The sequence below is a fragment of the Pteropus medius genome, unplaced genomic scaffold, assembly GCF_902729225.1.
Source record: "Pteropus medius unplaced genomic scaffold, Ma_sr-lr_union100, whole genome shotgun sequence".
Classification (NCBI taxonomy): Eukaryota; Metazoa; Chordata; class Mammalia; order Chiroptera; family Pteropodidae; genus Pteropus; species Pteropus medius.
Window position 1 is genome coordinate 10,381,152 of NW_024350924.1, and position 107,750 is coordinate 10,488,901.

General features: G+C 43.6%; 5 protein-coding genes and 1 pseudogene across 16 annotated transcripts; 4 read left to right on the plus strand and 2 right to left on the minus strand.

Annotated features, from left to right (window-relative positions):
• Positions 1 to 14,433: 14,433 nt before the first annotated feature.
• On the plus strand, positions 14,434 to 25,179 carry CD160 (CD160 molecule). 2 transcript variants are annotated; one of them, XM_039841407.1, is made up of 5 exons: positions 14,434 to 14,546; positions 19,437 to 19,581; positions 20,227 to 20,553; positions 23,485 to 23,622; positions 24,797 to 25,179. In XM_039841407.1, the coding sequence occupies exons 2-5, from the start codon at positions 19,515 to 19,517 to the stop codon at positions 24,802 to 24,804; spliced, it is 540 nt and encodes a 179-aa protein (XP_039697341.1). In that variant the 5' UTR covers positions 14,434 to 14,546; positions 19,437 to 19,514; the 3' UTR covers positions 24,805 to 25,179. The 2 variants fall into 2 exon arrangements, with proteins under 2 accessions (XP_039697341.1, XP_039697340.1); XM_039841406.1 differs by lacking the exon at positions 24,797 to 25,179 and having other exon boundaries at positions 23,485 to 24,341.
• Positions 25,180 to 29,584: 4,405 nt separating this feature from the next.
• RNF115 (ring finger protein 115) lies at positions 29,585 to 78,913 on the minus strand. Its single transcript, XM_039841405.1, has 9 exons — positions 78,612 to 78,913; positions 62,089 to 62,147; positions 58,172 to 58,229; positions 47,911 to 48,122; positions 36,366 to 36,437; positions 35,133 to 35,205; positions 34,132 to 34,225; positions 31,917 to 32,032; positions 29,585 to 31,226 (listed from the first exon to the last, which is right to left on the minus strand). Exons 1-9 carry the CDS (start codon positions 78,711 to 78,713, stop codon positions 31,095 to 31,097), a joined length of 918 nt encoding a protein of 305 aa, XP_039697339.1. The 5' UTR covers positions 78,714 to 78,913; the 3' UTR covers positions 29,585 to 31,094.
• LOC120585281 (uncharacterized) lies at positions 73,710 to 73,831 on the plus strand (annotated as a pseudogene).
• A 124-nt stretch (positions 78,914 to 79,037) lies between the features above and the next one.
• On the plus strand, positions 79,038 to 91,885 carry POLR3C (RNA polymerase III subunit C). Of its 2 annotated transcripts, XM_039841392.1 has the most exons (15): positions 79,038 to 79,186; positions 80,178 to 80,344; positions 80,873 to 81,128; positions 81,234 to 81,419; positions 82,472 to 82,560; positions 85,551 to 85,655; positions 85,786 to 85,878; positions 87,274 to 87,354; positions 87,608 to 87,659; positions 87,967 to 88,027; positions 88,491 to 88,641; positions 89,353 to 89,454; positions 89,590 to 89,639; positions 90,067 to 90,216; positions 91,651 to 91,885. In XM_039841392.1, the coding sequence occupies exons 2-15, from the start codon at positions 80,198 to 80,200 to the stop codon at positions 91,727 to 91,729; spliced, it is 1,602 nt and encodes a 533-aa protein (XP_039697326.1). In that variant the 5' UTR covers positions 79,038 to 79,186; positions 80,178 to 80,197; the 3' UTR covers positions 91,730 to 91,885. The 2 variants fall into 2 exon arrangements, with proteins under 2 accessions (XP_039697326.1, XP_039697327.1); XM_039841393.1 differs by lacking the exon at positions 80,178 to 80,344 and having other exon boundaries at positions 79,046 to 79,186.
• On the minus strand, positions 89,635 to 105,514 carry PIAS3 (protein inhibitor of activated STAT 3). Of its 6 annotated transcripts, none has more exons than XM_039841385.1 (18): positions 104,673 to 104,789; positions 103,461 to 103,502; positions 102,300 to 102,717; positions 102,061 to 102,145; positions 101,774 to 101,824; positions 101,446 to 101,536; positions 100,807 to 100,941; positions 100,475 to 100,580; positions 99,922 to 99,995; positions 99,627 to 99,787; positions 98,740 to 98,873; positions 98,491 to 98,659; positions 98,193 to 98,326; positions 97,966 to 98,003; positions 94,393 to 97,442; positions 93,503 to 93,611; positions 91,159 to 92,115; positions 89,635 to 90,196 (listed from the first exon to the last, which is right to left on the minus strand). In XM_039841385.1, exons 1-15 carry the CDS (start codon positions 104,694 to 104,696, stop codon positions 97,176 to 97,178), a joined length of 1,929 nt encoding a protein of 642 aa, XP_039697319.1. In that variant the 5' UTR covers positions 104,697 to 104,789; the 3' UTR covers positions 89,635 to 90,196; positions 91,159 to 92,115; positions 93,503 to 93,611; positions 94,393 to 97,175. The 6 variants fall into 6 exon arrangements, with proteins under 6 accessions (XP_039697319.1, XP_039697321.1, XP_039697324.1 ...); XM_039841387.1 differs by having other exon boundaries at positions 94,374 to 97,442; XM_039841390.1 differs by lacking the exons at positions 103,461 to 103,502; positions 104,673 to 104,789 and adding an exon at positions 105,387 to 105,514.
• Positions 93,607 to 99,044, plus strand: NUDT17 (nudix hydrolase 17). 5 transcript variants are annotated; one of them, XM_039841401.1, is made up of 10 exons: positions 93,607 to 94,035; positions 94,225 to 94,408; positions 94,633 to 94,655; positions 94,771 to 94,863; positions 95,116 to 95,214; positions 95,438 to 95,574; positions 95,940 to 96,095; positions 96,178 to 96,325; positions 97,863 to 98,006; positions 98,627 to 99,044. In XM_039841401.1, the coding sequence occupies exons 1-8, from the start codon at positions 93,844 to 93,846 to the stop codon at positions 96,230 to 96,232; spliced, it is 939 nt and encodes a 312-aa protein (XP_039697335.1). In that variant the 5' UTR covers positions 93,607 to 93,843; the 3' UTR covers positions 96,233 to 96,325; positions 97,863 to 98,006; positions 98,627 to 99,044. The 5 variants fall into 5 exon arrangements, with proteins under 5 accessions (XP_039697335.1, XP_039697333.1, XP_039697336.1 ...); XM_039841399.1 differs by having other exon boundaries at positions 96,178 to 97,546; positions 98,627 to 99,043; XM_039841402.1 differs by lacking the exon at positions 97,863 to 98,006.
• Positions 105,515 to 107,750: the final 2,236 nt, after the last annotated feature.

Here is a 107,750-nt window from a genome sequence, read left to right on the forward strand (position 1 = left end):
ATCTCATGCCTATAAGTGGATCTGACCTGACTAATGCGACGCAGGGTAAGTCTTTTTATAGATTACTTAGATCTAGACATTCATGAGAAGGGAAAATAAGCCTACCTGTTATGTGCCTGGTAAGCTTTTATATCCATTATTCTGTTTGACCCTCAGCGTGATCCTACAAGACGACTTCTCCATTTTACTGATGGGAAAGCTTGAATTCATCTGGTTAGTCATGCTGCCCGAGATCATCTTGCTCAGAAGGATCAAGGAGCCTGTCTGTCCCCTCAGGTAACACTGTTTTGCCCGCCATCCAGGGAAGAAAGGTGCCCTCCTCTCTTGAGGTACTCAAACAGAGGCTGATGATCTGTGTCGCCTTACAGAAAGATGTCCTGCCTTGTTAGGGAGACTGGAGGAGGTGATTTTGTCTGGGTGCCTTCCAGCTCTGAGATTCCATGACCCTCAGTGCCGCGGGTCCTCAGGCACACTGCGTGAGGGTGTGAGTGAGGTACAGGTCCTGGTGCATGTGTAGGAGGCGCCTGGATAAGAGCCATGAGTTTTAGCATCAAACAGACGTTGCATTGAATCCTAAACCTGCCAATAATCGTTCTGTAGTTTTTTATTGTGAGCTCAAGTTTGTCTAGGCTTTATCTCTGGGAACCCTGGGCAGCTTGTGGGGAGATTTTTCTTTTGTTTCTGTTAGGCAGCACCTCTCCGTACCCCGACAAGAATGGAGAAAGGCGCTAACGACCTGCCTCAGTGTTTCTCGATCATGCAAATAATTAACGTCGGTTACAAGCCAGCTCCATTAAAGGGCAGATTGTGGCTGGGAATTTGCAGGAGAGAATTCTTTTTTTTTCTTCCCAGAGTCCAGGCCAACATAGATGGTTTCCTCATTATTTCTGGTCCGTTTTCCCCATTCTGTTTTTTTCATAAACATATCCTCTTTTACCATACTGATATGTTATGTTTATTCACTATTTTCCGTCTCTCCCCCACCAAAATGTCAGTTCCTCGGAGATCTGTATTTGTTTTGTCACTGAGTCCTAAGTGCCTGGAATATAAGCCTCACATATAGCAAGCTTTAAAAAATGTGATTGAACCGAGTGAAAAAAACAAATCTCCTTTTGCCCGCAGGACTGGTTTTCAGCCCACCATTTCACTGAGAATGTAGCCTTCTGAGGGTCTCAGTTTATGCAGAGCCTCGATTCCTGGGTCTCGTCCCCTGTCCCAAAGTGACACTGGAAAAACAAACTGCTTGGTCACTGGTTTCAGCTTTCACTTCCCTTCTGGGTCTTAGAGATCTCCTTCCTTTCTTCCAAGTTCAGCTGTCTATTTGAAAAAATGTTTGATGTATTTTACCGAGTATTTCTATGAACTTTGTAGAAGGAGGATTTTCAGGTTATCTAGGCTGCCACGTTTGCAGAAATGGTTCTGCCATTTCATGGTTACTTTGCCTCTCGAAGCTCCAGCTTTTTCTTCTATGTAATACAGGTAATACCAACAAGCTTGTAAGATTTCTTGGAACCTTAAGTAGGAAGACATTTTACACCACCCAGAACCCGGTAAACGCTCAGTACATAATCACGTGACTAATGTTTTTGCAAGAGTAAGTCCTCTTAATTTATGGGCACACATTGTACAGACAGGCTCATAGTGCAGTGGGCAGCTCGGGAGGTCAGAATGTTTGGGGCGTTATGGTGGCGTTCCTGCCCACTCACGACACAGCGTTGTGTGCAAGTGATCAGAAACAGAGAACTGGAAAAACTCCCAATATTTTCCCTACCATGTCACCCAGGAAAATTGATGATAGTTGCATAGTTCAGTAGAGCAAACAGCTGAAGCAACCTGCCTAAGGCCAGCTGCCCCAGGCTCTGCCCAGACCTCCACAGATTGAGGAGATCAACACTTCCGCCAACTTTTGAGAACAACAAAACATCATTGAGAGCAACTAAAGAAAACTTAACTAAATGGAAGTTATACCATAACCACAGATCGAAACTTGAACACTGTAAAGATGCCAGTCAGTTCTCTCCAAATTGATCTACAGAGTAATATATTTCTAATCAAATTTCCCACAGAGTATTGTTGTTGTTGTTGTTATTTGTTTGGTTTTTGGTGGAATTTGACAAGCCAATGTTGAAAAATAAGAATAAGGAAGGATAAAATAATATTGAATGACAACTCTAATTGAAAATTTTTTTAAAAGAATAAAGAAGGAGTTGCTCTACTGGGTAATAAGACAGGACAGTGGCAGCGATCGCTAATGTGACAGAGGCATAAGACAGACAAAAGGACCGATGAAATAGACTAAAAAGCCCCACGCCAGACCCGTTTGAGTAGAACAGTGAGTTTATGACAAAGAACAGAGGGAAAGGCTGGTCCTTTTCGATAAATTGTTCTGGTGCACTCCCTTTTCGTCTGTTTTACTTAATCCAGTATGACATGTGTGTGAGTCATGCGTGTTGCTGTGTGCAGTTGTCATTCATTTGTTTTCATTCTGCGACTCCATTTATATAATGTCCGAATACCAGGTGGTAGTTTGAGTGATGCCTGCTGAGTAACACACTGTCCCCACTTCTGGAATGCTGGCAAGATTCTGGGACTTGAGCTGAGTGGTGGCTACACAGGTGTTTATAATTGAGCTATGCATTTTAGCTTGATGCGCTTTTCTGCATGTATATTATATCTGACAATTAATGAGGTCGATCAATAAGGTACGTTACGTGATATACATATAGTACTCTGGGGCAAACAGAAGCAGCTCTGTGGCCTCCCTGGGGGTTCCAGCTGTCGTCAGCCCTGCCCGGCTTATTCACAATTGCAAGGGATCAATATCTTGGCACTGGCATACGATTCCTTGGTCAAGAACCATTGATCTCTCCATCTCGATTTGTGTGTGTGTGTGTGTGTGCGCGCGCGCGCTAAAATTGATCATTTTAACCATTTCCGAGTCCACGGTTCGGGGGCGTTAAGTGCATTCACGTCGTTGTACACCATCAGCGCCATCATCTCCAGAACTTTTTCATCTTCCCAATCGGAAACTCCGTCGGCATCGAAACACCGCCGCCCATTTTCCCCTCCCCCTCCCCCGCCCCGGGCCCTCGCAACCACCATTCCACGCTCTGTCTTGATGAATTTGACAATCTAGATATCTCATGTAAGTAGAATCTCATTGTCTTTTCATGACTGGCTTATTTCATTTAGCAAATGTTTTCAAGGCTCATCCACGTTGTAGCATGTATCAGAATTTCCTTCTTTTTAAGGCTAAATAATAGTCTATTTTCATGTGTACACTGTGTTTTATTTATCCATTCACCTGGCAATGAATGGGTTACTTCCACCTTTTGGCCATTGTGAACAATGCTGCTGTGAACATGGTACACGAATATCTATTCCAGTCTCTGCTTTCAGTTCTTCAGGGTCTACGCCCAGAAGTGGAATTGCGGGATCATATGGAAATTTTATGCTTCGTTTTGTTTTGTTGAGGACATTCTATACTGTTTCCCGCAGAGGCCGCCCCATTTTACGCTTCTGCCAGCAACGCACAAGAGTTCCAATTTCTCCACATCCTCACCGACACTATTTTCTGGGTTTTTTTGTTGGGTTTTGGCGGGGGGCGGGGTTAATAATAGTCATCCTGATGGGTGTGAGGCGACACCTCATGGTTTTAATTTGCATTTCCCTAAAGATGAGTGATGTTAAGCTTCTTTCCACATGCTCATTGATCTTTCACACACCTTCTTTGGAGAAATGTCGGTTCAAGTCCTTTGCCCATTTTTTAATCAGGTTGTTTGATTTTTTTGTTGTTGAGTGGTACCACCTCAATTTTTTGGCCAAGAAACAGACGTCCAGAGAAGTGAAGTGACTTAGCCGAGGTCACCCAAACTCATAGCAGAGCCACGGCTAACGCCCCACACTTTTGCCACCAAGGCCAGTGCCCTTTCTACCTCGCCAGTCTGCCTGGCTCAGTACGAGATTCCCGCCTCCATCCTTCACAGTGGAGGTCACCTCTGATGTCCCCAAGTTTTCCCTCCAACGTCAGGTCTGATTATCCCAGGATAACCTTGTCTTTCGAGTAGCTCATTAACTTGCCCGGAGCCTGGCATTTCAAGCTCCAGTGGTTTTCAGTCTGTCCTGAGTTTATGTTTACGCCGGTTTCTCCTTTCGCTCTCTACGTTGCTCTGGCTTATCGGCCCCCCGGAGAAAGAAGCGGTCTGTGAAGCCTGCATGCCCTCGGAGAAGTCTATCAGGCCGGGGTCCATGAGCAGACCCGAGACAGATGTTCTACAGCTTTGCAAGGTGATGGCGGGAGGCAGGGGAAAGCCTCCTCTGTGATGGCTGATCTACGGCAAAGTAGCAGGATAAAAAATTAGTATTCAGAAATCAGTTACACTCTTATACGCCAATAACAAACTATCAGAAAAAGAAATTGAGAAAAAAATCTCATTTACAATTGCATCAAAAAATAAAATAAAATAAAATACCTAGTAATAAATTTAACGAAAAAGGTAAAAGACCTGTACTCAGAAAATTACAAGACACTGAAGTAAGAAATTGAAGACGATACAAATAAACGGAAGCATATACCTCGCTCATGGGTAGGAAGAATTAACATCATTAAAATGTCCAGACTACCAAAAGCAATCCATAGATTCAGTGTAATTCCTATCAAAATACCAATGGAATTTTTCACAAAACTAGAACAAATAATCCTAAAATTTATGTGGAATCACAATAGACCCCGGAATAGCCACAGAAATCTGAAGAAAGAAGAACATGGACATATCATGCTACACAATATCAAACTATACTACAAACCTATAGTAAACAAAACAGCATGGTGCTGGCATAAATACGGACACACGGATCAATGGAACAGAATAGAGAACCCAGAAATAAACCCACGCCTATATGGTCAATTAATCTATGACAAAGGAAGAAGAATATACAATAGGGTAAAGACAGTCTATTCAATAAATGATGTTGGGAAAACTGGACAGATACATGCAAAACAAAAAAAGAAAAAGAAACTAGACCACCTTCTTACACCACAGACATGAATAAATTCAAAACAGACTGAAGGTTTAAATGCAAGACCCAAAACCATAAAATTCCAAGAAGAAAACTTAGGCAGTAAACTCTGACATCGTTCTTAGTAATATTTTTTCTGATATATCTCCTTGGGCAAAAGAAACAAAAGAAAAAACAGATGGGAAGTCATAAATTTGACTCAAACTCAAAAAAGTTTTTGCACAGCAAAGAAAGTCATCAACAAAATGAAAAGACAATCTACTAAATGGCAGAAGATATCCACCAATGAAACATCCAAAGAAATTAATATCCAAAATTTATAAAGAACTCATACAACTCGACGCTGAAAAAAAAAAAAACAATCCCATTAAAAAATAGGCAGATGGCCAATAGACATATGAAAAGATGCTCAGCGTCACTAATCATCAGAGAAATGCAAATTAAAACCACAATGAGATATCACCTCACACCTGTCAGAATGGCCATCACCACTAAATCAGCAAACAAGTGTTGGCAAGGATGTGGAAAGAAACAAGTCCTCGCGTACTGTTGGTGGGATTGCAAACTGGTGCAGCCACTACGGGAAACTAGCAGTACGGAGGTTCCTCAAAAAATTAAAAATACAAGTACCTTGTGACTCAGCGATTCTACTTCTGGGTATTTATCTGAAGAAATCCAAAACACTAATTCATAAAGATCTATGCACCCCTATGTTCATTGCAGCATTATTTACAGGAGCCAAGATATGGAAGCAGCCTAAGTGTCCACAGACAGACAAATGGATAGAGAAGTTGGGGTACAAGTATACAGCGGAATATTGCTTAGCCATAAAAAGAATGAAATCTTATCATTTACTACATGGATGGACCTAGTGGGTATTATGCTAAGTGAAAAAAGTCAGACAGAGAAGGACAAATACCATAGGATTTCACTTAGTTAGAATGTAAAGAACAAAATAAACAAACAAACAAAACAGAAACAGACTCATAGCTACAGAGAACAATGATAGTTGCCAGATGGGAGGGGGGTTGGGGGGGGCTGGGTGAAAAAGGTGAAGGGATTAAGAAGTACAAATTGGTAGTTACAAAATAGTCATGGAGATGTAAAGTAACAACTTAAGGAATATAATCAACAATATTGTAATAACTGTGTACGGTGCCAAGTGGATACTAGACTTATCGAGGGATCACTTCATAAATTATATAAATATCTAACCACTACTCTCTACATCTGAAACTAATATAAAATAATATTGAATGTCAACTGTAAGTTTAAAATTAAAATGAAAAAAAAAGAAACTGCGCTAGAAGGAATAGTAGAAGGAACTGGGGGTATTTAGCCCAGAAAGGAGAAATGTTAGAATCATTAACTTTCTTCAGAGGTTTGATGGACTCCTGCGTAGAAACGGAAAACTAGGTAATAATAAGAGCCAGCGTTTATTGAGCACTTACTATGTGCCAAGCGCCATGCTCATTATTTGCCATACATTTTCTCATTTAACCTAAACATCAATCCTATGCCGTAAGTGCTATTATCCTCCCAACTCTACAGATGAGGAAAATTTAGAAAAGTTGAGTGACTTGCCCAAGGTCGCATGATAAGCGGTGGAGTCAGGAGATGGACCGGGCAGCCTGACTCTTGTGCCCGCGAGTGACTTAACCATGAGCCGGAGGAGACGTGCCCCGTGTGGAGCCCCCAGCAGAATTAGAAGCAATGGTTGGAAGTTAAAGGGACACAGGTCTGAAGGCCACACGAGGAAGAATTTTTAAACAGCTGGAGAGAATACTGGGTGGGTGCTTGGGGTGGCAACGAGCTGCACGTCGCCAGCGAGAGGAAAGCGGCGGATACGAGAGGTATCGCACGGAGCAGTTCACAAGGAGCCTGAGAGCAGCGGCAGCGGTGCCTGGAAACTCGTTAGATATACGAAGTCTGGGACGCCCTGCAGAGCTGCTGAATCGGAAACCGTGGCTGTGCCTGGCCATCTGGGTTTTAACACTCATCTAGTAACGTGTGCTCAAGTGTGAGAACCACAGGCACAGCAGTTTCTGCACCCTGCCAGGGGCAGGGGCAGGGCCAGATGGCCGTTTCAGTCCTTCCCATGGCTGAGACCTCGTAGTTGTGCAGAAGTGAGATAAACGTGCGATTTAACATCCAACCAGCTTTCCTTATCATCCTGAGCATTGACGAGTAAGATCTTGAAAGCCATCTATCGGGGGCTAAATTGTGTAATTAGACTCAGGCACCTTGGGCATCCAAAGGCTGACAGGATGACTGTGTGTGAGGCTGTGGGTGAGGCCGCCCCTCCCACCCCAGAGGGAGGGGTCTGCACGCTGGCCACCTATGTCACTTCGCCGGTTTTCGTTATATCCATCAGGCACCAGCTGCCCAAAGTCGGACCCGGGTTTCCCAGTGCGATCGGCTGGTTCTGTCGTGAAAGCTGAACTTCTATGTGACAAGGAGGTGTTCCTGGTGTCTGTCCCCCCTGACGACACTTACATGATGGCTTCGGTGCAGGCACGTAAAATGACCTCAAACCCCAGGGCACTTTACTGCTTTAAGGACCACAGAGCATAACAAAACAGAAATTCCCTTTTCGCGCTAGATTAGTCATGAAAAATGTCCCCCGAGCCCACATCTTATGACACCCTTAGGCTCCTGGGTAGCCTGGCCTAGCTGGCAGTGAGGACAGGTGTTTGCTCCAGAACCAGGGGGCTTCTTGCAGGTAGGTTGGAACCCGGAGCTTCTAATGCTCAGGCCGACGCTCTCTCCAACAAAGTCTACAACTCTAGGATTTAGAAACAATCGTTGCAATCTCCCAGCTATCAACAAGGAGGAACAGAACAGAACAGAAACGGTGAGGGGGTCATGGGTGGGGCAGTACAGGAGGTCATCCATCCTGTCACCCCCACAGACAGGACGGTTTGGCGGCCGCTTCTCTTGATAGCTCCCTCCCTGCCTTCTTCCCCTTAGGCCTGGATGGAGCAGCTTCGTTCTCCGCCCCACTCGTACGTAAGCAAAACCTTCTCCCAGGAGAAGACTTGGCGCCTTGCTTTGTACTTGAAGGCACGGTCTGCCCATGTATCTTCTAGTTATTCTATTATCGGTCTTGTCCTTATCGTGAATTATCAAGTGAAAAATCTGTGTCCCCCAAGATGAAGAAAACAATTTCAAAGAGTGGTTTTTCTCAGCCCCCTCAGCCCCTTGGTCTATTTCTAGCACAAGACAATGGAAAAGGAGAAAGCAGCAGGGGAGGAGGAAAAGATTCGCCGCGGGGGAGGAGGTGAGAGAGGCAGGAAGACCCCTGAGGCTGAACAAACCCGTCCTGTGGTTTCCAGAGGCAGAGCAGTGACGGAAGTGGGACCAAAGCACAAGCTGAGGGCTGACGGCATCTTCACTGCGCTTTCACCAGAGCCTGAGAGCAGGAGAGAACTTCTGTCTGGAGGTAAAGAGGCCAACTGGGGACCTGGGCTCTGGGAGCAGGGACGGGACAGTGGACAGAGCTGCCCAGACAAGGACAGGCTTCCGGCGAGGTTCCAGAGACACCCTGTTTCTCGAAATGCCTTCATGCTCAGGAGGCATTTGGGAAGGAGAGGTGTTCCCCATGCCAGCTGGAATGGTGCCTTTCTCCCGCAGACTCCGGGGGATACGAGGTGACACTTCCCTCAAATGGGGAAGGACCAGCTCTGTGCTCAGGGAGGGGAACCCAGGTGGGGCCCTTGAAATAGATCCGGACCCCTCCTGCTGTTCTAAACCCTACAGGCCACCTACTTTTTGTTCAGTGCTCAAGAGGGTCGAGTGACAAAGGGGAGAGAGTCACTGGAGGAAAGTTACGAAGGCCGGGATCACCTCTCCTCTGGGGCCTTGGACAGAAATCACAGATGTTTTCAAATCTCATTAGTTGTGACAGACGTCTCAAAATGGCATAGATTGTCGCCGCTACTCGGAAGTTACCATAGTTTGAGGCCGAAGCTGGGTCTGAAGCCACGTGTGCACTACTCTCTCATACATTCTTTTAATGCTGGGACAACTGGTTTGATATAATGTGGTTCTTTTGTTATCCTCCATATTTTTTAAAATTTATTTTAAATGTTATTCTGAGAAGGTGACCCACAGACTTCACGAGACAACCAAAAATGTCTGTGGCCCGTTTATGTCAAGGATGAGGGACCAGGCCCCTGGGTGCCGAGAAGGGCGGAGCCTGAGAAAGCAGGGCAGCCCCGCGAGGCTCCCCCGAGGCCCGAGGCCCTCGCTTGGGTTTCTCACGGGCTGGGTTCTCGTCTAGGGAGAGGGAGCGGGGCGGTGGCAGAGCCTGGGAGCGCATCTCGGGGTCTGGGGCATCCTTCTCAGTTTTCCAGTTTCGTGATCTGCAGGCAGAGGCATTTGTGCAGCTGATCCTTAACCGTCGAGCTCCTCTGAGAGTTTAGATCTGGGCTTTGGCGACGGAGAGAATGGAGCCTCTTCTTTCCCATCTTGTCGCCACCAGCGACAGTCCACATTCCCTCTGAGCATCTTGGCCGCAGCTTCGTGTGTCCTTTACCTGTCCCGACATTCGCATGAGGGAGCTTTAAACACAGAGGAACGTGAGGCCGGCGAGGTTAGTTCGTGCTTGGGTTTGAGTCCAGGACTCCCAGCACCTCCCAGCTTACGAGATCCCGGCGAGGGGCGCGTTTACTGTCCCCTGCCATCTCTCCGCCCTGAGAGTCCTACGCCCTGGGCGGCGGGCGGGCGGAGCTCAGAAGCCCTGGGGAAGGCCAAGGGGAGGATGCCGGCCTACCCTGCACCCGCATGCACCTGCACACACACATGCACACAAGCACACACACTGCTAGTTTAAGTTTTCCCAGGCTAGCCCCTCAAGCCTGACCCCACGCCCCCGGCGTTTCAAGGCGCCAAGCGATGGGCTGATGAACTGCAGAGAGGACTGGAAGGCAGCGCCCTCTAGCGGCCAGAGTGTAGAACCAGCGGTGCCCGCTCGGCGCGGCACTGAGGTCACCTGTTCCGCAGGGTCCCCTGTCTGCCCCCAGCCCTCTCGAACGGCCCGTGACAGACTTCCATGCTCTGCCCCAGCTCGGCCCTAGCATCGGCGCCTGCGAGCAGACCAGCCTGTCTGCCACTGTCCTCTTGGAAGCGGTCTCTACCCTGCCCCCGACACCTTCCCGCTTGCACTGGTCCCTCAGGAAACATGCCTAGAGAAGGGACTTGACCTTCTCGACATCTCACAGCTTAGCTGGTGCAGAGCCAGGCCTGGAAGCCAAATCTCCCTAGCCCACTCCCCACCTTACCTCACCCCTGCATCTATCAGGCACCAGCCCCCCAAAGTTGACAAACATCTTTCCAGGCCTAACTCCAGGGCCATCTTGCAGCGTTTCCAAGACCTCTCTTTCCGAGTCCGTCCTTCCCGATTCCCTGATATACTTCACGCCCTGTTACTGTCACTCGCGTCGCAGTCGTTCGTGAGCGGCTTGGGTGGCTGCGAGAAGGGCAAAGGAAATGAAACTCAGAGAGACCTGCATAACTTGGGGGTCAGAATCCTAGCACCCCCACTTACAAGCTGTGATTTTCAGCTAGTCGCAATGCCTCCGTAAGCCTCCGTAAGCTTAGTACAAATGACAGTTTTTAAAATAACCATAATAGCTCGGTGTTTTATAAGAAGTAAACACAATCATGTGTATGGAAGCGCTTGGGAGACTGTAAATTACCTCAAATATGAGGAACCATAAAAATAGTCACTACTGAGCCCTTACTCTGCGCCAGGGACCACGCTGTCGCCATGCTATGTAAGCAGTTTGCATTGGTTGCCTCACTGGTTGACCCCCACAACCACCCTGGGAAGACAATATCATCACCATTTTGTAGATCGATAAGTTGATTTTCAGTGAGGTGAGGACACTTGCCCAACGTTACACAGCAAATACCTGTCAAAGTCAGACCGCAGACCTGTCCTGACCCTAGAGGCTGTATTTAACCCCTAAGATGGTCGGCCTCTGCTGTTTGTCATCTCTGTGCCCTATGATGCCTGACATTTTATAGTTGGTCAGTGTTTGTCAAATGTAGCCAGTAAGTGCTGAGTGTAGTTCCTGTTTCCAGAGCCTAACTGGTTGCCCGTTACACAACCAATAAGTCGGGGGACCAGGGCTTGGACACAAGCAGTTTGGCTGTAGAGTCTGTGCTTTTAGCCACAACCTTAGGCTGAATGAATAAACGCAATCTCTCTTTATTTTCCTTTCAAGTCAGATGAGGCTTTGTAGCTAGCAGAAACGCATGTCACTAAACTTTTAAAGTTTTGTCTCTAGAGGCTGTATTCGGATGCTATTGACATTCTGGGGGGGAAAGGGGGCAGCAGCATGGGGGGACAGACCACTGGGCTGCTGCTTGGGTTTATCAGAATTGCGACAAATTTATAGCTAAATATAGGGAAAATTATCAGTTGTCTCCATTTAGATTTTCTATGTTCCTTAATAGCACTTTATAATTTTTACTCTATAGGTCTTGATGGAAATCTTGTTACACTTTAAATTCCTGGGCATCTTATGGGAGTGTTTTTATTGCTATAATGAGTGAGATTTTTTTCTTCTATCATATTTTCTGAATAGTGATTATATCTAGGAAAATTAATGATTTTATATATTCACTTTGTAAGTGACTATCTTATATATATTATTATATTTATTTTTGTTCTGTTTATACATTATTAGTTTACATAAATTACAGTTACATAATATTCCATACTGTGGCTATGCCATAATTTACTCAACCATTCTCTAACCAGTGGGTCTTTACCTTTGTCTATGTAAGTTACATCATTCGTAAATCTTTGCCTCAAGATTTCCAATATTTATATTCCTCGCTTGCTTCTCTAGTTGTCTAAATGCAGTGATCAACATTTCCAGAACACTGTAAAATAATAGAGGTAATAGGAAGCATTTTTGTCTTGCTCCTAATTTTAAGAAATTCTATTTTATCATTAATTATGATGCCAGAATTCTATTTGATATATTTCTCTATTTTGTTGAACGATATTCATTTTTACCATTTTACTTAGGGTTTTAGTGAGAATAAAATATAAGCTTTGATCAGAATATTGACTTTCTTTTTCGATCTAGAACATGTAGATATTAATAAATTTCCTGATATTGAGTCATCCAAGAATTCCATTTGACACAGTGTATTACATTTTTAATATTCTGCTGGATTAGTTTATTGTTTTATTTAGGATTTTTGCATGAATATTCATGTGGGACTGGTCTGTAGTCCTCTTTATTCTTTAAGGTTTTTGTATTAGTAAAAAGAAATGAGATTTCCTTCTTTTCCTATGCCATCGATTTGAATAGCATCAGAATAACTTGGAGAATTTACTTATAAACTATCCAAAGTAGTGCTTTCTAGAAATTTTTTCATGAAAAAAATTTTCTCAATTTTTATTATGGCCTAAAAGGTTATTGGTCCTTGTAGGTTTTCTTTCTTTTCTTTTATTCTTTTTTTTTTTTGAGTCAAGTTTGCTCATTTGTATTTTCATAGGAAATTATTTCAACCAGCTTTTCTAACTCTTTAGAGTAATATAAAAGTGGGTACGTAGCAAACTTCTCAGCTCTGTTCTGTTTTATATACACGGTATCATAGTATCATATATATATGATACACATCAGATATACATATGCTATATATTTGATTGTTAATTGATAGATCTCTGTACATCCATATATATGCTTTTTTCTTTATCATATGTATTATCTTTATCTTTTAAAATCTATCACTTGATATGTACAAAAATATGTAACATATCTAAAAACATAAAGCATAACAACTAACACCTATGAGCCCATTGCACAGCCGCAGAACTAGAACATAACCAAAAGCATCCTCTGCCCGTGCGCTCCTCCCGCACCATCTCACTGACAAGGAATAACGGGCAAAGAAGATGCAGCTTATGGAAAATAGGATTTCTAGGATGTATCTTTTTGGTTTTGACATCTATGCTAATTGCATTATGGCAGAGCGTGTGGTCTTTATGATACTGATTCTTGGAGACTTGCTTTATTGGCTAGTAGTACATGATCAAGTTTATAATTTTTCCATGTGTGTTTGAAAAGAATGGGAATTCTCTAATGGATAGGTGGCGAGGTCTCTGTATGTCCATTGGCTGAACTTGTTTACTATTACTTAAATCTTCTCCATCTTTTTGTTTGCTTTTTTTGCTATTATCATGAATCTTTCTGTAGTTTCCATTTCTTCCTATAGTTCTTTCAAATTCTGCTTTATATGGTTTGAGATTGTGTTATTTAGCGCATACAAGATTCTAATAATTATGTTGTCCTGGTGAACTGACTCTTTTTTATCACCATATAGTAACTCTACTGCTAAAACATTTTGTCTTTTTTGTCCAATATTAATATATGCCAGCTTTCTTTTTGCTTTTATATGTAACTCATATCTTTTTGTCCTTTGATTTTTAACTTTTCTATGTCTTTATTCTTTGAATGCTCCTTTTGCATATAGCATATTGCTACATTTCATTAAATCCTATCTGACAATCTTTCTTTTTGGTTAATTTATAGGATTATTAATATATTTGAACTGGGAGTATTATTTTCCTTTCCTTTTTGTATACTTTCAGTCTACCTCTCACACTTTTATCTTATTGTGATATATATTATGATTAAAAGCATTTCGTTAAATCCCATTATTACAAAATATCTCTGCAGTAGATATGTAAGGAAACTAAAATTAGATGTTTTTAAACTTCTTATGACCATAGCTGTAAATATATATTTTTAAAATTCCTCTTCTTAATATGATTGATCGAACAACAAATTTTGTTAGTTTTTAAACATAATACTTCAACATTTTATACACTCAAAGTGTTAGACTGGATTTTTAAAAAATTTCATTCTATCTGTGGATATTATTTTTTGCTGAAATGAAAAGCATTCAGCATCATTATATATGTATTTTTTAAATAGATGTTTGTGTCGAGAGATAATGTTCACGTAAGCAGATGAGAACAAGACAATTTTTAACAGCAATATCTATTTGAATTTCTATCTCATACAGCAAAAATCTATCAGAAAAAAATACATTTAACAGTCAACTTGATTACTTTTTAGGTGATGTAGTATTTTTTCTTTATTATATTTATTACGTGTTATATATGTATTAATGGCTAAGCTCCTGCAGTAGAAAATGGAAGAGAAAAAGAATGAATGTTCAATCATGTTGCTGTACAACAAACCACCCGACAAACTCTGGTGGTTGAAAACGATAACCTTTTTTTAGCTCACAATTCTGTGGTTTGGCAATCTGGGCGGGGCTCAACTGGCAGTTCTTCTGAGCTCATTGGTTTGTCTGGAGTCAGCCAGAGGTAGGCTGGGTGCTGATTGGTTGCAGATGGTCTCACTCACATGTCTCATGCTCTGCCGAGGAGATGGGAGAAACTTGTGTCATCTCTAGCAATTAGCACACTGGCCTGAGCTTTGTCAGAGTCGGCTGGATTCCAAAAGCAGCAAGAGAAAGAAAGCCAATCCAGATGTGTAAGCACTTAACAAGATTCTGTTTACTGTGTTTGTCCTGGTAACTTCCCACAGCTGACTCTACCCCCAGCATCACCTTTTGTCTTTAACTCTGAATGTGGAGTTGAAGGTGGTGGCTGCCGCCATTTGGGGTGTTACTCAGGGTTCCCGGCTCTCTCTCACATATGGGAGGAGGGTAGGGGTATGCGTGTTATTAAACTTTGTAATCTGTTTCTCTCCTACTAATCTGTCTGTGTTAATTTGATTATTAGACCAGCCAGGAAATCCTTGAAGGGTAGAGGATGATTTTTTTTTCTCCCTGACAATTGTATATATTTATAGACCACAGAGAACAAGTACAAAGATACATAGCATATCGTTTGTCTTGTTTACCTCAGAGAGGGAAGAGGGAGAGTTTAGTAATTTTTCTTGATGCCATTTTATGTTGTTCGACTCGCTAAGATGATCCTGTAATACTTTTATAATTTAAAAAATTGAGTACAGAATATGTATCTATGTATATATGTATATATCTGTGTATCTGTCTGTACACACACACACACACACACATACACATTTGGAAATATGTCAGAACGTAAGATGTTCACCATGAGAAGTTTAGGAACCAACGAAATGGACTTTCATTATGTGTTTTACATATTATATATTTTTTACAATGACAATTTTAAAAAAACCTAGTCACACTATAGCGTGGGGTCAAAATAAAAAAAATATGTCTATTGGTGGGATTAACAAAAAGGTCAGAACTAAGATGCTGGATGATTGTTTGTAAGACGAAACGAAAGGCGATCAGAATAAAAGTGTTTTTAAGTCAATTGCCTTAAAACTGAAATGTGCCATTTTGTGTGGATGGCATGCTAATTGGGGATAGCTTTTGATTTGTGCTATTATCATTGCGTCAGATACTTATTTCAAGCACTTAGGCTCTGCATGTGTTAAATAAAGAACATATTGGATGTTGGGGAGCAATGAATGGGCTTACTTTTTTCCTAAGTTTTTAACCTATTTCCCATTTAGAAAAAAAGTATAGCTCTCGGCCAGCATTAATTTCATTTTACATAAACATGCTTTTTGAGGCTGAAGCAAATCTGACTGGTTTTCAGTGTGAAAATAAAATGTAAAAACCGTTCTTGGAGTTATTTCTAAACAGAATTTGTCTCTAATCCTGATATAACAGAAACGTATACATGAATTGGATTGAGGCCTAACTGCCCCGCTAAAACATTAGGCCCAGATGGTCTCACTAGAGAATGCTACTAAACCTTTAAAAAACAGATAATTTCACTGCTTTTGGAAATCATTCCTGAGCTTACAAAAGAAAAGTTTCCAAATTCTTTTTGTGAAATAAGCCTAACATTTATTCTAAAACCCAACTAAAGTAACACAAAAAATAAAAAAGAAATCAATCTTATTTGAGAATATTGAAGCGAAAGCCTTAAATAAAATACTATGAAACAGAATCCAGCAGCATATTAAAAGAATAATATGCCAAGACCAAATGCTGGTTTTGTTTTTGTTTTTTAGGTTGCAAGCATGCACCAATTTCAGGAAATCTATTAACACAGACCAAATATATCTATTAAGAAAAATCATATGATCATTTTAGTTGACATCTAAAATGCAATTACTATAGCATTTAACATTCCTCCTTGGTTTTTTTAAAACTCCTAATAGAAATAAATGTATATTCCTTAATATAATAAAACATCTCATCCCTAGCTAGCATATACCTAATAAGGAAACAATTAAGCATTCCCCACTAAATTCAGAAAAAAAGACAGGGATTCATTATCACCACTGTTATTTAATATTTTCTGGAGATATTAGCCAACACAATTAGACAGGAGAAAGAAATCAGAGATATAAAAATAGAAAAGGAAGTGATTATCATTATTTAGAAATTATATGATTGTTTGTCAAAACCTTGAGAATCAACTGAAAAATTATTAAAAACAATAGAATTATTAGAGAAGGCAGCCGGATATGAAATTAATATATAATAAACAGTCTTTCATGTAGAAACAACAATGAAGAGTTAAAAGATTTAATGAATGATATAAAAGAAAAATGACATAAAGGTAGAAACAAAAAACAAAAGACAATGGGAAAAAAATGATATTTTTCGATAGTGACAAAAAATATACTCAAAATAAACTTAGTGACAAATAAACAAGACCTTTATGAAGAAAACATCTAAACATGGCTGAGAGACACACATCAAAACACAAGACTTAAAAAATGGAGAGGAATATCACATTCTTGGATCAAAAGAATCAATGCCACAAAAATTTCAATTCTAAGTTAAAACATCAATTGCACATATCCCAATTTTAAAAAATACCAATATTATTTTTCTCTGGTGGTAGATGGTGGGAAGGGAGAGACTAGACAAGCTGATTATAAATATCAGATAGAAAAATTCTGAAAACTTAGAGACTAAATATTAAAACAGTCTAAATCTACAACAAAGACGATTAGACATTTAAAAATAAAATATTAACAAGTCAATAAATTACTTTCTAAGAATTAAAATATAAATCTACTAAAATTTGTCGGGCACACATATAAATAGAACGAAAGTATATAAATCGGCACGCATACACACAGGTGTATGTGACAAGCATTTCAAGTCAAGAGTGGATTGTTTTATTCAACTAAAGGTATTGAAACTGACTGGTAGAAAGCTCGAAAAAAATTAAGTTACGGCTGTACCTTACCTTTTCCACCAAAATAAATTCTATAAATACAACAATTTTAATGTAAAAGAAAATTAAAAAATAAAAGTACTGGAAGAAACCATGGGAGAATGTTTTAAATTTGGGAGTAGAGAAGGCCCGTATAGCATGTCACAAAACCTGACAGAGATTAACATAAAAGACCAGATTGGTAAGTTTAATTACATGAAAACAAAAAGATTTCTGCAACACAAAACCCACCATAGAGAGGGGAGGTACAAGAGGGTGAAGGGGGTCAAATATATGGTGACAGAAGGAGACTTGACACACCATACAGATGACGCATCATAGAATTGTATATTTGAAACCTATATAATTTTATTAACCAATGTCACCTCAATACATTTAATAAATTTTTTAAAAACTACCATAGAAAAGACAAATGGTAAGCTAGAAAAGTATTTCTAACTCCTATCGCAAAGGACTAATTTTTTGAGTATATATAAAGAACTCCTACAAATCAATTGAAAAACATCACTGTTGACAACCCGAAAGAAAAACGGGCAATTTCATAGAAAGGGAAAAACAAACATCTCTTGAACACATCAAAATATGCTTAACCTCAGTCGTGATAAGAGAATTGTAAATTACAACCACACTGAGGCCATTTTTCACCTCTCGAATTAGCATCAGATTGTTGGCATGGGTATGAAAAAACATTCTCACATTTGCTTGTGGAAAGGTACGCTGGCGTGACCTCTGTAGAGGACAATATGGCAACGTTTGTCAAAATAGCAAACGCATATACACCCCTGGACCAGCGATGCAACTTCTAGAGATTCACCATGTGCAAAATGACGTATATACAAGGTTATTCATTGCAGTGGGGTTTGGAAAAGACTGAAAATAGTCAAAATGCTAATTGCAATCTATGTGAATAAATTCACATAATTATGAATAGTGTGCAACAATTTTTAAAAAGGGAAATTATGTACTAATATAGCCTCCAGGACACACTGGTAAGCGAAAACAGCAAAATGTAGAACAGCGTGTACTGTATGTTATCATGTATTCTTATTATTTTTAAAAAGGAAAATATGGAACCGTTTGTATAGGCATAGAATATCTCTAGAAGTTTCCACAACAATCAGGCAACCATTATTTTATATATATAGATGTACAATTTATCTTTTTTTGACATAATGGTATATTATGGACATCCCTTCATGCTCATATTTATAGAACTCATTCTTTTTAATAATAAATATCATATTCTATTGTATGGATGAGTCAAAATTTATTCAACAATTTCTCTACTGGTGAAAATTCAGTTGTTTTCCTGGTCCTGGTTTTTGTTCAGTTTTGTTTTTTTCAACATGGTGATAATTTTTCTTAGCTAGGATTAGAAAATATAAATGTAACAGGTAAAACAATAAAAATATTGGGAGAAAATTACAACCTCAGCCTGAAGCAAACTTTCTTAATACAGGAAACACAAATGATTTAAAAGAGAAGATAGATGTATGGTATTTAACTGCATGCAAATGTCAATTTTCCTTATGGAAAGAAAACAAAGTCAAGAGACAAACAACAAATTGGAAGGAAATACATGTTTTTAAAAAATGGCGGCCAGGTTAATATCTCTAATATAGAGAGAGCTCCTAAAAGTTGATTTAAAAAAAATGCAAAAACTATGAACAGACAATTCATAGAAGAGGAAATACTAATGGCCAATAAACATAAGAAGAGCTCTTCACCCTCAATAGTCATGGAAACGCAAAATAAAACATCAGCGAGATGTTTTTTCATCCCTCAGATTGGCAAAAACTTAAAAGATCGCTAATATCCACTGGGAAGCCCGTGGAGAAATGTACATTATCAAGCATTCTTGTTGAACGTCTTAATCTCAAACATCTTTTTAGAGAGCAATCTGATAACACGTAGTAGAAAAAAATTTTAATGTTCATATTCTTTGAACTGACAATCCAATTAACTTAGAAAAAAAAATCTGCAAAGACAGCCCTTAGCATCTCTGTCTCCTCTCTCCAGTACACCCCACTGGATTCGGCATCTGGCTTCCCAGCCAGCTAGATTCTCACACCCAAGCCCTCCTCCATCTCCATCAGACCCCGGCCAGCCGAAGGAGGTGCCTGGGACAGGGAGGCGGCCTTGGAGCCCCGGAAGGCCTTGTCCAGGATCCCCCCTGTGCTTTCAGGAAAGTGAGGCCAAGGACATCAGCAGAGCCGGCATTTGCCTCGATTTCCTAGAGCTGCTGACAACGTGTGGGACGTCGATGGCACCTGGCAGAGGCTGCTTTGCTCTGGCTGTTCTGCTGGTAATCGCTGACATCCAGCTTGGTGGTAAGGACAGCCCACCCCCAGGTCCCCAGGCCAGAGACAGCCATCAGGGAGGATCCTGGACTCGTGAGGAGGGATGGACCCCATGAATTTTTTTCTGGTGAGGTAGAAAAGGACCCACCCTTCTTGACACTAATAAAGTGTCAAAAATACAGTGTTTTCTTTTTTGTCAGCATCCGATTGCCCATTCTGCTTCTGCTGTGTTGCAAAGAGCCTGGCAATCTGGCCCGATCTAAGATTCCTACAGGTTAGGACATCCAGGTTTGAGATTCAGATACCACAATATTCGTCGACTCTGGCAAACCCATTTAACCACTCCGTGCCTCAGTCTGTTAATCTATAAAATGGGAACAAGAAGACCTGTCTCTAAGGCTATCTCGAGGATTAGAGACAGTGCACTCTGATAGTTAAAGGCCCTACAGAGTTCCAGACGGAGAGCAGAAATAAAATACAAATCATTCCTGATTAGTAGCTGGGATTGCCTGTGTCCTTCAGATACGCCTACAGCACGTAGACAGCTCTTTGAAGAGGCTGGTATTTAATGTCTGTGGGGAGGCCCCTGCCTCACCTTGACATTTCTGTGGAAGTGAATTTCATTTACCATGTACACCTGGCTTCCCACGGCTAATTCCTGCTTTCCTGTTTCAGGATGCATGAACATCAGCAGCTCAGTTTCCCAGGAAGGAGAGAGACTAAGCATAATCTGTACCGTGTGGCATAAGGAAGGAGAGGCAGAGGGGGTTGTCGTGTTTTTGTGCAAGAACAGGACTCGGGACTGCTCCCCTGAGACCAGCTTGGAGCAGCTGAGACTGAAACGGTATCGTGGGCCAGATGGCGGCAGTGAACGGTCATCGCAGTTGGTGTTCACCATAGACCGAACCACGCCGTCCAACAGTGGCATCTACCAGTGTTGTGCCAGAAGCCAGAAGTCAGACATCCACCTTCAAGGCCATTTTTTCTCCCTTTCGGTCACAGGTGAGCTCCCAATATCCCTAATGGCACCAGGTGGGACGTCAGCAGGTGGACAGCTGGAGACCAGTGGTTGTCTCAGGCCCTGGGTGGGCAGCTCCTCAGGGACATGTGCTCCCCGTGACTCGGTCCTGGCCCACCGTTCCCACCGGCAGGCGCTGCATCCTGCGAAGCACGCAGACGAGGGCCATCTCATGTTGTCTTTAATTTTAAAAAATCGTACTGAGGTAGCCATCCCACTTTTTGTTGACACTGAGACTGAGTCACAAGGAGATGAAGCACCTTGTCTGATGCCACTCACTGACCAGGGCCGGTACAAGCAGAAAGGTCTGGAATTTCGTCCTCCCCACTCCCAGTTCGGCCCTGTCTCCGGGATGTGGCTGTTTCTAAACAGACGGATGGACTTGAGATAAATCAGACAGTTGTTTTCAAGAGCATTTAGTTATAAGAAAGGGAAACCCATTCAAGCTGCCGTAGATTAAAGGGGCAAAATAGTAAGGCAAGTGTAGCCGGTGTCCAGGAGTTTGTTTCTAGAATCAGAAAGCAGGAAGCCAACAGAACCCCAAACTGTTATTGTCTCCATCTCTGGGGCAGCAGAGCCTCTGCGTATCTCCTTCATTTTGTGTGTGCTCCCGTGTTCTGTCACTATTGTGGACAGCCTGCCTACACATGGCCACCCCAGCCTCGACTTTACATGCGTGACATCCTCATATACCCAGAGTGACTCTCCATGTTTTTATATGCCCAGACAATGCAGCAAGCCTTCAAAATTAAAAATTATGTTCTACTTAGAATTCTGTGCCCAAACTACCAACCACACGTGAGGAAAGGCATGGAATAATTCAAAACAAATTTTGTCTTCCATGTAATCTTTCTTAAGAAGCTACCAAAGGAAGTGATCATTATCTGCAGGGAAAATGCTAAATTTTACCAAAGGGAACATAATCATAGCATGCAACGTGACTCTGTAATAAGTAACATTTACAGAATCCAAAGTCTAAAATTTGTCATAATGGTTTTTGAAAGACGCAGAGAAGGGAAGTGGCTAGAGGTTTATGGAATCACATCCTCATCTTCTATAGCAGAAAGTCAATCAAAGTCTATACTTTCTCATCAAGGAGTGGTGACATGAGCATATTATTTAGGAATATGGTGAAACATCTCAAAGAATTGACAGCGATCGTCTCTGGGGAATAAGCCTAGGAAGATAAAAGGATACTGCTGTAATCCGTTATCAACTTTAAAATACTATCGTATTTTTTAAGAAAAATAGATTACACACAGAGACCCCAAAGATAAAAACTTGGCCCAGAGCCTTTCCTCATCTCCTACGGTTAGTAGTTAATCCACATTCTCAGCTTCGCTTTAGGTTGCTTACTTTCTTCCATGCTCCCAGGTACGTCTCCCATATGACCTAGTATGGCGCTGGGCACTTCCGCGCTCTCCATGATCAAACTCCCATCTTCTCTACTGGCTTCTGTGACTGTGCTCCCCCCGGCTTTTCTACCTTTCTGCTGTTTTCTCTCCTTCTCTGCCTCCGTTTCCTCCACCCATCTCTCAACGCATGAGAATTCATTTCCAAAGAATCACTCCTCACCCCTCTGTCTTCTCTCTCTACTCTCTCCCTAGTTCTCACTCTTAGGATTTAAACCTGTCCACCCTTGCACCTGACCCACAAATCAACTTCTCCAGCTCTAACCTCTTTCCTAAGTTGCAGTTAAACATTTCCACTGATAACTGGACTCCCAGCTCCTGAATGCCCTACTGATGCCGCAGACTCAAATCCATCCTCCCGAGACTGGACTTCTATCCACGATTTAGTCAGAACCATGGTTCCTCCTTTATTCTCTTCCCCCAACCAGTTAAGTTGCTAAGTACGGCTAGTTCTTTCCAACATTCGTCCCTTTCTTTCCAAAGGTGTCCTCCAGGTCATCGTCTCACACCTAACACATTTCAATGGTCTCCTATCTGGCCAGCCCCACTTGAGACCCAACTGCATCTTACTCGTTTTCGTGTCTCCCACATCTACCTCAGGACCTGGCACTGAGGTGTTGCCTAGTAACGGCCCGCCGACTCTAAACATCTTTCTAAAATGTTAATTTGTACATAACATACCACCAGTTTTAATATCTCTTCACTTTACTTTATCCTGGCACTGAGGGTTTTATAAAATTTCTATTTAATACTCTTTCATTCATCTCATAAATTTGTATTGTGCATCCCAAGCACAAATGCTAAGCCTTGGAGGACAGGAAGGGGGTACAAGGCTCTCGCTCTTATAATCTACTATTCCCATTCTCCTACTATTTCTGCTTGTGATGCTTCTCCCTAAGACACAATGCCTTTCTCGTTCTCACCATATTTATGTATTAGAGCCAACACGTATGCTCACCAAATGTGGAAATAAGATTCCTTTTGGAAGATGAAACTAATAAGGCCAGACAGGTAACAGTGTTAAAAAACGACATGCTAAGTGATCTATTACTTCATTTAATCTTCATGGCCTTTTGAGAAAGGTACTATTCTTGTCATGTGACGACTTGGGCTCAAAGGTAATTTGTGTTAAGGTCACTCAGCTTGTGCGTGGTGGATAAGAAACCAGATCTATTCCAAAGCCCAGATTTTAACTTAGCCTGAACTGCTCGAGCCACTCCAGAAGATGGTTTTCAAATGAGCTCTGGAGACACCCACTGCAAGGGGACTCGGGTAACTTTGCTGGCTCTCTGGCATGCCTTAAGAGTTCCTTCAAGGTAGGCTTATTTGCATCCCCAGTATCACACAGATTCTCTATTTATTGCTGCTAAAGTACCCACAAATGTTTTAAAAAAAAAAAATCCTTATCCGGGTAATGAATTATATGCTGAGAAGTCGCAACAAGCGGCACAAGGAGGGACTTCTGAAACCCTCGCCTGATCCGCTGATTCTCTTTGGGACCAGAGCCAGGGAACTACACAGCGATGGGACTACAAGGAACTGGGCGCCGTGAGCTCAGCCACAGCAAAGGCGCTCTCAGTTCAGGCTTCCGGCAGGAGAAGCTCTGGGCAATGCTGGTCACCAGCCTGCTGGCCCTGCAAGGTATGTCCAGATAAATCGTATGCACTCCCCACGACGAGGGTGCTATACCTTTGTCGCCTTGGTTATTCTCCAGCAGGAGGGAGGAGAGGGGGATGAAGTGGGGGAAGGAAATGCTCCTTGAGCCCTGACTGTCCACAGGAAAATATCGAACCAGAGGGCTAAAGGGACCCAAAGGGACTAAAGATTTCACACTGACTAGGGAAAAATGGATGACTCAGACTTGCACTGGGTAGGTCAGACCTACCTGGAAAGGCAGGCAAATCCAGGTGCCTCATTCACTGGATGAACAGAGGGCTACAAGTTGAGGCCATTATGTGACAACGAACAAGGCAAGAGACCGACGTGGTCTGCTGGTGGGTTTTGAACAATGCAGCTTCCTCGGCAAAGGCCGATGGCCAGATTGAGTATATTAAATACTTCTGGCTGAGTCCACAGTGCCATTTATCAATACAAATCAGGGTTTTCTGTTAGACAATGGCTGGAACTTGTGATAACTTGCCATTTCATTTTTACATCATCAATAACTGACACAGGTTTTTGCCCATCCTTGGCATCCTTAATTCCATTTTATTTGTGCTGCCCTCGAATCAAAACCCATTTGGAGAGCCGCCAGAATGTGAGCTCTCAGAGCCGGGACCGGCTTGTTTACTCCATCAAAGAGAGTACAAGGCGCATGCAGGTTCTTAATAAATTTGTTTAACCCATTTCCCGTTGGCCCCGAGAATACTCACCAGCAGCACTTGGGGCTACGTTTACCCCGAGATAACTCGCGGATTAGTCCTAACCTAACCCGCTAATTTCAGGGACTACCCTTGTCCTATCACTAATTTCAGGGACTACCCTTGTCCTATCACTGAGCCAACCATTCATTGCTATACATGGAAAACCTACTGTGAACTCTCTGAGTGACACGCTTCTTGACTGTCCTGCCTTGCAGCGAGGAGCGGTCAAAGGCTGGCTCCCTCCCCACTTCCACCGGGATCAGCCGGACTTGCTAACGATCACATCTGCACGTTGGCAGTAAGACACACACGTAATCTCGTGTTTCCTCTCTCATCCCTTCTCTAGACACGAACACCTATCACACGCACATCCCAGATGAATTACAGGAGCTATTATGCTGCTATTCTAAGTTTTGTGGCAATGATACAAACTTTCCTTTTTCTTTCTACAGCTTTGTAAGCCAGAAGTAAAGCAGCAAGATACATCCCACTCTCTTTAGCTTGGTACCTCTCACATTACAACGTGTACAGAGCACCACCCACCTCTCAACCACCGGGGGAGAGGAGGGGAAACAGGTCAGAAGGGAAAAGATGCTAAATATGCCAAGAATCTGGAGAATTCACAGCAGGGAGAGCAAACCTGCCTTTCTTCCCAACTCCGTCACCTGCAAATAAAAAGTAAAGCTCCCACTAAGGCGGCTGGCGCGGTTCTCGCTGTGTGTGTGTGTGTGTGTGTGTGTGTGTGTGTGTTTGTGTGTGTCCTGTCCGTCCGTCCCCAGGACTCGTCCTCCCTCCCCTCCAACACAGTGAAATAAACAAGCAAGTCAAACACCAATTTCTTTGGAAGGCATTTTTATTTAACACTGTGAAGGAAAGAGAGAGGAAACAAGCACGGGCAGGACTGAAGAGAAAGCGCCAGACGCAGTGACTTGACCTGCGTGGAAACGAGGAGACGCAGAGACCATGGTGCCCAACAGCATCCGCGAGGCGCTGCCAGGGAGACCGGAGCGGACCAGGGGCACCGCAGAGCTCAGCGGGCTGCCTCCCGTCAAGCACCCGTCAGCCTCTTCGGTCACTTCTCTTTCTATATAAATGCCCAAAGCAGGATTTGCAGCCCCTTTCCTCCTAAGTGCCCAAATCCTGTTTCTCTTTGCCACAGTTCAGCAGAGAGGAGAGGGTAGGATATTCCTGATAGGAAGAACCACAGGAATCAAGAGGAAGGAACACAGACCATTTCACTGAAGCTAAATGACAAGCCATCGAAAGGAAACAGATACCTTACCTGTGATCCTTGGCCAGCACCTGCCAACTGTGGGAGCTAAGGTTTGTGGGAACACAGAGAGAAACGGCAGAAAGAGATGGGTAAGACCCTCATTACTGATGGTCCTGAACCTCAAACTCAAAGGTCTGGGTTTTGTGTCTTATGGAGGGAAAAGACTAGGCACAGAGTCAAAAGACCTGGGCTCAGATTCTGGCTCTGCAACATGCCGGCCGGCTATGTTCCTTGAGCAAACGAAGTTCTGAGATATGGCTTCAAATATGTATACACTATATAACGCAACTGGATGTTGATTCTGGTGTGACTAATAAAGACAAACTGATTTAAAGGCATTACTGAAATCGCAGTAGCTTATTGTTATGCATTTTTTCACCAAAGTACTAAAAATACAACTATCATCTTGTTGGGAGGGGAGTCTAATACTCTTTGGACCTTAAAAAACGGTACATCTCATTAGAAAAGGTAAAGACCACAGGCCTACATCCCAGGCTTCACAGATGTGAGTCTGCGAGCTGGAGGAGGCGGCAGCACACAGGCTCCGTGGACACCTTCGACACGGAATCTGGTGAAACGAAGTTTATGTGTGTAAGACCTCAGAGCTGGACGCCTGGAATTCCACTTGTCTGGCAGGCGTGAGATCAAAACCACAGTGTCCTTTGGATGGGACACGGGCGCTGTCCTGCCCCTGGGAAGGCCTCCAGCGTACAGTGCTCTGCGTGTCCCATCTTAAACTCTGGAGCAGCCTGTGGGTCGCGGCCTGTGCACCGACTCTGACATCACCACCAGCCTCATCCTCCCACACGAGAGCCATCAGGACTTATGTGAGATTCATTCTGGACACTGTGAGAGAGAGCACTCTCCAGTCCCCCAGCTCCGGGTCCCCACTGGTTCACTCTTGCAGACAGCCCTCTGGCCTCCCACCCTCCAGCACGAGGCCAGAAGGGGCTCCCCTGACACCACCACCTACTGAGCGGCCCTGCCCGGCTTCCAGGAGGGAGCCGGCTCAAGGGCAGCCTGCCTGGGTCAGCGCTCGCAATCGAGTCTGGCGTGCCCTGCGCCTCCCGAAACCCAGGGGGGCCCTGCTGCTTAGAGCAGACGCGGCGCATGATGCCCTCCTCATCGGACTGATGTCCTTAACGTTCCCTGAGGAAATGCGCCTGGACGCCAGGGAGAAAGAAACGGAAGCATGCAAGTCGCAGAGAAGTCCATTTGGCAGCAATAATTTATCATGGAAAAAAAAATGGTATTTAGCTTATGACAAAGAAGCAATGGATTATAAACACCCGTTCCTCAAAGCCATTTATTCTCAACTTTCATAAACGACTAGGCTTTTACCGCTACTGAATCCCTTCGCCACACCAGTAACGAGCCAGCAGTGTCCCGTCACCGAGAACCGTAGGGGCAAGGGCCTGAGCGTGCACAGTGAGAACCGGACTGTGAGGCCCCTGCCCCCGCCGTCCCCCGGCCCACTCCACCTCAGCACCATATCCTTTCTTCCTCGAGTGAGAGGAGCCTATGTGTGTGTCTGCGAATATATACATGTTCCCACACATGTATGAATGTGCAAAACGAAGACATAAACAGGAATTTTTCTAATAACTACTTAATCAAAGTGAGACTTGTTAGGGGGAAAGAAGTGTTCCCCAAAAATCTTTCTTCTGACTTGACAGCCAATTATTGGACCGGAGAATACTGCTCGAGGAAACCATGCAACGAGTACTTGCTTGGCTGTTACGCAGCAAATGTTGTCAACTGAAAGGCGTAATGAGCTAAAGAAGCTATTTGATTTATAGCCATTTCCACGTCTTCCACCTAGAATAATTCCTCTTTCTTAGAAATTAAAATATTATCATAAAGAAAGAGTCAAGGAGCTACATCAACAGGGACAAAATATCATTCAGGATTCTCCAAATTTCTCAACTCTTCAGAGAACTGGCAATAGGAACTTTGAGGGAAAACTGACTTTTTTGTGTCCGGATTATTCCTTCTCCCTGTTCCCAACTCACTAGCTTAGAAACTTTAAAGACGTTGGAGATCTATCAGCTGACAGTTCTCTACTCGGCCCCTCTTGACCAACTGCCCGTTCTGTCCAGCCGGAACTAAGCCAGATGAAGGCGACTTAGACTGACACGCCTGGAAAACCACCTGAAAAGCAATGAGCACCTGCAGTTTGCAGTTAAGGCCAGCGAGGAGCTGCCCTATATAAACTCTCAACTTTCAAGTCTACCAGTCTCTAGAAGTTTCTCTTATTTCTGTGCTAAGATAGTTTTCTTCTCTCTTATTTCAAATTATATGGACAAGGGGAAGAAAAAGAACACATTCGTGACTAAGAAAACAATCTGTGCAGCTCTGCGTGGGACTCCAAGGGTGGGGCATTTAATACGAATGCAAAGGCCTCAAAGTTTAATGGCTCAAGATCTGAAACTGCACCGGTTCCCCCTTCCCTTTGACACTCAGGGAAAGTTGAATCGACTCTCTTGAATCCTACTAAGGATCCAGAATCCTGAGTCTGTAAGCCTGTCTGATATAAAGGAATCAGACACCTGAAAAGTCTGGGTTACATAGCCCTCTGCCTTGGGCACTGTATCTAAACTGTGTTTGAAAGGCATTCCTAGAAATAAACTCTTAACCCCAGCCACGTTCCACTGTTAGGTCAGCAAATCCACAGAGTTTCTGCCTAGAATGGGAGGCATCTCAGACTTCCAGATGAACTTAGGTGGAAGAGAAAACACAGGTATGACACATCCAGCACCCTGGTCCTCGTCCCACATATATTTCTTCCACAGTTTGACACTAGTACTAAGATCTCTAAGCGAGACAGACACTTCCACACACACACTGTTCGCCTGGCAAAAAAGTGGGATGAGGATCATTCTACTGGGCGTCATTTCTATTTTTCTTCCTTGTGATGGTTAATTTTAAGTATCAACCTGACTTCGCCATGGGGTGCCAAGATACTTGGTCAAACGTTACTCTAGGTATGTCTGCGCGAGTATCTTTTGGTAAGATTAATATCTGAAGCAGCAGAATGACTAAAGCACATTCCCCCCCAGTATGGTGGGCCTCGTGCAATCAGCTGAAGGCCTGAACAGAACAAAAAGGCCGATGCTCCTGCTGTTGAGGGGTACCGCCTCCTGCCTGACTGAGACAGTCCTTCCTGTCTTTGGACTCAAACTGAAATATCGGATCTTCGTGGGTCTTGAACTTTTCGGCTTTTGAACTGGAAAGAACACGGCTCGCCCATGCTCAGGCCTTAGGAATCGAACTGAACGATAACCATCGACTTTCCCCTGGCTGACAGAAAATCCTGGGACTTCCGAGCCGCCGTAATTGCACGAGCCAATTCCTTACAAACCCCCACAGACACACAGACACACACACGCACACACACACACCATCAGTTCTGCTTCTCTAAAGAACTTTGACTAATACACTCCTTAACCTAAATTAACCTGGAAGTCTGAGATGCCTCCCATTCTAGGAAGAAACAATACAGATTCATTAAGTGGGCGGGGTCTGGGAAACGGCAAAATGAGCCTCACGTCCTCTCCTCTATCAGAGCAAAAGAAAGTGAGAAAAATTCAGGTAACTTAGACTGATGCTACTTGCTGTTCTGTGGACTGAAAAGGTAAATCTCTGCCCCGTACTTTGTTTCCACCCTTCTGTGAAGCTACTCAGATCCTTTCTAGTTCTCTACTCGTAAGTGAAAATACAGTCAGTCGCGTGTCCTGGTACCTCGAGACACTTTAACAGGCAGACAAAAGTTTCCAGGCTGTCATAGTTTTTCTGAGACAGCTGAATACTGGCCACTAAATATTCATAATATACTCATATCTCCTCCCGGCCTCTTTAACCCCCATTCAAAACCAATGTGTATTCTGGGGCTACCTGTCAACAGCCTTAGCAAATAGCTCACATTCTGCAAAGAAACAATCTCTACAGAGGTATGACATGAGAGGCATTATGAAAAAACATCTTTTATTACTTCTGGGCCCAACCTGAATCATACCTTATGGTGACAACTTTTCCAGGCAGGCAATTGATTCGGCGAGCCCCTCCCCCGCTCTCTTCTCCCTCCCCCACTCCATCATCTACCGAAGTACAAAGGTATCTCCGACCCCCTGCCCGCGCCCCCAGAATCAGTGTATAGTGTGTGATAGTCAACGAAAACTGAGGGAAGACTCCTAGCCAAGAAGTGGCCTCCTTGTTCTGATCATTCTAAACTATCAAGGGCTGCTATGACCATATAAACGGTGCCCCTGTCACCCTTTTTGGTGCACCAACAGTGGTTACAGGTTCTCATCATTCCCTTTTGAAACTCTGAGGTTCCAAGGACATTTTCGATCTTCTTCAAATGCTCTAAAGAGCATGTGCAAGTCCACGGGACACTGTTAGGCTAAAAAAAAGTAAGGCACACCTCTCCGAGGCCAAATTGTTTTGGACATAATCACGACAATCAGTTTCATTCCAAATGTTGCCAGAACCAAGCCAGAAAGGTTTCGGAGGTGATTAACGGGCTTAAAAAATAAAAATGAGGCAACGTAAAATCTCAATTCCCAAAGACCAACGAATTACTAAAAACGGTGAATTGGCTGTAGAAGCAGTGATGAAGTAATTCTATTTCTGTGAGGGAAATTAATTTAAGGTCCCCAGGACAAAAGATAGTAAACGAGTTGGGGATCATTAAAAAACATCAGAACCAAAGATTTCAAACATTTGTCTTTCTGTACCTGTGTGTTGTCCAGCTCATTCCCAAAGAGGAACCAGAATCGGGTCCCTACCAACAGAAGACCAAGACATGTCACGTTGGTTTCTGTGGAAAGTGCATCTTGTGAAGTAGTCTTTAAAAATTAAAATAAGACCAAAAGAGTACAATGATAAGCCACTTTCCCCTTTCCCCTGTAATTTTTCTTTGATTTGCTCTCTGAAGGTTCAAGACAAAACAAAGTCATTAGTCTCAGATTCCTGAATTAACCTGCCCTCAATTTACAGCTAACGTGGCCAAGAGTATATGCTTTTGTACATTTAAAACAGAAAGACTTTACATCAGCAGGACTTCAGGGCTCTGGTTCCACTGTGTTTACTGTAAAATACACTAGTGGTGGAGTGGAGGCTGGACAAGGGGGTGAAAGCATCCATTACAAAATAACGGGACAGACAGCAGGCCCCTAGCTACACCTTAAGGAGCTGATTCTATTCTGGGGGGAGAGGGGGCGGGGAACCCACATAATTAAGTTTCACACTTATAAAATTATCACTCTGAATTCAGGAATAAGAGACATTTGGTTGTAGATACAATTCTGTCTACAGATGCTAACTTTAAATTTAGAGAAGAAAAACACTCACTGCATTAATATTATGGGTTGCGGTTTCTTATATGATTCCTAATCCACCTACTATTTTTTGTTTTGATAACAATTTACAGCTGCGATAAGAAGAGTACCACAGCCTGGCTCAGACGGTCTTTAGCTTCAGAAAGTCCATCGGTCATGTAGCTGGCTGTCACTGCTAAATCTGTTGCTTGCAGAGGCCTCAGAGCTCTGGGTTTGCCAAGTAGAGTCCTCACCATTTAAGCTCTTCCTACATATAGGACAGGTATCGTGCTGAAACAGAAAGACATCAGTCCACGTGAACAATCTGGCCTGAGAAGCTGGCCGTACTAAACACGTAAGAAACCTGAGAGCTGGTGGGCAGAAAGCAAAAAGGGCACAAGCATCCTCATGAGGCGCACACGGGCTCCCAGGTGGGAGCCAGGACAGCTCCCAGACGCCACTTTAACGACAGACAGAGCGGGTTCCAGGCCGGCCACTCAACAACTGCTAGCACACACCACCAACGAACTATAGGACGAGAGAGCTGAGGCGGTCTGGAACAGGGGTCAGCAATCTTTCTCTGCAGAGACAGGTAGGTAGGTAGCGAATATTTTAGGCTTCGCAGGCTGCCTACTGCCTGCGCTGCAGCTGTTCTGCTCTGCTGACGTAGCACGAAAGCAGCCAGACAATCTGTAAACAAATGAGCCCGGCTATGTTCCAAAAAAGCTCATTTACACATGCGGACGTAGCCACAGCGATCTGTGGGCTGGAGTTTGCTAACCCCTGGGCTGAAGTTCCAAAGAGACATCTAAAGTCCTATAACGGCGCTACTAGGAGTCAGCCAAAGGCTGAAATCTGACCTGCCTGGCTCCCCTGTTAACCGCACCCTCACCTTCAGCCACGCCTCCCGCACCCCCCCCAGAAGACATGACCGGCACAGATGCCCCGCAGACGCCCCACAGCCGGGCTGTCTGTACTCACCAGTTCTAACCACGGCACAATACAGCTGCTGTGAAAGAAGTGGTTGCAGGGTAACTGCCGAACTTCCTCTCCCACCGTGTAATCTTCTTTGCACACTGAGCACTCTAAACCCGTATCTGTCGGAGGAGGACATGCCTTTTAAAGTAAACGAGCAACAAGGAGGAAGAAAAAAACCAGCCCAATGTCTTTAACGACCAAAGGAACGCACAAAGAAATGACACAAAGGATATCCAACGTGCAGGCAGAAAGAAGCAGGAATTTTAATTCAAAATGAGGGTAGAGGCGGTAGTAGACAGGGATGTGAAGAGGAGGGCTATGAGCGGGCCAGTTCCCATGAGACCCAGACAGGAAGTAGGAAGTGTACAGGGCCGACTCTCCAACGCAAAGAGATGGAAGGACTCGACTGGGGCTTCGATTATCTGTTAAATAAACTAGGAACATCTTCCCAAATGTGTGCCAGGCTCCTGGCAGTTTGTACTTAGGAAACACTGGCAGTCTGTCCGCCACACGAAGGGACTCACCTCGGGACTCCTAGCGGCTGCCATGCAGTGTCGCAAGCCACTGTTACCCTACTATTTCCACACTGCACATCCTCTTACAGCGTGGCTGCCCTAAAGCACTCTAAACAGGTTGTTAATTCAAAGCAGCACCAGCAGGTGGTGCTGCAGAGCTGCAAAGCCCTGGGGTAGCTCAGGCCCAAGACCTGAGACAGAAAGCCTTCTTCTCTGAGGAAATGGCCACAAACTAAATTGACAGCACCCCATTGCAAACTCTGAGTTTCCCAAATCTGGCTAACGACATCCGCTAGTCCATCCCCCCAGTGGCCGGGGTCTGTGACATGCCCACAACACTCAACTGCCTCTGGAGGCAGATTTATCACCCCTTCCTCTCTAACCCCACCACCGCAACCCGAATTCCAGCTCTTACTTCTGCCGTGTCTACGATAACAGCCTCCCAGGTAGTATCCCCATCCCTGACTCCAGGCCTTCATTCCTACAAACATATCCTACACTGGCACCACCTCGTCTTCCTTAACGCCAGCTTGGAAGCCATTCCCAGCTCACCTTTGCCCGGATTCTCAGCTGGTAGCTCGAAATCCACAGGTTCAAAATTATGAACAGCACCTGACCTCCCCAAATCCGAGCCCGCTCACAATCCCCTCGTTCCCGATGATGGCGGCATCGCCTCCGTAGTTACAAAGCTGAATCTTAAAATCGTCTTCGATCCTTTCCCCTCCTTCGTCCCATGATGCATAAGTGACGAAAGCCTTTCTGCAAAATGACCTTTCCTTTCTGTTAGCACTGCCACCACCTCCTGAACCCCGCCTGGATGCTGCACCAGCTCCTTAAATTCCTGTTGCTGCCTTCTTCCCCTTCCAATCTACTGTAGACACTACCTCCAAACTAAGGTACTTTAAAGGCCACTTAAAGTTCCTCATCTCGCCACGTGGGGACCCACAACACTTATGTACGTCAAAATACCCATCCACAACTACTCTGCCAGTTTCCATGTCCTCTGTAACAAGGCCGCACCCTTCCTATCCAGTCATACCTCCCATTAGTCCCCACACCAGATTCCATTTCAGGTCTGATGAGGTCACTCTCCTTATACCTGATTCAGACACCATGTCCATGCTGACATTTTTACATCGGTTCCCTAAACAGAATGACCTAAGATGGCCCATCCCGTCTTTAAAATCCTCTCTACTCTAAAGTGGAATGTGTGGGGAAAGAAAACCCCAGTGCAAAATAATGTCCTTTATCACTCAGTTCCTCTGGTGCCTATAAATAAAATAATATCTATGTCTAACATACCTAACGAGAGCTGACACAGAACAGATGTGAAACAAATTCCCATGCTCATTTTTTTCTCTTCCTCTGTCTCCAAAGTCAATAGCATTTGCTCAATAAGATTTTTTCAGTTATCTAGTTGGTGAGTTTTGCTTTGCTTCCCCTAGTAAGTTCTTCAAGAAATTGAGTCCTACGTATCTTTGTACCTTTTGATTTTCTGCATGGCATCTAGGTAAGGGACACGGTAACTGCTCAGGAAATACAACTGAATAACTGTAACGAAGAGGATGGGCACCTTCGACGGCGGGCACCCAGGCAGGAATTTCAGGAGTCCTACAGCTTCGTGTAAGAACCTTAGTATAGGAAGGTGCTGGAATGCTGAACAAAGATGAAAAGATGGCAGAATAAAAGGAAAATGAACCTACCCACTTGTTCCTGAGTTACTGTCACGGTTGGGAGGGATGTGATCTTTTCCTTGTCAGCTGGGGGAGGCCCTGTGTTTTCCAGTTGTCCTAAAAGCTACAACGAAAGAAAACAAGAAGTGGCAGACATCTCACTCTCCCCGGGGAGTGAGCTGCTCCAGCCGAGGACGAGCAACGCAGGGATGAGAAACGTCAGCGCTTCACTCGCGCGGGGCTCGGAGGCCCGGGTCTCCCTCTCCTGCTGCCAGGCCAGTCGTGCTCGCTTTATAATTTCTAAGTAATATTCGTGTAACTCTACAGACAGACCCATCACTGCAAGGCCCACCTTAGGCATAAAGCAACTTCAGAGGCAGCAGAAAGGGTTGTGATGTCATGAATAAAACTACAGCTTAACCAAAGGTAATACTTAAGTGCCCAAAAAGTTCATTCTGCTGGAAGAAAGAAAAGGTGGGAGTATGGAAAGTTGTATAAAGCGAGCCAAGAAATAGGTACGTCACTACCTGCAAGACTTGGATAAAAACCACAGGCTTTCTATTCTCAGCAATCCACAGGAAAATGAAAAACCAATTAAATTAAAATAAACATAAACGAACGGAAGCAATTACACATGGCACGGGGATGCCGCCTTCTGCTTCCTTCCCCTGTTTCACCCCATTTACCCCTGCTCGGGCACGTGAGCAGACCCTCCTCTGATGAGAAGTACTTGTTTATAGGATCATCATAGGGCTGAACATGAAGCCAAAAATAAAAGATACTGTTTGTTACAGGAGAAGTCTTTTTTTTTAGAGGTAAAGTCGTCTTCTAGAAAGTCTCTCAGATACAGAAGGTAAATGGATGCTGACCTAAACCTGTAAATCATTTATCCCTTTAAGTAAATACAAACCCACAAGCTCAAAATATTAGGGAAAGCAGAGTGACTACCATTTCTGAAAGCAGCAGAAAGAAAGCAGGAAGGCTACGGAACCGAGACACACTGAACACACCCACGAAAGGCAGCTCCTCACCTGGGTTACAATGGCATCGAGCCCTGTCTGACCCCAGGCATAGTCCCCAGGGTTGGAGTGCAGCAGCCCGCTCCTATACGTGAGATGAGACAGACGGCATTAGATGGGAGCAACCAGGCTCTGCCTTACACCACAGGAAAAACTGGCAGAGGGATCCTGGTCTCTCAGCCCTGGAAAATCACCAGATTTCTAGAATCGAGTGGCAAAGAATTTCAAAGTATTTTCAAGGTCACGCATATTATCTAAAGGTAGTCAGTCTCTCATTCTCTAGGAATTCTAACTAAACTGAATGGAACCTAAAATGTGAAGCTGCCTAAAGTACCACATGACACTCGAAAGCAAATAGTGACAGAGTGACTCACTTCCTGTTGGTTAAGAAAAGCTTGTCTTCTCTGTGCCTACTTTAACATTAAACGTAAATGCAGCTGCTTTTTAAGGAGCGTTTTCCCTCCGTGACTGGCCAAACTCCAGCTGACTTCCCTCATTCAAAGAGGCTGCCTGGGTCCCAGGGGCAAGGGGCTTCCACACAGAGCAGCGGCCACAGTGGCCTCACCTGACTCATGACCTAGAGCACTTCCAAAGCAGACCTGGCGGCCCCTCTTTTTGGAGCTGCTGGCATACGACTCTAGATGACGAATGTCCAGACTCTTTGGGGAGGACATGTTTACAGAAACTAAAGGCTGGGAAATTAGGTAACTGTATAGATGAACCGAGGGCCCTCTGAGCAAAGGAGCTGTCTGGGGCAGAGTCAGAAGGGGCAACATAACCGTCCAGACAAGAGGAAACTCCATCTTTACCCTGCCGTGCATAAATATCACTCTGATACTGAATTATAGGCTTCTGTTTCTTCTGACAAACAATCTTACTTTGAAAAAAGGAAGTTAGGTGTAAGTTTTCAATTTCAGAAACTCTTAAGGAATAAAGGCATCCCATATGATAAGGAGAAACCCACAAAACAGATGCCCAGCCCATTGGGGACCATCTCATCCCCCACCTCAACACACCCCGGAATCAGACAAGCCTAGTGCCCAGACATCCCAGGCCCTCACAAGCTTGGACAAAAAGTAAGTTCTGATTAAGTTTGGGCTTAGCAAATAATGGCAGTGTAACGGTCTGGCAACCACATCTATATACTCGCCTCCACAGCTCTCCTCACTATGGCATGGACACTAACTGTAGTACCTAAAATGATGCTTTTCCAGCAGAGTAAGACAGAGGCAGTTAGTTACTTACCAGGATAAAGGGTGTGGGGATCCAGGAACCGCAGAATTTGCAAAGAATCCTGCAAAGAACTGTTGTATTATTCTGTTGGAGGAGAAAAATCAGGTAAGACAATAGACCAATGAAAGTACAAATATCCATGGCTGACCAATCACCAACTCCCTCCCCAAGCCACAGTGGCTTTTCACTGACTATTACACAATAGATAGTACCAGAAATCAGTCTGCTACCTGGTCCAGTGCTTTTGTGCTACTATGGCAACCTTCCTGACTTCTGCTGTTTTATATGTTATCTTATATGATAGGCTGGAGAAGGATCTGATTGGATGGTGTAGTTTTCAAACTACGTTCCTTGGACCCCTCGCAGCAAGGAGGAGAGACTGAAAAGAAATTCTGGGCCAATCTCTCTGTAACAAGGGTAGTTCCATTTTTGTGTGTTTTACACATTGGATCTCTGTATAAGATACTATTTAATGGGCCCTTAATTTTTTTAATTCCATTTACAAACACTTATCAACATATTTGGTCACTCAAAATACTTTAACACAAATACAAACAGATGTTTGAAACTTGTCATTCAAGAAGATGGCACATCTACCCAGTGCTTTATCTAATGGGATTGGTCTTTGTCCTCAGAGATTATGCGGGAACGTGTCTCAGCCAAAAAAAAAAAAGAAAAATCACTGAAGGAATTTTCCCCTAGATTTTTGTTTTCTGAATGCTATGCACTCCCCTCTCTATCTTTACTGAGATATAATTGACATGCTATGTACTTTTAACCCCCTGGTTCCCACTTCACTTATTAGGCCAATCAACATGACAATGGCGGCAGCCAATATTAGCCTCTCCTTATTCCAAAGCCCCACAACAGCTAACTATACTATTTACTTTTAAATATGTCCAAAAATATTATTATACTCCTCTCTTAAGTGTAGGCTGGATTTAGATTTTTTTTTTTTGAGGTGTAACTGACACGTAACCTACCAGTTTTAGGTGTACTACATCTGACTCCATGTTTGTATATTCCAAGTGATCACCACAATAAGACTAGTTAACATTAATCACCATGCAGTTACAAAATTCTATGATAAGAATGTTTAAGATCTACTCTTTTAGCAACTTTGGCATGGACACTAACTGTAGTACAATATTATTAATTATAAGATTGTAATTCACTATAAACTATCTTGTGCAGTACAGTATTATTAATTATAAGATTGTAATTCACTATAAACTATCTTGTGGTTTTCATTTGCATCTCCTGGATAATGCAGTCACCATGCTGTACATTATATCCCCATTATTTATTTTATAACTGGAAGTTTATACCTTTTGACCCTCTTCAGCCATTCTCCCTACCCCCTCTGACAACCACCAATCTCTTCTCTGTAACTTTGAGCTTGGTTTTTTGTTTTAAGACTGGATGTGTGAGATCATATGGTATTTGCCTTTCTCTATTTTATTTCACTTAGCATAATGCCCTCAAGGTCGATCCATGTTGTCACAAATGTTAAGATTTCATCTTTTTTTTAATGGTTGTACATTCCACTGCATATATATGCCATCTTCTTTATCCATTCATCCACTGATGGACATAGATTGTTTCTATGTCTTCGATACTGTAAATGTGGCAATGAATGTGGGGTGCATATTTTTTCAAATCTGTGTTGTTTTCTTCAGATAAATACCCAAAAGTGGAATTGCTGAATCATATGGTAGTTCTACTTTTAATTTTTAAAAGAACCTCCATACTGTTTTCCATAGCGGCTGCACCAATTTATAGTCCCACCAACAATGCGCAAGTGTTCGCTCCCTTTTATCTGCATCTTTGCCAACACTTGTTATTTCCTCTTTTTGATAATAACCATTCTAGCAGGTGTGAAGTGATATTTCCTTGTGGTTTTGATTTGCTTTTTCCTGATGATTAGTGATGTAGAGCAACTTTTCTACGCACCTGTGGGTCAACCGTCTGTCTTCATTAGAAAAATGCCTATTCAGATCTTTGCTATTGAGTTGTATGAGTTCTTATTATTAACCCTTTATCAGATACATGATTTGTAAACATTTTCTCCTATTCGGTGGGTTGCCTTTTCGTTTTGTTGATGGTTTCTTTCGCTGTGCAGAAGCTTTTTAGTTTGATGTAGTCCCACTTATTTATTGTTGCTTTTGGAGTCCAAAAAATCGCCAATATCAACGTCAAGGAGCTTACTGCCTATGTTTTCTTCCAAGAGCTTTATGGTTTCAGGTCTTACGTTCAAGTCTTTAATCCTTCATTTTGAGTTAACATCTGTGTATGGTGTAAGACAATTCAATTTCATTTTTTGTATGTAGCGTCCAGTTTTCTCAACACCATGTATTGAAGGGACTATTCTTTTCCATTGTATATTCTAGGCACCTTTGTCATAAGTTAATTGACCATATACGTATGGGTTTATTTCTGGGCTCTCTGTTCTAACGACAAATGTGTCTGTTTTTATGCCGGTACCATACTGTTTTAATTACTAGAGCTTTGTAATATAGCTTGAAATCAGGGAACACGATGCCTCCGGCTTTGTTCTTTCTCAGGATTGCTTTGGCTATTAGGGGTATTTTGTGCCTCCATACAAATTTTAAGACTGTCTATTCTGTGAAAAATGCCACTGATGTTTTGATAAGGATTGCACTGAATTTGTAAATGAAAATCACTTTTAAGCAGACATGACTGTCTTAAATTGTTTTAGGTAAGAATTTCACAGGCATTACTTATATCAGCAGCAGTGGAGCTGGAGAGCACTACGCCTCCTCAAAGCCACAGGGCAAGAAACACTGATAACATGTCAGGAACGGTGTCCCTTCCAAAGCCACACTCTTGCGGACTGCAGGCATCAGCCCTCGCATCTCCTTGCGCTCGTGGACCAGTCTGGTGACCCACCGGTGTCTGGGCTCCGTCTGACAGCCTTGTGAAATGGATCAATGAGGGTGACCTCAGAGAATCTGTATGTCGAATCTTCACTAGCTCAGCAGGAAGTCAGGACTCAGAGCCCCACGTGGCGTCCAGCTTGCTCCTCAGCAAGACTGAAGGCCTCGAGTGAACTTTTGCTGGTTAACACATGATGAGCAGCTTTGTCACAGGTTGCACCCTTAGGAAACGGGCGTTTGCAGCCACCACGGTGCACACAGAGCGGACAGTACTGCCAGCAGCGCACCCCGAGAAGACTGTGGCACATCAGACACTTCTCCTCCGTAGCTCCTGGATGTGCTTTAAGCGCCCGTCCAGGAGATAGGCGAACCTCAGGCTTACTGATTCCACACCCAGAGGCGAGCACCCGACATTTCGTTCTGTTCCCCCAAACAGTCGCAGCCAAGCATGTATAAGTTAAAACACATATTTTTATATATCACTACCCTTTTATTTCTCCTTTATATTATTTGGAAAATAACATCATGCATATATATTTTAAAATTATGTTTTATAGGTTATATAATGAACGAATTTCAAATCAGTAAAGTAAGAGATGATACTGTATTTGTTATCTGAGTTACATTAACCAATACATTCTAATTTTTTTCAAGTTATAGTAAATTGGATTTCTACGACTTTTAACCAAAAGTTCTGTCTAATAGAACCAAAGAGCATCAGATAAAGAAGTACCAGGAGAAAATACAGGAATAAATTTTTAAGATCTTGGAATAAGGACTTTTATTTAAAATATGGCATGAAATCTAAAAGACTGAAAGATCTGATATCCCCTAAAATTAAATACATCTATAAAAGTTAACAAGGACAAGACAAAGAACAGACTAGAAAGGAATTTATATTTACAATATATACAAAAGATTAATACCTTTACCATACTGGGATGACGCCTACAATTTTTAACTCTGTAATAGAAAAACTGCAAAAAAAATAACAATTCATAGAAGAATATAAATACCCAATAATTACATAAAAATAAGCTTAATCAAGTAAAAAATCAGAGACAGAGACAAAAGTACTGTTTTTGTCTATCAGATTAGAACAGCTAAAGACTGATAGGAACTTGATAAGAACATACAGTGCACATTCAAATACTATTGGCGAGAATAGAATTACAGCCTTTCGAAAGGCAATTTAACAATATCGATTTTTAAATGATTATACCTTTGTCCTAGCACTTTCTCTCTTAGAATTTCATCCTACAGAAACATCTCCATAGATATTCACCCTCAGTTGAGATAAAGGGAGTTGATAGTAGACCACGATTGATACCTATGACCATTTAAAAAACCCAGATACTTAAAAAGTCCAGAAAATTCTTTTGAAGGCAGAGAAGAACTGCTAAGGAAACGACAGATAGAGGGTTCAGACTCCACAGAGAGGGAATAACCTTGGAAGGAGGCGCGGGCTTTGGTAACTGCTTCTGTTGACACTGGTCAACAGCAGAAGGCTCAGAATCCTGTGCAAAGCTTCAATGAGACACAGAATTCGCATCATTTGGCAAAGGCTCAGGAGGAATCAAGCGCAAAGCAATTTTCTCTTCAGAACAATGACCAAATCTGAGACTATACAGGGCAACAAATAAAAAAACGTAAGTGAAAATCTTTCAAAAACGGAGCAGTGTTGTAGCAATCTCGGACGGAATTAGAGCTGAGGACCCACTGGAGGAAGGATCCTAAAGGATATATCAAGCTCTAAGCTGAAACCTCTGGAGACCATGAATGAACCCAAAGTAGACCATCCTCATCAGGGCTGCAACCTAGTCTTAACCTAACGCAGTTCCTGAAAGAATTAAAGTGATCATCCATTGTTCTGTATGCCCAGGAAGAAGAGCCTGAACCCTCTCTAGAGAACAGTAACATTGTCTAGAGCCTCTAATATTTTTTATACAAACTATCTACATTCAACCAAAAATTACTAGACACACCAAATGACAGGACCAATCACCAGAAACCAAGAGGAAAAGATAGACAATAGTCTCAGATGATCCAGATATTGGAGTTACAAAAATGAGGCTTTAAATTAACTATGACTAATATGTTCAAGTAAAGATAGAGAATTTCACTCGAGAATTTTAGTCCATATGACAATCAAACTGAAATTTTACAAATGAAAAATATTGTATCTGAAATGTTGAATTTACTCAATAGGTTTAATAGCAGAAGACAAGATTATACTGAAAGTGGGTCGACAGAATATATCCAAACTGAAGTACAGAGAAAATGGAAAATACTGAAACACATTTCATAGGCATACAAAAATATACGAACAAGAAACACTGTCAATGCAGTATAGCTTATAATGATAAAAAAGAAAATCTACAAGGTCCCTAATATACATCATTAGGGAATTGTCTAAATTAATTATGGTACATTCGTAAAATGGAATTCTATTCTTGTGTTTAAATGTGACAGGTTGGGCAGCTCCATGAGTAATGACATGGAAAGATAGACAAGATACATTGTTAACATGAAGAAAATCAGATACTGCCCCTGCCCTCATGGAACTATGAGAAAAATCACAACAGGTATAAACAGATCCATAAATTAGATTTTTTATTTTCCATATAAACATAGCAAAAACATTTTTAATATATTTTTACATGTCTCTAATTGTTGGCTATTTTCTTCCTAAGTGTGCACCTAGAATGAAAATGTCAGGGCAGTGGTTTTGAAGGCAGGTATACATAATAGGACATTTAAAAACAAAATCAATAGTCATACATTTAATTCAAAAGCTTGCCACATCTCTTATGTCAAAGTCAGAGACCAAGAAGATGATATATCACTGAGGATTTGCAGAGCTGGAGAACCCAGAACCTCAAAACCTCTCCATGATAGTCAATGTCCTAAAGAAATTAACGGTAACTCTTACGCTCATACTCTACTCCTCCGCTGTTACTTGGGCAATTATTGGAATCTAATTTAATATGGCCTGGTGACCCAAAAAAATGTAAAATTCAGAGCAGCAAAAGCTACATTCAGGAGGAAATGCATAAATTCACTAACATATTTTTAATTGTGGACAACGTTTCTTTCACTCGGTCAGCAAATACTTCAGGGCGTACTATATGCCAAGCATGTTAGACCCTGGAGGAACAATGGTCCCTGCCTTCCTGGAACTTACAGTCTAGTGTGAAGAGAGAGAGAGACATTAAATGATCACACGAAAAATAAAACTGCTTCTGTGACTAGTGCTAAAAAGAAGTAGACAGAGTTCTGTGAGGATACACATGGGGACCAAGTAAGAGCGTCAGGAAAGGCTTCTCAGAGGAGGTAACATCCAAGGAACTGATGTCCAAGGGGCAGGTCTGAGTTAACCTATAGCAGGGGGGAAGGTCAAGGCTGGAGGGAGATCACTGCAGCAATCCAGACAGATAAAACCAAAATGTGCAAAGGCCTGAAGCGTAAGGGAACAGAGCAACGTGGGAGACTAAAAGGCAGCAGGGCTAGAATGGCGAGAGCGAGGGAAGAAGAGCGGGGAGAGGGGTGGGAGAAGCTGGGAGGAGCAGGTAGGTCCCTACTTTAGGGACCTAAAGGCACTCTGATCTCAAATAAAAATTTTTTATTTTGTTTTTAAAATTCAATAATTTTCCTTCATTTTTAATTTACTTCTATGGTTGCTTTCTACTAATGGCAAATGTTGTTCCATCGACATAAACTGTAAGAATTAAAAGATGAATTCCACTTCAAATAACAGGCATCTGACTAAAAATGACTTAAACTGCAAGGACATTTATTTACCTTAATTAACAAAGAGTCTGGAGGCAAACAGTCCCAAGTTTGGTATAGCAACTCAATGAAAGATGACTCTTTCCATCTTTCCTCTCTGCCATCCTCAGCATATCAGCCATGTCTCCCATACATGGTTGCAAGATGGCTGCGGCGGCTCCAAGAATCACATTCTTAGACAGGAAGTAAAGAGCTAGGACTGTCCTCAAGGGAAGAAAAGAGAAGAAAAATTTTCTCAGAAGTCCTTCCAGCTGACCCTTTAGGTCCCATTGGTAAGAAACGGGTTATACGCCTTTGTCCTACCTGTCAAAGAGCCTTGAAAAGCAATATCTGGCATATTCTGATCCTATAGCAGAGGGAGGTCTCTACTTGGCAAGAAAGATGAGTGGGGGAAAAAAAAAACAGCTAATGAGTATATAATAATGTTTATACAGGTAATATGAAGCTTCTTACCCACAGTATATCTCAGGTTAAAAAAAAAAAAGTAGGTCTAAAGAAAACATCAAATAATGTTGAGAGGGGAAAAAAATCATCAAGACAGTACTTACTGTCTAAAATGTAGAAAATACTGATTTAGAGCCCAAATCATGAGTTACTAACACCCATCCAAAAAAAGGTGGTGGGATAAAGGCCCATAGTTGATATATTTTATAAGTAATAAGATCAAAATCTTCAGAAGATTGAGAAAACATTGTTTAATGTAAAATAAACATTAATTCTACACTATAACTAATCTGAAATAACACGCCACTTATTCTATTTGCTGAAATAGCTAATAAAATAGATAATTAGCAGACACTGGCTGGCTGACCCCAAATCCATTCCCAACACCCTTCTCCCTTGCCACTTCCTACTGCAGAGAACAGAAGAGCTAAACCCACGCTCTTCCAGCTTCCATTACAGCTGGGGGTGGGGAGCATGTGACGAAGTGCCTGGTGAGTAGAATTTTCTTGGCAGGGCGTACAGAAGTGGGAGTGGAGTAATGGAAAAGATTTTCCTTTCTTTAAAAAGAAAAATAGGACAAATAAACGGACACTACCCTTTTCTTTCATCCTGCCTGAGGCCCTAAGGCAGTAAGCAGGAGGGAAAGACCAAGAGAACCTCAGAGCTCCAACCCTAATAGGGTTGAGACACTGAACTCACCTGCTGCACCTACCTAGAGACCTGCTAAGTGTAAGAAAAAAGAATCTTGTTTAAGCCACCATTAAATCGGGTTATATGTTACTTGCATGTTACTAAGGTAATATGTTTATCTGTAAAAAACGTATGAGAAAAGGAAACTTATCTTTCTCCCACTCTGCTAGTCAAAGGGACCATGTAGTAATGGAGGACACTACAACTTCCTAGGAATTAAAAAGGCGAAGCAACCGAGTACTGATTCAAACTAACGTGTTCCCATGGATATATTATTAGTCCGACAAGGAATTTTTGAGCAAAAGATTTTTGCTCCCTACTTTAACTGTATATGGCCCAGCTCAAGGGTTCCATGAAGAGTGTAGAGAGCCTACTGCCTAAAAAATTCTAGACATGAAGTTAGTTCCCTACTCCTCTTAGATTGCAGACGGGACAGAAGGCTGCCTGAGGGCAGTCACACTGTGTTTTTAAGCATTCGTACAGTAGAAAGAACAAAGTAGGGTAATTCTCCCCATTATTTGGCAACAAAAAAATCCTGACTGGAAACAAGGCTGCAAAGGTTGGGAGGATTAAAAAACATAGAGGGCTTTGTATTTGAAGTTACAGACCCTGTGACAATGGATTTTAAGTAGGAAAGTGATGATGCAGATTTGAAAATTTAGGTAGATAATCCTGCAAGGGTAATATGGGAATAAATTTAAGAATGCTAAAGCTCTGAAGGAGAAAGAAGAGTAAGGAGTCTAATGCAAGAGTGCAGGCAAGCAAGGGAAGAGAAGGATGTGAACTAGGGGGAAACAGCTGGGCAAAATAGAAGTCGAGAAACGAAATAAAAATCAGAAAGACTTAATGACATCCTAAGTGTGCATCTACAGGAGGATTGAGTGATGAAGAAACGATTCCAGGTTAATGCCCAGGCTTCTAAACTGGATAGAGAGTGGCACCATCAATTAAAATCAGAAAGAAAGAAAAAAGATCAGAGATTTGGGCGAGTTTAGTTTCCATCTTGGTGAGTTTGGAGTATCTATGGAGCATCCAGATGGAAATGTCTAATAAGAGGTTATATATTCAAGTCTTACATTAGGGGAAAAGGTTAAAATAGAAAAATAGATCTGGGAGTCTTTAGTACACAGGTAATTATAACTGTGAGAGAACTTGAGAACGGCCAGAGAGCTTAAAGAGTAGTGGTTCTCAAGCTGGGACAATATCTGCTCCCAGGGGACATCTGACAATGTCTAGAGACATTTCTGGTTGTCTTCACTGGGGGTGGGGTGAGGAAGTAGGGAGAGGCCGGGGGTGCTGCTACACATTTAGAGACAGCCCCGCACAACAACAAAGTACCCAAAATGTCACCAGTCCTAATGTTAAGAAACCCTGCTGCAGAGTACGAAGAAAAGCAGGCGAAGGAAATGCCTTGGGAAAACAAACGTTTACGAAGTATTCACAAGAGGAAATGTCGGAGAAGAGGTAAATCAAGAAAACGTAATGTCACGGAAGTCAGAAGTACAGGATTTCAAGGGAGAAGAAAAAGACCAAAAATGCTGAATTCATGAATTGGACCCACAAGATAAAGATGATTAAGGATCTACTGGGTCACCGTGCATTTTAGTGAAAGGAAGGCCAGACGACAGTGGTACAGGAATGAGAGATGAGAAAGTACAAAAAGTAAACGCAGACTCCTCTTAAGAAATTGTATTGAAAATGGATGGTTCTTAACCTTGGCTACAATCAGAATAATCTCAGGGGCTTTAAAAATTACCAATGCTGGGACCTCACGATTAAACCAGAATGGGGGTTGGTGGGGGGTGGAAGAGCAGGTATCAGGATTTTTAAAAAATGTTCTCAAAGACACTAATGCACAGCCAGAATTAATAATCACGGAGCACGTGCGCGTGTGTGTGTGTGGGCGGGGGGGGAGGGGAGAAGAGGATGGTAAAGGGAGAAAAAGGACCAGGGATAAGAAAATGGCTGAAAGAAAATCTCAGAAGAACTAGGTCAGAGGAATGAGTCAGAAACACGGGCTGATGGAGTTGCTTTAAAAACAGAAAGGACGCCTCACCTGAGGAGACGGAAAGGAGAATACCGATGTAGAGACAGATGCTGGGAACAGGGATTTGGGGGGTTCATGCCTGAGGCCCCAATTTTCATGGTGAAGAATGCAAGTTGGCTGCTGAGAATCAGCTACTGGACAGGTAATTTGGAGAATAAAAATTCATGAAAGTTCAAAATATTTGCTGAGGGCAATGCCAATTAAAAAGCTAACCGACAGCATGGCGGTGTGACGGGACTGAGTGCACTTTAACCGCCGCAGAGGCGCGGACGGGCTCGTTACATGATTTCCGTCCGGCGGTACCTCGCCGTCACCCCCTGATGGAGGAGCGAGGAAAAGCACACCACAGACCTAATCCAAAACCGACAGGCAGTACAGCGGGTGGGAGGGGAAAAGTGCACGGGAGGTAAAAGTTTAGATGACCCGAAACTGAGTCCAACACTGGGGTTTAACCCAGGCAGAGAAGGGGCAGTGATCTATGTGTAATTTAACTGGCACAGGACACAGTGGATTTACCTCTGGGCACTGAAGTTCTTAATATAGCCTAAGATTTCACTGGCTTTTGTCCTCAACGATCCCATTAAATTGAATTTCCATATCCTATAACTGTCCTAAGTTGTGTCTGCAACTGAAATTCACAAAATAGATAAACAAGGAGACAGACTGATGGACAGACATGATAAAGTGTAGCAAATACTAATAGTTAGGTCTAGAAGGTGTGTGGCGGGGAGGGAGTGTAGGTTCTAGAACAGAACTGCCCAACAGGACTTTCTGAGATGATAGAAATGTTCTATAATCTATACTGTGAAATATGGTAACTACTAAGCTATCTGTGGCTACTGAGCCCTTGAAATGTCTGGCTAGTGTGACTGAGAAATTTTGAGTTTTATTAACTTGTAAACTGATATGACGATCTGTGGCTAGTGGCTGCTGTGTCAGATAGTGCAGCCCTAGATTCACATCCCTGAGTTCAAGTCCTGGATCCACCACTGATCCAGGTTACTGTAATTTCTTGAGTTTCAGTTTATTCTTATATAAAATGAGAACAGCAATAGTACCTACTAATTCATAAAGATTAAATGAGATAAGCAGATAGAGCATGAAGCAAAGTCCTATATGCATATGGTGAACACTTAAAATAATTGTTTATTATCCCTACTAAATGGGAATCATGAGATCAAAGGCCACCACTCGACTGATGTCTTGCTCACCACTGTGTCCCCAGAATCTAGCACAAATGCCCTAATATAAAAGGCACTCGGTAAACACCTGCTGCATGGATGTTTCGCAGTCCCAAGACTCTACGTTTATTCCTATTAAATTTCATATTAAGTCCACTGCTCCAATCTGCTGAGGTCTTTTTGAATCCTAATGTCATCCAGTATATTTGATGACGCCTTTTGGTATCTTCTGAAATCTTGATAAACAAATATATCACCTATATATTAATGTGAGACAGTAATAAAAATGTTAACCAGAGACCTATATCGTTAATTTTATCATCTTTTAGGTTATAATTTGTTAACTGGTACTAGTTGAGTAGACATTCATTTTAACTTCGTTTTCATTCTGTGTATCTCCATCTTGTCCACACAGGCAGTAAGTATGAAAACCTTAAAGATCAGATTATGCCAATGTCCTTCATTGAAACTACCTTTAAAGAAAACTTAAAAAATAACTGTGCACTCACCCTTCAATAGCTGGAGATCTATCAGGACGAGTACTTCCTTGTGACCTGTATCTCCGAGTCATTGGCAGCCTCGGAGGTCGACTTGGTCCCCAGAAGTCAGTGTGAGTTTGGTGACCTCTCTCACTGGCTCTGTTATCTTGGTCCAGTGGATTGCTACTTAGGAATGGTCTAAAATCTTGTATAATCATTGTGTGGTCCAAATTGCGCCAAAACTAGTGAAAACCAGAAATAAACGACATGTTACAGTTTCAAGAACGGTGACAGAGGAAACAAGAAGAAAATATTAAAAAAAAAAAAAAAAAAAAAAAGTAGTAACAACATTTTGAAATTCAGCAGCTCCCAACTAAAGAAATACAGGTTTCACCAATTTTACGGAGGAAAGAGAAGTCTTTCAAGTGCATTCATAGGGGTGGAAAAAACCTTATATGCCGCGAAACTTTATTTCCTTCATAGAGAAACCACAGGCCAATGGTAGAATCCCTTCCTTAACACTGAGCTCTTATCCACATGCCTCTGATCAATTTCCTCTTTTGAAATAAAAACACGGCCAGAGATGATCATGGACTTCTGTCCTAAGCATAATCCACCATTTAGATCGACATTATAACCTTGTGTTTTGTCACGAATGACATCTACGTTTTCACTGTGTAATAATGTAAGATTTAAATAAAATGAACGTATTTACGCAGACTTGTAAAAAAGCATCACACCACAAAGTGGAGACAGACGTCTCTAAAATACTTCTCTGGATCTAGAAGCGGCATCAGAAAGCATCAGTGCCAAAGCTGTGAAGGAACGTCTGACAAGACTACTCTGCTGTACATTCTTCCATTTTGTCACGAAAAGGGTGTGGCTGGCGGTGGGAAGGAGTGGGGGGCTGTGTTCGTTGGGTTTGCTAAGAGCTCACTGAGAGTGAATGGAAAAATTACATTTTATTTATCTGTGCACACTGAGTATTTCAAGAGTTCCATTGAACACTACTTAATTCACTCCATCCAACCAAGTACATAACCCTGGTCAGAGCCTGGTCTTTTTGTTGTTTTAAAGTTTTAAATGAAACAAACTTATTATTCATGTACAACAACAGGGACACAAAAACACTCAGCATACAACCTTAGGTCTTAAAATGTTCGCAGTCCCTCCACTCCAGACTGGTCCTCTCTTCCAGAGACCCACACTTCCAGGAGCCTCCTCCGGAAACACGAAGGGGAAGGGCTGGCAGCCTGGGTGCACATTAGGCCGAGCTGATCCCAGACCCCACTCTAGTCTCAATCTACTACCTAGTAACTTGTAGAATCAATTCTCGAAATTAAGGAGTTTAGGGTTATCGATGTTCATTTTTGATGGTTTCCCGATTTTCTTCCTGACTTTCAAAATGTTTCTTCCCTTTTTAATTAAAATACACACAATAGAATATAAAATATAAAGTGTAAACAGTCTCTATTCACTCAGATGTGACCCTTACCTTTAATTCTACTCCCCTACCAAGAGGTTAATTCGGTGTATAAAATTCTCGATCTTTAAATATCTGTGTGTGTGTATATACGCATGCTAGATTTTGTTTAAAAATGTATCTATGTACGTACACCCACACGCATTCATTCAACAGATACCGGTTGAGCAGGTACTGTGTCCCAGTCACTTTCTGGGAACTGTTAGGATACAGCAGTGAACACAATGTTAAAAAACAAAGCCTCTGACCTCATGGATTTCATTTTCAAGTGGGACAGCAGACATGCTCCCTCCCACTTGAAAAGGAAACTGTAGATGCGAGCTAGGGAGAAGGCTGTGGAGGGACGAAGGCTGGCACTGACTCAGAACACACACAGTCCTGCCGTTCAACAGTAGCATATCACGAATTCTTAGACTTCATATAGTCTTTCACATTTTTATTGTAATATATAGTATTTGATACATGTAAAATAACATAATAAGTGAGGTATAAAACATACCCATGCAACCATCGCTTAGCTCACATCATCGAAGCCACAGAAACCCTATGTCCCTCCCTCGACCCAACCTCCAGAGGTAACCACTGCCCTCAGATGCCCATCATTCTCTTGCTTTTCTTTATAGTTTTCCTACAAATGTATACATCCCTAAAAGTACTTTATAGATTATGAAAGTGCCTTTTGAAAGCAGTTGCTTTTTGGGCTCCACAGCCATCTTCACAGGTACTTTATAACACACTTTAAAAAATCTTTCTCCTCTCAGCGAACGCAGATTGCTTCTGTATTTAGCTACTGCAGTCAGTGTGAACGTTCTTACATACGTCTTCTGCTGCAGGGACAGAAGTTTCCCTACTAGTGGCCTGTACAACTTTACATTGTCTATACATCTTCGACTTGATTGGGTAATGCCAAACTGTTTTCCAAAGTGGCTGCACCAACTGACACAGCCACCAAGAGGACTATACCAAATCCTGACAAGCACTTGATAGGATTTTTTTTTCTTCAGTTTTTATCAATCTGCTGGATAGAAAAATATACCTCATTATGAAGTTTTGTTTTCGGTTTGTTCTTTTGTTTTTGGTTTAAGAATCCATAGGTTTTATTTAAAATGCATGTCCTTTGCCCTACTCCAAAAAATAAACATAACACGTCTGCAGCGGGCCTGAAAGCCACCCTGCAGCACTTCACATTCGGAAGGTCTATTAGTAATAAACTCCCTCAGTCAGTATTTATCTGGGAATGTTTTCCATTCTCCTTTGTTCTTGAAGGATAGTTGTGCCTGATTTAGAATTCTTGGTTGACGGTTTTCTTCCTTCGCCACTTTAAATATGTCATCCCACTGTCCTCTATCCTTCAATATTAACCCAATATACTAGTGAGGTATAATCACTGGCTTCTAGTCTGAAAAGTGGTCTACAATGCAGTTTTTCTTGACCCAAAATTCCAAAGTAAATGCAACATTTAAAAATCCACAACTACACTTGCCTTCAGTAGGTGATGTTTTCCATCATCTATTTCATTTAGGTAAACTATAGGAAGAAATCTGATTCCCTTACTGTATTAAAAAAGTTCCACAACACTTGCTTGCAGAAAAGAATTCTCAAAGCATTATTACTTTATGTTAAAACTAAATACTTGAAAATTTTGATAAGAAAAATCAAGCACCAAACTCATAAAAAATCACATAAATTATCACATCTAATATATGTAAAAATTCTGAAGGAACACAATTGCGAAGCAGTTTCAACAGCAATAGGCATTTTGTTACTTGTCTGGAAACTGCGAATGAGAGCAAATGAATATTAACAGTCAATGTATTTGTCCCAAAATAACTGCGCCCAGACCATAGAACACAGGATAAAAAAACACACAACACAACTTTATACCAAATCAACACTAAGGATAAGAATAGCTTCAGGTCATTTGTCTCTGAGCATAAGAAAAAAAATAGCTTATACAACAAAACTGGGTATTCGGGACATGGCTTACATAAGTAAAAACAAATACAGAACACTATTATAAAAGTTTTAGTGAAACATTCAAAAGAATCAGAGACAGTTTATTTGACAAGTTTTGTCTTGTGAAACTGAAAATGTTACTTTGAATGGAGGAATAATACAACGCTTTTGAAAACACGTGGGCCGAAATATTTACATATTTCCAATATAAAAAACAGGATAGACAACACCTTCCATTTAGCACAATCTGCTATAAGCTAACCACAATCACAGCAGTACCTTTTAAAATATTATGGCCTGTTCCTCAAAAAGTTAAACAGTTAGTTACCATATGACTCAGCAATTTCACTTACTTATATATACACCCAAGGGAAGTGAAAACACATGTTCACACAAAAATTTGTACATATTCATAGGAGCATTATCTATAACAGATAAAAAGTGTAAACAACCCAATGTCTATCAAGTGATGAGCGGATAAACAAAATATAGTATAACCATAAAACGGAATATTATGCAGCCACAGAGAATGAAGAACTGACACATGCTACCACTGGATGAACCTTAAAAAACATTACAGTAAGTGAAAGCTGTCACAAAGGTCACATATTTTATGCTTCTATTTACATCAAATGTCCTAAATAGGCAAATCCATAGGGATAGAAAATAAATTGGTGGTGCCTAGGGCTGGGGAAATTGGGGAGAAAAAAAAGAATGACTAATGGGTACTGAGTTTCTTTTTGGGATGATGAAAAAGTTCTAGAACAGTGGTGATGGCTGGACACTGTGAATATGCTAAAACTACTGAATTACATTAATAGGGTAAATTACATGGTATGAGTTACATCTCAAAAAATACTATGGCCTACAAAGATGAGTCAAATGAGGATGAATTTGTTGAAAACATCAAGACAGGGAACATACCCATCACCTCCAAACATTTTCTAAAGCTCTAGAAAACATCTGGTACTCCCTCCTTGCCTCCGAGAAACCCCTGATCTTCCTGTGGTTTACTTTTTTTTTTTTAGAAATCTGTATTTTCTAGAATTTTATGGGAAAGGAATCACATTATACATATTCTGGCTTCTTTTACTCAGCTTAGTTTGAGACCCATTCATATTACATCCATCAGTGGTTTATGCTGAGTAGCACTCCATGTGATCATATTGCTTAGTATTCCATGGAATGGATAGACCACAATTTGTTTATCATCCACCTGTTAACGGACATTTGTGTGCACAGACATGCGTGTGAATACGTGCTTTCTTTTCTCTTGGGTAAATACTTGGCGAGGAATGGCTGGATCACACAGATGTATTTTTATCTTTTTTAAAAAACAGTTGGCCTGTTTTCTAAATTGGGTGTACCATTTTTTACATTCAATTTCAGTTGCTCCACAGCCTCACCAACAGTTAGTATGGTCAGTCTTTTCTATTTGAGCCATTCTAACAGCTGTGTTGTAGTACTGCAGTGTTTACTCTGTATTTCCCTAATGATTAATAATGTTGAGCATTTTTTGCATGCTTATTTGCCATCTGTATATCTTCTTTGGTGAAGTAGATTATTCAAATCTTTTGCCAATTTCTGAGTTGTTTTCTTACTCCGTTTTAAGAGTTCTTTATTAGAGTCTGACTACAAGTCCTATATCCTATGAAGAGTAGAAATTTTTAATTTTGATGAAGTCCAATTTACCAATTTTTTTCTTTTCTGGATCATGATTTTGGTGTCATATCTAAGAAATCTTTGTCTAATCAAAGGTCACAAAGGTTTTCTCCTGTTTTCTTCAAATTTTATATAAAATTTTACATTTCGGTCTATTAACCATCTTAATTCCTGTATATGACTTAAAGTATATATCCAAATTCATATTTTTGTACTGTAGATATCCAATTGTTTCAGCACCTATTGATTTCAAAGGCTATCGCTTTTTCTTCCCGATTACCTTTGTAACTTTGTCAAAATCAGTTGTCTATAGTGTATGGGGGTCTTTATCTGGACTCTTTTCTGTCCTTTTGATCTATCTTGATGGCAATACCAGTCTTGGATACTATAGTTTTATAATAAATCTTTAAATCAGGTAGTATTAGTTTTCTACCTTTTTCCTTCTTTTTCAAAGTTGTTTTAACTATTCTACATTCTTTTCATTTCCATATGAATTTTAGAATCTACTTGTGAATTTCCATAAAAAAGTTGACTGGGCTCTTGAGTAAGAATTATACTGAATCTATAAACGATATCCCAACAATATTAAGTCTTCTGTTCCGTGAGCAGAATATAGCTCGCCATTTATTTGGGTGATCTTTAATTTCTCTAAATAATATTTTGTAGTTCTCCAAGTTCAGATTTCATACATCTTTCCTGAAATTTAAAGTATTTCATATTTTTACGCTATTGTAAATGATACTTTAAAAAAATTTGTTTATTGCTTATATGTAAAAATACAATTGATTTTTGGGGGGTATGTTTTTCTTATATTCTGCAACCTTGCATAAATTCATTAGTTCTATTAGCTTTTTTATAGAATCCACCAGATTTTCTACATAAAAGATCATGTCAACTATGAATAGACAGTTTTAGTTCTTCCTTTCCAATCTGGAGGCCACTTATATCTGTCTGTCTCTATCTTTCTATCTTACCTTATTACTCTGGCTACAACCTCTAGTATGATGTTGAACACAAGTGGTAAGGGGGGATATCCTGGTCTTGTTCCTGAAAACACTCCAGTTGGTACTGGAGCGGGTCATGAAGGCAGAAGCAAAACCGTCCTCACAGATTACTGGTCTCCCCCAGCTGCCACAGAAACTGCTCCCAGGCCCCTGCTGACTACAGGCTTAAATTACTAAACTCAAAGGTGAAGAGGAGGGAAGAATCAGATCTCTCCTTTCCACCTCTGAACTGTTCATTCATTCCTCATTACTCCTCCCTAGCGGAGAAGTGACGTATCTGATTGTAGAGCAGCAAGAGCCAAGCCTCTGCTGAATTCATGAAGTTCATGTATTAGGAAGCAGCACGAATGCAAGAGAAATGGTCGTGAGTATGTGTGCCTGCTCTGCAGCCTCTAATTCTCAGGGGGTTACACTGAATAGACAGACCTATACACTGTTCACTCGGCCACAGAGCAACTGTGTTCTAACATTTGGCTGAGTAACAACTAATTTTTCTATTTCCATCTGTCTGGCTTTTATATTTCTCAATACGTTCTGAACTCAGGGGTGGCAGAAAGAACCACAACCAATGACCAACCATCACATATAATCAGACATATTTAACAAAGGATAACAATTTAATAAATATAATACAAGCATGAAAAAATATAGTCATAAAATATATAATCCTTGTAAACTCTATGGAGACAAGAAAAAAGATGACATAACCCTAAGTAAATTTTAAAAAGCAGAAATACAATATGGCATACTATTTGCTTGCATCTGAAAAGTTATGAAGCATGCATGTGAGAAATGGAAAGTATTATACAAAAAGATAAAGCTAATATATGATAATGAGAATACGGGAGATTTTTCTTTAAAAAAAAAAATCTTCTTAATGTTGTTATAATATCTTTCAGTATGTACCTATGCCTCAGGACAAAACCTGAAAGGAAATGTATGGAGAAAGGGAGCTCTTAGAATAGTGGGATTCCAGATATTTTTTTCGCACTTTTTAAAAATTTTCATTATAGTGCTACATGTGTACTGAAATAAATTTGATTTAAATAAATATAAATCATTCTGCTCAGAGCACCCTGTCCTTTTCATGTAGACTGGGAATTCTTCTTCTAGGAAGCCATCTATCTATTTTCTGATCTGAGACAGCAGCCATAGCCACTGAAGTGATGCATTCAGGTAAGCTGAGACTCAGATCAGATGTCTCACTGGCACTAAGGTCATGGTCAGAAGCTCTCAAATAATCAGTGAAACCCTCAGGTAGCCATGGGCTCGATTCCCCAGGTTATCATCAGGGACCTCAGTAGAGCACTGTCCTCTCCCTCTGCAAACTGCCAGCAACATTTTTAGATTCACTCTCCCCTGACCCTTGCACATGAACTGGCAGGCAGCCCCCTCCTCCCACCCTCACTCCGTCCTCACAGTACCTCCCTGACCCGGATCCACTTAAAAAAAAAATTCAACACTGATTGTTAGAAACTCTGCTTGGACTAAGTCTCTTCTACTATATCTAGTATTTTAAGAATTCAGCTATTAATTAGCTAGTAATTGCTAATTGTAGAAAATAACTTCTTCACTGTACAAGCAGCTCTGGCTAAAGAAAAACAGAGCAAAACTGAGCATAAGCCTTTGCTGAAATTACCAACTAAAATATGGAAAAGAAAAATAACTTTGGTTTCTATATATAATTTTCTAAGTTTTTTCCTCCAGGAACATGAGCACAAAACCTTATAGCCCATGAAATCTATCTTGAGATAGTGTTTCTCACCTCTTTGCTCATCTAAATTCCACCTACCCGTCAAGGCTCCAGTACTTGAAGCTTTGTTCTCGCTTCTCCATGAAGTCTTCACAATGGCTCAAATTCATGAAGCACTCACTATGTGAAGGCACAATGGCCTCACCCCCAGCCTGTGTTAACTGACCAAATCCTCACATCCCTATGAGGTGGGTATTATCATTTTCCTCGATTTACAGGCACAGAGGGATTCTAAGTCTAAAGTAATTTTGTGCAGGTTACATAGCAAGTAAGTAGCAGACCCAAGATCTGAACTGGGCGATCTGGGTCCCGGCATATCGCTAGGTCATTTGAACTCTCCTCTTGAAGACGTCGGTCTTCCCAAAGACACCTGCAGCCCAGCTAATCTAACCTCTTCCTTCTGTGCTTGTTTCACGGACCCCACAATAAGTTACTATACTCTCTGTACTCCTTGTTGTTTTCTTGTTTGTTTCATATGTGTTTGCACATGTTCCCCAACTAAATTATAAATTCCTAGCAGGCAAGGCAACCATATTCGTTTCTTGCCCTTACTTGTTACAGAGTGCTGTATATAAAGCACTCAATATAGATTACTTAGCCAACTTTTTTTAAAACTCTGGCAACTTCTCTATTATAAAGACAGACTTTTTTCCTACTTTTTAATGCAAAGTATCATTTAAAAAGGAGAAAACTGAAATATTCATGCATGATGACAAGGGAATTCTACAGAGGGAAAACAGGACATTATCACGCCCTTCCTACAAATCCTAAAGAACATGAAGTCACAAGCTATATGACTAAGCAAAATTACTTTAACACCTGAAGGTTTGATACCTCCTGCCGTCAGTGTCAGATTTAGCATTACTAAAGTTAGGAAACTGACTGCACATTTATTTTTCTTCCTAACGCATCTCCTCCTGGTGAGTCATATCTATAAAACTGACAGACCAAGTATTTCCATTTCCTAAAAGAGAAACCAACACTTAAGAAAAATCAGAAGTTTCTTCTGCATATGCATAATCAGTAAGTGACAATTTGTGTTATCAAGAATAGCACACATAGGAGAAAAGACATACTAAAATCAGAGAGACCTCCAGGTCCGGAGAGTAGAATAATTTTTAAATAATGTTTTCCGATCCACCCAAATGAGAAAATAAAAATGATCCGATCCATTCAAATGAGAAAATAAAAATGAGAGTTCAAAGACATGATCGGACTTGAGCCACACTCTAATCCACCCATGTACCAAGGCAGTTCAAAGTTAACCAAAAAATGTAATGCTGGTTCTTAAGTACCACAGACCATAAGTACAAGAAAATGCCCTTACTAAAAGAGGACTATTTCCCACAGATTTCATCAATTTTCTCCACTATAAATCTAATAACAAAATCTAAGGGGCTACAAGTCCTGAGATAATTTTCAGAGGATAAAGGAGAGAAGCTTAAGGTTTGTGGGCTTCTTACTGAACACCACTTTTCAAATACACTGCTACAACAGTTTTTACACACAAATAAATACTAAAAATTCGGCTAGCTCAAGGCACTTGGGCTATCTCAGGAAAAGGCTAATGTGATCCTAAAACAAAGAAAGTCTGATAAAAGCATTTGACTTTATTTTCCCTTTAGCATCAGTTAGCTTTCTAAAGCCAAATAAGTTCGTGCCAATAGCAGCAAAAGCAAATCGATCTCTAAATGATTAAAAACAAAGAGTATATAATGCCATTGGTCAAATGAAAAACTAAACAGGAGATTTTTAAGTCAAAGTGAAAAAGTAAAATTACTCTGAATTTACTATAAAATGATATTCATAGATGGACACTAATACCTTATTTTCAAATCAGTTAAGAGTCCCCCCTCCAAAAAAAAAATATGGATGCTGCATTATAAAAAGAACCGGAAATTAATTATAGGTCCTATCTTGAGATCTGGAAGACAACTTATCATTAGTCTAGCCCACTAAATCCAATTATACCGAATTACCACGTTCATTGGAGGTAATCTCTAGAAACCGGTACCTCTGTGTAAAGTTGAAGACTGTGCCTTATTGTGACTTCTACAAAAACTCCTCCTGGCCCGCTCTTTATGTGGCTATGATGCCACTAAAGTAGAATCTGCAACACTGGTATTTCAAAAAACACACAAGCTTTTTATTTTCACACCACATACACAAGAAGCAGAAAACAGAACTGAAAACACCGCCATGTTTAAAACAGGACAGCTCGAGGCTATTACTCTGTCCTAAACAAGAGTTTTAACAAAAGCGAATGAATGCCAAAGCCCCAGCTACTAAAAACACAACCCTTTCTGAGGGCCACTCCTGCCTACATTTCCCGATTCATTCTGCTGTTTTGCTGCACTGGAAAGTGAAAATATGTCATGATTTTAACTTCCACCCACTACCCAAAGCATACTTAAAAGCCAAAGGAAAACTCACCTCTGCAAAATGTGTTGATGTGCTATTGTCCATCCGGCTGCCGCCACCACCTAAAAAACTGAAGAGAAAAAGGAATGAGTAGTGATTCTATTCCCGGGAGCAAGCCTCCCTCCTGGAAGCTAAATATAGAATGGTACGAAGAGAACAAAGCCCAAGAAGGAAAAATAACTCATCCCAACACGACACCTACAAAGGAAATTATGAAGAACTGGCATGTGGATTAATCTATGAAAAATATTATAACAAACTACAAAGTCAAACAAAAATCAAGTGAAATATTGGGAGAAGGGGTCACCATAGAAGGACCCACAGCCAGCAATACAACTCAAATTTTACTTTGTAAAAGAAGAAAAACGAACACTTATTCTCAAAGATGCTAAGAAATAAAACAAAGTGTCTTGAAACAATATTTCACTAAAAAAACCCATTCGATCACCAGATGAACACACTGAAAACTATAATAGGTACAATTTCTTGGGAATGATGACAGGTAGTAATGCGGTACCATAGTAAGCACTTCCTAAAAGGGCTCAATAAACATGTTTTCTTCTGATAGTTTACACCCTATTCTTTGATTACTCTACACATCTTCCAGGACCCATCTCAAATGCTACCTCCTTCGTTAGGTCTTTTCTGAACTCACCGACCAAATGAGACTCTTCCACGCCTGTCCGCACTCTGACTTTGATTCTAAATTTTACCTTATATTATAAATACCTAGAATTTTTCTCATTCATTTCTACACTTTTCCCTCCTTTCATAAATATAAATTCAGAGGGTAAAGACTTTTTTGTTAATACCACCAATGTATGTAGAGTGTTTATTATGTGCCAGACATTATGCAGATCACTCATCACGTCTGAACACCCTGCGATGCCATATTCTGTATTGATAACTTGGAAAATAAAAGTTGTTAAATTAATATCACATGAGTAGATAAAATAACTACCTATTCCCAAACATGGGAAGAAATATTAGATCCCACTGGCCCCATGAAATCTGCAGAGAGGAAACGGGTAATGCTTTTGGGGAAAGTGAGGTAGAAAGTATCACAAGAACTTCTAGATGACACTTTTACTACAAGACACACATAAGTGCACAAACGTGTACACATACTCACCCTAATGATATAAAGTCCACAAACTATGACAAATAGCTTTTGTTTTCAGAATTACACTACCAATCCAAGCATCGTGCTGAGCTCACTGAGGAAACACACCCTGGTTAGTCGGGAACCAAAAGTGAAAAAGCAAAGCTAATGCCATTCTCCTTGTCATCATTCTCAGGCCTTATTCTCATTAGAAACCATTTAACATCCATATTTGTTTCAGAAGATAAAAATGCTTTTGTTAAAAATACCGCAAATGTAGAACAAACTTAAAAAGCACCCTACAATCCATGCCAAATAAATAAATCAATAATTGAACTACCACGTACCTTTAAAAAAAATAGTTGAGAGTCTGTGTATCCATTTTATCGCTCAAGCCGAGACAGGCTTCTGAGGCCGTTTCCTGCCTGTACCATATATTTTCAGAGATTTAAATATCCTTGGTAATTAAAGCTATCAACTATCTTTTTGGGGTTCTGCACTCCCTGAAAAATCCCTCAGCCTTTCCTGTCCTTACAATTCCTTTGTATTTTATGAGTGACAGGGCTAATCACGAAGAAGGGATAATAAAAATAATCACATTGTTCTGAGAAATGTTACATGGCTTAAGAAAATTTACAAGGTGCCTCTCTAGATAAATGTCTAGTAGCAAATGGGGTCCATTAGCAAATATTTACATGCGAGACTTCCTTAGTAGTTTGTACCATCCACTACTCATCGCTGTAATTGCTAAATATTCAAATCGGCAAATGTTTATGAGCTTTGTAGAAGAAAATACTATGCTACCTCTAAGACACTGTAAGAAAAAGATTTCTTTGACTACTTAAAATACGAATCTCTCAGAAGACATCTTTGCCTTTGAGTATTTGCTACCCACAGCACCTGTGCAGGACGACCTTTGAGTTACAAAGGCACAATTAAAAGAACTGTTAAGTCAAGTAAGAGAATCCACAGTTCATAGTTCTCTGCCAGAAAGGATTCACTCATCCTGCAGTGACTGACGATCCTGATTTATAACCGTACTTTGTATACAGGCCTGAAGAACCCAGGATTACCATTTTATCCGTTGCTCCTTTGCCCCGAGATTACTCACTGGCTACAGCATTTACCCCGCGATAACTCACAGATTACAGTCCCACAGTCTGCTGCAAAATATCTCACTTTTATTATTTCCCCATCACTCTAGTATATCAATAATCTTTGGAAACAAATGACATCGTTCTATTTATAGCATTGTTTTTAAGTAGTGGTATTTCCATTTACAAAATACAGAAATTCTTGATCGCTGAAAATGTCAAATCCTAGAGAACGCAGTAGCATTCCTACGCGGGATGCTAACATGGTTCTCGAACAGTTGTTAGCCAAAGACTCATTTGATGAATCCAATTCATGTATACGTTTGTTATATCAGGATTAGAGACAAATTCTGTTTAGAAATAACTCCAAGAACGGTTTTTACATTTTATTTTCACACTGAAAACCAGTCAGATTTGCTTCAGCCTCAAAAAGCATGTTTATGTAAAATGAAATTAATGCTGGCCGAGAGCTGTACTTTTTTTCTAAATAGGAAATAGGTTAAAAACTTAGGAAAAAAGTAAGCCCATTCATTGCCCCCCAACATCCAATATGTTCTTTATTTAACACATGCAGACCCTAAGTGCTTGAAATAAGTATCTAATGCAATGATAATAGCACAAATCAAAAGCTATCCCCAATTAGCATGCCATCCACACAAAATTGCTAATTTTGCTATCATGCTAATCTTTCAAGTTTAGAGTTTATATTGTGTTATTTAAAACCAAAATTATTAGATCAACATGTAAGTGCTTAAACCAAACTATATACCCCATGCCATACACTGCCTCAGAAGCTCCAACTCATTTATACACATAACCACCAATCATTAATAAAGTTAAACTAATAGTACATACTGTAAAATGTGTAGTTTTTCCTGGTTGTGGAAGAGACCTTCAACTTTAGATTCTGCCAACAGCAACAGTAAAGGAATTATTTACTGCATTGAAATCTCTCAAAACCAGATTGAAAGAAGCTTCAGATTAGTCCTTTTGTCCAGTCGGTACTTCTTCAACTGTCCAACTAACGTTTAACCACACAGCCACAAAAGAACAAATGTGCCACTATGTTTAGCCAAAATAGGCCATCTTATCAATGCTATTCTACTTTTCATTAAATTTTTATAATTTTATTCACATTAACCAAGAATATATAATAGTCATTTTCAGAAATATTTCTCCTTTTTATAAGACTAATGAGAGCCAATTTCAAGAATTACAAACCCAAATATTAATATTATAGTAGCAAGATGACATACGTTCGACCACGATAATCTTAATAAGAACAGGGACTCAAAGCGTCCTCAAAGCAGAGTAATAACTCAGTTTCCCTGGTTAGAAACCAGCCTGTTTATTTTATCAGATGTCTTTGTCAGGACCCCTTCCCGGCCCAGCAAGGAGGTGTAGCAGCAGTTCATCTTCAAGCAAGAGCAATCGCTAAAAATCAACCAACAACCTAAGAGGACCTAAAGTCTCAGAAAATAAATGAAAACTGAGAGGGATATCGAGGTTTCCAAGGAATGCGACACACTATCAGAAACGACATCCCTTCACACCCACTATCGCATCACTTCCCAAATTTTCCCATTTTTCTTCTTCTCTCTGCCACGCTCCCCTCTCCCCATTGGCCTTTCAGCAAAGAGTGAAGTTATAAAACAAATTCCTTTCTATTCAGTCAATGCAGAGAGAGTAATTTTGGTAACAATGCCTGGTTTATTCATGAGCTTATACAATACCTGGAATCATCTGTCACTTCTTCAATAAAGCCTGATTCACATCTGGGACAAATATATTCCTATAAAAGAAAGGAAAAAATAAATAAAAGTCTTTCGTTAGAAAATTAAGAATGTAGTTTCAGAATAACATGCAGTACATGAGCTGATGCTGTGAAATGTTTTAAGTGCTAACTCACTCCCAGGATATGTTTTTCTATTATACTCTGCCAAATAACAGACTCCATAAGATGTTTGCAAAATGTCTTAAGGGTTCCCACTGAGAGCTAAAAGTCAGAATGTCAAAGATTTTTTTTCTTTGTCCTAATTTGGGTTGATTTTTTTTAACTGGAATTAATTCATTTTCTAATTTTCTCTTCCAATCTAATGAAAAATCTCCATTGGAGATATCAGAGCAGTAAAAGATTACATAATACTGATGGGCACAGAAACTGCTATTTTTTACTACGTACACAGAGGACACATATACAGAATCGCAGCATAAATCGATTTGTAGACTAGGAATTTACAATGCAGTTTTATAACATTTCTAATCTATTTTTGATTATCAACGATTCCAAATAAAACTTAACATCAGATCCTGATTAGCCAAAGAAATCTTGGGAAACAACAAAGAGGTATCATGCTCCCTGATACCAAACTATACTACAAAGCTACACTAATTATAACAGTATAGAACTGCCATAAAAGCAGATCTATAGATCAATGGAATAAAATAGAAAGCCCAAAAATAAATCCTAATTTATATAATCAATTAATCTACGACAAGAAGGCAAGGATACATAATGGGATAAAGACAGTCTCTTCAATAAGTAGTATTGGCAAAACTGGACAGATACACGAAGAAAAAGGAAACTGGATCCCTTTTTTAAACTACGTACAAAAATAAACTCAACATAATCACCACGGAAATGCAAATTAAACCACAAGATACACTTCACACCTGTCAGAAGAGCTACCATCAAAAAATTGACAGACGACAAATGCTGGCAAGGATGTGGAGAAAAGGGAACCCCCATACAGTCAGTGGGACTGTAAATTAGTACAGCCACTATGGAAAACAATATGGAGAGTCCTCAAAAAATTAAAAATAGAGCTGCCATACAATCCAGCAATTCCACTGCAGGGTATTTATCTGAAGAAAAAAGCATTAATTCTAAAAAAATATATGCAACCCTACGATCAATGCATCATTACTAAGTAACAGCCAAGATATGGAAGCAGCCTAAATGTCCATCAATATATGAATGAATAAAGATGTGGTGTATGTGTATAATCGATTATATATATATACATGTAATGGAGTATTATTATTCAATAATAAAAAAGAATGAAATCTTGTCATTTGTGACAACATGGATGAAATAAGTCAGAGAAAGAAAAATACTGTATGATCTCACTTATATGTAGAACCTAAAATAACAAAAACAAGTGGAAGACAGAAACAGACCCATACAGACAGGCTGATGGTTACCAAGGGGAGGGATGGGGGATGGGAATAGAAAAAAAATCAATCCAAAATATTGTAAATCAAAATTAATTTTAGACTATAATAAAGAATACAAAACACTCAAGCAAAAAGGAGCTGTAGCCTGGAAGGCAGAGATTCAGGTAGCAACCTAAACTGTGTTCCATGAGTTAAAGGGGAGGCCCCCTTTTCCAGGGAACGTTCCTGCCCAGGCTCTCAATTAGGTCCGTTTTATGTAAATGAGGCACCCAAATCATGCAGTTCTCACTAAAGAGGGCGGGTCTCAGCTGACAGAGACTAAACCCCGGTTTCCCGGCTGCTGACTCAGATGTAAACAAGCAGGGCAGGGCACCGGAAGTCAAGTTCAGTCTAGGGTTCTTCCCATATACAGAGTACATGATAAGCCCCTAGCAGTAATCAGCCGCCAGACTCTTTAATATTTGTAAAATCTGGGCCCTCAGTTGACAATGGGGAGTCCACCTCAGCAGATAAATTCCTTTCCTGCATTCACAACAAATGAATTTTTCTTATTGGAGGTCTACAAAATAAACAAACAAAATTTCATGTCTATCTTTATCCAAAATTATCTTGTTCATTTATTTGTTTACTTGCATATCACCTAACTCACCCATTAAAAAATAATCTCTGTAAGGAAAAAACTTAACATTCTGTTATTCTATAGAAATATTAATTCAAATAACCAAACAATTCCATTACATCAGCTTCTATTTCCTTCAGTCATGTTGGGGAGGAAAAACTATCCTTTATCTTCAAGTTCTTCTGGCTGTACGAATAATCAAATTAACACAGATTAGTAAGAGAGAAACAGCATAAAGTTTAATAACACGCATACCCCCCGGATACGTGGGAGAGATCTGGGAACCCTGAGTAACACCCCAAATGGCGGCAGCCACCACCTTCAACTCCACATTCACAGTTAAAGACAAAAGGTGATGCTGGGGGTAGAGTCAGCTGTGAGAAGTTACCAGGACAAACAAAGTAAACAAGACTTAGACTGTTATGCAGATTTAAACCCAAGCCTTCTCCTCCACAGTGAAAGCAGGCCTGGTACAGTGAAGGACACACCTTACAAGTGGAAATGTCCTTTTACAAAGGTTAACTTCTACTTGATTTTCAGGGCTCCCCCTATGTCTGCCATTTCTTAAAATTAATCACCCTAAAATAATCAACATCCCAAAGTGGCACGTTTTGAGGTGGCAAATTCTGCTCCCTTACTGTACCATAAATCTTTCTTTTAAATAAATAATATCAAGCTTTTGGCTGATAAGAATACACTTTAGACTGCCTTATCATAGTTTTAAAAAGTATATTTTAACTACTGATTAAAATAGATCTGAGAAACACATTCTTTTCATTACACCACATTGATTAGCAATAACTGTGCTTTTAGAGAAAAAAAAAAACAGGAAATATAATGTTCTATTGATTGAATGAAAGTCTGTGGCGAGGCCAAATGAGTTGAGGCCTTGGGAAATTCAGCAGCCATTCAGCCCCCTTACACCCCAGGGTCTGAAACCTTCAATCTCACAAGCTCAGATCTCTAATTTAGCAGACCAAGAAAAGACCTGTCTCTTAGAAGATTCACATAAAACCAAATCAGGGGCCATATATGTAAAACCCACAAAGCCAATTTACTTAATTACAATGAAAAAGAGTTATTGAGTAGCCCACTTACTTTCACCATTCAGCACAGTGTTTCTCAGTAAGCAAATCTACCTGAAAAGTATCATGGCATAGGGGAAAGAGTTTCAGAGTAAGAGACCCAAATTCCAACCTCAAGATTTCATTTATTAGATATGAAGTCTTGGGGAAGTCACATTACTTTGCTGAGATTCAATTTCCTCATCTGTAAAATGGAGACGCTTGCTTCACTTCTGTATTGTTGTAAAGAGTAAGATGTTTGTAAAATCCAGTGACTGGCACATTAGACAGTACACATTTCATAGAGATAGCTATTACAGTCATTCCAGATTATAATCACTTGCTAAACAATCAGAGGCTCAGAGAGCAATAAGACAAGTGGATACAGAGCTTGTCATCATGCTAGGATAGCCTCATTGGGGCTCCCCAATATGAGCATCAACCAGATCCTCAAAATCAAGGACCTGGGTTTCTCTCCCGCTGGGCAGTACGGGTGAAAGCAGTTTATGTTTGCCTCTTTCATTTGTACTCCTTCACTGCTGACCACCAACTGAAAACCTCTGAACAGAAGCATTCTTTCTCCTGATAGAATATAACACTACTACTAGGCTATTTTCTTAATTACAATCGCAATTTAGTCATGCCCTACACTGAGATTCGAACCTGATTAGATTTTAAGTGTTTATCACTTGGGTCACTTCTGAAGATGGCTAACTTTACATTTCTTAAACTCCAATTTGGGAAAATGTCCATGAATTAAGGAGAATGTGTAAAAGGGTGAAACAGGAACCAGTCTCTCTCCGCCTCCACACTCAGGCCCTGGCCTTAGTATCATTCTGATAAATACAAATAGAGTTTGGAATTCTAACCATAAAGGGTTTGTGTTGGGGGGCGGGGGAGGGATGGCAGGGCAAACCAAGGATACTAGTGAATTAAGCACCCATTATACGTCCTCTGCTTGAATATTAATACATCAAATTTTCACACCAACACCCCCCAACACTGCCAATGTATACAGCCCCCACAGTAACAAAATCTTACTAATTTCATGAAGTCATTTCTATCAATCCATGAACAAAAGAAAAGAACAAACTTAAGTTATTCGTCCAGAATCACTGGAAAGAGGAGCCCAACTGTTTACAAAAAGCTAAGCTGCTTTTTCCCTAAGTCTGAAAATTTACTGTACTCAATTCTAGTAAAGATACCCGAGTAGCAGGCATACCCGAAGGAACTGCTTCAGATGTTCCACTGCCTGTTCCATCTAAAATACCCATAAGAAGAAACAGTTCACCATTAACAGTCTGAATCAGGAAGAACTCCCTAAGCACAGCTTAGCCCTGCCGCTTACCCGCTTAGCAGAACAGCACAAGAAAACGCAAAGCACTTGAAATAGAGGAAAAGGGAAAGGGTGGTTGAAAGCGACTAAAAGTTTTCTCTTTCTTAGATATTGATTTTTAAGAAACAAAAAACTCAAAATGAATGTCCGACTCTCCCTCTTCGCTAACCAAGAGATTCAGATAGAAAAACCAGCTTCAGGAAAGAAACCTTAACGTAGTCACATTAGCCTAACTTGAACTAAGTATGGTAGACAGGGAGGTGTCAAGCATCAGCATGTTTACTAGATTACTGGGGCATCTCTTCGGTTTTTGGGTCGCCTAGCAAAAATGTACCTGCCAGGTTGTTTCCCTCTTCCTCAATTATCTGTAAATCACCCATTCTCACTTTGAAATCTAAGATCCCGTTTCTCTTTTCCTCCTTAGAACAAAATAATAAATATACATAGTCTTTGGAATTTTCATGTATATGTGAATTCGCCATGCACATGTATTAAAATAATAATTTGACTTTCTCCTGTTCATCTGTTAATTTGAGTATTAGCCCACCTAGAACTTAGAAGATGGGAGGAAAAGTATTTCTTTTAGGCCCCCACATGGTTTTTAATGCATTCTTTTCCTTCTTATACTTCCAGGGATCAATTATCACAAAATGTGAGGTTTGGGCAAAACAACGAGCCACAAACCAGGACCTAGTATATTAAGTCCCACATGACAAAATTTACAAACCCTTGAACTTTATGCAAATTGTATCTAAAACTTATTCAGTACATGAAGTATTATATAAAGACTAATTATTCATTTCCTAATTCCATAGCTTTGTTTTCCTACCTGTTCACTATCAATGTCTTAGTGTCTTCCATTTTATCTAAAACAGAGTATCTTCTGTCTCTTCTGGCAGTCAAAATCTAAGGTCACATACTGTTAGCTATATTCTCTTATTCATATTCTGAGTATCATGTGGCAAAACTGTTCAGGAACGCTTAATTAGGATTAGGTGCACAAGCTGAAATGCATCATAGCCCCTGGGCCAGAACTCGAGACACCTTGAACTTCACGCCAACTCACATCTCTAGGTCAAAGACCCTGCTTTTTTCTAGAGACTTTTTCCATAATCCCCTATGATTATCCCTTTTCAAGCCAGGTTACAGTTCCTCCCTTTTCAAAAGCATCAAGCGAACCCTAAAACAAAGAAAATAGAACTTCTCAGTTCTGTTCCTTCCCACCGCCACCTTCCTGGTCTTTGTGAAGACCTGCTTCTCCACCGGCAAACCTAGAACACTAATGCTGTCTTTATTTTTTCTCTCCAACTCTCCTTGAGGAAAACAAAACAACCGTCATGCTCATTTATGAGGCCCACCACTCACTCAAAAGAAAGTCTCTAGTTTAATAAGCGCTTTAAATTAGCCCTCCATGAACTCAAGGAATTTGAAGCAATTGTTCCCCTGGCTATTAACCAGGAAGAAAACCAGTTTACAAATAAAGAAAACATCAGGCCACAGTTTTAATGATATACGAAGATATCTATACAATTTAAATACTGTTTGAAGAGCTGTGACTCAGTTCCAGGCCGACAAAACTGGCTTCATATTTATGGCCTCGCTCCCCTAGGAATGGCGTCGTGCACAGCCTCCGGCCTTCTGCCCCTTCACTCCCGGCCACGGCGGCCCGTCGACATCATGAGGGAGGCTGAACAGGGCTGTGCAATCAGCCAACCTTCTTTAGCTCATTGTGTAGCAAGTCAGAAAATCAGGTCAGGGGACAAAGTGTTATTTGATAGAAGCCTGATCAGCTAGACAAGAAGCCAGATTTTCTAAGAAAAAAAGCAGACTAAACTACAAGAATCGTCAAAGTTAACCTCACACAACACAATATAGCCAGAAAAGAGTCATAGCGTTTTGCTCGCTCACACTAAAAGCAGCAAGAAGGGGAACAATCCAGTGGCGTAGATATAAAATAGAAAATGATCCAAAACGTTTGTCTTTAGCTCTTGACAACACAAAAATTCCGAGATGTTCTAAATTAAATTACAGAGACTGGAGAGTGAGACAGAGAGACAGAACAGTTACCCTGTTAACAGCTGTGGACCAGCCAACGAAAGACTGCTCCTCTTCACGCCTGCGGGAGCGCCGCGCCAGATCAACGTCCAGGTGGCTGTGTCCACGGTCATCCAAAAGAGAAGAGCCGGGCGCCACAGAACCCCAGAAGCCTCTGCCTCCCGTGTGCATGGAGGACGTGCTTATGCTCCCCGCCTAGCCATGCTGCCACCAGTGGCTTGGACCTCGTGTCCCAGAACCTGCCTCCTTTCCTGGCTAGCATTTTGGCTCAGTAAAACCTGTACAAAAAACTTTCAGCCATGAAAGTTCTCTGTTTAACGTACTGATGTAGCCCACCAAAGCCTGGAGGAAACGTGACCTTCTTACATTCAGCTTAGGCTGACAGAGTCTTCTCCCCTAAACTGACAACATTCACATACACACTCAGCGAACATACTCCAAGTTCTACATTCAAAGTACTGCGTTGTTGAAAGGAAAGCATTCTTGGTGGGGAAGGATAAATTTGTTTAAAAGGTAAAATAAAACATTTTTCCACACAATCCTGTAAATTCATTTATATATAAAATTAATAAAATCAATAAAACCACCTATAGAAAGGGCTGGTGAAAAATGAGGGCTAATGACTAGTTCTACAGCTCACAGCCAGTTTGTTTATACTGAAAACCCCTTCCTACCATTTTTAATATAGCTCAGACCTAAAATGAGCAAAAAGGCATTCGCTCTAATCTTGATAGCTACATTAATTTTAATGTTTAAACACAAAGTCAAAAGAAGAAAATATTTAAATCTTCATTCCACATATTTTTCCTAACATTTTATAAATCTGTTTATATCTTCCTATACAAAGTCCAAGTACTACATAGAACAGCTCCCAGAATATAGTAGGCACCGATAAATAGTTAATGAATGCGAACAGACTATTGACATTACTGTATGATCTAGTGCCTATTACGTTATTATTATAAAACACAGATTTCAAAGCGCTATACTTCACAAATACAGAATGTGTGTTTGTGTTCCCAAAGAAAATACCCAGATTCAATTATACTCAGGAAAAGAACCTTTTTATAGCACTAGTGCTGTAGGACGGGACAGACTTGTCACCTGTTAACCTGATTAAAAACCTTGGGAACTCTGAATCTGCTCATCTAATACTGAATGCATGTTATGACAGAATTCTAATGTAATATTAAAACAAGTCTCAGACCCTCATTGAATCAGCACTTACACTTGGCACAGAATAAAAAACCAGCAATTTTAGTGATGAGTAAAATTAAGATTGAAAAATTTAGGGAATTAAATACTTTTATGAGTCTCACTTATTAATATTACTTTGAACCACTTTTTAATCTCAAACATAGAAAGTAATACTAGCAGTGAAAGCTAAATTTTCCTTTTACATGTTATTAAACAAAAAGTAAATGTACCATTAGCGTTTTCACACTATACCAGCAATCGAGAGTTTTTTCAAACCAACAAGTTCAAGGTTCAAAATTTCCATTCCTCAACCTAACTTGTCTTTAACTAGGTACATTAATGCCTGTAAACATTCAGCAGTGACCACATTACAAGTTCAGAACCTAATAACTGACACTCTAAATCATGATTAGGGAACCAATAGTTTACTAATCTGTCTGAGAATAAAATACCCCAGACTACCACTGAAATTGCAGAAGAGTCACTGGAGGCAATTAAATTCCATTCAACAACTTCAGTTACAAATGATTACTGAAATAACTTTGCTTACAAGGCCAATCAGCTGTTCATCTGGAGGGCAGGTAACACTATGGGAAGCTCCTCTACTCATAAACTGTCAGATAGAGAAATGAAGCCATATTCAAACACAAGAGGCTCCAACTGTGTCCACCACTAATGCTAGGTGGTCCAATAGACCATTCCTGGGAGCCAACCTTTGATTCATTAGCCTACAGGTTTGTGCTTGGTTTTCTGAACACTAGTACCCCCATGATTTTCAACATGTTCGAAGGCAGAAAGTGGCAAGAAGAAAAAGCCTACAATTATAATTCTTTTATTCTACAAATGCTGAACAAATACTATGTATCAGGCTCTGTTCTAAACACTGATGGGAAAGGAAGTGGCAATAATAAGAGGAAATGAGAAATTTAAAGCATAGAGAAGAACTGTCTAAAGGAAAAGAAAGCCAGATCTAAAGGACAAAGACTGAATCTCTCACCATGTGAAAAGTACTGCACTAAAGTAGTGAAAAACAAGAGAAAAGAAGAGTGAATAATAAAAGGGAAAATGTTTTCCTATATGACTAGAAGATATTCTCAGTGCGGACAATACAATCATAGGAAACTCCAGCACAAAGAAATGTCTCTATTCTCAAACTTCATATAGACAAGTACTGAAAAAGCATCTTTATAATCATCAAAGCCTAGGATCTCGCTCCATTCTATATATAAATACTAAGTCTTTCTGCATAATTTTAATAGGCACTAAATGCCCCCCAAAACAACTACCGAACAAAGTGAGAGAAACTGTGCATTATTTGTACTTTTACCAAGAACTGTTCACCATTCTGGTGGTCTGCCTCTCATGGTATTTAAGTTGCAAATAACCCTTATGACAGTCTACTCTGGTGGCTGTTACGTCTATGCTTGGGGCCAATGTCTCCTACAATGCAAATATCTTCCTGTTATGGACAACTGAGTTTTACAGATTGAAATGTATATTACTTTGTCATGAATTATTTTCTTTTTATTTATCCTTTATCTTACAGCTAGAAAAAAAATTTTTTTAAACTGTATGTGTAGGGGAAAAAATGATGTGTAGGAAAGTTGTATTACCTATGAATTCCATTTCACTAAAGGGACTATTTCAAAATACTTATTATAAAAAGAGGGCACTGGGTCTGATGGGTTTGAGAACCACCAGGCTAGATGGGCATCACTGTAAGACACGTGCAGGTCTGTTAATCCAGAAAAAGGCAGAAAAGGGCATGTAAATTCTAAGCATGGTGAAAGTAACGTAATGAAATCTTAACTGGAAGGTGGTTCTCTGGGTTTAAAGTCTATTCAAATCTGCACAGAAATCTGCACATCAAAGCAAGCCGCAAGGAGGTGAAGATACCTTGTCTAGGAAGAACTTCCAGGTGACACTTAGTGACACCTGAAATCATCGTGGAGAGAGATTATCTATCTTAAAAGATTTTCAAGGAAAACCAAACTGCCCATTTTGGGAGAAGGGGCTGGGCAATCTAACATTCTAGAAAAGTGTGCCTAGTTTAAAATCACCAGAGCCAACTAACTATTTCTATTTGATATCATCTGGACCCCTCTAAGGAACTTTGAACTGCTAACAATTGAACTTAAAAAGATTTTTTTAATCTTTCAGAATCTAAACTTCTGTATTTGAAACTGTAAGAACTACCTAAAATGTTTCTAATGTGGCAAAGGCCCTACTTCTCTATAAATAAGGACTTCTCATTCCTACACTACCTTTCAAAGATGATCAGCTCCATTTCTCAATGCTCATTCAAGCTTCCAGTAAGGGCTCCTCAGTATCAGTTTACGGTGGGACATACACTAACGTAAACTTGACAGGGTCAGATGACTTGTCGCCATGCACACGAAGAACTGGTATTAGAACAAGGATTCATAACTTCATTTTACCCTCTCACCAACAGTGTGAAGAAACTAAAAGTTTAAGCACAAAATGTCCTGAGCTCATGAAACTTCAAAAAGCTACAAGAGAAACAGAAAGAAAAACCTGATTAATGCTTAGATGAGCTATATAGAAAAACTAAAAGTTTGGATTGTCTGCTTTTTGCTTTATTTTCAAACTACAATTTCCAGCTGCCTCAGTAACTTACACACAGTGTTACCACCTAAATTAATTCCCAACTGACAATAAATTTGGATACTTTTCTTTTAGAAGCTGCCCTACAGTGTGAAACTTGAGAGGAGTGATCCAGTTCCTCTGGTCTCAGTAACCACAAAGAGAGAAAGTGACCCTAACAGTTACTGCTGTAATGAATAGCAGTCACTAACCGCTATTCTAAACAATCCCTCCCATCAGGGCTTTGGCTAGAATTATATGGTCTCCATTATTTTACTAAAAATTCTCATCAGGATCCCAAAATTAGAAATCAAAGCAATATCAGAACAAAACCTTAAGCACCACTGACTTAAGAAGGAAACGACTATTTCTTTATCCTTCTCTAGGGCTCCTCGACCTCAGCAAGCTGGATATTTGGGGCCCAATAATTCTTTGTTGTGGGGGCTGTCCTGTGCATTGTGGCATGTTTAGCAGCATCCCTGGCCTCTACCCGCTAGATTCCTGAATCAATCCTCCACCTCCCCCAGCAGCTGTGACAACCAAAAAACGAGGACAGACATTGCCAAATATCTCCTGCGGAACAAAACTACCCCTGGCTGAGAACCACTGCTCTGTCCTATGTCCTCTACCGTTCATAACTAAGCTGTGAAGTGATGGACAAACAGAATCCACAGGATTTTCTTATTCTTAGACCCCCTTCTAATTTGACTATAGAGAATAAGAAGCAATCCATACTTTCTTTCCTCTGCTAATACAACAGCTGTGGAAAAGACCTTAGCATCCTCTCTCTGAAAGTAAAGGTCATAAAAAGCCAACTAAACATAAAAAAACGCAAAGTGTTAGCATCCAATCATTACTTCCCCCAAAAAAACACAAGAAATTTCATCTGTAGTGATTTTAAAATTTTATTCTTCCCCATACTGAAAAGTCCCAGATTTTCCCAGCATATACATGTCTATTTATCAGTAGAATTTCCAGACTAGAACTAGCCTTCTATCTATAAGAATACATATTTCTTACTTCTAGATTCTTGCAGGGAACACATTTACTGACACGGTATATCCAAAGGTCATGTGGTAGCACCTGCATTTCGTATCACTGAAGCCTTTTAAACGTCTCACGACACTAAAGCCACTACTTTTTAAATGGAATTATTGAATATTCAACTCATATCACTTATTCATTCAAGAAATATTTAATAAGCAACGGCTATATAGAACCAGTAAGGTACTAGATAATCAAGTAGACTTTTTAGCTGATAAGTCACCAGTAGCAGAATTTAAGGTAATCTAAAGATAATTCCTCTACGGCCATGCCACCCTGAACAAGCCCGATCCCGTCTGATCTCGGAAGCTAAGCAGGGTCGGGCCTGGCCAATACTTGGATGGGAGACCACCTAGGAAGACAGGTGCTTGCTGTAGGCGTAAAAAATAAAAAATAAGGGATTGTAAGATGACAAGGTCCTCGCAATCTGTGAGGTCAACCAAGGACTGCCTCACCTAAAAATGAAAGAATGAATGAATGAATGAAATTCCTTCCCCCAGTTCGACAACACTACTAATTCACTTAGAAGCAGCTCTGGGATCTTTTCTAAGAATCGTGCTACTTAAAAAGCACGGTCAGTGAGCTTAGAGGTTTAAGAGTCACAAAGGCCTTAAGAAACCTACTTTTTAGCTACTCTTATCATAGAGAGGTTAATATGTTTTCCTGTATTGGAGCCATTACAAGTACAGCACAATGATGATGACTCGTGGAGCACCTGGTAAAAAGCCAAACTTGATAACATTACTTACTGACAAGGATGACATTTTATTAGATCAAAGGTGATATATGATGTGGGAGAGGGAACGAGCCTGCTAGTTCCTTCGGGCAGAGCCACAGAGGCGAGCATACCCTGGCAGTCCTTAATTAAACTAGTTAAACTAGTCTCCTGTCTGGGTCTAGATACTCTGATCTCCATAAAACACTTAAGAACCAACCTAGTCCCATGAATGCCAAAAGCAGTTTACTATGCATATGATTTATCTCATCTGTTTAATGATGACATTCAATCTCATAAGAATATTCCCTGGCCTTGATTTTAAAGTGGGGGGAGGGGAGAGTACAGGGATAGAATGACACCTTTACATTCAAGGACACAGCCCTCTGTGGTACCGCCCAGTCATCCCTCGAGGTAGCACAGGAACTCCATCAGCTTTGACCTCATATTCTCTCAACAGGATAAGCCCGTGAGGTGGAAGCTTCTGCTTTTTGAAAATAATTTTAAGTTATTTAAATATTTCTCCTATCATCTGATGATCAAAAAATATACAATCCCATTTTACTCAATCATATATAATGCTGAAACTCTGGTGTTTCGGGCCATATAATTAAAATCTCTTATTTTAAAATCCAAGTTTAGTACTCACTAAATTTTATTGAAATTATTTTTACTGTAAGTAGGAAAACATTCTTAGAGAAAGAAACTTCTAAATCAATATTCACTTCTAGAATGGAGATGCTTTTTGGAAGCCTAACAGATAATGGTACCACTAAATACTATTTTCATTGTAAAATTCCCTTCATGGTTTCCCCACATTTCATAGTATCTCCTTTCTCAATGAAATTTTTGTTCTCTTTTCTGGGAGGATCCAAACCAAAGCGATACAAAACTAAGGTGGATAGATCAGGATTAGCTGGAGCATGTTCACCAAATTAATTCAACCGAATGCGGCTTAACCTATGGAGCTTCAGACATATTCTAATTTTTCTCAGAAGTTATAGTCAAAACTATTTTTTCTAATACAAACACTAAAGTTAGCTGGGCTTGTGAACCTTTCGGAGTAGCAGGATTGACGAGAAAAAGGATAAAAAGGGTAGTTTCAGGGCAAACGGATAAGCTATTGCTATTGCCTGTACACACCTTCAGATGCATCCAGTACTATGTCCTAGAGACTGGAGAAGCGAGAAGTGAGAGTTGTAAAAACCTTGCAACCCAGTCCTACCGAACACAACTGTGACTGTGCGATGTGGTGGATAAATTGGCAAGAGATGAGATGGCTGTGAAGCAGGCCTTCCCAGATGGCGTGAAGAAACCTACCTAGCAATAGCTCATTAAAAGCCCATGGAAAACTCACTACTCAGCCTCATGTGTTCAAAGGACAGCACTCAGGGGTAATGGGTCCCGTGATCCAACATGCACAAAAGTACTCTCTTAAAAGACAAAGACAAAGAAAAACTTTATTAATGACAAGCTGGGGCTAGCCATCCTCAGAAAGATATCCAGGTTTCCCACGACACTTGTCCAGCTGAAAAAACGTGTGGCTAATGCATGCTGAGCACTTACAGTGAGGGAATGCCAAGTTTATATAAAAAATTAGTTTAAAAAACTTTTCAATGTTTGTCCTGTACATCTGAAAATCATATTACTGACTTACCAGTGTGTGAGCTGGTTTTTCAGTAGCAGAAACAGATTCGCAGTAAATCAGCCACTTACTGACCTGGTCATTCTCACAACCAGCATTTTCAAGATGGGACACTGCAGGTTAAGGTGGGACACTGCAGGTTAAGGTGGGACACTGCGGGTTAAGGATACAGAAATGGCCACGGAACAAGATGAAACTCACTGGCTAATCCACGAATCAAAACTCTACCTCTGACAGAGTGCACCTTTTCCGAAAAATGCATAACAATGATCTACTAAATGTTTCTCCCTTCTTCCTCAACTCATTCTTCTTTTCCTACCTGAGTCTATGCTATTGTCATCTAAATTCTAGCTAGCCTGCAGAACTCAATGTCAAACCCGTCTCTCGCTCTTTCCCTGACCTCACCAATGCTACCATATCACCCTCTCTCTAAATTCTAAAGCGCGTATTATCCATCCTCATTCACCTTACGTTAACTTTTCCATGTTTGTCTTGTCTTTCCAACAAAATTGTGAGGTCCTTAAGGGCAGAAACCACATATTCCTGGGTAGTACCTTCATCCAGCAAAGAACCTTTTACCTATGTATTCCATTCCATATGTGTTAGGCCTCAATTTACAAATTTGGCATCACAGAAAACAAATCAGACTAAAAAAATAATTTCACCTCTGGGCATCAAACTAAGTTTTAGAAAAACACCCAAAAAAGTCTTTCATATGATCCTTTTCAAGAGCATTCTGTAGCGAGGACTTCAACTAGTCAAAAAAACAAAAAAGATATAAGTTGTGGAAAGTTAGACTGTTTTCTCACCCTTACAGACAAGTAAGTGAATGACCAAGAAGACCTAAAGGCACAACATTCGACAAGGCATCACATTTAACAACATGTCACTGGTCACACACACACTGGACAAATTCCACACTCCCTCCCTGCGGTGAAAGACTTCTGAAGGGTCTGATGTTCCCCAGCACTGAAATATGGCAAAAAGGGCAGGCAAAACTAAGTTTACATGTAGACTGACAAGAAGAAAATTCTGAGAGGTTCAAAGGTAAAATTACAGAGGGGAGAGAGGGAAAGACACAGAACAGTTAGCCTGTTAACAGCCGTGGACCAGCTCTGACAAGAGACTGCCCACATTCCTTCTACTGATGGAATTTCAGATTAATTTCCAGGTGGCTATTTCCGCAGATTATCCCAGCCAGGCACCAGCGAACTCTGATCCCTGCTTCGTGTTTACACGTAGGCTTTCCGGACTGCTGCCCACAGCCAACCCACACAGGAGGGGACGTTTCTTTTTGTGGACTCTGCACCTATCCCAGAGCTGGCCCCGCTTCACTTTCTCCCACCCCTTTGCTTATAGCTAATGTAATGCAAATGCTTTCAAACAGCTTACACCTTTCTAACCCCTTCCCACTACCTGATGTATAAAGATACTTGCAAACTCTGGAGACCATGGGCACATTGTCCTTCCTCCCCCGCTGGTGATTGAGACTCCGTGCCCCTAGACCCATCTTCTTTTTTGGCTAGCAATGGCCTAAGAAACCCTTTCGTTAAAACAAACAAAAAAAAAAAAACAAAACTTTAGGTCTAGGCCACAGAAGCTAAAATTTTTAACAAGATGAAACTAGCTATGAAGTTGGGGTTAATAAAAGGGAAAGAAAATGCCATAAAAACCTAAATAGCACAACTTTTAGGTGAAAAGGTTAAAATGCTTAGGCGCTTACAGAGGAGACGCCATTTGTGTTTCTATGACATACGACGTTCAGACACACTTTAGTAGGCTCTCTTATAGATTTTATCTGAGGCATTATAGAGCGAAGTTGTTAGGCAGCCACCCTGTCGTCTTAAGATTGAATCTGGATACCTCTAAGGAAAAGATCCAGAACTAATTCTAGAAAGAGGTGACGAAAAGATTAACACTCACCAGGGTGGCTCTCCATGCAGTAGCTCTAACACGACCCACTTCTGGTTTTAGCTAGCCCGCTGCAAAAGCGCTTTCTTCACGACCACAGCACTACCTCCCTAGGGGCTAATACTCTGGCAGAAAATGGTGAAAACCAATTTATGTCAGAGGATGCAGTCCCCAACATTCTGTCCTGGATCTTTTCATGAAGTGAAGAGACAGAATGCGGGTGGGGGGGTGGGGCGGGTAAGGGAGACGGTGCTAAAAAACCCTGGCAGCATGACAACCAAAATAACCAAGTTGAAACACATCCTGCCTTCTTCCTAAAGTCATTTCCTTCGATAGTGACAGGAAGCGCAGTCAGTCCGCCAGTCGTTAGGACACTGCTGTTTTCACTTTCACAAGAAGCCTGAAAACCATGGAATAGAAAAATCCTCCTCCGCCCCGATTACCTTCCAACCCTCTTCTTTCCGTGCATCCTTCCCCAGAGACAACTGAATAGGGGTCATCCTCACCCATCCGCGATTTTGCCTCACTAAGGATGGGAGGGTGGGGATCTGGTGAAAAGTGGAAAAGGAAATTCAAGATGGGGCGGGGACAGAGGTCATCGTGGAAAGGAGACAAGGTGAAGAGTGCAAGAAAATTGAGGAGTTGTCAAGAGAGATCTTGCTAAGGGAAAAAAAAAGGTGGAGGCAGGTAAAGGAGAGTGAGGGGCGCGCCGGAGCATCCGAGGGGGAGGGGAAAGGCTGGGCGGGAGTGACGGGGGCAGGGCCGGGACGCCAGGCAGCGGGCAGCAGTATTTGGGAGGCCGATTTCAGGGGTGTGCGGAAAGCTTAAGACCCATTCGGGGCGAGGAATCCACGCCGACGCCGAGCGCAGGGGCCAAGGGGGCTCTTACCGGTAATTTGGGGCTGACCTCGCCCTTGCAAAAGTGGCAGAAAAACCGGTGCGCGGCGACAGCGGCGCCTGAGCCCGCCCCGGCCGCCGAGGCCTCCGCCATTTTTCTCTTCCGCCGCGGCGGTCCGAGAGGGCAGCCGGCCTGTCCTTCGCCGGGCCGCTACCTCCCGGCCGCGGTCGCCGCCTCTGCCGCCGCTTCCTCAGCGCGGCCGGCCGTTCCGGAGCCCGCGTTAGTCACGTGAGTCGGCCCGGCCCAGGGAGGCGGCGGAGCGGACGGCGACCCCAAGGCCCGCCTCCAGCACCAAAGAGGCACAGGAAGGAGAGTCCGCCCGCCGGCTCCTCCAACAGCCCCTCGCCGGTCCTCCAACCTACCAACGAGAAGGGAGAGAGAGCGCCCCCGGAAACCACTGAAACTCTCGGCTAGAGCGGCTCACGTGTTCCCTGTTTCCGGGTCCGCCTCGGTGTCCGTCCTCCTGCAGGAAAGGGCGGAGAGCTCCCCGTCTGCCCCAGCGGTAGCCAGAGCCGCGCGAAGCCGCTGTGGGGACTTCGGTGGCATTAGGTTGCATTGACCCCGAGGTTAGTGGAAAATGCTATCTGAACGAGCAGCCCTGTCTCTCTGGACCAAGGCCCCAAGTCCCGAACGGGAACCTACGTGAAGGGAGTAAAGAGCCAGGAACCAAGTTCCTTGCAGATCCTTTCGAGGATGGCAAAGGGTCTGGGGATGCTTCCCCGAAAACATGTGGATTGGGATACCGAGGCTGAGAGGCAAAGACTTGCTTCTGAGGAATTAGGGGAAATAAATGAACGAACGTTTGGTAGCACTTATGATAATAAGGACGTGATTATATAGTCAGTCAAGCTGTTTCTGTTTGTATCTACTTTGTTAATAAGTAGAAATTTCAGAATTAAATACTGCCCTGCAGACAACACGCTTCATTTCCTATTTGAAACATCCTGTTGTGAAGCTCTCCTTGATCTCTCAATTTCTTTTTCTAAGTTGTCATTTCCTTTATGGACTGGGAATGACTGCCTGTTCACTCCCAGTGGCCTGTGATTTGGCCTTAATTCTTCCAAACAATAAAGAATAGACTTTAAGGTCTGTGACATTGCAAAACCATCTACACCTAATCTTTAAAGGAAATTAGAATCATACACAATCCCATAAAGATAAAGTGATGTATGGTCAGTCTTCCAGCCTTTTTTTCAATGCATACATTTTTTTCCTACTTATGGCTTTGTAGCCTGCTTCTTTCACTTAATGAACAATTTTCAATACTAGTACAGATTATATTGTGTGGGTATACCATAGTTATTAATTACTTGTCGTTAAACCTTACGTTGTTTCTAGGATATCAGTATTCTAAAGAGAACTACAGTAATACCTTTTTATTATTTCCTTAGAGCATAGTATCCACAACAAAGTTATTAGGTGGAAGGTATGCAAGATTTTAAGGTTTTGATATGTAATGTCAAATTGCCCTCCAAAGAGTACATGAATTTGTACTCAGCAGCTCTAATCTCAACAGAAAAGAAAAACTTTCTATCATACAGTCTTTTTTTTTCCTAGCTCTGAGACTCCTCAGTACCATGACTCAAGCAGAAATTAAACTCTGCTCTTTGTTGCTGCAAGAGCATTTTGGAGAGATCGTGGAGAAAATTGGAGTCCACCTAATCAGAAATGGCAGCCAGTCACTAAGAGTAATTGCCCATGACACAGGGACATCATTAGATCAGGTATATTTGGATGATATTAATTTGCTTTCATTTTATTAATCTCTATTACCTATCTTTGAATATTGTTACTCCCCACCTCATGAAGTGGAAAGGGAGGAAGCCTGCTGTAGGATCAGAACAATGTTATTTGGGGAAAAGAGGATGAGACTTAGGCCCCAAGATTCTGCTTCTCAAAGTGTTCCTGGCCCAGCATGGCTCTTCGGCAGATCTTTGCTCTTTCTTTGCCATACCTCATTCATTCATATAGAGCCTATTAATCTCAGTACTACCTTTAATGGAATGAGAATAGAGGGGAAATTAATTGTACCTTGAAAGATGCAGATCAGAGGAAGTATGAACATCATAGCAAAGAATCTTCCTGATTTCTTCCATTGACATGTGATTCTTACTAGCTAGTCCAATGGAGGGAGGAAAGCAGCACAGAAATTATCTGGCTATCTCCCGATGCTTAGTAAACTGTTGGACAAAACTTGCCCGCAGTAGTGAGCTGTCTTTGGATATTTCCTCTTTCTTTGGGGTCTTATCTAGGTAAAGAAGGCCCTGTGTGTCCTCATCCAACATAACCTGGTGATATATCAAGTGCACAAACGTGGCGTGGTGGAGTATGAAGCCCAATGCAGCCGAGTATTGCGAATGCTCAGGTACCCCCGGTATATCTACACTGCCAAAACACTGTACAGTGACACCGGAGAGCTGATTGTGGAGGAGCTGCTGTTGAATGGCAAAATGACAATGTCAGCTGTCGTAAAGAAAGTGGCAGACCGGCTCACAGAGACTATGGAGGGTTAGTACCATATCCACAGCTGTTAGCGAAAGAGATTGGCTGGCTGCAGGAGCGGACTCTCAGCTATCAGGCCATCTCACCTGCCTCTTTACTCCTGTCGTACAGATGGCAAGACCATGGACTATGCTGAGGTGTCAAACACATTTATGCGACTAGCAGACACACACTTTGTGCAGCGTTGCCCGATGGTGCCTGCCACTGAGAATTCAGACCCTGGGCCACCGCCACCGGCCCCTACTCTTGTCATCAATGAAAAGGACATGTACCTGGTTCCTAAACTGAGCTTGATAGGTAAGGAATTTTGACCCCTGGAATTGTGACTTGCTCTAATTATAGATTCTTCCTCAATGATTGTTGAATGAATGAATGAATGAATGAATCAAGCAGTTACATGTATTTACTCTGTGCCAGATACTTTGGTATAAAATAATGAAAAACCAACATGGTCTCTACCTTTATGAGGCTTAAGTCTAGTATAAGAAACATAACATTAATCAACCATGTAGATGTATAACAAACTGTGCTAAGTATTATGAAGGAAAACTGAAGTATTCTGCAAATATATAACATGGATCCAGACTTATCTGGGGACTTGGGGCATGTGCTTCTTCGAGAAAGTGGCACGTGAGCTAAGATTTAAAGCAAAAGTAGGATCCAACCAGTTAGGTAAGGTATGAAGAGGCACAGAGAATAAGCATTTTTAGCAAAAGGAATAGTATGTAGTGAGAATAAAAATAGAGTATTTGAGGAAGTAAAAGCAGGTCACTTAGTTAAAGCATAGTGAGCAAAGGAGAGAGAGCCGTGAGATAAGGTTAGGGAGATAAGCAGGGGTTAGATCATGTAGGACCTCACAGAGCATCTGGTTTTTATCCTAAGAGCAAAGGAAAATCACGAAAGGAATTTTAAGCAGGGAAGTGACATGTGATCAACCTGCATTTTTAAAATATTTTTCTGTGTGCAGAGAGGATAGGGCAAAGGTAAATGTAGACAAACCAGCAAAAGATGTCCAAGGGGTGAGGGAGACAGAGGTATCGGGAATGACATCTATGTTTCTGCCTTGCCCTTGTGGGGGGATGATGGCACTGTGCATTCACCATGAAAGGATACACTGGAGCAGAGGCAGTTTGAGGGCAAAAGATCATGAATTTCTTTTCGAACATGTTGAGTTTCAGATGACTTCATCGTTTACTTGACTTTCTTATAGCTACTCCGTCTCCTCAGCAGCTCCAACCTAGAGGCAGCTACAGATGTTCTTGGAATGGGGAGACACCTGCTCTCATGTGTGATCATGTCTTGTGATCATATGAGTTAGAGCCTAACTGTACGATTGTTTTATTTGGCAGGAAAAGGTAAAAGGAGGAGATCGTCCGAGGACGATGCAGCCGGGGAGCCCAAGGCCAAGAGACCAAAACATACCACAGACAACAAAGAGGTAACAGGGCTTCCTGGTTAGGAGTCCTCACCCTGAAGCAAGCCAGAAAGAGCAGTGAGATGAGCCCCGAGGGACCGAGGGACCGAGGGACTGTGAACTTTGTTAAATACTGGCCAGGAATAGACTAACGAGGCGTGAATTCCATTGCTGTCTCCCTTCTGAGGCTTAACTTCCATCCATCATTAGACAGAGGTAGCAGATTATGCAAAAAAAGGGGGCTGAAGGTGAAAAAATTTGTGTTATTCAGTATGGCTGGAACATAGAGCCTCATGGGAGCCAGTGGTGAGAAATGAGTCTAGAGAGAGATATGTATAGGCCTGAGCTCTTACAGTCAAGTGCCTTCTCAGCATCCCTATAAAGATGTCTAATAAGAATCTCAAAGTCAATATGGCCAAACAGAAGAATTGTTGTCCCCCACCCAAATATCTGCTGCCTCTTCATCTTTCCTCATCTTACTGAAGGACACCACCGAAGCCAACCACCTAGGACACCACCATTTGCTTAGGCCAAAGTCCTAGGAACCGTCCAGTCTCACAGTAAAACTTCTTTCCAAAATTACCTCAACTCCAGCTATTTCTCACCATCTCCACTGCTGTCACCGGAGCCTAAACCACTGTCATCTCTAGTCAGCACTTCGCCAACACTCTCGCAAATGGTCTCTCTACCTGCCTTCTTATCTATTTAGAGCCAAAATGACTTTCTAAGTTAATTTTTTTTTTTCTATCTCAACACATCGCTCGTTCAGACTCCTTTAATAGCGTCCCATTTGTCTTAGAAGAAACGCAAGTCTTGACTGCGGGTTGTTAAGCCTTACGTGAGCCGGGTCTTTCCGGGACGTGCTGGAGACGAAGCTCTCCAGCGCCAGCCCGTTGCGCTGTCCCTCTCGTTCACTGTGTTCCGGCTTCTTTCTTTCCGTTCCTCAAACATCGAACTCTTCCCAGTCTTCAGACTTGTCCCTTGGTCATCCTTCTGCTTTAAAGGCTTGTCCCAGACCTTCATGTATTTGCCTCTTTTTCATCGTTCAGCTCTCAGCTCGAATGCTATTTTCTTTTTTAATTTTTAAAAATTTTTTTTTCAAATGCCATTTTCTAACAGTTTGAGCACCATTGCCCACCCTCTACTCCAGTCACTACCACATTTTTCCATTTCATCGTCATAGCATTTATAAGTAGGTGAAATTATTTATTATTTGTGTACACGTTTGTCCTTGTACCCCCAATAGACCATACACTGCTCAAGGGCAATATCTTGACCCTGGCACCTGGAATAGTAGCAAGCTATCAATAAAATTATTTCTTAACTGACTAAGAGGTTTGGACTTTATCCTGAAGGCCAAGGTAGTCCTTGATGGATTTTAAGCAGGTGAATGAAATGGCTAGATTTGTATTTTAGAAAGGTTACTGGAGTACAGTGGTTCACAACTTGTACAATTCCATGGAGGGATTTCAGAGAATCCAGCTGTATTTGTGCATGTGCATTTTTCTGTAGAGCACTCCATAGGCTTCTTCAGAGTCAAGGGAATTGTGACGCCAAAAATATTTTTTTTAAAAAGTACTGCTCTTTGGGAGGAATGATGCAAAAGGAGCAAGGTTAAAAGCAGAAAACCCATCACCCTTTTGATAGCGTCCACTCTATTAAAAAGAAAAATGAAAAATAGGAGGCTAGTTTAGTAATCCAGGTGAGCCACAGTTAGAGCCTGCAGTGAGGTGATGATGGCAGTCAGGGTAAAGAAAAGGAGACATCCGATAATGTGAAGAATATATAGAACTTGGCAATTGGATGGTCAGTGAGGGAGAGCAAGGGGTTAGGGATGATACTCAACTACTCTAGCTTAAGAAATTGGGTTAGTTGAAATTTTGGAAAAGAACAGTTTTGGGGAACAGGTGCAAATGGCAGTTGAGTCTATGCATCTGGAGCTTCATAGGGAGTTCTAGAATGATGTAATAGATTCAGAAGTACATCAGTAATTGAAGCCTTGAGAGCAGAGAAAATCACCTAAGCAGAATATGTAGAACATAAACGAGGGCTATGAACAGAATCCCAGGGACACCAGCATTTACAGGTGGTTTCTGGAAAGGAATCTGTGGAGACTGAGGAAAAGTAGCCAGAATGATTAGGGGAGCACCAAGAAAGAATGGTGTCACAAAATCCAAGGGGCCACATAGAGTTAGGAAGGAAAAAATGTTCTACCCCGTCCTTATGCTTCAAAAGATCAAATAAGGTCGGAACTGGACAGTATTCTCTCAACTTAGCAACAAGCTGGTCCTGGGGGCCTTGGCATCTCTCGGTCTAATGGTGGCAATGGGTTAAACACATCGTGGATGGGGATACAGCTAGGATGGCCATCTCTTTAAGAAGCTTGGCTTAGACAGAAATGAAAAGGAGAGAAGGCATAATGTTGGAGAAGAATTCTTTAAGAGTAAAAAAGATCTGGACAAGGTAAAGGCTGATGGGAAGAAGACAGCAAAGCGGCTGAAGATTTGGAGCAGAGGAGGGAAGGCTGCTTGAGCTGGGACCCTGAGAATGCAGGACGGGGCGAGATCTAGTATACCGGTGTGGGCACTAACCTTAGGTGAAAGGAGGAACATTCCCGCACTGTGATAAAAGCGGTAAAAATACAATTTTTTTTTTTTAAAAGGAAAACGCGGTAGGGATATGTACACAAATTTGAATGAATTCTGGCCTCCTGGCTTCTATTTTTTCTCTGAAATGAGAGTCAAGGTCATTTGCTAAGATTGAGAAAGGCGAAGTAAATGAGAGATTTGGGGATACTGGAGGACGGTCAAAATATAAAATAGAGGAAGACTGGAGTGGGCTTAGAGTATCTGATGATGTTGGAGAGTACGGGTTTGTTGTAGCACCGATCCACATGACTGGGTGATTTTTCTGCAACCAATTTGTTGCTTCCGTGTCAGAAAAGAAATGGTGACCAGTTCAATCCCAGCTCCTCACTGCATCTAGACGTTTCTCTATCCTTTTCTCCTCCCCAGCCCATTCCAGATGATGGGATTTATTGGCAGGCCAACCTCGACAGATTCCATCAGCACTTCCGAGACCAAGCCATTGTCAGCGCAGTCGCCAACAGGATGGACCAGGTGATATCTAAGTGGGTGGGAGAGTAGCCATCAGAGACATTCACTTATTTGTCAGATGTGGCCATTGGCATTTAGCCAGAGCCAGCGCAGCAGAGCAAATTCTGAAAGCCGGTCCGCTTTTCAAACCCAGACCAGCAGCGAGATTGTGAGGACGATGCTCCGGGTGAGCGAGGTCACCACCCCGTCTGGCGCCCCCTTCACACAGCCGCTGTCTTCCCATGAGGTGAGTGCCGCATTCTTACACCACTTTTATATCGTCATTATCATACGTACAGCCTGGGGTTAGGTTGAGGTCTGAGCCTTAAAAGAGTCTCTGTTGTTTGAGATGGGACCGGGGTTCTATTCCGGGGGTGGGTACTGAAACATTTGGTCTCTTGGGATCCAGCTTTTAAAAATCTAAACCATTCCCTTAGTCAGAGGACAAGCTGTTCCTGTTCTGAGAATGCACCATTTGGAACCTGAGAGCCTTGGTGCTCAGGATATTATTTGGCTCCTTATAGTTGGGTTTTGGTTTTTTTTTTTCGGTATATTTTATGTATTTTCTTTTCTTTTTTTTCTTTTTTCTTTTTATTTTTTTAGGAGAGGCAACCCTTGGCTGACCTCACAGATTGCAAGGACCTTGTCAGTTTACAATCCCTTATTTTCTTTTATTTTTTACACCTACAGTACCTGGTCTTCCTAGGTGGTCTCCCATCCAGGTACTAACCAGGCTTAGCTTTTGAGATCAGACAGGATCGGACTTGTTCAGGATAGCATGGCTGTAGACTATTTCGTGTATTTTAAATTTGTTTTTAATATAGCTGTTTCTTCAAATATTAATATTTACTATTTCAAGAATGTTTATATTCTATTACTTTGATAATTATATGTATCCACATAAAATATACTTATTTCTTTATATTACTTATTTTAAAAAATTTAAACTTATTACAAACAAAAAGTTCAGTTTTTTTCTGATGACAAAAGTAATTACATGACTATATTCAAACAGCATAGAAATGTATAGTTTTTTAAAAGTTGTAGTTCCCCAAACTTTCAGGAATGTTGGCTGTATTCTATATCTTATTGTGGGCGGCAGTTACATGCATCTATACAATCGTCAGCACTCAGCTTGAACCCTTAACCTGTGCTTCTTATCATATATAACGTACCTCAGTTTAGATATATATATATATATAGTTGTGCATAATCCCAGGCCCAGAGATCCCTGTTAATAGTTCGATACTTATCTTTATTAAGATCTCTTTTTAATGTATCATTTCACACTTATATAGGTATATGTATATTTTTTAACCAAAAAAATAGATTATACTCTCTATACTGTTCTCAACTTACATTTTTCATGACAGTATAATGTAAACCTTTTCATGTCGGTATCTATAAATCTGTCCTATTCATAATGGCCATGTCATATTCCACCTAACAGCTATTTTGTACTTTATTTTAATTCCTTATTATTAGACGTTTGGATGATTCCTAGATTTCTACTTTTACAAACAACGCTACTGTATTTTTGGACATTTTCGTACCTGTGGTATCTAAAGTTAAAACATCTTTATTTCAGTAACGTCAGCAATCTGAAGTTCCCAAACCCATTTGCACTGTTTCTTCTCCGTAGATCTTCAGATCCTTACCTGTTGGCTATAACATCGCTAAGCAGGTTCTTGATCAGTACCTCACTCTGTTGGCAGATGATCCAGTAAGTCTGTTTCGGCTTTTTTGTTTGTTTACTTCTCTTTTCTGCTGTATTCGTGATTTATTTCTGCCACTGATACCTGGCATTGTTCTGCCGAACCCTCGTTCTCTACCGAACCAACTCAGACGGTTTCTCCACCATCTTCCGAGAGGAGGGTCGCCTGCTGCAGACTCTTGGCCAGATTTGCTCCTTCAGAAACAGAACCAGTTTCTATTCAGTTAACTCCCTCTCTGTCTCTCTCTCTCTTTTTTAACAGCTAGAGTTTGTTGGAAAGTCTGGCGACAGTGGCGGCGGAATGTATGTCATCAGTATCCTTACCGGCTGTTTCCTCACAGGCAGCCAGACTATGAAACAGATTTGATAATATTTAGGATACTAAATATGTTAGAAAACTGGATTAATACATTAGTGATAAAGAAGTAAATTTTAGTTAAGCAAATTCCTGACATAAACACCTTAGTTAATTAAGGTTTTGAAATGTTTATAAAACGTAAATGAGACCAATGTGAAAAACAAAATAACGTTTAACTTTTAAATTAGAGACTTGGGAACGAAACTAAGATCACAATGCCCAGGCCAGAACATTACTGAGTGACCTTAATTCTCTACAAAAAGACCTGCATAAGGCTCTAGGATCCCTAGCCACAGCCACGCTGGAGTCGGTCGTCCAGGAGAGGTAAGGGGGTCCCCCCGACTGGGGTGGGGGGTCCAACACGTCCTTTCCACGCCCCATTCGAATGAGTAATTTGATCGTTATGTAAACAACCAACATAGGTGCACCTTGGCACAGCTTGGCCCGTTTTCCCCCAGCCTGCTGTGGATCCCATCTACTACTACTCTCCACCCTAAATATCCTCCTGCTTAATTCCGAGTGATGCCAGTTAACCAGCCTTCCTAAAGCCTTTACTTCCCAGCGCAGGAACTGAGGCACTCAAGTGCCTCGGCAGTCGGTGACTACCTTAGATCAGCAGGACCGTCACCAGCCTGTGGAGCTGTGAAAGATGCTCCGATCACCCTTTCTCTCTGCTCCTGGCTCTGCTCCTGGCTCAACACATGGAAACACAGCAACTGCCATCTGAGCCTCGGAGCTAAAGCTAATCTACATTGGTATGCCATTTGCTTTCTTCATTCCTTTCCAGATTTGGGTCTCGCTGTGCCAGAATATTCCGTCTAGTTTTGCAAAAGAAACACCTGGAGCAGAAGCAGGTAGAAGACTTTGCAATGATTCCAGCAAAGGAGGCAAAGGATATGCTTTATAAGATGCTCTCAGAAAATTTCATATCACTCCAGGTAACCATTGGTGTCAAGACTGCCAACCAGCAGAGCTGGTGTAGAGTGAGAGAAACTCCTGAGGCAAACACCCTGTACCTCAAGCGAACTCTTCGCCCAGCTCTGAGACAGAAAAGATTAACAGAGACATAGAAAGCACTTGAAAGATAATTGTGGCGCTTTAACTGGCCTAGTAAAGAAAGAGGACCGCCAAGATACCACCCCAGAATCACCCTACCTTTTTTCTATAGCTTTTAGTCCCTGCGATTTGTCCTTTCTTAAGCCTTAAGTTTATTACAGGTTAAATCTATCAACAGTATCTATGAGGAAATGGATAGAATGGATTTTGGGGTCAGAATCACAGCTCTACCTCTTATCCAGTTACACTGAGCAGATTCTTCACCATCATTTTTCCTGTCTATAAAATGGTAATAGATGGTGGAATTACGTGGTTTGTCGTAAAGATTCAGTACAAGCTACCTGGCATCGAAGAGTTGCTCAGTGAAATGTGAGTTGCCTTCTCTTTCTTCCCCACTCAGGATGGGGAAAAAATGGGCAGCCCAGCTCTCCACATGGCTTATTATGTCATAAACACAGATGCTGGACGACTGTGGGAGAGGAAACTATATGTGAACGAGGGGGCTAAGTAGCTCCGTACGGGACAAGTGTCTACTTTGCCAGTTGTGAAGAACAGTATAATTTTTTCTTATTTTTCTTTCTATGGACAAATAGGAAATTCCCAAAACACCAGACCATGCCCCATCCAGGACCTTCTATTTATATACAGTGAGCATCCTGTCAGCTGCCCGAATGTTGCTGCACAGGTGTTACAAGGTAACTCCTGGCCCTCCCCCCACCCCCTCCGCACAGACAAGTCACACCCTCATGCCCCTCTTTCGCCATTTTACCTGAGCTACTTAAATAGAAATAGAATTATATGCATTTCTTATCTTTCTTCTCTCTCCTCAGAGCATAGCCAACTTGATAGAAAGGAGGCAATTCGAAACCAAAGAGAACAAGTGAGTAGCATTTTTAGTTGAGTAATTAAGTACATTTTTCAAGGTCAAAGGCTTGCGGGGAAGCTTCCTCTAGAAATAGAAACCAAGAAACAATAACCAGGCTAGTTGCCTTGAATTGTTGGCTTAGGTTGGCATAAATCATGCATTACTCTACACTTTTCTAATATACTGCCAATAAAATAACTTTGTGGATTAAATTCATGAGAAATGTACAAACTGGCACCAAACTTAAAGTGCAAGTGAGAAGCAGTAAGAGTTTCAGGAGTGAAGTCACATTTCTAATTAAGTTTGCAGAAAACATCCTTGGAGAAGGGCATTATCCACTTTGACCAGGAACGTGGTAAAAGGGGGGTTATGTCCCAGGGCTCAAGGGTAGAAGAATCTCCGAGGCTAGGGGACGGGCCTCAGAGCTGTGTTTGTCTGACAGGCGTCTACTAGAAAAGTCTCAGCGGGTAGAAGCCATCATCGCGTCTATGCAGGCTACAGGCGCAGAGGAGGCACAGCTACAAGAAATAGAAGAGATGATCACAGCCCCTGAGCGCCAGCAGCTAGAGACCCTGAAACGTAATGTCAACAAGTAAGCATCACGCGCTTCAAACCTGTTTCAAACTACATTCTAGACAAATCCACCTCAACATCCTGCAACCCCTCCAACTTAACACGAGCAAACCTAAACTCGCTGTCTTCTTTTCCAGCTCAGTTGTCAGAATTTAATCCACCTATTTTCCAAAGCTAAAAACCGAAGACATTCTCAGCTCCTCCTCCCCCACCACACACACTCCTGTTCACCGAGGTGATTGAATTTACTTCAGGAATGTGTCTCTAATCTGGCCTTGCACCCTGGTCCCCATGCAGGCCTTAATCACCTCTTTCCTAGATCTTCACAATCGCCTCCCTTTTCAAACCATCTCTTACATGTTCTCAAAGTTATTATCTTTAAAGTGGTTGATAGTATCGCTCTCCTCCTTTCAATGCTTTATCAACTCCTATATTTGCAGTACAAAGACCAGACTCCTTGGCGTGACATATAGAGCCTTTTACAGTTTCATAGTTGCCTGTCTCCATCTTTTCTTTTTACTCCTTACCAGGCGCCTCAATAGGAATCGCTTTCAGTTCGCAGATCTCTTTGGGGAATATTACCACCTTAACGGTATTAAATCTTCCAACCCATGAACAGGGGAGGCCCGTCCATATATTTAGGTCTTTAACTTCTTTCAATGATGTTTTGTCATTTTTGGTATTCAAGTCTTGCAGTTCTTTTGTTAAATTTATTCTTTTTTGATGCTATTTTAGCATTTTCCTAAGTTCATTTTGAATCATTCATTGTTAGTGTATAGAAATAGAACTAATTTCTGTGTTTTGATTTTATATCCCACAACTTTTAAATTTGTTTATTGACTCTAGTCCTTTTTTTTGCAGATCCTTCGAGATTTTTCTATATATAGGATCGTGTTGTCTATCTAGAAATAGCTCTACTTCTTCCTTTTCAACCCGAATGCCTTTTATTTCTTTTTCTTACCTAATTGCCCTGGCTAGAACCTCCAGGAAATGGTCGAATGGAAGTGAAAAGCAGACATCCTTGTCTCGTTCCTGATCTTAGGGAGAAAGCTTTTGGTCTTCCACCATCAGCGTGATGTTGGCTGTGGGGTTTTCACAAGCGGCTTAAGTCGTGTTGAGGAAGTTCCCTTCTATTCCTGTTCCTAATCAGCCTCAGCCACTCTCAGCTTCTATTTGAAAACATACTAGGTCCTTTTACACCTGTGCCTTTAAACGTGCTAGTCTTTCTCCTGGTTGCACATTGGACTGTGACTTCTCTCAGGACATAGGCTATATCTTTTGAGTCCTCAGCAGTTTCCACAGTGTCTGGCATATAAGAGATGCTCAGTAAATGGGAGAATGATCTGCTTTCTAGCCATTACTGTCAAGGATAAGCAAGCAGTTCTCCCTGGCCACACCCAGGATGTGCTAGTGGATGTTCAGTCTGGGCAGATGCTTTCACTTTTTCACTCAGGTTGGATGCCAGTGAGATCCAGGTGGATGAAACTATCTTCCTGCTGGAGTCATACATCGAGAGTACCATGAAGAGATAATGACCCAGAAGAAGGATGTTCCTTAAAAGATCTGGGGGATTGGAAGAAAAAATAAAGGAGGTGCCTGGATGCATTCTTGGCAGTGGGATAAGTAACAGAATCTTGTACGGAAGCTGTATCCGACCACCTAGAATACACCAGAAAGAGTTTGGCATATTTTTTTAAATTTGCTGATCCTGTCTTCAACCCAGCACTATATTCTTCCCTCCTCAAATCTTAGCAGGATAAAGAACCTTAAAATCAACTAGATGAATCATCTATCAGACGCATCAGTTCCCACCACGAAGTCAGCCCAGCCCGTGGGTGAACATCCTTGGCAATGGAAGAAACTTCTTAAGCAGGTCGTTCCATTTTCAAAAGACAGCTGTTCTTTGTTACCCTGTAATCTGAAACACACACACTATGTAAGGCAGTGGTCCCAACCTTTTTGGCACCAGGGACCGGTGCTCCTATGAGACTCTAACGCCTGATGATCTGAGGCGGAGCTGAGGCAGTGATGCTGGCACTGGGGAGTGGCTGCAGATAAAGATGAAGCTTTACTCACTGGCCTGCCGCCCATCTCCTGCTGTGCAGCCCGGTTCCTAACAGGCCACAGACTGGTACCAGTCTGTGGCCCGAGGGTTGGGGACCCCTGGCATAGAGAATGTGAAAGACTACCACCAAGGGGGGTTGAAAAGCTATTTTTAGGGCTTTCAGATGGATTGGCTCAATCACACTAGAATCTATGGCTAGAAGCCACATTAGCTAGCTCTAGGCTTCTAGCACATCTGAAATTATGTATGTAGAACACTTAGGATAATGCCCCACGTTTGGTAAGTAACAAATCATTGCCCTACTCTTCATGGTTCCTTAAAACGACCTCTTAAGTTTTCTCTCAGGACTGTGGTTAATACCGTTCATGTAATTTGTCACAGCAGCTTCATTTCATTTAAAGTAGTTTTATAATCTGTGGTTTCTTTCTACTAATGTTCTCTCTAGTTCATTTAACATTTGAGTGTCAATTAATTGCTAGCCACTAGATTAAGTATAATACAGAAAATAAATAAGATAGCATCTCTGCCGCCAAGCCATTCACCATCATTTACTGAGCACCTATTATGTGCCCAGTACTGGGCCAGGCCCTAAGGACACAAAGATGACTAAGCCTTGAGCATACAGTCTGGTGGGATGAGTCAGCTAAATACAAAGAAGTATTGGAGGGCCATGGCGGATAGTAGTATATATCGAGAGGCCACAGGGGAAAAGGTCGGGCAGGAAAGGGAGCACAGAGAAAAGTGACGATCCGTAGTTTGAAAGATGGGAATTTGCCGGGTGGAAGGGGGAAAGGATCCCAGAGGAAAGGAGAGCCTGGTTCTTGAGGGAACTGCAGATAGGGCGTGACTAGGAAATAGGGCATGAATCCGGCCAGAACTGAGGCTGGAAGACAGGCAGGGGCAGGGGCTGCTGGGTCCTTCCTGCAGTGTGTTAAGGAGCTTCTATCCTGAGAGCGATGAGAAGCAAAATGATCAGATTTGTGTTTTAGAAAGATCGCTGACAGCACTGTAGAGAACAAATTGGTGGCTATTTGGAGACTTGCCACATCTCGGGCAGAATATGAGGAAGGCTTGAATTAGTCCAATGGAGGCTGGAGAGTAAGACGTGGATCTGAAAAAGTTTAAGGAGGTAGAATCTGCTGCACTTGGTTGCCATTTGCGTGAGAATGGGGGGCGGGCAGTTCAGAATCTCTCCTGGGTGTCTGGTTAGGAGACAGATCGAGTTAATTCCAGGCCATACCTGCTGTAACAGGTGGGCGGAGTGCTGTGGAGGTGTGCTTAGAGTTAGTCCATGGCTGGTGGGAGGTGACAAGTGAGTCCAGAAGTCATTCGGTCTGGGGATCATTGTCCTAAACACAGAAATGAGAAGAGAAGAGGAGCCGAGAATTTAGAGAGGGTCTCCTGGGGGGTTCTCCTTTTTGTCATTTGTTAACATTACACCTATATCTCATCCCCAAGTGTTAGGCCTGAATTTCCGGGGACGTTGGGGAAGCCTGGCTTCCTTCCCACCCCGCAGACCGAGGGGAGGCGCTTCTGGGCCACCAGAGGGCGCCGAGCGGGCCGCAGCGACAGAGCCACGTTATGGCCGCGGCGCGCGTGCTGCTGCTCCTGTCCGGGCGCCCGGAGTCGGTGGGCTTCGCGCAGAGTGTGTGTGGCCTCCTGGGCGCGGGGCCCGGGCCCGGGCCGTGGCCCACGCATTGCGGCTGGAAGCGGGGACAGCTCCTCCTCTCGGACGGGCCGTTCCCGGGCGCCTCGGCCAGGCTTCCGCTCCAGGTGGGGAGCAGGGCCCCGGCGGGCGGAGCGGGCGGAGCGGGCGGCCGCCGGTGCCGCCTGGGGCCGGGGCGAGAAACCCGGGGCCGGCCCGACCGCCCCGACGCGGCCTCCTCCCCGTCGCGCGGTGTCCCCGCTTTTGAAATCCCGCCCGCCTCTGAGGACCTAACCCTAGCGGCTCCCTCCCACCAGCGATCCCCTTTCTGCCCTTTCGCGGCCCTGGACCAGCAACCCAGGCCTCCGGGAACGGAGCTGCCCACCGGTCGGGGTGTGGACCTGGGTGTGGCCGTCATTCTGCAGTCCAGCGACCAGACCGTCTTGTTGACCCGAAGGACACGCACCCTCCGCGTTTCCCCTAACCTCTGGGTGCCTCCAGGTGAGCGCCCTGAAGACTTGGCCCCAAGTCCAGGTGAAAAACGTGCCCTTCACGGAACAACGCTATTCCCAGTCTCAGGACAGGGAAATAGGCCCGGAAATGTGGCCTGTGGCCTAATCACAGGACGCTGCGACTGCATCTGCGCCCCCTAGAGGGGGCAGTGTAAACAGTGAGGGAGACCTTTCAGGACCACCAGCATCCTACTGCGCCCACTCTTGTTGCAGGTGGGCACGTGGAACTTGAAGAGGTAACCAGTCAACTGACCCAACCTGCACCCCTCCTTGAACCCAGAGGCCCAGCGGGACCACCCTGGGTGTGGGCGGGGCAGACTTGGCCTCTGACCCGCCCTCCCTCCCTGCCAGCTGTTGGATGGAGGGCTTCGAGAGCTGCGGGAGGAGAGCGGAATACAGCTACCCGCCGGCCAGTTCTCTTGGGTCCCTCTGGGGTTATGGGAGGTGAGACAGAGACCTGGGAGAGGCCCCTCCCTATCTAAACAAGAACAAATTCTAACCCGCTGAAGCCCATAGAACAGCCCTACCTGCTCTGGCTGCGGGGAAAACAATGGAGAGTGGGGTGGGTGGTTTGCAGTCCAGTCCCCGATCCTCACCTGTGTCCCTCTGGCGCCACCTCCACCCTGTTCTTCCTCAGCCATATTTACAGTCTCAAAAAAAGACAGGAAGTTCTCACTTTCGCTGTTTTCTTCTCAGTCTGCCTATCCTCCTAGGCTGAGCTGGGGTCTCCCCAAATACCATCACATCATTCTCTACCTACTTGTGATCTCACAGGAGTCAGAGCAGCAGCTGCAGGTAAGGCTGGCAGCGGAGGAAGGAAACCGGGGCTCAGGAGGCCCAAGCAGAATGGTGCTTCTGACTGTGACCAAGGTGGGGGAGGGGGCGAGTTGGCGATAACCAAGAAATCCAGTAGCCTCTCCCCCTGCCCCAAGTTTCTCTCCATGCCACCTGTGGGTAAGGCTGTGACCAGGCCCCCCAGGAGAGGCCATGATGGGGGGATCAACATATCTGGCCCCAGGCCCGGATCCAACCAAACCCAAGTGAGGTGAGCGCCTTTATGTGGCTGGGAGCAGATGTAGCAGCTGCAGTGGCTGCTACAGAGGACGGGACAGAGACACCCAGACTCCTCTCCCAGGAACTGCCACCCTCCGTCCTGTAAGTACGAGCTCCCTGACCCTCCCACACGACACACACTGACAAGTTCAGTTTCTGTCTCCTCCGGGGGGAACTCTGGGTGGTGGGAGAGATTTAGGGGGTGAGTTGGTCAACTGATAATGGAGAGAAAATGAGATCAACGACACGGCCCATCAAACTCCGGCTCTGACTGGCTGGCACTGAAGACCTAGGTTTGCGTCCCCCTCTCCCATTGGGACAAGTCATTTAACCCTCTTCGAAATGTTTGTTTCTGTTAAGTGAGGTTAACACCCGCCCAGCCCTGTGATACTCGGGTGGGTAAGATGACAATGGACATGGAAGTGGGCCAAGCCACTGGCACAGCCCAGACAGCTGTCATTATGCAGTGCAATGGAACTAGAGGACGGAGCAGCTCGACCTCTGGCCTTGCCCATGTCCACACTGCTGCGGACGACCCCAGCCACCACAGAGGACACAGAGAGAGTCAGCACGGGGACCAAGTTCGCCCTCGGGCTCTGGCTGCAGCATCTGGGCAGGCAAAGGTGAGGGCTGGGGGATGCTTGGTGGGCGTGTGGGAGAGGGAAGGAGGAAATCCCCAGTGTGACACCCCCCTCCTTGTAAAAGTGGAGCTCACGTGGACCCAGGGTGTGCCAAGGAAGCGCAGAACACGGACCCCTGACCCACAAACCAGGGATCCAGAAAGCCAAGTGCGTGATCCCCTCCCCAGCCCACCTCCGTGACACTCACAGAACATTCACAACCTTTATTATGGGTAAGAACTTTGCTACAACTTTGGGAATAAAAAGTAAAATTACAACAGAGGTCCTAGGCCCTGGAGGAGCCTGAAAAAGGCGCGTGAGGAGAGCGCGAGGGCCCTCCCACCTCCCGGGAAAGGTGCAGGACGAGCCAGACCTACCAGGGGCAGATGCTCTGGCCCCAGGCTGCTTGGCTAAGAAACATCATGAACTTAAATATATAAATAGAGGCCCAGGAGACAGGCCCCCGCTCCCAAAGCCCTGGGGATCGGGGCTAAGGCCTGTCGCCTCCTCAGTCATACTGGGAAGCAGGAGGTGGGGGAAGTCATCTTTGGACGTGTTTTGGTTTTTCCTGTTTATGTACAAAAATCTGCAACCCAAAATAGAGTTCTCTATCCACGAGTCTGCCTGTCTCAGTTTCTCCACCTTTCTGTTTGGCCAAAGAGGACGGAATGGACACGAAGAGACAGCGGCTGTGGGGAAGGAGCTGAGCCGTGGGTTTGGGGGACGGAAAGAGAGGGCATCTGGGGGACACCCGAAGGGCCTCTTCCCCATGAGGCTCTAGACAGTCAAGGCCGAGGATTCACCTCACACTGCGCCCCATCTGCCCCCCACTGCCTAGGTTAGCAGACCCAAAGGACTGCCCACCATCTACAGAACAGTTCCGAAAATAGAACCCAAATGTCCTTAAAAAGAGGTTAAATGTTAATCCTTCGGGTGCTGGCTTTGTCAGGCAGACATGAGGCCAAAAACAAGTGTCCATGAAGGTCTTTCTGGCCTTTGGCCAAACCCCCGAGGGGTGACAGTGGCCAGGGGTCTGGACTCCATAGCACTGGGGGACAGTGAAGCTTCCGTAATGCAGGGGACTCAGTCCAGGGAAATGATGTCTGACCGGCAGCCAGCCAAAGAGGGACCTGAGGGCAGGGGTCCTCCGTGCCCCTCCCTCAGGGCCCCCCCAGGAGCCACGATGCTACTGACACGGCCAGGAGGGGGTGCTGGAGTAGTGCTGCGGTGGGAGCTCCCCAGTGCCGGGGCTAGTGGGCCCAGGAAGTGGGAAGGGGTCCCTCGGTACTGGAAGAAATGGCCAAGGGCATCCTGTTCATCTAGCGAGGTGATGACGGAGGGGCCATAGTGCTGGGAGGGATCAAGGGCACAGTTTCAGCGTTCATCCTGACTTTACCCGCCTCCCGTCACTCAACTCAGAGCTATGGGCTACATCCACCCCTCCGGACCCCAAGGTATCTGAGAAGCAGCCTGTCTCTGGCCCTCCCCACCTCCCCACACCCCAGCATGACTCCCCACCTGGAGATGCCCCTCCAGCCCGCTAGGTTCTTAGCCTTGTGGGCGTCTAAAACACGTGGGCTGTCCGGCTGGAGAAGGCGCAGCGCCCAAGTGCAAGTGCACGGGCGTGGGGGTGAGCAGGCGGGGCGGGGCTCTAAACCCCGAGACAGGACGGTAATGAGGAAGGCCCAATGGGAATCTGAGGAAGTCCAGGTGGGGCCTGGGAGGGAAATAAACCGCTTGCGTCCTGCCCCCTTTCCCTGGGAAAAACAGACTTAGGTCTCCAGGGAAAATGAGAGCGGGAGGGTGCCCACTAGTGCCCAGAAAAGAGGCTTCAGAGATCTGAGATCTTCAAGGGAAGAGAAGGACCACTTACCTGACTCTCAGTCTGAAGAAAAGAAAATAAATCTAAACCTGGTAGGAAAAAAAAAATTAATATCAACCTCCAGTCTGACCCCTTCACTGCCAGAAAAACCCAAAGAAGCTCCTTGGACTGTGGCCCTTTGCAAAGACAACCAGAAAGCTCTGAAAAGGAGCAGGGGTTCTGACCTGGTTCTGGGGAGGACGTGGCAGTATAGCCCCACCTTGTGATCAGTGTCCTACCTTGGATGTCGGCCCCCAGTGGGAAGGCGGGTGGGTACTCGGGTAATGGGAGACTGGACAGGAAATCCCCGCCCAGTGTGCCCATAGCTGGGCTCCGTAGCACCGAGGATGGCTGGTGACTGGATGTCAGTACCCTGTGAGGGAAGGAAGGAGCTGGTAGCCAGCGAACCGCGCATGCCCTCACCCAGCTCAGCCTCCCAGGTGTCCTCTCTGCCCCAGGCTTTGCCCAGTGACCAGAATGCTTTCCTGACTTCTTCCTCTGTCCCTTCCGCTACAGACTCAGCCTATTTCCTCATACCCTTTGCTTCCAGGTAGGGCCGGGATGGCAGCTGAGGTGACAGGACAGTGCTTCTTGCTTGGGGGCAGGTCCTCCTCGTCTGATGAGCTTTCTATTGTCAAGTCAATAACTTCAACCTTCTTCTTATTCTCTGAAGGATTGCCCTCTTGGACTGGGCTATACTGGAGGCCTATGGGTGGTAAGAAGACTGTGTCTCAGAGAAGAGGCCATCTAAGACTTAGCTCAGCTGGGAGACAAGGGGTCACTCACCATCCAGCCCATACCCTGGCGGGGGGCAAACCTCAGATGCCTCCTTCTTGGGTTTCATTGGGCACCAGGATCCATCTTCCATGAACTGGATCTCATCACAATCCGAGCAGGAATTAAGAATCTCCATGAATAACCTGGGGGAGGGGGGAGAAGGGACTTCATGGGGCTGAGAGAGGGCCGGGACAGTGGCTGAGGATTCTGCAACCCACCTTCCTGAACCTCAGTTTCCTCATCTGTAAAGTAGGGCTTATCCACCCTGCTGACCTCTCTGAGTTGTTAGAATCAAATAAAGTATATAAAAGAGCTTTGCAAACTTCAAATGCTACATTTTAAACTAAATACATTCTAAACACCTACTTCATGTAGCACTAGGGCCAAGACGAAAGGAGCAGAGATACGGGGACTCCATAAACTATCTTAAAAAGGGAACAAGAACCACAGGCTCTGGAAGGGGATGAGAAGCAGCTGGAGCAGCACATCGGCCCTCAAAAGAACTTCCCTGCTGTGCTCGGTGGGAGGTCAGGTAGTTGTTACAGGTGACGATATTACAACCGCTCCATAGATAGGTTACAAGCCAATGTATCTATACGTTACAACACTTCGATACATTGGCTCTGCCGCTTACTAACAGAACTTTGAGCAAAATACTCAATCTCTCCAGGCCTCAGTTTCCTCACCTGTAATGACAGTACCTAGATCACAGGGTTACTATGAGGATTCAATGAGATAAGGCAGGCGAAGAGCTCAGCACTGTGTTTGGTGTATAGTAAGTCCTCAGTGTTGGAGATATATAATAAAAGGAGCAGACTGTGGGGGTGGGAGAGGCGGGCGCGGGGTTCCTAGTGACTGTCCCAGGTAGGAGGAAGCAGAATGCAGACTGGCCCTACCCATCAATGATAAGAGAGTCATAGGGAGCCTTCTTGTCGCACACAGGACATGTCCATGTCGGCTTCTTCTCATTCATCTGTAGATATAGGGCAGCATCGAAGCTCTGCAGGTGGGCGCAGGTGAGGGCGCGACAAGGGACAGTCAGGCGCATCTTCCCTAGCTGAGGAGAGAGGAGTTCTCTGGTCAGAGTCCCCGTAACCCCCAGAAAGCCTCACTCTAGCAGCCCAAGGAACCCTCCTCTGAGTCCGGACGCTTAACGCACCCTCCACCCCATCTCTGCTCCTTTGTACCCACCGGGCACATGAGTGACACCCGGAGACTCGTAGTGGCCACCTCACTGTCCGGGTCAGCGGTCAATTTCTCCTTGACTGAAACAAGAGTGAGGCCAGAGCCACGGGGTTAGCAAGGCTAGAGGGGCAGCTGAGATGTCACGTGGGGTGGTCTGGGACCTGGGTGACGAAGGCGGGGCTGGGGAGGGAGATTTCCCCATCCCTGGGTGGTACTATGGCAGAAATGACCTAGAGGGAATTATAGCATCACGAGAGGGTTACACTGGATGGTCCTTAAGACTGTCCAGTCTAGAGAATGCAGACTCCAGTGGGGACGGAGTGGGGGTCTGGGAGGTGCAAAGCAGATGTATGACTGGGAATGCGAGGGTGTCACTCAGTGCCTGGGATGGTCTGACCTCTTGACCGCGAAGACTGGTTAGGGGGTCGGGGAGGGCTGGGGTCAATGTGACAGGTGAGGTCGATTGTCGTGAGAGGTATGGACTTGATTATAAGGGCTGGAGGGCCAGGAGGACTTGGATCCAGATCAGAGCGGCGAAGCAGGGCAGGATGTTACTCACTCAGCGCCCGGGAGTGGTCGGGGTTCCGGATGCCCTTTGCTCTGAGTTTCTGTAGAAGGGTCCCTGCGGTCAACTGCCTCACCAGGTACACGGACAAGGAGTAATTCTACTTGGAGGCAGGGCGGGGGTGGGGGATGGGGAGAGACGATTAGCCTCTGCTTTGCCCACCAACACCCCCCACACACACTTTGTCACATAAAGACCAGAGACAGCAAGTTAAGGCAAAGAGACCATAAAAAGGAAGAAGTTTCCCGAACCCAGGACACCGGGCAGTACCCCTCAACCCCGCAGGCTCCTCCAGCCCCCCGCTCCCCCACCTCAGCTGTACTCACCCGTCCAAACTCAGAAGACCAGTTGACCACAATGGTGTTGGGAACCGTGGCCGAGAGTCGAGCCAGGGGTGTGATGTTGATGGGGCGGCTGGGCCTCTTGGGCTCCGCTCCGTTCTTGGTGGGGGGAAGGTAGCCCTGCGGAAGGGAGGGACTGGTCAAAACATCTTGTTTCGGGCTAGTCAGTCCCCGGAGAGAAGGCTAAGCTCACGCACCGACCAAGGAGAGGGGGCCCATGCAGTGATTCACAGAACTGGGGCACTATCCAAGGGCTGTGTGTGAGATTCACTCCTGGGGGGGGAAGGAGACCTTAGTCACTGACCAAGGAAACCGGAACCCACTCACTGAGTTCCGGAGGAGGAAGAACAGAACAGGGACGCCCCATACTGTCCAGCTCTCACTTCTGGGGTCATCACTCCTGAGAAGTCTTCCCTGAACCTTTGGGTTGAACAAAAGTCCCTCCTCTGGGTTCTGACAGAACCCTTGTTCAACACTATCTTAGAACTCTCTAGAGTACAGTGATTCGATCAGCAAACTGAGCACCTACTGTGTGCCAAGCATGTCTCTTTCATGACAGGTTTGTAGGGAACGTTCAGGAACTGAAACAGGGAAGGGGTCACTGCAGAAGAGAAGAGCATTTACCGGCAGGGGGCACAGTTTCCCATTGACCTTGACAAAGAGGTTGGGGGGGAAATAATCCTCTTGGGGGCAGCTGGTCTCACAGAGACAGAACCTGGGAAGAGACGAGAGCGTATGAAAGGGCGCGAGGCAGTTCCTTGAGCTGAATCTGGCAGAGAGGCAGGAAACCTCAGAAAATTAGTCATGGGTATATGTAGGCCTCAGCATCCAACGAGAGACCCAGGGCTGGGTGGAGGTGGCAGAGCGGGGCCATCTCCCAGGAGTATCTGTCATACCCGTATTTCATTCCCACCCCCAATGGGAGCCTGACGGGAAGGGAGGGTCGACTCACCTTAGCTGCACCTGTATGGTATAATCGCATTTGGCTCCTGGCAGAACCTCTCTGTAACAGGGAAGGGGAGAGAGAGGCGTGAGAAAGTGGCCCCTGACGGGCAGCGGTGAACAGAGGCACAGAAGTTAGATGTCCAGGGGTCAGCGAAGAGACATACGAGAGAATGAGAGACGACACAGGTGCAAGAGGACGGATAGGGAGGAGAGCGAGACAGAAGAGAAGAAAGCCAGAGAGTGAGGCCAGGGGTGATGACCCGCGGATGGCACAAAAGGCCTGAAGACACGTACCTGGATGTGAGAATCTGCTGCACTTGCTGAGGGGTGAGGGCAAAGGTAAAGTGCGCTTCCTCAAACCGCTGGCTGGAGGTGGATGCTGAGGACAGAAAGGGGTAGTTACTCCCAAGCCCACACAAAGGCAGCCACAGAAGCTGCCCCCACCCCAGGCTGCTGATCCCGCAGGACTAAGGCCTAGGAAGGGCTTGGAGGCGTGCAGTCCGGGAAGACTGAGGGACCACGGAGAGCCGTACCGAGGGTGGTGGGCCGGATGAGCTCCCCGTAGACTTCATAGAAAGGCAATGGTTTCATGGTGACATCGGGGTGCACAGGCTGGGGCAGAGGGGGGTGCATGTCCACTTCACGCTTAGGGCCCAGCAGGGTGCCAGGGGCCAAGAGGGCCGGGGGGATGGGAGCTAGAGGGCCAGGGGAGCCTACAGGAGGGGTGCCAGGGGGCAGAGAGAGCAGGGAGAGGTCCGAGGGCCCCAGGGTCTTCCGGGGGAAGCGTCGGCGGTAAAGCTCCTTGATCTTCATCTGGACGCTGGGGGCACAGCTGGACTTGAGAAGGTGCAGGGCCTTGGCCAGGAGCTCGTGCTTCCGTCCACTCTTGTTCCGGCCAGCAAAGCCGAGGAGCACCTGGAGCTCAGACACCCGGAAACTCATCACCATGTGCTGTGGAGAAGAGAGAAGCTTGAGAATCCTACCTTACACAGGCCTGTCCTACCAAGGACGCTGGGGCTGAGCCCCCAGATGGGCAATGCCACCTTCCCACCAGCACTGATCAGAAAGATGCTTTGCAGCCAGTGGATTACTGCCAGACAGTCAGCCTGGCCAAAGGGATATCTCAGTCCCATTTTAGCAACCCTCAAGTCAACCTCACCACTATCCCCAGGGTTTGAACGACCCTACCTCTCTGTGCCTGGAAGTCGACCTGGCTGGGGCAGAGGGCAGGGTGCAGACAGCCAGCCATGCTCAGGCAACCTGAGTCACCACAGCCTCCCACCTCCATCCCTGCCTGGGGCCTGGACTTGCCTTTAAGCTGCTTCTCATATCCCCTGATATTTCTCAGGCCCTCAGACCCATCTCAGACCCATCCCAGGCCCCTGGGAAGAGGTTTCAGGCCAGACAACCCCACAGGGAAGACAGGGGCCAGGTGGATGGAGGCCCGCCCTTCCCCACGGCCCACCCCTCCCAACACCTCAATCCACCTCGGCCATTTTCTCCAAGCCTCTGAAGCTTCTGTGGCCAGGGTTTCAGGTCAGGTTCAATGTTCATAACTTCCCCAAATCCTTTCTCAGGGTATTTACATAACCACCCCTCCCTCAGTCCTATTTTTCTGGAGGGGAAACAAGACCAAAACTTGGAGTGAGGTGGTTAACAGTGAATTGTGGAGTCCAAGTATCCTTCCTGTTTACCTGTTTACTCCACCTGCCAGGAACGAATATCCTGCTTCTCTCCTTCATAGAGAAAAAAGAGTGATCCTCCCACCCCCTGCCTCCACGGGGGTGGAAGAGGAGAGGGCATATCTCTAAACAGAGGCCCCAGAAGGACGAGAAGGCAGGCGGCCCACAGCCAGGGTGAAGAACCTCAAGCTCTCCTAAAGGCGGCTGGGCCTGGTGACTGCACCTATGGCTCCATCTCAGAAGGAAGAACAAAGCCAGGAGGTGAGGGGAGGAACCCCAAGGTTTTCCTAAGGTTCCCTGAGATGTCCTCAGACATGGTTACTCTCAAGGCTGTGTGGGAGGGCACCAGAAGCTCTCTCCTTAAAGGACTCCGACCTGTGACTCTCTAGGAGACGGTGCCACGGGCAGGCCTTGCCAGCCCTCCGCGTGTCTTCCCCTCATAGGACGCTTCATGGCTTTGGGCCCTTTTTGAGGACTGGGATGAAAAACTTGCCCCTCTACCTTTCTGCCCATCCTATTTCCTCTGCCCTGTCTTTATTTACCCGTTGTCTCGGTCAAGACTCCCCCTTCCTATCCTATAGTTCCACATTCCCCAGTCTCGGCCCAGAGATACCCACTCAACGAGGCCGGACTTTCCCCGGGGGCTCGGGGATGCTCCTGCCCCACCCCTCGATCTAGCGCCCGCACAGCCCCGCCCCCTAGATCTCAGCCGCCCACTGGTACTTCCCTAGACTCGGCTCCCAGGAGCGGCACTAAAGCCTCTCTCAGCCGCATTTCCCGGAGGAGGCTCCCGCACGGCTGCCCCCCAGTCCCACCCCTGCATCTGGCCCCACTGTCGCATCCTCTGCCTTGGATCGACTCAAAGGCCCTTGCGCCTCTACAGCAGGTCTTCTCCCCGGCCCCTCCCCCCCCTGCATCTGCCCTTACCAAGGAGTCTCTCCTCCTGACTCTGCCCCCTCATGTCCCTGCCCCTTTGCGCTGCGGCGGCCTGCAGCAGCTGGTGGTCCCCGCCCCATCTTCTCTTCACATTCGCCCTGGCGGCCCCGCCCCCGGGGCCCGGCCGCAGCCCCTTCCCCGCCGCAGCCGCCGCTCGCATCCCCAGCAGCCGGTGCCCGCCACGTCTCCAGCTCCCCCCCGAGCCCTCAGCGCCCAGTCCCCGTCGCTCCCCCGACTCGGGGGACCGCCGGGCTCGGTCCGGATGGGGATGGGGGAGGGGGCCGGTACCTTTAATTCGCCCAGCTCCGCCATCTTGAGACATCGCAGGCGCCCGAGCCCGAGCCCGAGCCCAGGCCCAGGGACCGGCGCACAACTCTCCACCCCGGCGCCGGCCGCAACTGGCGCCTGCTCCGCCCCGTCCGGCCCCTACGCCTCCCCCTCGCGGCCCCGCCCGCCGGGCTCGGACGAGCCCCGGCCCCGGCCCCTCCCACCACTCCGGCCCCAGCCCCGCACGTCTTTGGCCGGGATGCCAGACGGGTGGACACGGAGGGAGTGCACGGCCCGAAAGATCGCGGGGTCCCCGGGCGCAGAGGGGAGGAGGCGGGCCACGGGGGCCGGGGGGAGGGGGCTCTGCCACGCCGGAGTTGGGAGGGGATGAGCTTTCAGGGGGCCAAAGAGCCTCGAAATACCGAGGGAAAGTATCGAGAACGGCTACCTCTCAGGGAAATGGGGGAGGGGGAGCGAAGTTCCAGAACAGCCCCCTCTCCCTCTCTCCAAGTTTAACCAGCTAAAAGCTAGAGTTCTGCCAACTCGGGAAATGGGCGAGATCCATTTTAGGGGAGCTATGGAGTCGTGAATAGGTCATTTCAAGACGGCGGTTCCCAAGCTTTCGCCCCCCGTCCGCCCCGCCCGCCCCCGCCGCCAGCCACGGTGCAGCTCGGGGTCCGGCCGCCGCGCTCGAACTTGGCAGCAGAAAAGTTTGGTGCGCAGAGCGTGACTTACCGGCACGGCGGCGGGAAGCGGGGAGGGCGCTCGGCCGGGGGGCTGCGGTGGGGGTGGGGCCGGCGCGGCTCCCGCCGGCTGCACGGCTGGACGTCGGTCCGGCGGCTGGACGCAGCGGTCGCAGCTCCGCCCGGCCCCGCGCTCGGGCTGGGGCCGCCCCCTCCCGGGTAAGCCCGCGGGGAGCGCGGAGCAGAGGGAGGGGCGGAGTCTGAGGCGGGAGAGGGAGGGACTCGGAGGCTGGCGCTGGAGACATTAACTCCTCGAGAGAGTGGGTCCGGAGAGTGGACATCCTTGGAGCTCAGCATTTGCACTACCACTCTGCCCCCTCGCGCTGGTGTACGGGTTCGGGGCTGGAGGCGTGCTGGACATGAGGCAGCGGGGACCAGGGATCTGACCGCGTGAAGAGGTTCCTACTTGGACAAGACTCTCCCTGGGGGAAAGACCTGGGCTGCTAGAATCCAAAGCGTACCCAAGCCCTAACTCTCCCTGTGGCTTCCCACCCGCTACCCCAAATACACGGACGGACACCAGAGACCTCGCACCTTTGGCGTAGCTGAAGGGGTACAGAGGGGAGGTTTTCTTGGCCCGAAAGAGCGTCTTTCTGCCCCTTTCTGATCTGCTTTCCCTCTTTCAAAGCTTTGGACCTTCCAGAGGCCCCATTCTCAACCAAGCTGATCACTCGCATGCAGGTCTCACGAAAGCACCAACTTTAGGGTAGTTTATCCAAACTAGGTGCTCACAGCAAACATAGCATTTTATAGTTAGCTGGCTGGGACCTAGATGATGATGCATTTGTTCAAAAATATTTGAATACGCTTCAGAGATTGTTAGGTGCTTAGGATATAGAAGTCTTGCAAGAGTTTTCAGCCTAGCAGCAGATAGTTAAACCTATAATCAGCATACAAAAAGAGTGCTTTAATAAATAATATTAAGAATTCTCTCATCTAGTTTAAACCTGCTGTGTAATCCTCCCCATGGGACCCCACCCAATCCACAGGTCTGAAGGTGGCAGCGTACCCATATCCCGGGTACCTACTGAACTGGACTATGTCCAACTACTTAGTGGATTTTGTCCCCGGGGAAGATGTCTGCCTTCTCCTGACACTCAGGTTCTTTCCTTGCTGCTTTGCTGCCAGCAACGGTGGGAACTCAAACTAAACTCAGGCTCAAGTTTGCTCATCCCAGCCATTGGCTCCAATACTTGAGTCTTCATTTTTCTTCTTCTTTTTTTCGTTCTGTTCATTCTTCTAGATCAAAAAAGTTACTCTGGATTAGTTCGTATCCTCTAGAATTTTCAGTGATTCCAAGGGAAGGAAAATAGGATTTTAAAAAAGAGACTGGAGAACTCTGGGGGTGATGGATATGTTCATTATCTTGACTGTGTATATATGTGTCAGAACTTGTCAAACCGTACACTTATAAGTAGGTGCAGTTTATTGTATGTCAATTATAAAAGAGAGAAAGTCAACCTCACCTTAATTCCTAGTGATTTCATGAAGTAGGGATCTGCTTTAATACAGTTAATTTGAGGTTATAAGTTCTAACATCCCTACAGGAACTAGAAAACTAGGAACCGGGGCAGCTGACTCTGATCCTGTATGCAGGCTCCATGAGGACAAGAACCTTTTTGGCGCCAGTCACTCTCCATCCCCAGTGCCTAGCACATAATGGACCCTTTAAAAATCAGTTTAATAAATTAATGTTCCCAGACAAAGGAGAGAAGCTGCACATCAGGACTGAGCTCCAGACTGAGGGCATTCAAAGACAATTTGAACCCCGTCGTGGCCCGCCAAGCTTCACCCATAAACTCCTACATCTGAAGGCTGCGGTAACAGTTTATGGGGGTGCATAGAAGGAGATCATGCGGGAAGACCAAGGGCTGGGGTAGGTTCCACTCCTGTGATAACCTTGACATCACCGACCCTTCCCACAGCTCAGTCATTCGGGGATCAGCTTCCAGGAGCCCCCGAGGGGGCCCGGGGCCTGGCTGCCATCACCAAAGCTGGGAATTGCAGAGGCCTGGCTGGACAGTGGTCCAGGCTGGGCCTGTGATGGACCAAGGGAGCCTACCTGGCCCAGCTTGAACTTAGCCAAATGGTCTCCCCTCTCCAGACCCCTCTCTCAGCAGTTTCTTCATTCTCCCCGCTGCACCCCATGTGTGATGAGGAATGCAACAGTCCTTTTCCCTTCTTTGGTAACTCCAAGGGCAGGAAGGAAAAGAGAGAGGTTCGTTCCCCTTAATAGAAACGACTTGGACCTTTCTGATGCTCCTCCTCTGGCAGCTGCACCCCTCTCTCTTTCTCCATCGACCCCTCTCATCTCCATTCTGCCAGCCTTGAAGCAGCGCTGTGCCCATCTACCCGC

Bases quoted from the DNA above. Each gene is read 5' to 3' on its own strand.
- CD160 (XM_039841406.1), top strand. From the start codon at position 19,515: ATGGCACCTGGCAGAGGCTGCTTTGCTCTGGCTGTTCTGCTGGTAATC. The intron at 19,582-20,226 runs GTAAGGACAGCC...TTCCTGTTTCAG, and splicing joins CGCTGACATCCAGCTTGGTG to GATGCATGAACATCAGCAGC. The intron at 20,554-23,484 runs GTGAGCTCCCAA...CTTTGGGACCAG, and splicing joins TTTCTCCCTTTCGGTCACAG to AGCCAGGGAACTACACAGCG.
- RNF115 (XM_039841405.1), bottom strand. From the start codon at position 78,713: ATGGCGGAGGCCTCGGCGGCCGGGGCGGGCTCAGGCGCCGCTGTCGCC. The intron at 36,438-47,910 runs GTGAGTGCACAG...CTCCTCCAACAG, and splicing joins AGATCTCCAGCTATTGAAGG to AATAATACAACAGTTCTTTG. The intron at 32,033-34,131 runs GTAGGTTCATTT...CTCCTCCGACAG, and splicing joins AGTAACTCAGGAACAAGTGG to ATACGGGTTTAGAGTGCTCA.
- NUDT17 (XM_039841401.1), top strand. From the start codon at position 93,844: ATGGCCGCGGCGCGCGTGCTGCTGCTCCTGTCCGGGCGCCCGGAGTCG. The intron at 94,036-94,224 runs GTGGGGAGCAGG...CCCTCCCACCAG, and splicing joins CGGCCAGGCTTCCGCTCCAG to CGATCCCCTTTCTGCCCTTT. The intron at 94,656-94,770 runs GTAACCAGTCAA...CCTCCCTGCCAG, and splicing joins GGCACGTGGAACTTGAAGAG to CTGTTGGATGGAGGGCTTCG.
- PIAS3 (XM_039841386.1), bottom strand. From the start codon at position 104,696: ATGGCGGAGCTGGGCGAATTAAAG. The intron at 100,942-101,445 runs GTAAATGCTCTT...TCCCTTCCGCAG, and splicing joins GGAAACTGTGCCCCCTGCCG to GGCTACCTTCCCCCCACCAA. The intron at 99,788-99,921 runs GTGGGTACAAAG...CTCTCTCCTCAG, and splicing joins GGGTGTCACTCATGTGCCCG to CTAGGGAAGATGCGCCTGAC.
- POLR3C (XM_039841392.1), top strand. From the start codon at position 80,198: ATGACTCAAGCAGAAATTAAACTCTGCTCTTTGTTGCTGCAAGAGCAT. The intron at 87,660-87,966 runs GTATCCTTACCG...CTCTACAAAAAG, and splicing joins CGGCGGAATGTATGTCATCA to ACCTGCATAAGGCTCTAGGA. The intron at 88,028-88,490 runs GTAAGGGGGTCC...ATTCCTTTCCAG, and splicing joins GAGTCGGTCGTCCAGGAGAG to ATTTGGGTCTCGCTGTGCCA.